This window comes from Solea solea, chromosome 16 (genome assembly GCF_958295425.1).
Source record: "Solea solea chromosome 16, fSolSol10.1, whole genome shotgun sequence".
In the NCBI taxonomy this organism is placed as follows: domain Eukaryota; kingdom Metazoa; phylum Chordata; class Actinopteri; order Pleuronectiformes; family Soleidae; genus Solea; species Solea solea.
In genome coordinates, this window is record NC_081149.1 from 5,011,667 (window position 1) to 5,155,845 (window position 144,179).

At 41.8% G+C, this 144,179-nt stretch overlaps 8 protein-coding genes across 16 annotated transcripts in view; 5 read left to right on the forward strand and 3 right to left on the reverse strand.

The window, feature by feature from the left end:
• ifi35 (interferon-induced protein 35) overlaps positions 1-1,324 on the forward strand; it is a 6,937-nt gene extending 5,613 nt beyond the window's left edge. For both annotated transcript variants that reach the window (XM_058652672.1, XM_058652673.1), the window contains exons 9-10: positions 87-196; positions 293-1,324. In XM_058652672.1, coding sequence (XP_058508655.1) covers positions 87-196; positions 293-502 — 320 coding nt within the window. In that variant the 3' untranslated portion in view covers positions 503-1,324. The remainder of the gene's footprint in view (positions 1-86; positions 197-292) is intronic.
• Positions 1,325-2,282: 958 nt separating this feature from the next.
• Positions 2,283-8,604, forward strand: hsd17b14 (hydroxysteroid (17-beta) dehydrogenase 14). The gene is made up of 9 exons (XM_058652971.1): positions 2,283-2,505; positions 2,600-2,638; positions 3,282-3,379; positions 4,208-4,274; positions 4,804-4,895; positions 6,398-6,502; positions 6,599-6,666; positions 6,980-7,076; positions 8,213-8,604. Exons 1-9 carry the CDS (start codon positions 2,424-2,426, stop codon positions 8,357-8,359), a joined length of 795 nt encoding a protein of 264 aa, XP_058508954.1. The 5' UTR covers positions 2,283-2,423; the 3' UTR covers positions 8,360-8,604.
• Positions 8,605-9,582: 978 nt separating this feature from the next.
• On the forward strand, positions 9,583-20,495 carry bcat2 (branched chain amino-acid transaminase 2, mitochondrial). The gene is made up of 11 exons (XM_058652969.1): positions 9,583-9,833; positions 12,230-12,301; positions 13,356-13,556; positions 13,734-13,844; positions 14,407-14,526; positions 14,975-15,138; positions 15,958-16,100; positions 16,199-16,284; positions 16,427-16,567; positions 17,501-17,575; positions 18,450-20,495. The coding sequence occupies exons 1-11, from the start codon at positions 9,816-9,818 to the stop codon at positions 18,489-18,491; spliced, it is 1,173 nt and encodes a 390-aa protein (XP_058508952.1). The 5' UTR covers positions 9,583-9,815; the 3' UTR covers positions 18,492-20,495.
• A 2,481-nt stretch (positions 20,496-22,976) lies between these two features.
• kcna7 (potassium voltage-gated channel, shaker-related subfamily, member 7) lies at positions 22,977-29,845 on the forward strand. Its single transcript, XM_058654489.1, has 3 exons — positions 22,977-23,067; positions 24,301-25,028; positions 28,279-29,845. The coding sequence occupies exons 2-3, from the start codon at positions 24,354-24,356 to the stop codon at positions 29,215-29,217; spliced, it is 1,614 nt and encodes a 537-aa protein (XP_058510472.1). The 5' UTR covers positions 22,977-23,067; positions 24,301-24,353; the 3' UTR covers positions 29,218-29,845.
• Positions 29,846-36,809: 6,964 nt separating this feature from the next.
• On the reverse strand, positions 36,810-78,743 carry slc1a9 (solute carrier family 1 member 9). Of its 8 annotated transcripts, none has more exons than XM_058653513.1 (16): positions 78,519-78,600; positions 78,009-78,088; positions 71,501-73,092; positions 71,264-71,371; positions 69,769-69,851; positions 66,124-66,236; positions 58,241-58,399; positions 56,626-56,778; positions 56,136-56,392; positions 54,310-54,415; positions 53,901-54,027; positions 51,759-51,992; positions 49,729-49,923; positions 40,076-40,210; positions 39,534-39,972; positions 36,810-38,887 (listed from the first exon to the last, which is right to left on the reverse strand). In XM_058653513.1, exons 7-16 carry the CDS (start codon positions 58,392-58,394, stop codon positions 38,702-38,704), a joined length of 1,986 nt encoding a protein of 661 aa, XP_058509496.1. In that variant the 5' UTR covers positions 58,395-58,399; positions 66,124-66,236; positions 69,769-69,851; positions 71,264-71,371; positions 71,501-73,092; positions 78,009-78,088; positions 78,519-78,600; the 3' UTR covers positions 36,810-38,701. The 8 variants fall into 8 exon arrangements, with proteins under 8 accessions (XP_058509496.1, XP_058509492.1, XP_058509497.1 ...); XM_058653509.1 differs by having other exon boundaries at positions 71,501-73,147; XM_058653514.1 differs by having other exon boundaries at positions 71,322-71,371; positions 71,501-73,178.
• Positions 78,744-78,773: 30 nt separating this feature from the next.
• On the forward strand, positions 78,774-90,915 carry LOC131475412 (uncharacterized). Its single transcript, XM_058653516.1, has 2 exons — positions 78,774-79,288; positions 89,453-90,915. The coding sequence occupies exon 2, from the start codon at positions 89,472-89,474 to the stop codon at positions 90,888-90,890; it is 1,419 nt and encodes a 472-aa protein (XP_058509499.1). The 5' UTR covers positions 78,774-79,288; positions 89,453-89,471; the 3' UTR covers positions 90,891-90,915.
• A 6,858-nt stretch (positions 90,916-97,773) lies between these two features.
• Positions 97,774-134,423, reverse strand: ppfia3 (PTPRF interacting protein alpha 3). The gene is made up of 31 exons (XM_058653137.1): positions 134,254-134,423; positions 131,780-132,463; positions 123,136-123,237; positions 122,745-122,984; positions 122,607-122,666; positions 122,142-122,270; positions 121,963-122,055; positions 121,018-121,070; positions 120,687-120,780; positions 120,333-120,467; positions 117,689-117,772; positions 117,310-117,441; positions 117,007-117,069; positions 116,436-116,515; positions 115,393-115,561; positions 114,805-114,998; positions 112,402-112,639; positions 112,159-112,292; positions 111,572-111,726; positions 111,353-111,452; positions 110,887-110,968; positions 110,204-110,404; positions 109,421-109,486; positions 108,878-108,904; positions 106,917-107,092; positions 105,361-105,458; positions 103,672-103,847; positions 101,539-101,607; positions 101,261-101,423; positions 100,107-100,171; positions 97,774-98,635 (listed from the first exon to the last, which is right to left on the reverse strand). Exons 2-30 carry the CDS (start codon positions 132,128-132,130, stop codon positions 100,119-100,121), a joined length of 3,717 nt encoding a protein of 1,238 aa, XP_058509120.1. The 5' UTR covers positions 132,131-132,463; positions 134,254-134,423; the 3' UTR covers positions 97,774-98,635; positions 100,107-100,118.
• A 3,779-nt stretch (positions 134,424-138,202) lies between these two features.
• Positions 138,203-144,179, reverse strand: part of nucb1 (nucleobindin 1) — a 7,652-nt gene continuing 1,675 nt past the window's right edge. Inside the window, exons 4-14 of the mRNA XM_058653553.1 lie at positions 144,055-144,162; positions 143,800-143,932; positions 142,896-142,999; positions 141,943-142,128; positions 141,756-141,846; positions 141,623-141,681; positions 141,370-141,462; positions 140,765-140,854; positions 139,534-139,704; positions 139,225-139,342; positions 138,203-138,529 (exon numbers count right to left, since the gene is read on the reverse strand). Of these exons, the coding sequence (XP_058509536.1) occupies positions 138,450-138,529; positions 139,225-139,342; positions 139,534-139,704; positions 140,765-140,854; positions 141,370-141,462; positions 141,623-141,681; positions 141,756-141,846; positions 141,943-142,128; positions 142,896-142,999; positions 143,800-143,932; positions 144,055-144,162 (1,233 nt within the window). The 3' untranslated portion in view covers positions 138,203-138,449. The remainder of the gene's footprint in view (positions 138,530-139,224; positions 139,343-139,533; positions 139,705-140,764; positions 140,855-141,369; positions 141,463-141,622; positions 141,682-141,755; positions 141,847-141,942; positions 142,129-142,895; positions 143,000-143,799; positions 143,933-144,054; positions 144,163-144,179) is intronic.

The window sequence follows — 144,179 nt, forward strand, 5'->3', positions numbered from 1 at the left end:
AAATGTTACGTGAAATGTTTTAGTTCGGATTTATGTGTTTATGTTTTAAATAAAAAACTTAAAATTATGTTTTTTTAAATCGTCAGTTGCCAAAGGTTTGACCGACACCGAGTTCCACAGTGTGCAGCTGCAGAAGAAGAAGAAGCACAAAGTGAGAGTGACGCCTTTCCTCAACGGAACAGTTACAAAGTTAGAGGTAAACAAAGACTTAAAGTTACTTAAAGTGTCACACAAGCCTCACTTTCATCAAAGTTCCTCCTCTGTCACGTAAAGTCTCTGTCTTGTGTTCCAGACCAGGATGAAGGTGTGTCCTCGTACAGTGCTGCTGACCGGGATCCCCGCGATCATGGAGCAGGATACTCTGCAGGACCTGCTGGAGATCCACTTCCAGAAGAGCTTGAGCGGCGGAGGAGAGATCGAGGCCTGCCTCTACAACCCGACGGGTCAGCAAATCTCGGCGCTGTTCGAGAGCGTTGTGTCCAAAGTGGAGAAGAAGCAGTAGAGCGGACTCCTGCTGCTGCTGCTGCTGCTGCTGCTGCTGCTGCTGCTCGTCCAGACCGGAAGCATCCGAGCGTCTGGTTTTTCCTCCTGAAATGAAGTCACGTTCATCATAGACCTTATTTTCAGACGAGACAAGAAAGTTGACACTTGCCTTTTCACCTAAGTGCCATCCTTCCTGTCAGTGGTTATGGACTGTGGAATTTCTAATGTCATTAGGTCCTTGAAATCCTTGAAAAATGTCTGTCCTGGTTTATGTCACCATGTTCCACCAATAATAACACAACACAAATCAACAACTGTCCTATGTCTACCAGGGTTCTCATTGGTCCTTGAAAAAATGTCTCCCCTGGTTTACTTGTGTTGTCCTAAAGTCCAAGAAAATTTCCAAGAATTGATCCCATGGTGACCAATAATGATACAAAACAAATATTTCCCACTCTCATTTATTCATTCGTTCATTCATTCAGTCATCCACACTGAGCGAAAATCATAAAAAGATTTGTGAAGGAAACAAACATCGCACAAAAGTGAAAAACAGGAAGTCGGGCGCTGAGTTTTTTTTCTACGTTCAAAAATAAGGTCTTTTCCTCTGCTGCTCATGATTTCATGATGATTTATCATGAAATCATCTGGTGAAGAGGGCGTTTCTTGTGTTTCCTGTTCAAATCAGTGGTGATAACAGATTTACTTTACTTTGCCGTTACAGTTATCGTGCACATTTTCTCTCTCTCTATTTCAACAAATATTTTCTCATAACTTTATAGGATTAAAAATGTAACAGTTAATCTTCTCAGTAAAATAAATAAAGGAATTACAAATTCAATTAATGTGATGAGATTCTGTTTACAAAAAATAAAGATTAACGAATTAAATAATTAAAATGTTGACATTTATGTTTGATGAATGTTTGTTTAAAAAAACAAACTCTAGAACAAATCTAATTTATTCTCTTAATATTATGTTTCTGTCACTCATAATATCTAATCTAGTGTTAAACTATTTAATCTGGTCTAATAAAATCTAATATAATCTAATCCGATCTAGTCTGAATCTAGTTTAATCCAATCTATTTTTGTCTAGTCTAATATAATCTATTGAAATCTAATCTGGTCAAGTCTAATCTAATTTGGTGCAATTTAATGTAATTAAAATTAATTTCATTAATTGCATGTAATTTACATTGCATCTAATTTTATCTAGAGCAGTCTTATCTAATTGAATAATCTAATATCATGTAGTCTAATCTAATGTTACAGTGTTGTAATCTAATCTCAGTCTAGTCTAATGTAAACAGTCATATTCAAAATAATGTTGCGTTGTATTGAAATAATCGGACATAAACATGTGTTGTTGATCTTAATCCTCTCTGTCGATGACATCACCACTTCACTGTACACGGAGGTTTGGACTCATCTCTATCCTTTGACACACACACACACACACATCAACTCCCAGCTCCGGCCGTCGCTCCCTGATTCCGTCGCTGAGACCCTCATCCTTCCTCACATCACGCCTGGACTAGTGCCATGCCGTCCTGTTTGGGGTCCCCAGTAAAACCCGGGATAAGATCCAACACGTCCAGAACTCTGCTGCTATGTGCACCGTAAACCCGGAACCTGCGGGCTGCTGACCCTCGGTCTGCTCTCCGCTCCCCGCACCTGCAGGCACAACAGGGCTTTCAGTGTCGCTGCTCCATTGGTCAATAATCTGGTGACGGTAATCTACAGGTGTTCACAGGTGAGTTCATGTCCCGTCACTTCACAATCTCGGACACCAGGTGGCGACATGAACGTGTTAAACAGTGACAGACGGAAGAAGAAGTGAGTGAAATGAACTCATGACTGAAGCTTGACTTTCTGCTGCAGCCTGTGTTTTTTTCCGCGTTAATCTCGACATTAAACCTTTTTTCTGACGCAGTAAAAATGTCGTTGAGGTTCGAAAACAAAGTCGCGATAGTGAGCGGAGGATCTAAAGGCGTGGGCCGAGGAATCGTCTCAGTGTTTGGTGAGAAACGACACTTTTAACATGAATCTCATCCGTTTGTGTGTGTGCGTTTCATCTGCTCACTTTAATCCACAACTATTCCCTGTGTTTTCAGTCAAAAACGGCGCTAAAGTGGTGTTTTGTGCCAGAGGAAGTGAGTGATTATGATTATATTCATGTTTTTGTTAAAATGTGTCAATAAATAGATGGATAAATAAATCCATTGTTATTGAAAATGTACACAAAGTATTTAAAAACAAAGGTTTATGATTAATTAATTAGTTTTAAACTTAAATTCTGACTATTATTATTATTATTATTAGGATTGTATCAGTGGTCTAAAATAATCTAGTCTAGTCCAACCTATTTTAGTTAAGTGTAATATAATCTATTCTAGTTTAATCCAATCTAATTGAATCTAGTTCAGTGTAATTTCAATTATTTATTTTAGTGAAATATAATTTAGTTTTATGAAATCTAATCTAGTCTAATGTAATAACGTCCTTTCTAATGTAGTCGAGTCTAATCTAATCTAACATAACCTAGTCTAATCTCAAGTGTATTGATGAATGAATATGAATAGAAGTAAATCTTTGACACAATTATGAATGTATAATTAATTTAATCCTTTATCTGCTGTTTTTTTCCTTTTTATTTTCTTATGTATTTATTTTAATCTGGATTTTTATCAGCACTCCTTCGTTTGTGACGTTTGTTACAAAGTTAATGTACAAGTTATAAAGTTATAAAGATTCATGGACTGATAGAGTGCTTTGTTGTTGATTGATTGGTTGTAGGTGCAGCAGGTGAGGCTCTGGAGGCGGAGCTAAACAAAGCAGGACCGGGGTCGTGCAAATTCATATCATGTGACATTTCCAAACAGGACGACATCAAGGTATAATCCGTGAAAACCGTGAAAACTTCCGTGACGAACAAGCAACAGACGCCTGTTCACATGACCTGTGACTCATACTGTGATACACTGTGTTTTATTATCTTTTATCTTAGTTTTTTTTTTATAGTTTAATGTGAGGCCTACTTGCAATGCCATTATGGCCCACTAGGGGGCGACACAAACCTCCACAGTGCCAATAAATTCCCCTATCTTTTATTTTAAAAACTTTACGACAGAGTATTCGGGCCATATTGAGAAAAAAATTTTTTTACAGACTTCGAGAATAAAGTTGTAAATTTACGACTCAATGTGGCCCTAATACTCCTTCTAAATTTCTTCTTTGAGCCAAAAAAAAAGATTTCACCACAACAAAAAAACACAGTTTTGCTGCTTGAAATTTAAATTCAAAAATATTAAATCTAAACTAAAGTAAAACCGTTAATGTTTTGTGTCTGAAAGGAGAATAAATGTGAATTTCTTCACATCATTAACATAAAACAAACGTGCAATTTTTAAATAAAACAAGCAAATATTAGAAAGTACATGTTCTGTTCATATGTTATTGATTCATAGTTGAAGCTTTTTAATTGAATTTTTTTTCACTCTATGATCAGATCTTGTTTATCAGATTAAATAATAACCGTCATAACTTGACATTTACTTTTATTTAACAGTAAATTCAGCTCAAATTTAAAAAGAACGACTGCGATAGCGTCACCTTTAACCTTGGTTTGGTCTGTGTTTGTTTAGACTGGATTAGTTTCAGGTTTTTCAGGTCTCTCTGTGTGTTTTGGTGACGTTTGTCTTTTGTGTGTTTTCTCTCTGCAGAGACTGATTGACTTCACTGTGGACCAGTACGGACACATCGACTGTCTCGTCAACAACGCAGGCTGGCGTGAGTCTCACTCACGTTATTGTCTCTTAAAACTGCTCTCAGTGAAAAACATTTAAAGTAATATTTGTAGTTTTTGGGGGGTCATTATGAGGTATAGAAAACATGGCTGCCACCAAGGACACAAGTTTGTAAACCGCTCACTCTCCCACACCAAAGTCCACAGAGAAAATCAGTGATTTAAGCTCGCGGGGACACAGGAGCTGCTGGTCTACTGCTGCCTCGTGTGGTCACTTTGTGTCACTGAGGTCAATCTGAACTAAGGATTTCAAACACATGTGAACTGACTGATGGAGGCAGCAGTGGATCAACAACTCCTGTGTCCCCGTGATGTCCCCATGATGTCCCCGTGATGTCAAATTGTTGATTTTCTGCATGGACTTTGGTGTGGGATTGGATTGAGCTGTTTACAAAGTAACACAATTATCTAGTTCAGCACTTTTTCTCAGCAAAACCACAGAGTAGGACACGAGGTGTTGGTGTTGCATCATTTCTGAATTCTGCTTGTGTTTGAATCTGTTTTTTCCTTCAGATCCACCTCATAAAGCCACCGATGACACGACAGCAGACGAGTTCAGAGACCTGCTCAATCTGAACCTCATCAGCTACTTCTTGGCTTCTAAAGTAATGTTTACAAATCCTTTGTGTGTGTTTTCTTGTATTTGTTGCCTCTTTAGGACTTTGTTTTTCTGTCATAAACCCTGACCTTGTAGTCTTCATGGAGACTAAAAACCTGGTCCTAATGAGGCAGAACCTCATTTGCTGAGGAACTGGTGAAGTTTGAATTGTTAGGTTAACGTTAGCGTTTGTCATGAAAGTAGAATTAAGATATCCAGGATATCTAAGAAAGCGAGTCCAGGCTTAGTCTGCTGCACAAACGTCAAACCAGGATGAGGAGGCGGGGCTTAGTGAAACCAGGTGTGACTTGTCCTGGTAAAAGTGTGCGTTCACGTCTCTTTGAAGTAGACCCTGAGGTCGATCACAGATTTACTGACGCACAAATGGACAAGACGTTTGTCACCAAGTGAAAAACGGCTTATGATGGAAACTTCTGAAGAGATGAAACCCTTGAACACTGAACTGTGGAAAAAATACATACTTAGAGAGCTTATTTTAACAAAATAACGGTTTTATGCTCTTTTGTACTGTAAACTGAGGTTGGATACATCAGGATTTCATGTCAAAAAGCAGAAGTATCCAACAAATAAGACTTAAAAAAAGGAAAAAAATAAGCTCCTCGCTCACCACTGCTGTACTGACGTCATCATATTTGCCATTCAAAACGTTTCCTCACCTCACAGTTTAATTTAAAATAAACCTGGTCGGGACCAGGCTAACCTCAAAGAATAAATCGCCATGGTAACTCATGCAACTGATTTGAGGCTAAGTTTAGCCAGGATAAGCAACATAGCCTGGCTTAATCTCTTATCCTAGTTTCGTTCAACAGGCCCCAGGTTAAGTCTGTTCCTTTTTAAGGTTGAGACTTGTTTTTAGGGTTTAAATGTTGTTTTAATTGTTTAAAGTTTGGTTTAAATTAAAACACTAAAAAAACAAACAAAAAAAAAAAAGTTAAATTGGTAAAATCCCATGTTAATTAGAATCAAAAGAAAAGAACATTTTATTGTAAAATGTTTTTGTTTTAATATTTAATGTGTGTGATACCTGGAACACACCTGGGAATCAGAATCAGAATACTTTTATTATCAAGGAGGAAATAGTTTAGTTACAGTTGCTCCATGTCTTCTAAATAGAGCACAAAAGTAAAAAAAAAAAAATGTAATTAAGAGCACCAAAAAGCACACATTTTTTAATTTAATTTAAATATCACAAAAAACGTGTTTAAAACAAGAATGGGGAAAATATACAATGTGTACAGGACAGGAATTATCAATGTGATAATTAATAAATGAACGGGATGTGTCTAAAGATGGGAGTGGATGAGTAAGTGTCGTTAAAAATAACAAAACATGTATAAAATATATGAATATAAAGAAATAAAATATCACAATGATAGTGTTAGGAGTCTCTGTGTAGGATCTTTGATTTCACAGGAGGTCTCTCTCCCTCCATCCCTCTCTCCCTCCATCCCTCTCTCTCTCTCTCTCTCTCTCTCTCTCTCTCCACAGTACGCGTTGCCGTATTTGCGTCAGCGTCGTGGAAACATCATAAACGTGTCCAGTCTGGTCGCGACCATCGGGCAGAAGGACGCGGTGCCGTACGTTGCCACCAAGGTGAGTTCATCACCCGGGGCAACGACGACGACAACAACAGTAACTGCTGCTGCTGCTGCTGCTGCTGCTGATGTCATGTGATGTTTTCTCCACAAGGGGGCGATCATCTCCATGACAAAGGCCATGGCTGTGGACGAGAGTCGCTACAATGTCAGAGTGAACTGGTGAGAAACTGTTTCCTTTTCACAGGAAAATAAATTTATATATTATTATGTCATTATTTAAAACATAATAAAGTAAAAGTTGTTTTAAGAAAATCTTTGTAAAAAATTTACTTTAATGTAATTTAACTTTTACCGTTAAATTCTTCTATGTTTGTCATGTTTGTTCCTCAGTAAATCACTCGTAACCATAGTAACGTAAAATTCCATGTCGAGTGTTGTTATCGCCTGGTTTTGCTAACAAAGGCTAACCCCGCCCCCGGGATAGCGTCTGTCGCGGTGAAACTCGGAGGTGACGTCACTCTTTGTGTCGCAGCTTCTCTCCAGGTAACGTGATGACGCCACTGTGGGAGGAGCTAGCGGGACAGACGCCAGACGCCGCCGCCGCCATTGACATGGGTGAAAAGTGTCAGGTGAGTTTTCATTGGTTCTGTTCAGACTTGGTTCACATTGAAGTTTGTTTACTCTGTCATGTTGGCAGGAAAATCCTCTGCCACAAGGATCAGGACCAGCATTCAGAGTTCACTGTGAACTTTAAATCCACAGAGATCAAGCAATAATTTATCTGTTCTGTATGCTGTGTTTCCAAAAAAACCTGATTCCCACCCGTGTTTCAGTGTCGTTGGTTCGGTGTCGTTGGTTCAGTGTCGTTGGTTCAGTGTCGTTGGTTCAGTGTCGTTGGTTCAGGGCGGGGCAGAGAGCTCACAGCTCCCGCAGCTCAGAGACATTAACACAACAACGTCCTGCAGTGAAGACTTTTGTTTACGTCTCACTTTCACTATTCATGGATTCGGACGACCGGGACAGTGTTAAAGCTCCAGTGTGTGAGATTGACTGTAGGTCACTACAACCATCTTAATGTATGGATTTTTGTTCATCGTTGTTACAGAATGAACCTTTATATTTATCCATGTTTTAACTGACAAACTAAAAACCTTCCAATCCAGCTGAGCCGATACTAAATACTGCACATCAGGTATATACTATCTGATATATAGACATATATATCTATATGTCTATATGTCTATATATCAGATAGTATACCTGATGTGCATACAGATATATACTGCACTGTGTCATCACTGAAGAGTCATGAGCACGATGTCCGACACAAGAATCAAAGCCAACAATGTCCAACTGTAGATCGGTTAAAAAGACTTGAAAATCCTGAAAACATGCGTCAATCTCCAACATTTAGCAAAGGAAATGTCTAAAATGTCAACATTTAACAGAGAGTCTGGTGTATTCTGAGACAGCACTGCTGAAAGCCAGCGATCACGACCATGTTCAGTGGTATTTCAGTTCAGTTTCCACCCACAGTCCAAACACATGCAGATTTGGGGATTAGGTAAATTGGACTGATTGTTTGTCCCTCTGATGGACTGGTGTCCAGGGTGTGACCCACCTATCGCCCTATGTCAGCTGAGATTGGCACGACCCGGGAAGTCACTTTGTGCTCACTCTTTCACACCAAAGTCCATAGAGAAAAGCAGTGATTTTAGCTTTAGACACAATAATAATAAATAGTTTTGTTTTTCTTCTCAAACAGCTGATGGGTCGAATGGGGACAGAGGAAGAGTGTGGACTGGCCGTCCTGTTTCTCGCTGCCGACGCTACTTTCTGCACTGGGATTGACCTGCTCTTCACCGGAGGAGCTGAGCTCAACTACGGCATCAAGACTCAGATTCTGTCCTGACCTGGTCCGGATCCTGTCCTGACGCAGCCCTGATCCATCTCTGACCTGGTCCAGACCCTCTGCAGCTCCTCATGGTTGTTAGTTGAGCTGGTTAATCGAGATTAATCTACGATATTACACACGTTTGACCTAATGTTTCCTAAAGCTAGATCCCAAAGATCAGTGTGTGAGACTCTGTTTACGCTTAATGCTGTAATACGTAACCTTTATATACATTTCTGTCAAATGCATTCACACACAATGTTGATTAACATCGACTCCACACGACTCTCTCTCTCTCTGTGTTTCTCGATCTAGCAGTGTTTTGGATCACCCCGCAGCTGCACACAGGAAGTGACTTAACTGCAAACGTGTCGGAGTTGAGTGAAAACACAAAGAAATAAGTTAAATAATAAGAAGCGAATTCTACTGCTCAAAAGCTCTTCCTATCCCCGCCCTTGCTCTGCTGCTGTATACACACAAACACTCCCTCAGTCGAAGAACGTTCACAAAGACCAGAGGCAGAGTAATATTAATGAGTTACACACTGCAGCATGATATTTACGTCACTAAACAATATTATCACGATATTTACGTCATAAAATGACATCACGATATTTAAGTCATGATACAGAATATCACGATATTTATGCTACAAAGCAATATCACGATATTTAAGTCATGCTACAGAATATAATGATATTTATGCCACAAAATGATATCACAATATTTACGTCACAAAATTCTATCACAATATTTTACGTCACAAAACAATATCACAATATTTAAGTCATGATACAAAATGATGTTATCATGATATTTACACCACAACCAGATATTATCACGATAGTTAAGTTTTGTTCCAGTTGTGGTTGGAAGTCGGATTGCCAACTCGGAAAGTCGTAACCTAACCAACTGCATCATTGGGATTCCAAGACGGCTGCCACTCGTACAAACGTTGTTTCTTCTACTGTTAAACCAATTGATCGCGACTTTAACGTCATTTAAACATACTTAAAGTGTTCATACTTCCAATCTCGAGCCTGTAAATCCTCCTTAAAGTGACACACAGTGATTTCAATGATGATCGGACTGCTCGGAATGTCAACACCTCAGTCTGGCTTCATGTCAGACTGTGTTTCTGTGTAACATGAGCCGCTCCGGGTCCACTCCCCCCTCATGGGCCAATCGTCAACCTCCTCTCTGACCTTAAATAACCCCCGTCAATGACATGTCATGCTTTTTGTCACGCCTCCAGTGACTCCACCGATCAATAAAACCTTAGATTTCAATTGTGACTCATTTAAAATAGTTTTTAATATAAAGTTGAAAGAGTGAAATCGTGAATATTGTGACATTATTCCGCCCTCAGCTCCAGCTGCGTGTCTTCATTTCAAAGCGGAACTCTATTTGACTTTGATCCTGGTTTGTTGTTTCCACACGGGAGGATACACGGGATCGTCATTACGTAGCTGACATGGCAGCCCTCCGGACGGTGAGTTCACTGACCTGCGCCGAATTAAGTGTCTGTTTATATATCGTCTGTGCTGGTGAATGATTCACTGTGTCATAAGATAATGAGGCAGGCGATGATAACGCGACCTTTGATCGACTGCTTCTGTCCCCCCTACTGTCCCGCCAACGCCGGCAGCAACACGGGAGAGGACACGCAAACCAAACCTCATTCAGAAAAATGGAACCAAAGTGTTCGCGCTTAACAATGAAATCGTCCGAAGCCCGAGAAGGACACGATTTATAATAAGAAACGTTCTGTACCTGATCTTCAATTCGTCTCACAACATTCGTCTTTTAGTGTTATGTTCGCCCAACATAACACGGATCATCACGCTATTCAGACACAGTATATTATTGCTTTTTTGGAACAAGTATGTTCCTCTGATTTATAAGCAGTATGCCCAATTGCACGGAAACATTAATAACCATATACCATTATACATGTACACGTTTCAAAACAAGAACATGTTTGTTTAATTGTTAATTTTGTCAAAGAAATATGCTCTGTGGTAAGGCACGTGTTTATGGGTGTTTTAAAACACGTATCTGCTCCATATGGCCAGCATTGTGTGTATTTATTACTGTATTGTATGTGTGTATTTCGCATTTGTCATTATTAAAGATGTTCACTAACTCACTGATAGCTAGCGCAAGTGCGAGGCTAGTCGGTGTCGATGCTAACAATGGCTAAGTCAGAGTTTGAGTTTACTCGCGTGACGCTGGTCCAAAAATGAGCGAAAATAGATGGAAATCAAATGTATGACTTGTACACGTGGATATTTGCACGCTAATGTCACAGGGAAAACAAACGTAGGTGCTTTGACTCGTGTTCGCAATGAGGTCAAAACTTGCATCATCCGTTCAACTAAATATGAACTCCAGCAGCAGAAACTCAGTGGGTGAGATTCAACAAAGCGTTAATTAGACGGGTCCCCGCGTGGGACCTGGCCACGTTTACTCTGCACTGGGTTTTTATTTACAACAACATCATTCGTCACCATAAATAAACTAATTTAGCAGTCACTCGACTAATAACAGACAACATGGCATTAATTACCCGATACTGCACACGTCTTAAAATAACCTAAAATACTCCACTAAATAAGTACTAGATATGATGCAGTTTTTTAAAGTATAAAAGTACAAGGCATTGTTCACTTTTATCCCCAGGCGAGCGCTCAAAGAGTAAAAATGCATTCAAGTGCCAGAAGTTGAACACACCCAGAAGGTACATGGATTGCTCCAGTTAATTTCAAAGGTATTAAAGTAATAGTAGTAAAGATGTACGCATCTAAAAACGCTATAAGACGGGAAAAAAGGTAAATTGTTCACATCTGAAACTCAAGTTTTAGTTTTAGATGTCAAGTGCTCGTTTTTGAAGAAAGTTACCTGAAGTCCTCCAGGTCATTAAAATGGTATGAACGTACCAAATATTGTTGGCTTTAAATAAGTTCTCCAGGTATAAAAGTACTAGATAATGCACACATCTAAAATGTACCTGGAGTGCTATGGTTAGTTTAAAATATACATTCTCCAAGGTTCTACAGGTCATTAAAGGTACACGATATGGCACATACTGTAGTACTTGAAGTGTTGTAGATAATGAAGAAGGTATACAAGTACAAAGGTATAATATTGTTCACATCTAAAACTTGCCTAATGTGCTCCCGTGTAAAAGTTCTAGATATGACATTGTTCTAAAAAGTACCTTAAGTTCTCCAGGTCATTAAAAACATATTTAAGTTGCACATATTAAACATTGGATTACCAAGTTTGTTAACAACGAATTGTTGAGGACAAATTAGTTTCCTTTGCGTCGTAAATTATTTACAGCCTGATTCTATTTACGGTAGAACACACATGTGACATGTGACTCAAGGTTACTTCAAAGGTATTGGAGTGTTTTGACATTTACAGTACGCTGCGTTAGGTGTTCCCATTAAACTGACCACTGAGAAATAATCATGCATTTTATTTATAGTTGGCCTTTTAGCACCCGAGGACACCGAATAACGAGTACAAACAAACACAATCATCAGTAATTCACAGGAGACAAAGAAACAGGTTAAACAGGTTAAACAGGTTAAACAGGTTACAGTGTCAGTCAGATCATAAAAAAACAGTCTTTAACAGTCAGGTTTGAGTGAGGACTTAAAGAGTGAAGTGAGTTCCAGGGTCTTGGTGGTGAGACGGGTGGGGGGGACGATCTGAGGGGACGAGAGGGTCCACAAAAAGCGTTGTTATTAGTGGTGTCATAATTACAGCTAGATAAAATAATTCAGGTCAAATTTAGTCTATGAAGACAGTTTTGATGTTGATGTGTGTGTGACGTTGACATTACTGTTACATTCCCAGCTTTTATTTCCTCATTTACAGGCTCTTCATGCACGACTTGTCCAGTCTCTCCCCTTCTCTACTGGCTCACTGCGGTTGTCCAGCTCCTTCAAGGTAACCATGGACAACGTTATTAACGTCTTATTTCTCCCCAGTTACCTTAGCTCCAGTGAGTTTGTTTCATAGCCTGGTGTCAGTGCTGATACTTAACGTCGTACTGACTCATGGTTTGTTCCATTTACATCAGAACTCGGAACTTGGGTGTGACATCACCTTGGAGTTGACCACGTTCCAGTTGGGGGGGGGGGGGGTAACATGGGCGACAAATGTATCATGGGCCACTGTTCGTAAGGATTCATGATAGAATCGAGTATGAAAGATATTACCTGAATTTCACTACAGAAGAAACTAAATGACTAAATGAAAATTAGCCTAAGCAAAATGAGTCGATAACAATCGTACACAGATGTGTACGATGTTTATAACCGATTTCACATTTAATATAGCTGAGTTTTGTAGTGTTGATGGGAGCGGCAGCCATCTTAGAATCATAGGCCGGGGTTTGTGACGCTGCTCTGAGTTGGAAATTTGTCAGAGGGACTCTGAAATTGTAGCCTCGTAAAAAAAAAAGGGGGAACCAATGACAAACATTGACGACATTGGAGCGTTGAGCGTTCCCTGGAAAAAGTCGAGATAACCATCGCTGCTAGAAAACTACAATAAGAAGGGTTATCAACATTCGTTGATCCACGCCGGTTGGCCACACCTCCTAAAGTGGGAGGTGACGTCGACGCCCTCTCCTGATTGTACTCGATCTCAAAATGCAGCGTTGGCGTTAGCCAGGCTACACAAATTCCGACTTCTGATGCTAAGTGGAACGCACCATCATCCCAACAGTCTCTGGAGTAAAGATCATGAATATAAACTGTTGTTTTCCCTCTGTCTTTCTCTCACTGTCTGCCCGTTGTCATTATTTAATTCAGTTTAATTGAACTTAATTGATTGTGCCGATGAGTCCGCTCTTGCCAAAAATACCCTGCCAATAATACCAAGTTAAAATCAGTTGCTGTGTCCGTGGCCTCTCTGCTCTCTACTCCTTTGTCTCGTCCCGCTCTGCTTCCTCTGTCTTTCTCCGCTGTTCCCCGGCGTGCGCTCGTCCCCGTCTCAGGCAGCAGACCTCAGCATCGAACGCAGCACAGCATGCAAGCCGAAGCCCGACCCGTCCACGCTGGTGTTCGGCAAACAGTTCTCCGACCACATGTTGACCATCAACTGGTCGGAGAAGAGTGGCTGGGAGACCCCGGAGATCAAACCTTTCCAGAACCTGTCGCTGCATCCTGCCAGCTCGGCCCTGCACTACTCTATAGAGGTGAGAGAGCAAGCAACACACACACACACATCTGAAACCTCAAAGGGGCAGAGAACTCAGGGTTCCCACACCGGGGTTGATACCAAATTACTTCAAATGTAAGGACTAGAATGTGCTGACACAGCTTAAGAAGAACTTAGAGGGACAATTCCACTAAACAAACGTTGTCCTCTGCAGCTCTTTGAAGGCATGAAGGCTTTTCGTGGCGTCGACAACCACGTCCGCCTCTTCAGACCGATGCTGAACATGGAGAGGATGCACCGCAGCGCCGAGAGGAGCTGTCTGCCCGTGAGTTTCTTATCCTTCTCAGGCTAAAACTATTATTTTCTTGATTAATCAATTACTCGTTTGGTCCATAAAATACTAGACATGTTGATGAGTGTTTGTCAAACCTGGAAATGATGATGTTCTCACGAACCTAAAAACACTCAGACGGATTATAGGGCAAGATATAGGCTGAGGATTAAGAGGGAAGCTGAAAGAAGATGAATCATTTTAAATATTTAGTTATTTTAGTAATTAAAACAAGTTTCTGTGATTTTTCAGCTTCTTAAATGTGAATATTTCCTAGTTTATTTGCTCCATAAAACAAAGAAATCTTTAAAACTGAATCTTTTGTGGTTCGTGGACAAAAACAAAACATTTTATGGACCAAACCAAAGTAACTGATTAATTTAATATTGGTGTTTTAATGAGTTCATGGTATGTTGATAACAAATAATACAAAATAAATTACTTCAATAACCTGTGACAGTTTTGAGCCTGTGTCACATTTTTGTCCAGACAGGTGTTGGTTGTGTTTCCTGTGTTGGTGAACGCGTGTCCTCGTGTCTTTTTTATTCCTCCGCAGCTCTTTGATAAAGGTGAACTGCTGTCGTGCATCAACAAGCTGGTGGAGGTCGACCAGGAGTGGGTTCCTTACTCCCAGGACGCCAGTCTCTACATCAGACCCACCTTCATAGGAACTGAGGTGTGAACAAGAAACACAGCGACATCTCAGAGAAAACGCAGCTTTAACACAAGTGTTTTTGCATCAAATGAACCATTTCTTGCCTCTCATAGATGGTAGGGTTTAATCTGGCATCTGATCAGGACCATTTCTTTGATTCCTGGAAAACAGAAAAAGGGGGAAAGATATGATTATTTAAAAAAAAGAAAGAAAACATAGGTGAAAATGAGTGTTTTCAATGATGAAACACAACTCGGAAAGCTAGAGTAAAGTAGAAAGCTACATTTTTATCTTTCATTTTAATGACATTCTTTATGTTATTAAGTGAGTTCCCATGTGTTATTTTGTCACTTATAAACACGTAGCACACTGTTAACTTTGTGACCGCGTCGTCACGTGCTGTCATTTGTTGTTTAAGTGGTGAAATGTCACATATTCATACTAACTCATCCTCACTGACTCTGGCCAGCCGTCTCTCGGCGTGTCTCGCTCAGGACAGGCCATGCTCTTCGTCATCGTCGGTCCGGTGGGGCCGTACTTCGCCACAGGATTCTTTAACCCCGTGTCTCTTCTGGCCGACCCTGCGTTTGTCAGAGCCTGTAAAGGAGGCGTCGGCGCTTACAAGATGGGAGGGTGAGTTTACCGTCCTTCCTCTTTACATTTAAATCCACGGTTCTCAAAATGTGGCAAGTGTACCACCCGTGGTACATGAGTGGTACGTGAACTTGGGAGAATGTTGGGAGAGACTGAGGGACTTTACGTCACCGTTAAAGCGGTCTTTGTCTGTATGGAAACTAAGTTGAGTGTCACGTCTGAAACCGCTCCCTCTATCACACCAAACTCCATAGAGAAAATCATCGTTTTAACATCATTGATCCACTGCTGCATCCATCACTGAGTTCCCATGTGTTATATGTCACTTTGGTTGCTAGGCAGAAATGGTCGTCTAACTGAGATGACAATGCAAACACATTCTTATGATATTGTAGACAAGGACTCGTTGACTCTCATTGTCCATTATGATCCCTTCAGTGACAGGGACGTGTTATAGTGCAGATATTGAAGAGGAGCTGGATACTTATTTCCGTGAACTCTTTGGAAACAACAACAAAACATTGTGTTCTTCATTGTGTGACAGACGACTGATTTATGTGCACGGTGTTTCCTCCTCAGCACAAACACCTGTCTGTTTCTGCTGGTTTCACGTTTGATAAATTGGACGATGATTCTCTGGAATCATCTCCAAAACCTCGAAATAATGAAGTTTTGTTTTGTTGAAAAAGCAAATGATTAAGTTTGAATGATTTCTCTATTCTATGGAGCAAAGAAACCAGATTTGTCTTCATAAGCTGCTGCAGTGAGCACAGAGACAAAAACCCCCACTGTATCTTTGACTCACCTGCTGTCCACCTGTGTCCTCTTATCTGTCCCCGTCTTTGTCTCTCTGTCCAGTAACTACGGTCCCACCATCTTGGTGCAGACCGAGGCAGTGAAGCGCGGCTGTCAACAGGTGCTGTGGTTGTACGGCGAGGAGGAGGAGATCACCGAGGTCGGCACCATGAACCTCTTCATCTACTGGACCAACGAGAAAGGAGGTCAGACTCTTTAACTGTCCCGGGTTTATGTACGGGACTTTGTGGACAAGCTAAAAACCTCACTGTTCTCTCAATCTAATAAATGTTTGTGTTTGCAGAGAGAGAGTTGCTGACTCCACCTCTAGATGGCATCATCCTACCCGGAGTCACCAGACAGTCTCTGCTGGACCTCGGCAGATCCTGGGTAAGACGACCACGGGTGGATATCTCTTGGGTTTTTTCCTGAACGATCACGTTCGTGAGATGCTAAAGTCGTGATAATAAGACGGTGAAGTCCTCCTGAGAGTACAATCGTCTCTCCATGTTTGTTGGTTTCTGTGTTCCAGGGAGAGTTTAAGGTGACGGAGCGCACCATGAGCATGAAGGAGCTGCTCGGGGCTCTGGACGCCGGGAGGATCCTGGAGGTGTTCGGAGCAGGGACGGCGTGTGTCGTCTGTCCTGTCGGCTCCATCCTCTACAAAGGAAAGGTAGGAATTCAAACGGTCAAATCGCTCAGAGCAGACGTTCATATCACGAGCGCCAAGACAAATTATCGGTCCCAAATATTGAAGGAAATTCTAGATCGGGTATCTGTGAGCCGCTCTGTTCAGTCTAATTCTATGCTGTGCGATGTGAGTGACGTCATATGTAAGCAACGCAGCGTGCAGAAGCTCACAATGAAGCGAGCCAAAGGGTCAATTATCTGGAACCTTTTCACACGACCTCGGCTACTTGCAAAACCTGCGCAGTAAATGTTCCGAGGGGCAGTCATCGTCATGGATGGGCACGGTACGACATGAAAATATTTGTCAGAGGCGATTCTACCTGAACTGCATGGTTAAGTGTCACAATCACAGCTCTGACGTTTCCCCCATGTCACTTTTAAGTTTAACAGCTCACTGGCCGAATGAGAGTTATTGGTTTATTTATTTTATTCAGCTGCTTTTGTGCTGGATGTTAAAATCATTTTTGTACAAAACTAAACTGTGAACACTATACTGTTTATTTTGAAAGTCTATCAAGCTTGTGAAGCTATTGGTTTATAAAGATATAAGATTGCTGTACCGGTGCACAGTTATTCAGTATATTTCTGTTTATATGTTTTTAAAAAATAGGAAAGAAATGTTTATGTCAAGTCTGATGTTGCCTTGCTCAAAAGAATGATGCCAGTCTTTTTCACACAATGAGACATGCAGCTTCTTACCAGAATTCCACGCTGTTTTTCTGTATCAGTATCTGGGATCAGCCAATTCTAAACCTTTAGATATCGATATCGGTATCAGAGGTGAAAAAAGCGGATCGGTGCATCTCTAGTTCAAATCAATATACACTGGGCAACGTCAGACAGCTCTTCTTCTCTTCTCTGGCTGTTAAAATACTGTCCCAGCATCAATGTCTGCGTTTTGTCTCCTCTCTTTCAGACGTATCCTATCCCAACGATGCAGAACGGTCCCGATCTGACAAAGAGGTTCCACAAAGAACTGACTGATATTCAGGTAAATGCTCCGATACTAACGCTGCACGCTTAGCTTTTTACGCTCACACCGTTGCTGCAGCTTCCCCAGATTTTCTTTCTTACTTACAACGGTCTCCAAACAAACGTGTAAATATAAATACAAAGGTATAATAAAAAGATGACATCAAAACCTTTAGAGAAGTGTAAAAAAAAAGATTGTTACGTGAGAAAAATGTCATTAAAAATGTCCGGAAAGCATAAAAAAAATTCATAACATGTTATGGCTGTATTAACAGGTTAAAATATGAACAAATGTCACTGTATAAAATGTAAAAAAAATTCTTTATTTGGTGTCTAAAGATTTAAAACATCGCAGTTTACTTAAGTGTGGGGAAAAAAGTATTTCGCCAGTAAAATGTGAAATTTAAGTGTAGTAAAGCATTTAAAATTGAATCAAAATATCACAGTGTACCAAAGTCGTCAAAAACCGCAAAAAGACGCTGTAAATTGAAACTACTGAAATTAATTAAATGTAGAAAAAAAAGTACTAAAACATTTTTGGGTGTAGTAAATGTAAAATGTCACAGTATAAATATGTTTTTAAAAAACAAACAATTGGTGTAGCAAAAAATGTCATCAAAGTTTTTCTTTAAAAAAAAAAAAAAAAGTTATGTAAAACGTGTAGTAAAGCATTCAAAATGTTATCAAAATATCACAGTAAACCAAAGTCGGAATTTGCACCAGAAACCCAAAAAAAGACGAGATTAAATGTAAAAAAGAATTTTTACCATAAAGTTTTAAAACTGTCATAAAGCATTTTTACAGTAAAGTGCCAAAAAAAACATCTTTAATTTTTTCTTTTAATTTCTTTGTCCCTCTCTTTTCTTTCCTTGTTGCTCTTGTTTTTTTTACAGTATGGACGCAAACCCAGTGAATGGGCACCACTTGTCGTTTAAACGCCCATTTTGCACACGTCACTCAGTCCCCTAATTCCAGTTTGGATGGCCAGACTCCCTTCCCTTCCTTCCCTTCCCTTCCTTCCCTTCCCTTCCCTTCCCTTCCCTTCCCTTGCTCTGGATCCACTAACGCACTCCTGCTGCTTCTCTTCTCTTCCGTCTTCTCGGGAAAAACCACTTTCACGGAAGTCCCTTCCTCTGCAGACGCTCACGGTAGAAGACGGCCAGTGGTTTTGAACGCGGCCGCCTGCTTTTTCTCAAAGCAATATTAACACTAAGTTTGACCTCGAGATAACGCACTCAAACAAAACAATGGTCATAGGACAAAGACGTGGAGATTTGGTGAGATCTGTTACAAACACAAATCGAATTCTCTCCTAATGCTAACCCGATCACAGTTAAAGGGATAGTTCAGGTTTTTTAAAAGTGTGGTTTTATGAGGCGCTGACAAACAGACTTTGCCGTCAGCACAATGTGCTCAGTGGGGACTTGTGTTACTCAGGAAGTGTAATAATCAGGGTTCGAGTGGGTGCTTGAAATCCTTTGATTTTAATGTGTTTGAAAGTTTTTTTTTTTTTTTAGATTTTAAACAAATATTTGAATCAAAAAACAAACAAACTGGACAGTTTGATTTTTAGATGATTCTATTATAGCATAATATTACCGTCTCTTTTATTGTGAAATAATAATTTTGAGTGTGTATACATATAAGGTTAACCACAGATTTAAGGTGCTTGGAAAAAGGTAACATTTTTGAACACGATCATGGAAATGAACATTTAACGATATGACAAATATCTACAAATAGCCATCTTTGACTGTTTTCTTCAGGTTTCTCACAATGTGACCTGTAGCATGAAATGTAGCATTATTGCGTTAAATTATCTTTTTTTAAAAACACTAAAGTCTAAACTAAAAGGCTAATACACTGCAGGTGTTACACTCAAAACATTAAGTGCAAAATATGTCCCATTCAAATGTCATGTTTATCTTTTTTTGAGGAGCGAACATTAGCATTAGCTAAAATGTCTCCAACAAAAAAACAAAGCGTCTTCAGGAAAAAAAAAATATATATATATATATATATATATATTGTCGCCTTTTTAACGATGTCATTGTGTGACATAAGCAGATTTGTGACTCCAGGTAAACGACAAAGAGAGAGGATATGTCTTTACGTATGTTTTGATTGCGAGAGACATGACGTACTGCACGTTTAACGTCTTAACCTCATACAACCACATTTGAAATAAACATGAAATATCCCTTTAAAACAACAACAATGTACAGGAAGAAAATGTTGGATGGTATTATTTTTACTGTTGCTTGTCAAGGAAACGTATTAACGTACGACTTTATTCAGAATTGTTACATGTGAGTTGTTGACTATCATCGTCATCATAGGATGTGGTTTTGTTGCTGTTGTGTTTATATACTGGTGGAAAAGTGGAAATGCGGGCAGATTTTTAAACGTTTGTTGTTCTTTTTAAGTATTGTCACAAATGCGATGACTGAATGACATAAGGGGGGGCGAGGTCAACATAAACGTTAATGCACAGAAAGCCCGCGCCGACCAGTCCGCCCTGCACTAGTTAGTGTGATTACGATGAAAACGTCAATGTCTGCGAACAGAAAGTTTTTAATGTAGATTTTTACGTTAAGGAAAGAAACAAACAAACAAAAAAGTCAGAATTCTGACTTTATTTATTTAGTTTATGTCCCTAATCCTCTTCCGTAGATTTCCTTGGTTAATTTGTTTTTTCTCGTCAATTGTCTTCCGGCTGTTTTCTTTCTTCTTTGCTGAATATATTTTTATCTTCACACACAAACTCTGTCCCTCTGCTGTGTCTAAGTGCCTGACCTGTTAGCCTGTTAGCTTTGTCGTTGTCTGTGCAGTCGGGGTTTTTATCCAGATCCAATGTGTCTGTTTTGTTTGTTATTTTAAAAAACATACCATTACTTTTACTTGGTTGTTGTATTTACATTAAACCTGATCTGAAGTGACCGATTGTCGTTATTTTCATTGTTAAAATCATCTTTTGTTAATTTTCTAAATTCACCGTGTACGAAAAATGTCCCACTGAAACCCATTCACACTGACACCCAGATATAATAAAATGCATGTATTATGGACATATATAAAACAAACATGCTATTTCCACTAGATGGCACTGTCAGTGTTGTCAAGTGTTGCTGCTAATCACAGACATACTCCAGGCTGCAATCAACACAAACAAATTCAGTTTTTTCAAACGTGGCATCATGACACAAACCTGGCTTTTAAGGGGTGAAAATCTTAAAAAATTAGCTTGTGTTTGATATCAATAATTAACTCAGACATAGGTGAAAAATAAAAATCAGCTCAGTTTGTGCTTAGTGGTACGAGTGTGACTAATATTAGACCTGAAATGTAAGACAATAGTAACAACATGGTAATAATGTTGTAATAAAGATGGAATATTGTGGTAATATCTATTTTCACTGTCATTTCTAGCATGGCAATAGTTATAGGAGATAATAGCTCCATAATTAGATGTCATGTTTTAAAGTAATATACACTTAATAACGTGATGAAAAATAAATACTATAGAAATAAGATTGTATTTCTTTTCAATAATTAATAGGCTTTTTACATACTGTATTTATATTTAAAGTGTTATTGATTCTTTTTTTTATGATGACGTCTGATCAGATTTAACCAGAACAACTGCCGATATTTTCCGTTTAAAAGTCAAAGTTTAAATGGACGGAAAGTGAAGGTTTTTGTTAAATCAGAAAAAAAAAACAGTTTAAAATCCACTAAGTGATGTTTTGAGTATTTTCGAAATATTTCTCATTAATTTTGTCCGGTTTTCTGATTAGTTTTCTCCTCTGTGAATAATAACAGAATTGTTATTATGTAATTATATTATTATATAACTGAATTATTCACGTTAAAATGACTATTTTTTTCCCATTTCATGACAAACCAATAAGAAAAGTGTTTTTGTGTTTTTGAAACCGGGAGTTTTTACAGCAGATTCTTCACTTTTTCATAAATACTTGAGTAAAAACTGCTGGCGCCGTGGGTGCACGCGACACCGCCACGTGACCGGTTTGTCTGTATTGTAAGTTTGAATTAATAATAATAAAATACTTTTTTAAAGACCAGTGAACACCTCGTTATCATTTTAATCTTCAAAAATATTAAGCATCACAATGTCAACAGTTAAAGAAAAACGATCTCGTGGCACAGAAAAGTTTTTGCTGACTCACCTGAAGGCGCGTGACGCTGCAGACGGAGCACACGGATGTGAACAGATGTGAACAGATGTGAGTGACAGCATCAAGTCAACAACAGCAGGCCTGGTGATCTGTGGTGCCGCACTGCCCTCTGCTGGTCAGACCTGGAAAATTACTCCAAAAAAAAAAGGTGATGATGGTGATGAAGAGGTGAGTTTGTACTATGTATAATCTTTTTGTATAGTAAAGATTTCAAACTATAAAATGACAAATGTGTGATTTTCAAATAAACGTTTACACTGATTTTTAAACAAAAATTGTATTATTTTATCATTAATTCAGCAAAACATTCTGTTGATATTAACACAAAAATCGTCACAGTTCAAAGTTCACGGCTCGTATTCATGAAGAAGAACTCGTCTGTTATGTGACGTTTTTTTTGTTTTGAATCATTTAACATCACATCAGAAACACTGTAAAGCCTGAAGATTTAAACCTATAAACACGCAGCATTATAGTTAACGCACAACTAAATTAAGACTAAACATTTAAATAAAAAATTAAACATTTACTGAAAATAAAAAATACATTTTTAGTCGATCTTAAAATTTTAAGATCGACTAAAAATATGTGTAAATGCAATTAAATGCACAATAATCTTCAAATGTCCGTTACTGTGCAACGTTAAATCAACATGGTCTCATGTAGTGGGTGACCCCTGCTTCAGGGGGCGCTGTTGACCTGCTTGGCAACACACACACTCACAGCACTGAGGCTGATTAAAATGAGGGCGACAGCAGAGAAGAGAGACATAGACATGGACAAATATCCATAACCGTCAACACCTCTGCTTCCTCCTCAGGTCCCTGCTGTGTGTGTGTGTGTGTGTGTGTGAGCGTTAAAGGTTCAATACATGTAAAACATGTGCAGTATGTTTAAGAAAGTGACCACGGTTCAGGGGCCAGAGACGAGAGAGGAGACGGCGGAAGATTGAATTTCTGCCTGACAGCATCCCCCCCCCCCCCCCAGCTCCCAGTGTGTGTGTGTGTGTGTGTGTGAGAGAGAGAGAGAGAGAGAAACAGGGAGTGGGTGAATAAAGTCAGTGACCTATAAACAGGCCTCACACTCTCAACTCTGTCCACTGCAGGAGACACACAAGTGCGGCTCCGTCCACCGAGGAGGACACGTGTGGACATCATGACATCATGGCATGTTGTTGATGGTGGTGATGATGACGAAGATGATGACGAAGGCTCTCGGAGCGAGTGAAGGACGCTCAGATCTCGCAGAGGTGGAGAGGAGTCATGGTCACACTGAGGTTCTGTCTCTGTGAAGTGGACATGGTGATGAACAGGTGAACGAGCATGAGACTTACCACATGGACTATCATTGTTTTTAACAACTTCATATTAATATTAACACAGAGAAACATACATATAATATATGAAATAACAATTCTGCTTTGGTTTAATCAAAGTTTTTTTCTTTTTTTAAAATAAAGAACATTTTCATTACATTTGAGCATCACATGACAGACAGACAGACTGACCTTGACCTAGAGAGATAGATAACTGCTGATATATTTATGTTGGCTAGTTCATTTTTGTATTGCTAGCTAACTAGCAAAGAAACAAAGAAAGAAACTGAGATATATTTGTTAGCTAGTTTATTTGTGTGTTGATAGCATAGCTAGATAGAAAAAAAGAAACAAAGAAAGAAACTGAGATATATTTGTTAGCTAGTTTATTTGTGTGTTGATAGCATAGCTAGATAGAAAAAAAGAAACAAAGAAAGAAACTGAGATATATTTGTTAGCTAGTTTATTTGTGTGTTGCTAGCATAGCTAGATAGAAAGAAAGAAACAAAGAAAGAAACTGACATATATTTGTTAGCTAGTTTATTTGTGTGTTGATAGCATAGCTAGATAGATAGAAAGAAAGAAAGAAACTGAGTTGTAAACACCTTTATATCACCTTTATATCACAATAACAAGCAAGTGTCCACCGTCACCATCTTCTCCGGTTTCTGTTTATTAAACAAAACAAGAGCGCGCCACCTACTGGACTCAAAAGTGTTGTGCTACAAAAGGGTTTGTGTACCTGACAGTGGACATTTACGTTACGTGGACCGTAGCTAACCTCACAAACATGTGGAAGAGAAAAGTATAACCTATTCTGTTTCGGACTACCAAGTTAACCATGACGACATTTACAACATATCAACTGCGGTGAAGTTCTGATCATTTTTACGTCACATTGACTGTAGCAAATCTCTGAGGATTCAGGAAATATGACCCGAGAAAATATTAATGACGACATGTTTGTCACACTGACCACAGTGAACCTCTGCGAACAAGAATGACCCGTGCCTGAATTCTCCTGTTTTGGAAATACCAAGTTAACCTCGGTGGAAAGTACGACCCAGGACTTAAACTCCGTTGTCTTGTTTCAGAATACCAAGTGAAACTTAACGACATTAATGACGATATTTAAATCACATTGACGGTAGCATATCTCTGTAACTCTAGGTATGACCCGAGCCTCAAAGTGAATTCCACTTTAACCTTTATGGGTTTTCCTTTCTTCAGGGCAAAGCGGCAGAAAAACTAAAAAGAGATACTCAAGACAAAAAAACGGACAGATGGATAGTCACGACGAAGGAGGAGACCCGGAAGGAGGAGGGAAGGAGGACAGATCCAAAGCTATGGAGGTTGGTGATGAAGACAAGCAGACCAAAGACAAGCACAACAAGCTGGAGAAGGAGATCAGTGAGAAGAAGCCGAAAAGGCGCCGCTGCCAGTGGAGGAACGGCTGGGCTCTGGCTGAACGTCTCACCATTAATGTGTCGGGAATGCGTTACGAGACTCAGATCCGCACGCTCTCCCAGTTCCCCGACTCCCTGTTGGGAGACCCGGAGCGCCGGATTCGCTACTTCGACCCCCTGAGGAATGAACTCTTCCTGGACAGGAGCCGCGTCTGCTTCGACGCCATCCTCTACTTCTATCAGTCGGGCGGGAGACTGCGTAGACCCGCCAACGTCCCCCTGGACATGTTCATGGAGGAGCTGCGCTTCTACGAGCTCAGCGACGAGATCATCGACCGCTTCAAGGAGGACGAAGGCTTCCCCAAAGAGGAGGAGAGACCTTTACCCACCAACGACCTGAAGCGTCGTCTCTGGATGCTGTTTGAGTATCCAGAGTCGTCCAGTGGAGCTCGCATCATCGCCATCATCAGCGTCATGGTGATCGTGATCTCCATCCTCATCTTCTGCCTGGAGACTCTGCCCGAGTTCAGGAATGAGAAGGAGCAGAGGGAGGTGAGGAGCACTTCCATGGTGCTGACACTTTAAAGAGCCACTTGAGCGTGACAGGGAGGAAGCAGTGAGGGTGTAGCTGGTCGTCATGTTGGACCACATTCATGTGAAGGAGGGAAGGCAGATGAGTGACAGGGTGAAAAGACAGATGTTAACACTGTGAGGAGGTAAAGATAGAAGGACAACAGGTGTTGACAGACAAATGTAAACCAGCTGTGACAGAAGGTGAAAACATCTGTCTTCACCCTGAGAGAAAAAATGCTCAGAATAAAAGGGATAGTTCAGGTTTGTTGAGGCACTGCCAGCACCAGAGGCTCACTCAGCACACTCACCACTTGTCTAAGAATATATTTGCCACTTTATCTCACTATTAGACAGACTTTTTCCAACTAGAAACCTTTGCTAAACTGCACCAAAGTTCATAGAGAAAATCAGCGATTTTACGTTGTTGTTGATCCAATGTTGCCTCCATCAGTAACTTCTAATGTGCTGTTTTTGTGACTTTGGTGTTTTACAAACTTCACTCAGATTTGCCAAAGTCATACAAACTTAGCAAACAAAGCAGCAGAAGATTTTCTGAACTTGGGTGTGGGAGAATGAGCGTTTGACATACTTCAGTTGGCAAAACCCACTATGGTTATTAACCCACTATGATTTCAGATCAAGGGGAGACAAAAGAGTAAGAGCAACAGATAGAGAAGGTTTCCAGAGATTATTTTGGACTTGAGGAATGACGGAGACAGGGAGAGCCAGAGACAGAGTAGATTCAGGTTGGGTGTTAAGTTGAGGATACATGGTGGAGACATAGGGCGACTGCCAGAGCAGACAAGTGGATGCGTCAACAGTCCTGAGAGAGACAGAGACAGAGACAGAGAGAGAGACAGAGACAGAGAGAGAGACAGAGAGATAGTACGGAGAGTTCAAGAGTCAAGAGCCAAATGTGAAGGGAAGCGACGGAAATGAGCCTGTCTCACGTTACCCCTTGGAGATCTAAAGGTCTATATATAGAGAAAGGATAACTGGGAGTGCACTTTAACACATCAACAAATGTATTAATGTATTAATAAACACGGTGACCCACCAGACTGGAAAAGAGGCTCCAAGTTCAACATCTCTGATGACAGCAGCAAAATTGGCCTTGCACACACACTCTTAGCCTGGAACTCTGGAGGTTCAGGCCGACCAGGTAGCAGCGTGAGCCAGCTTTACGTCCTCCATCAGCAGCAATGACACCACTCTAAGTGACTGGCTGTGTTTGTATTGAGTTTGATGTTGATGTTTCTGAGAGGTTCTGAACTGGTAAGTTCTTCAGAACTGAAGATGCCTCTTAGAGGAGAGGTGAGACATCTTCAAACTTACCTCAAGCTAGTCCAGTTGCCTACAGCTAACTACTGAAGATGCCTATGACCTGGAGAACCTTCACAGATGTGAACATAGATAGCCACGCATACGCGATCAGAGACAAACAAACCCGAACCTACGTATACAGCCGTCCCCATGTAATCACTCACTCAACAGATGGTAGATCATGTAACGGCCTCTTCATAAGGTAAAACTAAACATCTAATCAGCCAATCACATGACACGGTCAAGACAAACCACTGTTGTTCAATCAGAGCTTCAGAATGAGGCAAACATTTTGACTGCAGTGACTTTAAATGTAGCACGGTTGTTGGTCTGAGTTCTGCAGGAGTAAACGCCTTGCTGATGCCAAAGGTCAGAGGAGAATGACCAGACTGATTCAAAGGCGACAGCAACTCAAATAACCACTCGTTAAAACCAAGGTATGCAGACCATCTCTGAACCAACAACACGTCCAACCTCAGGCAGACACACTGCAGCAGCAGAACACCACACCAGACCCTGTTTACCACTAATAGTATCTTTCTTCTGGTGGATTAAGTGGATAAATCTGGATACCAGTTAGATTTGACTAACTCAAATGACTGAGTCCTCTTGAGTCCTTACGAAACTGATGTTTTAGGACTGACTTGAAAACAAGAGGCTGTCATTGCAACAGTGGCAGCCACCAGAACTGAAAATGTGTTCTGTGAAGTTTTCCAAGCAGTTTACAAAGAAACCGAAGAAGACCTGAGGATGCAAGGCTGATGGACAGAGAGGAACATAAAAACATGAACTGATGAAGTACATTTGCTGCGAGGCCATCAAACTCTCTGAGTAACTCTATCTAATTTGTTAAAACGCTCAGCCATTTCAAACCTGCGACGAGTTCCAGGAAAAAAAACAAGCAGCTGCGTTAAATGAAGTGTCAAATGCAGGTGTAACGCAATCCAGAGTCACATGAACAAAATGTTTAAATTTAGAGAAACCGATTCATATAAAGGTCCATGAGGAAAAAATAAAGCCGCGACGGTGAAAATGGAGAAGAGAGAGAAGTTAGCACAGTATCACAGGCCTCACAGGCTCCATCAGATCCCGATGACAGATGTCATACTACGAATGTGCTGAGGACGAACTTTGGAAAGAATCGCTTCTTCTCATTTATCTTCTGCCCGTCTCCTGTTTACTCTTCTTAATCTTTATTTCCGCTCTGTTGACACTCGTCGCCATGGAGCTTTCTGTTGTCGCCCTACCTTTCCCGTTTATTTTCACAGTTCTCTGTCCAACGTGTGCTTTATAACCAACAGATGATGGAATGTATTTGGTATCTGTTTGGCACAAGGCCTTCGTTTGCCGTTTCTTTTTCTCTGTCATGCAGCTTGTGTTCTCATCAGTGTGGGTTTGTCTCTCCTTCTGTAAGCAAGTTCCTGTCCACAGTTTTTGACACAGATCAATCAGAATTTGTTATGATGAGTAGGTGATCACCCAAGTATGTGACCATTAAATTGTGGTAATAATTTACCCACTGATGACGTCACAATATGGGCAAAACTGTAGAGAAAAAACATATCTCTGCCAAAATTCATGAGATTTGAACCTAATTTGGTATGTGTCTGCAGGATTAGACCCTATAGCATCAGACTAGCTCCACCCTGACTGTACCGTACCATTTTACAAGACTTAAGTGTAATCAGGGTCTGATGCAGAGAAACTTGGCAACAATTGAAATTAACCATGGATAGGCACGATTAACAAGTTCAGATGCATGTATCTCAGAAACATCTGAAGAAATCAGAATAAGGATGTTATGTAAAACAACATGTTTAAGTCTTGGTGGAGGTCTTTGTTCTTGTGATCTTGTTTTTGATCTTGTACAACACTTAGCACTTTTTCATCCTCCTTTGTTTTACAGCAATTCACCGTTGTCCCTCACCCCACCATTGAGAACGAAACCATCTCGGTCCCACCTGGATTCACTCCCTTCCAGGACCCCTTCTTCATCGTGGAGACGATTTGCATCTTCTGGTTCTCCTTTGAACTCATTGTGCGCTTTATCTGTTCTCCGAGCAAGATGCACTTCTTCAAAGACGTCATGAACACCATCGACTTCTTCGCCATCATTCCCTACTTCATCACACTTGGCACGGAGTTGGCCAAGGACAAAGGCGCACAGCCCTCCATGTCTCTGGCCCTCATCAGGGTCATCAGACTGGTGAGGGTCTTCAGGATCTTCAAGCTGTCTCGTCATTCAAAGGGTCTGCAGATCCTGGGCCAGACTCTGAAGGCCAGCCTGAGGGAGCTCGCCCTGCTCATCTTCTTCCTCTTCATCGGCGTCATACTCTTTTCTAGTGCTGTCTACTTTGCTGAGGTGGACAGACCTGACACGTCATTCACCAGCATCCCTGAGGCTTTCTGGTGGGCGGTGGTGTCCATGACGACAGTCGGGTACGGGGACATGTTCCCAGAGACTGTTGGGGGAAAACTGGTGGGCTCCATGTGCGCCATCGCCGGTGTACTCACCATCTCCTTGCCGGTGCCCGTCATTGTGTCCAACTTCAGCTACTTCTATCACAGAGGGATGGAGTGTGAGGAAACTACACAGTACCATCACATCTCCACGTTGCTCTGGGAAAAGGACAATGAAGATGACGGAGAGGAAGGAGATGAGGAAGGAGTGGATGAAGACCCTGAATGCACAGAGGATTACGAACCTCTGAATGGACAGAACAGCAGAGGCATTTGTCCTCCGCTCAATGGGACTCTTCTCACGGGACTTTGTGATGGACAGATGACTGGGGATCTGCGAGGAATTAATTTTTACCTCAGAGAACCTCTGGTCACTCAGGTCTGACAGAGATCAGACGGACACAGTTTTTAGACTAATATTAAAAGTGTACCTGGTCAAGAGAAGGTGAGCTCCACGGAGGTGACACTGTAACGTAATGTTGGACACAGAAGCGATGCAACAGGGTAGGCACAACAGACAGTGTCCTGGGGCCTAGAGCTGAGTGGGGCGGCCCCAAACGTAGTCCACAACAGGGCTGCAACTAATGATTTTTATTTTAATTTATTATTGATTAGTTGTTTGGTCCATAAATGTCAGAAAATTGTCAATGTTTCCAAAACCTCAAAATGAGTATATCCATGATTCCTGATAAATCAAATATGTGTATCACGACCAGGTAACGGTTAAATATCATCACTGGTTATGACTGGTTGGAAACCGCCTGTCTTCGCCTAGTGTCCCTGGCTCCCTGTGGTTTAGTTTGGATTGACGTGGGGTCCACAGACCCCTCTTGCCGGGGGCCCCCAAAGTCTCTTGAAATGGCCCTGCTTGGACTGATTTGAGCCCCTGTTTGCACCTCTCGTGTGATCAAGGTACCGACATCATAGACTTGTGCTTGATTATATTTGACAGAAATAGAGCATTCATCTGTTTTTCTGAATGATCAAATAAAAGTAAATGTTCTGCAGGTTGACTGAGGAAACTTACTGTTCGTTCATTTACTGTCAGCTGTTGTTCGTGTAGGTTTTTAAATCCACTTCATCAAGCTGCAGCTCTCTTTCACAAAGAAGTAACACATGTGCCTTCTGGCTACTTTTGGGAAGAAGAAGAATGACCCAGCCATCAAGACACTCCCTAAAAACTGCTGCTTAAAAAAAATGCACTTTTAACATAAAAAAACAATAACACGAAATATGCAATTTTTTCCCCATATAATACAAGATGATGAGATTTACTTTGGAGGGATAACACACCCTAGGACATGTCACTCTACTGTCAATCAACTACAACACTGATTTGATTGCTCAATTATGTTTTGTGTAGTTTAACTTACTTACTCTCAGCACCTTAAGTGCCAAAAATGTCCTATCTATATAAACGGCAATTTTTTTAATCAATATCAGTCCTGATCATAAAAAACTGTATTTATTAATTTCCAGTATTGATGAGTGCCCGCTCGCCATTCATAATACAACACTACCACCTGCTGGATTACCAGGAAAATAAAATGTATGTATGTATAAATAATGATGAATACAAAAAAAATATAAATTTGAGGGCAGGACACAGTGTATATTAGAACATTTTAAATGAATTGTGTGCCACATAACAAAACAGACCAGATTACATATGTGCTCATACAGAGGCTAAACACGCGGTAAGTGCAGCAGGTGTTGATGCTGTGTATTCGCGGCGCAAGCAGTCGTAGTGCAGACATGTAGTTCATGTTCATGCGGTGGTACGTACAGTGTAATGTATACAGCGCAGAGTTGTGAGCAGGGAAAGACGATCTGAAGTCAGAGTAGCTGTCGAGCCCCCGGGCGACATTTCTGTCTCAGCAGTAACGCCAAAACTGTGGTTTGATGATCTGAGGCTCAACAGATCTCCACTGTTCAAAGTGATGGTTCAGGTTTTGCTGATATTGCCATGTACCGTTTCCAAATTAGTAATATAGGTAGGATCTCTCCTACTCCAAAGTCCAAAGAGAAGATCCGTGATTTTAGCTCAAAGGGACAGTGGAGCTGCTGATCTACTGCTGCTGTGTTTGGTCAGGTTTTTTATTTTTAACATTTATAAATCTGAACAAATTATTTTAAACAGAGAAAGTCAGAAAATAACACCCATGGAGCAACTCAGGAGTAGGGGATTAACAACTTAACTGTGTGCTGGGATGAATAATCACTGATTTTCTTTATGGACTTTGGTGTGGGAGGTTTACAAAGCAACACAAACCTCAGTTTCCGGTCAGAAACGGCTGCAAAATACAGAAGCAAACATGCTTTTTGTGGAAATCATAGACTTACCTTTAGGTGAGCCTTTTGTTGATCAGTTTTTTCTCTTCTTGAACAAGCAAGCGTCCTTGTCTCGGGCTCATTCCCAGCAAATTGGTGGCGCGCTGCGGGCACAGAGAGTCAGCCTTGACCGTGTGTCGGCACGTCATACAAAAAACCCAGAACAATCCCTTTAATGTAAAAAAAATGACAGTAGCTCTATTGTAACACTACACAATGTATTTTAGTGTTCTGGGCCATTGTGGAGGAGGGTCAAGCTGAGCCGGGAGGCGAAGTTTTCCATTCCATTCCAACCCTTCCCCGTGGTCATAGGCTTTGGATGGAGGCCAAAAGAACGAGATCGCAAATACAAACGGCTGACATGCGTTTCCTGACAACGGGGTGACACATGGACTCACCCTCAGAAAGATTGGTAAGGAGGTCACACATCAGGAGGGAGGCAAGACTTTTCCTCTCCTGGGGGTGATTGGGAGGTTTTTACGGTCATGCCCCAGGTGAGACGCAAAAACATGATGGAGAGACCATACACATCCAACCTTGTAATGGCTCCCTGGACAATCTTTCGAGGGAGAGACGACGTTTTCTGACAGGAAAACTAAAGTCTGTGTACTTTAGCTTTAACTCACTCCCCCACACCAAAGCCCATAGAGAAAATGTGAGTTTTTAAAGATGTGGGGACACAGGAGCTGCTGATCTACTGCTGACCTCGTTTCGCAGGTTTGTGCCACTCAGGTCAACACAGAAGTCTAAAAACAACTGGACTGTGATGTAAAATCGCTGATTTTCTCCATGGAGGTGTGAGGTGAGTGCTTAATAATCTGTGCTATTATATGGTAATAAATGGGGGGCAGGGGGCCAGCAGGGGGTGCACACCTACAGCTCAATTAACCCATACAAACATTCTTCCAATACTTAGATTAATGACATTAAATATCAATTGTAGAAATAAAGAAAATGCTCAATCATTTCTACTTTGACCGTTGAAGGCAAAGCTGGAATTCTGTGAGCAAATCTGCTTCAGGTTTTCCAGAATATTATTAGAACATTTAAGCATTTAGAGACTTAGCTGGACTTTGTTAAAGCTCCTTCGGCAGCATTTAGAGCTTTGAGACGTCTTGGACAAGCCTCTGCGAGACATGGACACCTGGATTTGGGCCGAAGCTGACAAATCCTCCTCCCTCAGACTGAATTGATACTTAATGTCCTGGAGCCACTCCAGCTTTATCTTCGGTCAGTTGAAAGATGATCTGTAAACCTCACGATGTGACGGATCATCTGGAGCCTCCAGTCTTTTCTTCAGCTAAAAAAACCTCAGCATTAACCTGCGGCACAAACTCAACAGATTCAGAAATGTTTTGACACGTGGAGTTTACACTGGTGCCAAATGTTCTAGAAACATCTGAATAAAAAGCCAAATTCATGACAGTAACCAGTATGTTCACAAACATCGGCTGAAAAAAATGAAGGAAGCGATGGCGACCAAAGAAAATACAATTAAAAATGGAGGGAGATGATGGTAATAAGAAAAGAACAGCAAAAGTTGTTAATGCTGACTCAGCATTTCTGATAATGATGTTGCTGTAGTCACTGTAATTATTTTTTAGGAATGCTGAGTCAGCAAATTGTTTTCAGGCTTTTCTTAATTTTTTGTTTGTTGCAGCATTTACAACTACTGTTTTTCCTGTTATTTCCTGTATACTGTTATCATTATTGTACGTTCCAGTTGTAGTTGGATGTTGGAATTTTCGATGCACGACTTCCAAAGTTAACGCAGCATTATTATCATTAGTTGGGAATGCTGACTCAGCATTTCTAGCTCTTGTTTAGTATGTCGTCCAACATGAAACAAAAAAGTCATACTTTACTTTACAAAAATATTCATAAAAGTAACTATATTTTGTTTATTTTGATTATGTTGCAGGGATTAAAAAAAACACATTCACCTCATTAAGAGTGAAATATGTATAGATATAAATGTATATATATACATTTATATATATATATCTATATATATATACATACATACATACATACACATACAGTATATATATAAAAAATATATAAAATGTATGTATACTTTTTTACACACAGAGAAAGGTGCTGCTGTGTATGTAATGACTGATCCCACCTCTAGATGGCAGACTGTGTTTCCAGGTTTTACAGCAGCTGTGATTTACAGGAGTGCAGATTATCCAAACGCAGCATCTTCTCCTCTTGAAAGGATCTTTTTTTTTTCATCATTTATCCCATATGACACAGATGACTTGTGTTATGCTTTTCTTTTCTTTTTTTTCTTTCCACGCTTGAAACAAAACAGACATGTCTTAGTTTTTCTGGGTCAGGGTTTCTTTTCTTTTTTCAGAACTAATCATGGATCTGTGGCCGTGATACACATGATGACCACATGGCTAATTATGTCCAGCTGGCAGCAGACAAAACGTCTCTTTGTCAGACATTAAATTGAAGTCATAAAAAGTAGACTCAAATTTAAGCTTTTCTCAAATTCAATTTGATAAAGGAAACAACACTCCGCACTTACGCACATAAAAATGAATCAATTAATCAAGATTTAACACATTTCAGAGTGCACAATACTATGAAACAAGCTTATTAAACTGCTGATTTTAATTCCGTTTACACAGTTGTTTCACAGTGTGTTGTGAGTCCACTCACATGTGCTGTGTTTTACTGTCAATTTTCCCTCTAAACTGGAACATCATTTACAAAATTGACATCACCTTCTACTCAAGAAGAGCAGAAACGAGTCATGGAGACCATTAACTCGTCAGAAAAACGTCTATTATTGACATCTAAATTGAGGAAAAATTTCCCATAGACCTCTCTATCAAACTGTTTTGCGACCAATGGAGTCGCCCCCTGGTGGCTGTTCAATATAGTTTCAGAGCGAGTGTGAGTCACACTCAGTCCTATCCACACAAAAACAAAGCGAATCGTAAACAATCTTTTTCTCTTTCTGTCATTTATGAAAAAGTTTTCCATTAAAAAAAGGGGTGACAGGAAACGTCTTCATCCACACACTGTAGTTCACATGCCAGGCCTGTATGTGGCTCTGTAGCACTGCTACACCAAAACCGGAGAAGATTCAAAATTGATTTGAGAACGAAATTACGAGCTTGGCTTCAGATTAAAAATAGACAAGAAGACAGGAAAACGTTGAGTAAAGAGTGGCGTTTTCAGATTTTCCCAATCTGGAAAAAATAGCATTTAGTGGCTCCTGAAATCATCTTGGCTAAAATGCTGATGCGATAAAAACTTAAGCAGGTTCACCTCAAAATACTGTTGTAAAAACTCTCCACTGATGCTCCCCTCTCCCTTCCCCTCTCTTGGCTCAGACGGTCGTTTCCTCTTCCTCTGACAACGTTTTTCTTTGCTTTCTTTTTTTCCACAATAAGGCTATCATGAGGTTGTCTTGAGTACCTGGATGTACATTAGTGCCGTAAAGCAATTTGTGTTTCTCGCAAGAGCCGAGACCTGGCGGTGGCCTCCCAATCTCCCCACAACAGGACACTTAACCATCACAATGACTCCCAACGCTGTTAAATTAGGGGTACAAAATCCTGCATAATTAAAGTTACACACTCCAGCTTGAAGGAAATAGACCCCGCCTCTTATTGTGGCTGCACTGATTAAAGTCCTGACCCTCCGTCACCTCAGATGGTGTAACACCACCACCATCGCTCTCATGCTACAGCACAGATTAGTGCTTCAACATTCCCGGTCGACCACAACGTCACACAACTCCTGATGAATTTTGTCGTATTAAGTTCAGATTTCTTGTTGAACCGCGACACGTCACTGATTTCCCTCCACTTTCTCTTCTGTGACGTGCAGCGCCCCACGAGCTAACGTCAGACCTGCTTGCAATTACCCACAGTTCCCTTGTGCCGCTGTCTGGGAAGAATGAAAAAGGATTGACGTCTTTCTGGCCATCTGCCGGCCTCTCATTCCTCTGCCACCGCTCACCCCGCCCCCCCGCCCTGCCTCGCCCATCTCTGGTTGTTCTTTGAGAGGATTAAGTCGGTGGTGTCTCTGTGTAATTGTCAGTGGTGTGGTCTTCAGCAGTAGTGTTGTCAAACGATTCAAATATATATATATATATAATCTATTCTAAATGTCCCTTGATTTCTCTTTGTCCCAGTATTTTTTCTCATTTTAATGCTCTTATCAACATAGAAAAGTGGATCGGCTTGCTTTGTGCAAATGTTTTTTTTTTATATTTACGCACATATTTACTGCTGGTCTATTCCCCCGGGATTAATATTACCTGCAGTAATTGTTCCGGACCTTTTTTAGCCCAGGTACAGTTGCCGTTATCTCATCCCGATGGGACTAAACTCACTGAGAAGATGTGGTTGTATTTACTTTACCTTCACCTCTCCATGTGAAACTAATCCCGTCAGATTATGGCTTTAGTTGTCCTGACTTTCTTCATTCTCTCGCTGTTTCTGTGATTAGCCTGGATTATACAGTGTGTTGACTGGTTTCGAGCAGATGAAGACATTCCCTGGAAAAAAACGTCTTCAAAAAGACAGAGAAATATTTTTGTTTCCGTGTGGGCGGAGCCTCAAACAGCAGGGAAAATAACCAGGAAACGAAAGCAGGTTATGTTGAAATAAATCTTTTTATTACATATATCATCATACACACACACACACACAACCTGGATCTGTGAATCTGACTAAAGGTAGAGTGCGTAAAATGTAGCCACATTTTTTGGTGAGGTTTCATGTTGCAGTTGAATAGCCCTCACGTCACCTCACCCTTGAACCTACGTAGTCTTCAGTGAGCATCAAAACTCAAAAGATGTTTAGTTTGTCCACTGTGGGCTACTGTAACAACATGGCGGTCCTGACGTAGAAAATAAACGACCTGAAGTAATATAACACAATATATATAATATAAGTATAATTATTTTATCTTCTATTTCTGCCAAAATAGATTTAAAAATATTTTACACACTGGACCTTAAAGGATGGGGGGGTGTTCAAATAAATGGAATATAATGAAATTAAAAGTTATTTTACAGCGTTTACAAAGTCAAAATTATAACTAACTAATACAAACATACAACTAGGGTTGGGTACAGAACGCGGTACGATACAACGTAAAAACAATGCGTGCCACACACTCATAAACCACAGAGAATCATGAATTTTGGATTTACTTGTCACAACTTCAACTACTTTGAATTTATCAGGAAACACAGTCAAGTACCAGAAAACGGTACCAAATCCTGAAATCGAGGTACCGGTGTTGTGGCGGTTCCCACGTGAACGGTACCCAACCCTACGTACGACAAAATCATCGTCTCAGACACCAGACCACAAGAAGAAAATACAAACCATAGATCATTTTTATATATTATTAACATAAAACACTGACCGGTGTCAGGGAGCAAAATGAGGTGACGCACGATGAGAGAAGAAAGAATTATAAAAATGTCTCATTTACATGAGCCTGGTGGTGGTGTTGAAGTACTGAAGGGAAATACAGTGACACAGCATTAAAAAGGGATATCAAATGAGTATCTAATGGTGCTTTTCCACTGTACAGTTGTAGCACAGCATGGCACGGCTCCACTCTCCACAGTTTGGGAGTGAGGGAGGGGAGGGAGTTTTGAGAGTCGTCATAGCAACGGCTGTGTGAAACTGCTGTGACGTATTTTTTTCCTACGCGACACAAACACCACACAAACTAGTGACTTGTAAAGCAGTTGTTTTGGGTATAACTGAACCATTAGAATCAGTTGATTAAAAAGATTTGTTCACAGAATCATGAATCACTAAACTGAAATACCACTGAAAGTGGTCACCAGCTTTCAGCAGTGCCGTCGCTAAATACACCAGACTCCTCTTCCTTTGCTAAATGTTAGAGATTAACGCATGTTTTCAGGATTTTTAAGTCTTTTTAACTGATCTACAGTTGGACATTGTTGGCTTTGATTCTTGTGTCAGACATCGCGCTCATGACTCTTCCAGTGACGATACTTTTGGACGATACTTTTTGTCATATTTTAGTATCGGCTCCGCTCACTTGGAACCCCATCGGAGCAGGTACTGAAAAAACCCCACCAGGTACCAGGTACTGTCACTGATGGAGAAGCAGTAGAGCTGAGCCGTGCTAGAACTTGAAGGTGCTAGAAGGTGCTACATGCAACTTTTTTGTCAATGCTAAACCACATTAGCATCAACAGCAGTTTATTTGCTGTGCATGAAGCGTCAAACGAGAGGTTTTTTTAAACATTTTAATGCCTCCATTATTCCATCATGTCTTATTTCAGCTACTGAAGTTAGCATGCTAACTAGCGAGCTAGCTCAGGCCTGTGTCTTCTTGTAAGTTGTCACTTTTTTCAGGGTTTAGTCAGAGGATGAAGAATTGGCTCTGCAGTGGGAGTGAAGTATTGTTTTTGGTGGCTCTGTGTGTGTGTGTCTGTGCTTCCGCACTTGCTTGTACAACAGCAAGAATTTTGACCCTGACGTGGATTTGAACACGTCTGATCAGACGCTACCGTTGCGCCACAAAGTCTGTTACACATACAGGCCGACAGAGGCTTGTTGCGTGAATGGGGTTCAGCCATCTCTGATTGCCTTGTTTAGTATGTCGTCCAAATTGACAAGAAAAAGTCATAGTTTAGTATGTCGTCACAAATGTGACAAAAAAGTCATACTATAGTATATCATCCAAAATTTGACAAAAAAGTCATACTTTAGGATGTCGTCTAAAATGTAACAAAAAAGTCATAGTTTAGCATTAGTTTAGTCCTTTTCAGGACACAGAACACAATGCGCGTTGTACGCTGTAAAAAAAGCATGCAAAATTGTACAAAAAAAAAATCAGCGAGGCTGCGAAAGGTGAACCGTGTTATAGTGAGGGACCACTGTACACACTAATGATAAACTTTGAGACTCTTAAACTCTGATAAAAATAAGTCACCAAAAAGTCATACTTTAGTATGTCGTCCAAAATGTTTTAAAAAACGTCATACTTTAGTATGTCGTCTAAAATTTGACAAAAACGTCATACTTTAGTATCTCATCCAAAATTAGACAAAAGAGTCATAGTTGAGTATGTCGTCCAAAATGTGTCAAAAAAGTAATAGTTTGGTATGTCGTCCAAAATATGTCAAAAAAGTCATAGTTTAGTATGTCGTCCAAAAAGTCACCAAATGTCATTGTTAAGTATCTCGTCCAAAATCACCCAAAAAGGTCACGTTTGTGACTGAAGTATTATTTTTAGTGGCTCTGTCTGTTTGTGTTTCTGCACTTGCCAATATGACCAACAGAGGCCGACAGAGACTTGTTGTGTGAATGGGGTGAAGTCTATCATCTCTGATTGCCTTGTTAATCAAGTTATTAATCAATTCTGACCCAGATAAAATTTATATAAATGACCAGAGATCCACAGTGGACGTCCACTGGCTGAAATGGCAGAGCTGTGTGTGCTAAAGTGGGGGAGGATGTGTCGTGAAAACTGAAACAATTTGGCAGGGGAAGCTTTCTGCTGGCGGTAAAATCCGATCATGGCAGGTCGCCCGGTGGGATGGCATGTCTCCGGTCATACGCTGTGTCATCGCTCTCCTCGCCGTCGCTCACTTCACCTCCAAAAACCCTCTCCTCGTCCTCCTCGGTTTCACTCTCTCTCGTCAGTCGCTGCCGCTCCCGCTCCCTCTCTCTCTCCCTGTAGCAGCGAGGGAGCGTGGGAATCTGAGACACAAATGAGACACAAATGTGGACCACCTGCGTCGCAACTAACGAACACACTTGACATTTACAAATGAACACATCGTTAAAAAAACCTGAGGTGTTTCCAACCAGGTGTTATCATTTTAGCTGAAAACATGCAGGGAACAAAGAAAGAACACTACAACGATGCTATTGACCTCTGGCTAAGCCCCGCCCCTTTGCATATAAAATGTAGTATTATAAATATAAATTTGAATTCATATCCTTAGGTTTTAATGCTTGTAATTCGAGTGTAGTGGTTAATATTTGGCTTAAAGGTAGAGTGTGTAAAACTAAAAAGATCTACTTAAAGACCTGAAGTGCAAATTTGTCAGAAAAAAACCCACATTTGACCAAACAATTTAGCCCTGACAAGATCGCAGAAACTCGAGTGCAAAGCTAGCATCAATAAAACCAAACTTAATGTCAATTAAAATGTTTTATATTTAACACAACACCACATAAATCAGCTTTACGTTGTAACAATGACACAGTTATAACAAATAACGCAATGTTTTAATACATTAACAAAAAAAGTGATGATATTACCAATTTAAACCCTTGTATAGCAAAATTAAAGTTACACTGTGTAACATGTAGTCTGAAGCAGAACAATGTGAATAAATACCTGGTTTTCATGGCTGGGCAGAGGACAGTAGCCCGACTCTGACCTGTGGAGGACACACGGTGAATGAGTGCGGAAGGGGCGGGGAGAATGGGAGCATACAGAGCGCGGAGAGGGGGAGCGGATGGAGCGGGGTGATGGGGAGCAGACAGAAGGGGACGGCGAGTAAGCGACTGACGGGGAATGGGAGAGGATGTGCCCGTGGTGGTTCTGTTTGGGTGGGCGGGGGGAGCGGGGCGGCAGCTCGGGCGGTTTCAGAGGGTCCATGAGGTCCAACTCTGTGAGGATCGGCGGTGGTGGGATGAAATCTAGCTCCTCCATTGGCGGGAGTATTTGCATTTCCGCTGCGTCAATTTCGGCGAGCTCCGCCTTGGACAAGTGGTCCACGATGCCGGCACCAAACGAGTCACCCACCACATTGATGGAGGTACGCATTCTGTCACTGAGTGGACAAACAGTATCAGTGTCAGGTTTACAAATGTCATGTCCCCTTTCACTCTCATCCTGTCATGTCCCCCCTTCCACCTATCAGACACCTGACTCACAGCAGCCAGTCGACAGCAATCAGCAGACTAATGTCCTGAGTGGGCAAACCGACGGCCGTCAGGATCAACAGCATGGTCACCAGTCCAGCACTGGGAATACTGGCAGCTCCAACGCTGGCCAGAGTGGCAGTCATGCTGAGGAGAGATAAGACGAGACAAGACAAACATCATCATGCTCTGGATTGACATTATCTTTATTTCAAAACATTCAATGTTAAATCAAAACTATGGTTTAAAGTGTGAACTGAACTGAACCCCTAAACCACTTTCTGATTTCTACCACAAGAAAAACAGCATTGTCTTCTGCTTATCCAGGTACGGGTCTTGGGTCAGCAGCCTTTTAGCAAGGAAACCCAGACTGCCCTCAACCCAGCCACTTTTTTCTGCCAGCTCCTCCATGAGAATCCCAAGGCGTTCCCAGGCCAGCCGAGAGATATAATCCCTCCAACGTGTCCCTGAGGTCTCCTCCCAGAAGGACATGCCCAAAACACTTCCCTAGGGAGGCGTCCAGGAGGTATCTTAACCAGATGCCCAAACCACCTCAATTGGCTCCCCCCCCCCGGATGTCCTAGTGGACGGATCTCAAATCCGTCCGCCTGTCAGTTGAGGCCAAAATGATTAGTCCCGCAGGAATTATGGAATATTTTCCTAAAATTCTTCCCAATGTTTGCAGCATTGATAAAACTTGATAAATTCAAACATTAACCAGTACTATTTAGTAGCTTTTGGTACATTTTGGATATGAAATACATTTTAAGGCTAGCAAATATAGTGAGAAATGTGGTGATCAAAAATATTAGCCTCCATGTGAATTTTTGTTTTCAAAACACACCTAATTAACCAATCAGGTTTCAAACCACACCTGTGCAGTCAATTGGCTTCCTGACAACACCTGAGCATTCAATCAGCATAAAAGGAATCGAAGGAACAGGGCACCTGTGCACATTGAGAGGGATTACTTTTACTCGTCATGCCAAAGACAAATAAAATCAGTCTTGCGCTCAGAAAGAAGATAGTGGAGGCTCAGGAGAAGGGGGAAGGTTATATTGCCATTTCCAAGCGTTTCACAGTGTCTTGAACCGATGTACGTTGCATCATTGCCAAGTACAAGGACACAAATTCAGTAAGCGCAAAAACTCTGGAGAGGAAAATCGTCAGAGATGTCAGCAAGAACCCCTGGACATCTGCCAAAATGATTGTTGCTGAAGAACCCCTTTACTCAAAGAGCGGCACATCACAGCAAGACTGAAGTTTGCCCGTGAACATTTGAAAGGTAAAGATGTGTTTTGGAAGTCTGTGCTTTGGTCTGATGAGACTAAACTGAAACTGTTGGGCACATGGATGTGGCGAACAAAGGGAGAGGCCTTCAACCCAAAGAACACAGTTCCCACAGTTAAACATGGTGGTGGGAGCATCATGCTGAGGGACTGTTTTGCAGCCTCGGGCTACCGGGATACCAAAACCAAGGTCCTGGAGTGGCCCGCACAGAGCCCATACCTCAATCCTATTGAGAATCTGGGGCGGGTGCTCAAGGTGAATGTCCATGCTCGGAAACCACGCAATTTGGACCAGCTGGAACAATTTGCAATAGAAGAATGGGCCAAAATCCCTCAGGAGACCTGTGCCAACCTAGTAAAGAACCACTCTAAGAGGTTGTTGTCAGTTGTGGCTCAGAAAGGGTACACTATTGACTATTAATGGCCAGGGGGATAATCATTTTGGACGTCTCATTTTTGCCCTTTCTTGTTTCAATTCAGTGTATCAATAAAATATTCAAACTTAGTGTACATTTTGTCTTTGTTATTTTGTAAACAAATGCAATATAAACACTTGTTGTTAATGAGAAATCAAGAGTTTTGTCTAATTTCACAAGGGGGGCTAATAATTTTTCGTAGGAACAATGGACTGATAAAGGGTGAGAGTGCTGAGGTGGATCCAAGTGCAGAAGGAGATGGTAGGGGGTAAGTGCTTGGACAGAAGATGCTCTTGGAAGAGTTGGGTTTTCAAGAGCTTATTGAAGATAGACAGGGGCGCCCCAATTCCTGTTCGGTAGGTCGACACATGAAAAGAGTCTGGATTGTCTTGTGCGTGGTGTTGGCACTGCTAGACAACAATCCTTTGATGAACGGAGCAGTCGAGGGGTAATATAAGCCTTTAGGAGAACATTTAGGTAGGTGGGAGCAGACCCATGAAGCACTTTGTAGGCTAAGGGTAGCCAGTGGAGCTCAATGAACAACTAATTTCGGTCATTACCCATCGCCACTGCATCATTGCGTTTAATACGCCAGAATTTTTTACCCTAATTTAACAGCTTCAGAGTCAGTAACTGGAGGTTTTGCGAAGTCTTGCAAGAAACACAAATTGCTTCACAGCACTACACACACACCACCAAGCCAGTTACCGGTTATAAGATCAAGGCAGCGATAGTGTTACTTTAGACGTTCATCATGGCAGAGCCGGCGAAAAAGAAGCGAAGGGCCAAACACAAAACATTGAGAATTGAAAAAAACAGAAATATGAAAAATGGATATGATGGTATATTGGTCTTACAATAAACTTTCACAAAACAAGACATTTGCGTCATCGTTTCAAGGTTTGGGAAATACGATCAACATTTCTCAACATTTTATGCACCAAACAACTAATCGATAAATCGAGAAAATTACCATCAGATCATTTAATTATGAATATAATCATTGATTGCAGCCCTAATACAGTATAGCTTTTGAAAACCTGATGTCTGTGTTTTGCTCCTAATTTCTGCAAACTTTAACAAGCTATAAAATATAAAATAATCATAATAAAAATACAACAATAAAACCCTTCAATGAAAAATTTGCCAACGTAGTCAGTGTAGCAAAGCCAACAAAGTGCCAAATATTTGGTGTACTTACTTAGACATACGACTCAGCAGCAGAGATTCTGTGTATGTTCATAGGTAAATTGAAAACATGCCTAATAAAACTTTTTCTTTGCACTGCTGTTACACAACTGGATAAGAGCTTTTTTCCACTTCAATCCAGGCTTCATAGATGTCACAATGTCACCTCTGAGTTTCTGAATAATTTATTCCAAGGACATTATGTGATTTATCGATTTAAAGCACCGTTATCAGCGCAAATATGGAGTTCGTCAGTAACCAGAACAGTCTAAGGTGAAACCGGAGAATAGTGGGAATCCCCCGGTTCACCGGGTTGAAGAGCCAATCAGCGAACTCGCCGAGCGCCTACGCTGCTGATTGAGCACGTCTGCTGCGCTGAATGACCGCCAAGAAAACCCAATAAACTCGCTATGTCAGAGCTTTAAAAAGGAACTGGGGACCATTTGGATTCAGAATGATAAATTCAGGGCATGAGTGACTTCGCATGAAACCTGTAAGATGACAAGACAGTTAGCAAACCTTTATTTAAAGACTAACTAAACCCCTGAAACAGCTTCTTTTATAGGTGTAAACCATTGTATTATGTGCAAGTATTGGAAATATACATAAAAATCAGTGTTATCTACTGCCTCTCTCTGGTCAAACACCAACATTCAAATTTTGCCATTGTTTTTGTTAAGTGGTGTTCCCACTGAGTGGAACTGTTAGGTTTGGGGATGATGCGATGAACTCATAGGTGACGTCACTCCCAGTCCCGACTTCCTAATAGCTCAATCTGCGGATCAATTTCCAGATTCATTTTGTAGGTTTCATCCATAAAATGCAGAAAACATTTGTTTGTTTTTCTTTAAACCTAAAAATATTCAGTTCAGTGTCAAAAAAGAGCAAACAAATAAGGAAATATTCACATTCAGGAAGCAGAAATCACAGAACTTACTCCAATGGATTAATTGCCGATCAAAATAATTGCCGATTAATTGAGACATCGATGGATTGCTACAGTTCTTATGTTGATAAATAATAATGATAATACAAAGATTCCATACAACAACAGCCTGGTATTTCCATGTGTTAAATTTGACCGGTTTATACACGCAGCGCTCGAAGAAAAAGCAAGTGCGTGTGTTTGAAATTCGGCAATGATGAGAAGTTCTCAATGGCCTTTTGTCAACAACAAAACAAAATCTTTTAATGTCTCATGACTTAGATCCTTAATGCTCAGAAGAATGCTGCTTGTCGTGACATGTCTGCAATTAGAGGAATTATCAGTTCATGTTGGTCCCAGATGTGACTCCAGGCTCCAGGTTTGGACTCCGATCAAAAAACTGCGATATTCCCCGCGTCTAAACTGCTGCTCGTCAGATCTCAGTGCTCCGCGTGTCACCTCGCGCAGTAATTTTTTTTTTGAACCCACCAGATTCACACGGCACATGTGGGTCTTCTTTTTCTGCACCGCAGATGACACAAAAAGATATTTTTTGGATTTTGGTGGTAAACAGATGAATAATGAAAAGACCATCAGCAGCGTTTGTGACCCGCGGCCTCAACGATCCCGAGTCTGATCCAAAAAGGCTGGTTCCAATTTCTATGACGATTCCCATTACTTCCTCAGTGCGTTCTTCCTCCAGCTTTAAACTGGCCCTCGGCTCCACCTAAAAACCTCATGTGGATCACATGAACATGTCTTTTGAGTTTTTGGTTATAATTGTCACTTTGACTCGAGGGCAGAAGAAGGAGTTACGTAAGAAACGTTTTATGCAGCTTTGAGAGTTACGTACTACGTAACCCCGAGCAATCACTTCCACTTAGAACTCAGTGAGGAGCAGAGAAAACAACATTCTTTCAACTATTTTTAACTCTAATGCAATGATGATATTTTGTCATGTGGCTTTCTAGTTAGTGCCACTAGAATATTGATTCATTAAATATATTTTATTTTTTAGATTCTAAGACATAAACAAATGGAACTTTATATCTGTACTCTACTCTCATTTTGCTTTTAGAAAATGTCTTTTTAAAAACATTGTCAAACATCGACAAATTTTAAGAATACAGAGAAAACAGAGGAACTAATGCTACACAAAAACTTCATAACATACTTCATGTTGTAATGTGACTAAAACATGTTACCGACAATACACATTTTTTTTAATTAGGTTACTAAAAATGTTACTAACATTACAATTTTTATTTACCTATTTCAGATAAAGCTTGTAATTGTGCGAAACATGACTTGATACATGATAATGATACAATTTCACCAAAATACGTTTCCGTCATTACAAAAAATTACTAGTTACTAAAAATGTTACTAACATTACAAAAAAATTACCTACAAGTGCTACTGACGTTACAAAACAATTATGGTTACTAGATATGTTGTTCACAAAAACAAATTACTAAGTCAAATAAAGCTTTGTAATTTTATAAAAACATGTTTGTGACATTACAAAAAAATTACTTGGTAACAAAAAGTGTTACAAAATGATGCAATTTCACTTAAATATGTTACCTACATTACAAAAGAATTAAAATAGGTTACTAAAAGTGCTATGAACTTTACAAGAAAATGAATTATGTTACCTAAAAGTGTTGCATTAGTAACATGTTTTATAAACATGTTACTAATGTAACAAAAAAAGACTTATGTCAGATAAAGGTTTTAATATTACAAAAAACATGTTACTCACAAAACAAAAAATGGCTTTTGTTATGTGTTGCAAAATGTAGTAATGTTACATGATATGACAGAATGCTGAAAAGTGATCAATAAAGTCTAACTTAATCTAATCTAATCTGAAATAATGAATACAAATAATGAATTTAGGTTACCAAAAATGTTACCAACCTCAGAATTTTTCTTTAAAAAATGTTTTAAAGCCACAAAAAAATGTGAAAATTCCATTTCCAAGAAATGTTGGTAAATTTACATGAATGTTGTTTTTTTCGTGTGTGCAACAACACTCAGTCTTAGTGATTTAATTTGTATTGCCATACGTAATTACAGGACGTCACAAAAAAGGGAAAAAGAAACTTCATGTTGTAGATGTTTCAGGTCAAGAAATAAAAATTGTGTGGTGAAAAACGGAACGAGAGGATTTGGAGTTTTACCAACACAGGAAATTTGCTTTTTTCTTTTTTGTCAAAATAATCGTCGGTAAAATAAAAGGTCCTTTTTCCAGCACCGCAAGACTTTATGATGTGATGTTGTAAAACTGCCAGGGAAGAAAAATATGGGATGGAGTAATAATGGCGGTGGTTAATGTAACACATACGTTAGGCCTTTTATCACTTTCACCTCCTGTGTAGAAACTCTGAAACCCCTCCTGTTTTTAGTTTCGCTGACAGAGCAAATGCCACACACAGAAGAACCACCGTCAACATCAAGGTACTGCACATAATATAACACACATATAACATTTAATAATTATTTATAATTATTTAGCCTTGAAGCAAATAGTGCAAAGCCCAACATTAATGCTTCATACATTTTCTTTTTATCGTATATGAGAAGTTTTCTGGATCCAGTTACAGTTTTTCACCTCTGCACCTGATCCATCACGGCATGAAGCCATTGTTTTGTCACAGTTTCCCCCTATTCTGACGTCAGAGACGTGTAAGAGTGATACTCCAGGTGTGGTTGTACGAGGTTCTGACTCACACATGTCTCCCCCCTTCACCTAGAAACCCACACACATAAATCATGGCTGCCAACGGGGGGGGGGCAACAGGTAAAACAGCTATTTAGCCACTTAACAAAGGGCTCATATATGAGTATGATATCTTAAAAAAATATGTTTACCACTTCACCTACAGTTGGAAACTTTGTGACCTCTCCGCACACCAAAGCCCATTGATCTGCGATTTTACAACACAGCACACAGGAGCTGTTGATCCCCTGCTCCTCCATCAATATGTGTTCAAATGTCATTGTGTATTCAGTGTTTAAAATCCTTTGTTTAGGTTTAAGTCAACGGCACAAACTAACGAAACAAGGCCGCAGTTGACTGGCGGCCACACTTTAGTCCCTCTGAGCTAAAAACACAGATTTTTGCCCTGTGCTAGAAAAATGTTAATGGTCCTACCCTCTGCCTTTGCCTGAAAAATCTAACATCAAGTCTGGCTTTAGAAAGACTAACTTATATTGTCAGGAAAAAAATCCTGTGAATTTAAAGACATTTAGGAAAGATTCTTAGATTTTGTTAAACATGGTGATATTGAAGATGCTCTGTAAAAAATGTATGTGAAGTGATTATTTGATGTACCGTGGGGATAAATGTCCAATGATGTATGCTGCCTGTTCAAATGGGGAAGGGTTTTGATGTGTGATGGTTGTTGCTTGTCTGTTTAATGTGAAAATCTTACTAAAAAAACAACAGATTTTTTCAATGGAGTTTGGTGTGGGGGAGTAAGGGGAGTCACAAACCTCAGTTTCCACTAAGAAAAGGATGTTCAACGAAAAGATAATGCAGTTTAAGATTAGGGCCAAAACTATTTTGTTATCTGTTGATTAATGAATCAGTCGTTTGGACCATAAAATGTTGAAATCATTTTTTTTGTTACATGGATCAAATAATCCAGACAATATTCACATTTAAGAAGCTGAAACTTTACTAATGAGTTAATACATGAATTATTCCAGTCCAACTAAAGATATTGTACACTTAAGTTGGAGTAGAGTGTGTTGGTTACACAGGAGCTGCTGGTCTACTGCTGCCTCGTGTGGTCACTTTGTGTCACTGAGGTGAATCAGAACAAAGGATTTCAAACACCGAAGTCACAGAATAACATATTTGAACTTACTGATGGAGGCAGCAGTGGATCGACAACTCCTGTTGTAATGGTAAAATATTACTGATTTTCTCAATGGACTTTGGTGCGGAAGAGCAAGTTGTTTACAAGCGACACATTCTGAAAATGTCTTGTTTTGCCCACAAACTAAAATGATTCCGTTTTAATGATTTCTTGTTATACGACGCAAAGAAACCAGCAAATATTCACATTTAAGAAGCTTCTTTTAATAATGAAGAACCCTCGAAGAACATACAGGGCCTTGTGAAAGTATCCGGCCCCCTTGAACTTTTCAACCTTTTGCCACATTTGAGGCTTCAAACATAAAGATATAAAATTGAAATTTTTTGTCAAGAATCAACAACAAGTGGGACACAATCGTGAAGTGGAACCAAATTCATTGGATAATTTAAACTTTTTTAACAAATAAAAAACTGAAAAGTGGGACGTGCAATATTATTCGGCCCCTTTACTTTCAGTGCAGCAAACTCACTCCGGAAGTTCAGTGAGGATCTCTGAATGATCCAATGTTGTCCTAAATGACTGATGATGGATAAATAGAATCCACCTGTGTGTAATCAGGTCTCTGTTTAAATGCACCTGCTCTGTGATAGTCTCAGGATTCTGTTTAAAGCGCAGAGAGCATCATGAAGACCAAGGAACACACCAGGCAGGTCCGAGATACTGTTGTGGAGAAGTTTAAAGCTGGATTTGGATACAAAGAGGTTTCCCAAGCTTTAAACATTGCAAGGAGCAATGTGCAAGCAATCATATTGAAATGGAAGGAGTATCAGACCACTGCAAATCTACCAAGACCCGGCCGTCCCTCCAAACTTTCATCTCGAACAAGGAGAAGACTGATCAGAGATGCAGCCAAGAGGCCCATGATCACTCTGGATGAACTGCAGAGATCTACAGCTGAGGTGGGAGAGTCTGTCCATAGGACAACAATCAGTCGTACACTGCACAAATCTGGCCTTTATGGAAGAGTGGCAAGAAGAAAGCCATTTCTCAAAGAAATCCATAAAAAGTCTCGTTTAATGTTTGCCACAAGCCACCTGGGAGACACACCAAACATGTGGAAGAAGGTGCTCTGGTCAGATGAAACCAAAATTGAACTTTTTGGCCACAATGCAAAACTATATGTTTGGCGTAAAAGCAACACAGCTCATCACCCTGAACACACCATCCCCACTGTCAAACATGGTGGCGGCAGCATCATGGTTTGGGCCTGCTTTTCTTCAGCAGGGACAGGGAAGATGGTTCAAATTGATGGGAAGATGGATGGAGCCAAATACAGGACCATTCTGGAAGAAAACCTGTTGGAGTCTGCAAAAGACCTGAGACTGGGACGGAGATTTATCTTCCAACAGGACAATGATCCTAAACATAAAGCCAAATCTACAATGGAATGGTTCACAAATAAACGTATCCAGGTGTTAGAATGGCCCAGTCAAAGTCCAGACCTGAATCCAATCGAGAATCTGTGGAAAGAGCTGAAGACTGCTGTTCACAAACGCTCTCCATCCAACCTCACTGAGCTCGAGCTGTTTTGCAAGGAAGAATGGGCAAGAATTCCAGTCTCTCCATGTGCAAAACTGATAGAGACATATCCCAAGCGACTTGCAGCTGTAATTGCAGCAAAAGGTGGCGCTACAAAGTATTATCGCAAGGGGGCCGAATAATATTGCACGCCCCACTTTTCAGTTTTTTATTTGTTAAAAAAGTTTAAATTATCCAATAAATTTGGTTCCACTTCATGATTGTGTCCCACTTGTTGTTGATTCTTGACAAAAAATTTCAATTTTATATCTTTATGTTTGAAGCCTCAAATGTGGCAAAAGGTTGAAAAGTTCAAGGGGGCCGGATACTTTCACAAGGCACTGTATTTTTAAGACTTCAGCTGGTGTGGATCTGCAATATTATGCCATTTATACTTCTCTTCAAAGCCCTGTTATCTCACTACGGCCACAAAACCTACCTGACCGTTACAATCTGTCCACCGTCCAGGGTAATGTCGTTCATCTGGGCGATGAAGATGGCCGCCACGGCCTCATACAGCGCGGTGCCGTCCATGTTGATGGTGGCACCGATGGGCAGGACGAAGCGAGTCACGCGCTTGTCGATCTTCAGGTTCTCCTCCAGGCAGCGGAAGGTGACAGGCAACGTCCCGGCGCTGAGGAGACAAAGAGGAAAGGTTGCAGATGTACAGGAAGCAGCAGCAGCAGCAGCAGCGAAGACTCTGCTGAAGGACATAAAATAGGTGGACAGGTGGTGAAAGACAGAAAAGACACAGTGATGTTGCGGGAAATATGAGTCGCTCCTCCTAACAGCTGGTGCACAGGCCACTGTTGCAATACTCCACCATGAGTGCAGGGCCGTAATATAATTAGAGAAAACATTGATAGGATTTACCCACATTCACCGCAGCCTTAGTAACGTGCCAGAGTGACAGACAGACAGACAGACAGACAGACAGGCAGGGTGAGTTCCAGGCCGAGCTGAGGCAGGCGAAGCGTGATAGAGCGGGGCCAGTTTGGCTGGTAATAACTAATCCTGAGGCTCAGACGCGTCATATAGTACAAGACACGTGCATCTGACACAGACCTGCCTGTCTGTGCTCAGCACACATTTGGCTCTGCTGTCCTGATATGTCATAGAATAGAATAGAATAGAATAGAATAGAATAGAATAGAAAGAATAAAACTTTATTGTCCCTCAAGGTGGACATTTGCCTTTCGCTCACCAGCATAAAAACATTAAAAGGAGAACATAGTTAAAATCAGGGTTCGAATTATAATCTGACCTCAAATAATTTACCTCAAACTAAGATAAATCAATCCATCCATTTTCTACCGCTTTATCCTCCACATGAGGGCTGTGGTGGTGCCAATCACAGCTGACATAGAGCGATAGACAGGGTCACACCTTGGACAGCGCCAGTCCATCACAGGGCCACACATAGAGACAAACAACCATTCATTCACACACTCACACACCTAATCCTAATCCCCAATCTGCATGTTTTTGGACTGTGGGAGGAAGCTGGAAGAACCCGGGGAAACCCAGACATTGAATACAAAAAGATTTGCCTGTGTGCTTTAGGTTTGGCCCTACAAAATCACTGGTGTGTTGTCACAACAGAACATCACTTTCTCTCTCTCTCTCCCTCTCCCTCTCTCTGTCTCGTCTCCTCTGTGACTCGCAGCGATATTTGAGCTAGGCTGAGATGCATTCACTGACGCTCGTAAAGATCCGCTCACGCACAGCCTCCAGGCACACATACACACATTTCCCCCGTTGCTAATATTTTTAGGGATAATCTGGCTTTGTGACCGTTCATACACCCTTGGTTTTTGGTTATATTTCTAATAACATTGGCTCCACATGCAACTCGAAACACAGGTTAAAATACAGTAAGAGGTGAGTCACAAGAAAGAAGAAATAGAAATAAGAGAGACTTTGTAATAGACTGACACAACGAAAACTTCTCTTTGCTGCAGCTGTGGATTAAAATCTCCGTGGTCACTTTGGAGTTAAGAGTTAAGAATGCATTTTGCACTTGGAATGAATTATTTTTTTTTGTATACATTTTTGGTTGCTGGGGTAACTCTGCAGCGCCTTGAGCTCAGAGGCTCAAACTGACAGAACAGAACAGGGGATGGGAGTTATATCTGCCAGGATACTCTCCGCTTTTTTCTCCCCGTTCTTTCAGTGAGGAGTCGAGGCAAAGGTTTACTGGGATTTACCAATGACTTGTTTTTATTTTTTGCAGCTGAAACACGGAAAGTAAGAGGCGACTTTAGACAAAGGGATTTGCACACCACTTCCAGGATGGATGTCTGGAGTGGTTGTGTAAATACAGATCCTGCCTGCGGCCTCTGTCACACCACGCCAATCAATCATAGTAGCTCCAACAGCTGCTGGACGAGTAGTAAAAAGAAGCATGTGACACACATGTGTTAACACATGCCAAACACACGCACACACACTTCCTGCAGGCTGTCATACCTGCTGGCCGTGCCCAGCGCCGTGATCCAGGCCTGGAAGATTCCAGAGTAGAACGTGAAGGGGCTTTTCCTGGTGATGCCGAAGAAGATGGCGGGGAGGATCAAACCTCCGTGGATGGCCAGGCCCACGATCACGGTCACCATGTACATGCCCAGCTGCCGCGCCACCACCTCCAGGTTCCCGATGGCCGCGATCTTCCCCGCGATCAGAGAGGCGATGCCGACGGGAGAGTACCTGAGCACGGAGACAGAAGTTTACGTTTTCATTTTTATATGATAAACTACTTCATCTGTAATATTTGTATGTGTCATTGTGACTCTCTGCTCCTGCTGTGTTTATTTTGGCATGTTTTTTCCATTTATTTCTCAATTGTTCTGCAGGAAAATGATGATTTATTTATTTATTTCCTCTATTCTCTTTATTTATTTGTATTTTTTTTTACTTATTATATTTATTTGTGTATTACTGGATGTGTGTATATCTTCTTTAACATGTTTATTAAACTAGATTTATTTCCCTGTTCTTCATTGTATAGGTTCGGCGTCCTTTTCTTATTTGAATTTACACATTTTTGATGTAATCAGAGATGATAGACTAATACATTTTTTTTTTTAAAAAAGAGAAAGAAACCTAAAAATAATTACATTTGAGTCAAAACATTTGTTTCTACACAAAGAAAACTCACAGCTTATGATTATTTTAGTAGCACAAGTTTGTGCTTGAGTGTAATACCTGCGTGTTTACGTTTATATTCTGTACAAACACTCAGGAAAGGCGTTGTTCGCAGACTTTGGTCCACACTAAAGTGACTAGGCCAGTATGTGTGTGTTTTTGGCTGAGAATGTTGCTAAAGCCTCCTTTTTTTTTAAAAACGTAGTGACTTTTTTAACCATTTAAATTTGGTAAAGTGGGGAGACAGCGTCAGAGGAGACAAAGAGGACATATAGAAGGCTCATTCCAAACATTTCTTTTTATTTTGAAATGATCACAGCCTTATATAAATCCTCCTAAACGTTACACGCGATACCATTTAAAGAGATTAATTTGTCAAAAGAGACATTTTCTCTACACGAGGACATGACACATTCTTGACTCTCTGGTTTCACAGCTCTGCCGAGCAGTTGTTGCTGAACACGTGATTGCTGTGGGACACGGGAATAAAAAGCGGCACCTACACCCCCCCCCCCCAAAGCAGGTCCCGTCACGATGAGGCTGGCATCCACTGACAGTTGTTTGGTGGAGGTTCTGCCGCGTATATGACCTGATGGATGTGTTCCCCGTATGATGCGTGTTTTTGTATACACTGCACACTGTGTGTTTGGCTTGCTCCACAGGCCCGTGAGTAATCTGTTTATACTGAGTGAGTGATACGAACAAGGACACGATTCCTTTGGTGTCCAGCTGCACACGTAGACGGCCCGCGAGGAGACAAGCATCCTGCTGTTTTTCGTCCAACCGCCTCGCTTCGCCCCCCCTCCCCGCGCCGCCCCCTTCCTGTCCTCGAGTGCCATGACGCTCTCCGTGTGACCGGCCGCAGTGTCCTGCAAAGCCTCAAGGCGTCATGCCGCTCTCTAAAGGGGGCATGCGTCTGTCCACGTCCCGCTGTCGCCCTCCTGCCCACATCTGCTTTCTGCTCTGCTGCCGTTGGTGGATCCATTACATTCTGGAGATCGTCCACCCCGCCTCCCCTGGGAGCCTGCAACATTGTTCCAGGCCCTGGCTCCTGCTACTCCCCGGCATACCACAGACTCCAGCATGTCCCAGGGAAACCCTCTCTGTCCATCTGTCCACGTCCTTCACTGAAACACTTTACTCCCTCTTCCTCTTCCCTGCTTCTCAGCCCTTTTACTGTCTTGACCCCGTTCCTCCTTCTCCTTCCCACAGTTCTGTGTATCTCGTACACAGTCTTCACCATTATCCATCACTGTCACTGACCTCCTTGTGTGGTATCTCCAGAATGTCAAAGCAATGCAGCCGTTGTCCAACGAAGAGCAGAGACAGAGACGCGCTTTATGCCGCGTTCCAAACACACACAGACGCTGATCTTCGAATGTCACGTTCAAACTTGATTTTTTGGTAAAAAGCGACGGCTCTGACGCAGACAGACAAACACACAGAGAAGACACAAAAAACAACACTGACCACATGATCATGGAGACCATCGTCATGATGATTTCATTCAGGATGTTGAAGAAGTCACACATGACCTTCCCCCGCTCGCCCATCCTGCTCATGCAGATCCCAAACGTGATGAAGAAGCCGATCAAACCTTGAGGACGAAACAGACCGAATGTGACTCACCAGCTTTACACGCACAAGGCAAACTCTTTCATTTCAATAACTTAATAACAGAGGTTTTTATTGATTAATTATGTTATGATTGATGGTATGTAGTGCCTACAGTCAGTGCAGGCATGTTAAAAGTCCAATTTCAGTCGGACTAAGACACTAGTTAGTTGGGCTAACGGACCTCAAATTACTCATGTATGTATAGCACCCGTTTCTTCTTCTGGGTGCGACGATGAAACGAAGACAAAGCAAAAAAACTTACCAAGAACGTTCATGCCCCATTTATACTCCAGTTTCTTCATGTTCACTAGAATGGGCTCAGTTTGGTTCGGTGCTGGAACGGACACTGTTTTCGCCACCGTCTGAACCTGGAGATGAAAGAGCGACAGTCAAACTCACACAGCATCAAAAAAATAGTTCGGCCCACAGAATGTCAGAAAATGCTGAAATATGCTGATTGGTGTTTCCCAAACCTGGAAATTACGTCTTGTTTTGCCCACAAAGAAAAATTGTTCAGTTTTAAAAATCTGAGAGAACTTGATTTAATTAATCCTTGCACCTACTACTGATGTTATTCCACAGCAAAAAGGCAAAAACATGATACTGTAGATCTGAAAAACTTGGCACCAGCACACTAAAGTAAAAGGTTTGTATTTGACAGAAAAACCTGAAGAGGGAACAAGACATCCTCACATAAAGACAACAAAGAGGAGGAGGAGGAGGACAGGACGGGTGAAAGGTTGAAAAAGGGAAGGGACGATTCCTTCCTGCTAAAGCAATTATGTCTTTTATGACCTCAATGAATCCCTGGTGAGTACAAACAATAGACGCAGTAAAAGTGAGATGAAGACAGAGGAGAGGAGAAGGAAATAATAAATACCACAGAGAGGAGAGAGAGCACAAGTCCACAAGCTCATGTTCACCAGCTGATGCCTCTGCCGTGGTAAATAAGGATATGGTGTTACAGATGTAAAGAGATTAGCAGGAGCAGAAGGGCTGACCCTCACAGACGGGATTGAGATGTGGATTTTAGTCGAGTTTAGTCGTTGCTGTGGTTTTCAGTTTCAGGACATTTTCCAATACAACTCAGATTAATGTCCCTCAAACACTGAAATATGGTTGGTAATTTAATTTAAATTCAATTAATACAATGCTTGTGTTGTTTATTTAATGTCTCATGACTAATCACTGTTTTAACAACACAATCAATGCAACATATTACATCTTCAGTCGAGCAAAACAGCGGTTTATTTACGTTGTAGAGTTAGAAATCTAAATCTCAGGAGGAAAAAAGTTTTCCATGCAATTTTGGGAAATGCGAAAAGTTCAGATCAGAAGATAAAAATCCACTCTCACATCTACACAAAGACTTCTGCCTGGGAAAGAAATACAGAATCTACAAATCTGCCAATAAAACAGACTGAACAATATGTAACTTGATCATTTGATAGCTTTTTTAATGGTGGGATGTGAACGTCTTGACCTCATAGGACGCGGGCGGTAGCTACATATTTTCTCTACAAACCATATTTACCCAAAAATATATGACTTAACATCTTGAAATATTGAGATATTTACACTTCAAAAGGCCTCTCTTTCAGGATTAGACATGTAGAGAATGTAGCCTTGGCCTTTTGGTTCAAATGGAGTCAAATGAAGTAACACATGTCAAAAAGATTGCATATGAAGTCTGGAGGACAAGTCGAGTCTCCGGAGGATCGCCAGTCGTTAACAACTCACTACAGCTCCGTCATTCTGTCAGAAACACCTTGAAATGGTCATAGTTATGTCTTCAACTGTGACCTTTTCGTGAAAACTTGATGGGAACTGTCTAAAGGTTTTCATGCAGCTTTGAAATCTGATCATTTGGACAACATCACTGTGGATTAGATCACTTTAATAGAGAGAGTCAAATCAGTGGTTGCCAAACATTTCTGGACAGTGTTTAAGAAACTGCAGAAGCTAAAATGTCAGTTCTTCGTGGTATTTGATGATTAAAGATGTCAGTTACAAAGCTGGAAGTTGTTCTTTGATTGGTATGTTAATGTTTGGTGCAAAGAAAGAAGCAGAGAGATAAAGCCACGGTACCTGTTGGAAGCAGGACTGCACCAGGTTCTCAGGGAAGAGGTTCCGGATCAGGTCGAGGAAGGCATCCAGACTGCTGACCTCCTGGTTCCTTGGGGCTTGGCTCGACATGTTGCCCCCCCTCAGTTTGGGGTTCCCTGGGTGGATTCCCAACACCAGGATGACCCCGAGGACGGCAGCGATGACAGTGGTGGACATGTAGTAGACCATGGCTCTACTGCCCATCCTGCCACTGGAGCGGGCGTCTAAACCAGCCAGTCCTGAAAGACAACAGAGGGCCGATCATCAAAAATAACTAGCTTTTCCTGACGTGGTCCTCTGGGGACACCAAGTCACATGACACCAACAACACTTGGTGTCAAAATTTTAAGGATTACTTTATTTATTGAACAGAATTCCCAACATTTAATTTGGCATAAAAGACACATTGAATCCAAACAATGGTTTTACCTACACGACCATGTGTGTGGTCTGCTGTACGTTTGACACACACCTGTGATGAGACTGGAGATGATGAGCGGCAGGATGAGCATCTTCAGCATCCTCATGAGGATTTCTCCGGGGAAGGAGACCATAGTGAGCGTGTTGGTGTCTGTCACCTTTGTGTAGCGGAGCAGCATCCCAAACACCGCGCCCATGACGACCCCTGAGGAGAAGCGGGGACTTGGTCAGTTATTTTTTTGGAAACAGATAAAAGGGACAGTTGTTGTTTGTTTTTGTTTTAGTTGAAACATAAAAATAACTAAATAAATAATATATTTTTTCATGTTGTTATGGTGTCGATAAATTAAGTTGAAGTTGTAAATGAGGGTCACATTTTTCTTTTTATCGGAATCTATTAGTTGACAGAGCTTTGGTCTCAAACACATTAGTGGACATAAAAGCCGAATTCTATGGCCTCCCAAAACTGTTTGCTTCTTAAACCCGACATGACTAATGAGAAACGTGTAGCATAATGTAAACAGGTTTGAATCTGTGTGACAAATGATGGACAAAAATAACACACTTCTCCACTCTCTGGGGCCTTTTTCTTTTTGTGTGGACAAAGAACACAGCTATGCAGAAACATACCAAAGTATTTACAGAGGCAGAGCAAAGACAACAACAAGCCGGAGAGGTCTCGTGGGAAAAAGATCACAGACTCTGTACATTCAGGACCGTGCCTGTTCATATTCACAAACGGCTTTAAAACCGAAAACCACAAATGTATGAACAGCTTAATCACTTAAGAATGTGTGGATTAGGGACGTCAAACTATGGGAAACCGAAAAGCTGGATGATGAAATTTTATTGCCACTACATCCATTTTTCATTAGCTGGTAGAGAGGTTGAGGACTCAGTGAGACGCAAACCTCCATCAAGACCATTTTTATAAACCTATATATCTGAAATGTTTAGATTTTGATCCGGAAGAACTCTCTGGATCTGTATAGAACTACAAATACTTTTAAAATTCATGCATCTGTACTTTTAGAACTCTCTGGATCTGTATAGAACTACAAATACTTTTAAAATTCATGCATCTGTACTTTTATATTTCTAGCAACTTGTACTTTTACTCCACAGGATCACTGGTCTGATTGGTTGTCGGTCTATCCAATTGTGTACAGAGGCATTTTGATCTACATCTGTTGGTCACGCCTCTTATCCTCAGTCTCATGGAGATGCGGTCTGGCCTTAGCCAGCTATCAGTGGGTAGATTCTTAACTAAATTTAGTGGGAACATACTTGGGTGAGGGCTACACGGTTGGTGTGGTGGTTAGCACTCTTGCCTTTGCAGCAAGAAGACCAGAGTTCGAGCCCTGGTTGGAACTGCATGGAGTTGGCATGTTATCCCACAGTCCAAAAACATGCAATATGGGGATTAGGTAAATTGGACACTCTAAATGTACCCTAGGTGTGAGAGTGAATGGTTGTTTGTCTCTATACGTGGTCCAGGTTTGTACCCTGCCTATCGCCCTCTGTGACCCTCCTGTGGAAGATAAATTGGTAGAAAATGGATGGCTGGATACTTGGGTGATCACCTACTCATCACAAAAAATTCATATTGATCTGTCAAAAAACTGTGGACAGGACGTCCCCAACAGTGGGACAAACTCTTATCTTACCCATGACAGTGAGTCCCAGCAGCAGGTTGTGGGTGTCGCGGCTGCAGTGGCCGGCGTCTTTATACGCAACCTCCGTGTTGTCATCTCGCTGGCTCTCCTCTTTCTCCTTCGCCTTGTTTGCGTTGGACTGGTTTGCCGTCGCCTGGTTTGTCATCCTGCCTGTGGAGACAGTGGGTGGAACAGGTTTTTGCACCGAGACACAGAAAACACATGCATCCACGTCCTTCAGCACGTGTCGGCCAGTGACTCTTCAACTCATTTGTCAAATGTGAAGACGGGATTGTTTACAGGCCGTTTTTAAAACATTCTTCTCCTGTGGGCGACGATGACGCTGGTTGGTCTTATATGGGGATTAGGGACAACCAGGGACACCTATCACTCACCTACATGACAAAAATCTCCTTACAGTATTTGGTTTAGGTTTCCTCAGGGAAGTACAGGAACCCAAACACAGCAGGCGATGGTTAAACAGGACATGATGCAATAACTCAGGAGATGTAATCTGTGCATCGCGCTCTTTAAATGGGAATGGCATGGTGCCAGAATCTAAACACAACACAGTCAGAAGCTACTGTCAAAGAAAGAGATATCGCCGATGAGTGCAGTGACGAATGAGTCACGAGACGTGGGCTCAGGCAGTCGGACCGTCTGTGACTGACAGGTCTGACCAGTCTAAACACAAGTTACTTAAAGCTGGAATCTGGGACCTTTATGTACACGTGACGGTCCAAATCCTCTGTCAAACAAGTTCACACAATTTTTTTTTTTAAGTATTTAAGTTTTTATTTTATTGAAAATAAACACAAAGCAAATTTTCCATCCAGGAAAATTGCTCAAATCTTTGGACTTTGTGCTCCCTGATTTGTTCTTTGTGCTCCCTCACTTGTTCTGTGCACTGTTTTTTGTTTGTGGGTGGACCTTAGGAAGCTGCCTGCTGATTGGCTACTGAGTTTTGGAGCGACAGCTCAATGGACCGGAAGTTGTCACGGGCTTGGAGTCGCTGTCTGTCTGGAACCCGTTTTCCCCGTCGACATCCAACAAAATATTTATCTGCAGATTGTCAGATTATAAACGTTAGATACTTATAATTATTTTGTATCTTCAAACAATAAAATACAATATTTTTGAATGATTAAATCGATATTTTATTTGCTTCTTAAAAAGTGTTGTTTGAATATATTGACAAAACCTTAACAATATTGATATTCACATTCATTAAAGCGCACTGTTTTCATTTGAACTCTCACCCTAAATCCTAAAAACGCCCGTCAAGTGTAAACATTATTGCTGGAAAGGCTTCAACAAAGCATCGTTCCTGAAGCTATCACATTCCTCACCACCATTAAATAATTACCCCAACTTGACGAAATCCCTGAACAAGCAAGAATGTGTCCACTGTGCAATATCACTGCACATATCTTCTCGACAGAGACCCCCACCAACATTAGTCGTATATAAACACATCTGGAGAGCAGCACGCCCACGCCAAAACCCCGTCAGATGTATGAGTGTCACATTTACAAACAGACTGACTCACTGAGTCAATTGCAATCAGACATGATTATAATCCATCAGCTGAGCGGATTCGATTTCACACGTCCACCACAAGTCCAGCGTGACACGGGGTTGAAAGGTGTTACCTTTTCGTTTTTGGTTTTGACCTCCACTCCCACTCCCCCTGGTCATATCTCTGTCTCGTGCATTCGCCATCCACCAGGTTCTAAGCAAATATGACATTTTCGGAGGCGGAGAATGTCCGGCTAGGTTTCAATTGCAGAGATATAATCCTCAGGGAGGGAGGGGGTTCACTGTTGTAGTCCTCACAAATCCTCTTTTCAATCCTTATGTCATTCTTAGCATGAACGTTTTTCTGTAACGTCTGTCGACCGCATGCATCACTGGGACGTGATGCATGAGAGAAAGTGGAACGGAGACAGAGACGGTGGAACGAACGGCGTGGAGGGATTTTGCCTTTTTTGGGGGGCTAAAACCAGGTGTGGAAATTGAAAATTTTGCCTTTGACGAGTACAGCTCTCAAACACAAAAAAGCTTGTTAATCTGTTACGTTGCATTGCAGAATAATACAATCAGAAGAGGGAATGGCACAATGACAATGGGCCAATGATTGATTTCAAGGTAAAAAAATTTAAGGTGTCAAAACCAGTAACACAAGGCAGGGTTTCTCAATCCTGACCTCCTCGGTGCGAGCTGTCAGAACCGTGGATGAAGGTATTACGACAATTTATCGTGCGTTTCAGTTGCAGCCAGAAGTCAGAATTGTGGTTAGGATTTCCGGCTCAAGAAGTTGGCACAACCTCTCCAAACCAGACATGGGGTTCTACTCATACAATCACCAGTATTTTTAGTATTCATTTTAAATTAATTTTACGATAGTTTGTGTGCCAAAAACTGTGTAGAGCGTTGCTAGCGATGACAAGACAGTGACCTTTCCCCCAAATTCTCTGGAACTGGAATGTGATGTCACTCTAACTTCTGAACCTCCAACCTCCGGTGTAAATGGAACGCAAAATTAGAGCATCATAAAAGTGTATAGCGTACAGCTTGGATGACAAAGTCCTCAATTTTTCCTGCCTCGTCCTTCTGGTTTACCTCCTTTTCCATTTCCAACCCTTCCCTTTGCGGTCCCTGACATGTACGTATAACATCCTGTATATTTCTTACTTGATGTTATCACACTGTTGGACCTTCTACAATTACAGATGATCGGTCTGTTACATCTTTTGAACAACTTAAATGTTAATGAGACATTTTGTGCTGATCCATTTACCACCAAGCTACATAACCAGCAATTCAAAAACATAATGTTCTAACTAAGTGGCAGACATTTGCAGGATGTATGAACTGGTCACATGGGAGGCAAATGTATTTCTTTCTCCAATATTCGATGCCAATCACGTCAGATAATCCCTTATCGGAATAATGCTGCATGTCTCATCTCTAGGAGTGAAAGCTGGATAGGTCAGGGGCAGGCCTTGAAAAAAATAAAGCAATAGCATGTGTCCTACTTGGAGAGCGGTGCTGAGGACTGCAAGGACACACTCAAGGAACTAAAAGCTGTTCTGCAAATCTGTCTTCCTCTCTCCACCCCTCAAAAACAGAAAGATTATTTTCCCCGCTCCAGGAAAAGTCAGAGCTGCTTCCAGATGAAATGTAGCCGGCTCTGCTCAGCTGAGGACACCAGAAAGTGAAGGCGCTTGTTGCCATTTTTCCCTGAAAGGTTTTCCACGAAGTAAAAGAAACAGATGCTGTTCAAAGTATCAGCACAACAACAAAGGACTTGTAGTAAATAGGTTTGTTGCACCACATTAGCGATATACAAGTCAGCCAGTTCAGATCGTTTGGTCAAGGAGCTTCTAGTAAATCCTGGATTTTGCAGCAACATGAAACAGGTATTACACTTCAATGCCAAGAGGCACACCCCTTTAAAGAGAAGCCAAGAAGGTTTTTGAGAGTTCTGGAAACAAATGTCAGTGGTGAGAGCAAAAAGAGCCAAAAAACGGTTGACGGTTGAAAAGAGAGAAAAGAGAGTGTCTTCCAAAGTGACCCGCCAAAATAATGGAAACAGAATAAATGCGAGGGTGCTTTACCGTAAACATCTCAGATTGGTGAAGATGACCTACGCAGTACACGATAACGTCACAATAAGTCATGTACTTACGACACATCTTCTTAATCGTCATGGTTTCCAGGAGGACGAGCTGATGACAGAACGAGTTAATCAACCAGAAGAGAGGAATTTGCTCACTGTAAATGAGCCAACATTGCTGCTGTAGTTGAATGTTCACACAACATGAAAGCAGAACACGAACAAACAACCGCAGATTTCAGCCGAGCCCCACTTATATTCATCCACATTAATGATTCAGCCAGGTCTAACCAATCGTGGACGTTGGTTTAAGAGATCAGACGGATGTATGACGTCTATATGCAGAGCAATACCTCGCCACACAATCTGCCTGCCCCTGATCTCAACTCATACTCCTGGAATTCTTTGATAATCTGTGACTGTTCATCTATTTAGACCTTTAGGCATCAAAAATCAAACTGCAAACTCCACCCCAAATAATCATGCGCAACTTTAATTTGTTTTTGTAGAAAGTCCAAGAATATTATTACATAATTACAAGAATATTACATAAAATTCTTGCACTTTTGACCTTTAATTTTTTTATAGTAGACAATAGTATTGTAGACAATAATAATAATAATATATAATTGAAACACAAAATACTTACAATGGCTGATAATTGCAGTAAATCCATAAATGCTGCTGGTCTCATAATTTCAGACAGTTTTAAGAGAAAATGTAATCACTGGAACGACTACATCATGATGATGTCATGTAAACGTTAATGAATTAATGATGTCTAATGAAAATATTAGACACTGTTCATATTGACAGATCAACTGCTCAGCAAAGACATGAAACTGACTTCCACAATGTTCACCTTCGCTCTGAATCCCTGTCTGTGTATTTTATAAATATGAATTTCAGTGTGTTGTCACCAAGTAGACATCTGTGTTTGTGTTTGTGTGTTTGTGTGTGTGTGCGCTGGTGTCTGATCGTCTCAGAGGATTATTTCCAGTGGTTGATTGTTTGGTGTGAGCTTTGCAAAGGGATCGAGATATAATCCCAGCCCCTGCCCACCATCCTCCACCCCTTCCACAAAGAAAGGCAGATGATAATGATGGTCAAAGCAGGGCTACAACACACACTACACGATCAAACACACACGTAACTCGGTGAATAAAAAACGAAATCGCAATTTATGCTGTGTTTCCATCATGGTACAGTATGGTTTGGAATTGTTAAGCGGTCAGGCTTGTGTTTCAACTGAGAACAGTACCTTTACTTTGTAGGCGGCGTGTGGACTGTAACCGACGACAACGAATGACGACACGGAACTGGACAACAACAGACAATAATGGAGGATGTCCAGCGTCTAGTTTGTGGCCCTCTGTCTCAACAAGACATCAAGCTTTTGTATGAGAATAGACTGCAGCCGTCGAAGACACACAAGTCGCAAAGTAGTGACATTTTTATGTCACACAGTCAGCTGACTACCGTACCATTTTACCCTGGTAGCCCAAGAGACGGGTGCCAAAGAATGGTCATTTTGGTATGATTCCTAATGGAAAGGCAAAGAAATACGTATCCGTACAGTGCCAAACTGAACCAATCATGGCTACCTTGTGACTACCTTGACCCTAAGTTTCTAGCTTGTTGCTCTCTACGGGTCGCCGTAGCGGACGATCCGCATATTTGGTGGAGATTCTTTTGCACTGGATGCCCTTCCTGACGCAACCCACCCAATTATCTGGCCTTCGGACCAGCACTGGATGTGGCCCCCCCAGTGGCAAGGGTCAAGTTAGAGTGTCCAATTAACAATGGGGATTGGGTGACCAAGTTCTTTCCACTTGGCTATAGGCTGCCCTTACATAAATATACTTATGGGTAGTATATTCAAGGAACCCTACTAAATGTTGCACAATGGACCTTTAAAACACATAAACACATTGCAGCTTTTCTAGCGGTTACAACCCGGGAACTCAAAACCATTTCAACTGTTTGTGTAGTGACCACTTTCCCGCCGTCGAAAGGGACGTTCCTTTATGAGTTCTGCCAACCTTCCCCACCAATAAACCGACCTCTGCAGACGCAGATATTCAAACACACACACACACACACACACACACACACACACTACTCACTGTCCACGCAGCACAAGCAGAGATGAACCTAATGCCCTCAAACATATGCATTTGAGTGCCATTAAACACGTGTCTGCGTCACGGCTTCGGCAGCAGCACGGTTAAACGCTGCATATTAACCCTTTCAACAGAGGTCAGTGTCAATCACATGTGGGTGAGTGCGCATCCTCGGGTGGCTTGTTTAACACCGCGGCGGATGGCAGGGCCAGCTCCATGATACATGCTTTATGTATGTGTATGTTTTAGATTATAACATTGTTTTTTTGTCTGAGGAAAGCCGTGTATACAAAAAATGTTTATGTATTACTTAACAGAGCTCCAGGAGCCGACATCATGCAATCCCATCATGCAACACCAAAACAACGCCATTTTGGCAGGAATCATGTAACCAGCTGTGTTTCCATCATGGTACGGTTCGATTTGGAATGTAAAGCCCTGGGTTAGGCTTGCGTTTTAAATTAGAACAGTACCTTCATTTTGGTAGTTCTGGGTGTGCACTGTAACCGTCAACAGACAACAATGAAGGAAGTCCACTGCAGCTCTTTTTTCCTGCTTGGTTTGTGGCTGTTTGTCTCAACAAGACGTATCTAACCAGCAGCATATGCTTTGTGTCCATCATGGTACTGTTCAGTTTGAAACGGTAGTCCTGGGTCAGACTTGCATTTCAGTTTTGTTACTTTTACTTGGTCGCTGGTGTTTGGGCTGTGACCAATGGCCACGTAGTGCGACACCATACCGGTGTGACAACAAAGAACAACAACATCCAATGGGACACAACAGACAACAAAGGAGGACGTCCAGCAGCTCCTTTTTTCCTGCTCGGTTTGTGGTTGTTTGTCTCAATAAGACAGACAGGATTTGACATGCATACTTCGCATTACCGTAACTCCCATAGACTGTTTGTGATATCTAGAAAATCAAAAAACAATGGACTGGCGATCTTTCCAGGGTGTGACCCCCGCCTTCCACCCTATATCAGCTGAGATTGGCACAGCACCCCCCGCATGACCCTCATGTGGAGGATAAAGCAGTAGAAGATGTATGGATGGATACTAGAAAGCAGAGAAATAGAGCTTTGCACCCATATACAGTACTTGTCAATACAGTAGACTGACCGTCCAATCCGGTCAGTTTCCCAGTACCGTAATTCCTAAACGGTAAATAAATCCAGGCAGCCTGAATATGATGATGGTGATAAGATGGTTAACGCCATATACCTATACCTACACCCATATACCAATTATTTTCTGGCGTGACGGCAAATTACTTCTGTACAGTCCCACAAAATATTTAAAATAAAATCACAAAAAAACTCCCAAAAAATATATCTGATAATTGAATATGAAGTTTCATAAAAAATGTAACGTTTTGTTTGTCCAAGAAAAAGCAGAGAGAGAGCGCAGCCAGAAACTTTGATGGGAAGAGATTGAGAGTGTGTGCATATGAAATGTCAATGAAAACATAAATAAATAAATATACTTGAGCTTATGTGTGATTTATTCTTCATCTGTGTGTGTGAGCATGTGTCCAACAACTGCCCCCCCCTCCACCCCACCCACCTCTCTGAGGCAGATAATCTGAGTGTATTAATCTGATGTTTGAACTCCTTAAGCACAGACCATCTTTCACATCTGCTCTCTTCACCCTTGTAAAGCTCTGCTATTTATAAACTCTCCCATTCTCCCCTCACTCTCCTCCGCTCTTTCTCTCTCTAGTCTTCTCTTTTCTTTTCTTTCCCCTCCTCCTCCTCCCTCTCTCACCCTTTTCTGATCAGTCTCCTCTGCAACTTCTGCATCGCCCCTCGCCGCACGCAGCAGGACTGAATTTCACAGTCTCGGCGCAGTAAATCCATCTTCTCGTTTAGGTCTTAGAAAAAAGAAAAAAAACCTGCTCTCTGATCCTGAGGCTGAGGTCGACGCCGATAACTGACATGATAAAATGTTCAAACAAGAGATTTAAAAAGCAACAAATCACTTGTGCAGATAGATCTTTCTATGATTTTTCTTTTTCTGCTGCTCCTCAAACACACAACACTTCATCTTCAGGACGACGGAGCACAAGAACAAACCCCACTAACTGGTTTAAAACTCAAAAAGTGAATGAATGAATGAATGGATGAATGGGAGGACACTGGTGAAAGAAAGACTTACCTGCTGTGTGACTCTGTCCCCTGTCTGAGGAGAGCGAGGCATCGGGGGAGAGAGAGAGGAGTGATGTGGAGATGAAGAGGCGACACGAGGCGAAGTCACAGTCTTTGCGTCATCTGAGGGAAAATTTGCAGATTAATACGACAGCTTGATGCCCTGATCTCACCCTCCCTCCCTCCTTCCTTCCCAGCTCCCTCCCGCACTTGAAGAGTTCGACCGATTTGGGTTTATCTATAATTGATGCCAATCCTCAATTTTACAATTAAAAATGATTAAAAACTCAACCAAATTTGCTATGAATTTAATTTCACTCTTCAGACGACACGTGAGACATGGTTTCACGACAGTGTTGTAATGTAACAAAGTACAAATACTTTGTTACTGTACTTAAATAGAAAATTCATGTATCTGTACTTTGTTATTTATATTTCTAGCAACTTTTTCTTTTAGGCGATTACCCTTTTTTGTATACTTTTACGTCTAAAATTCAAGTACATTTTATATCAGAAAATGACTTTTGATACTTAAGTACAGTGGTGAAGGTGTTCGGCATTATCCTCCCTTCCACAGGAGGGCGCTATGGCTCTGCACTGAGTGAATGGACGTGTACAATACAGTACAGCATCTTCCCCTGAGGATTTTTTGACACATATCAATATCACGTCGACCTGTGAGGCCTCAGAGGGAAACATGGGTGGAGCTGCCGCTACATACTGCACACACATACACACACGCACACACTGTACATAAACAGAACGACAGCAGATAGAAAGTGATAACGAAGTTGAGGAGTTCAGGTTTGTCATGATACTACACTGACACCACCACTTATCAAGTTCATGACAACTTAAAGACTTTGGTCCTGACGTGGAAACTTTTTCCTGAGAAACACGCAAACATAATCCCAATAATCTGAAGACGCTTCTGACCAATCAGTGGAATTTGGAATTTCCAAAATCTATTTATAATTCCAAAATCTACTTACAATTCCAAAATCTCTTTATAATCCCAAAATCTACTTATAGTTCTAAAATATACTTATAGTTCTAAAATCTACTTATAATTCCAAATCTATTTATAATTCCAAAATCTAATTATAATTCCAAAATCTATTTATAATATCAAAATCTACTAATAGTTCCAAAATCTACTTATAATTCCAAAATATACTAATAGTTCCAAAATCTACTTATAATTCCAAATCTACTTATATTCCAAAATATACTAATAGTTCCAAAATCTACTTATAATTTCAGAATCTACTTATAATTCCAATATCTATTTATAATTTCAAAATCTACTAATAGTTCCAAAATCTACTTATAATTCCAAAATATACTAATAGTTCTAAAATCTACTTATAATTTCAGAATCTACTTATAATTCCAAAATCTACTTATAGTTCCAAAATCTACTTATAATTCCAAATCTACTTATAATTCCAAATCTATTTTATTTTCAAAATCTACTAATAGTTCCAAAATCTACTTATAATTTCAGAATCTACTTATAATTTCAAAATATACTAATAGTTCCAAAATCTACTTATAATTCAAAAATCTACTAACTAAAACAAAAATGAACCACAAAATCAAAAATACACAAATTGCAAATAAAATATCAATTTAATCGTTCAGAAACATTGTAATTTATTTATTTATTATGTGTTGGAGCGACAGCTCAATGGACTGGAAGTACACAAATGAGTCGGAACAAACACAATTCCGATCATTAAATCAAAAAGTGTATTTTCAAACGAATAAAAAACAACATTTTGGAACGATTAAATCGATATTTTAATTTGTGTATTTTGATTTTTGTTTTGCTCGATTCATAAAGTGCTGTTGACACAAATCTAATTCCATGCTCGTCGCCCTCACGTCGCACTCCATAAACCACGTTTTGTCCCTTTTTCTTTGACAGAGGAGGACGGAGAGGGAGGGAGGGGGGAGAGGGGGTGGTGGACGTAGCACATTGTAAACTTTACTCACTGTACAACACCCAGCACGATTGGATTTCAGAGGCAGACTTTGTGTTTGAACTGCTCCTGCAATTAGCAGAGGATAGACTTACAGTTCACCTGCTGCACAATGGAGGCACCGGCCCTGTCGTACAAACCCCTGTTCACGTCCTGCCCCTCTCCATCTGTCTCTCCTCTGGGACTCTGTCTGTCTGTGTGTACATGTATTTATATCTTTGTGAGGACATTTTGACCTTGCAGAGACACTTTGTCTGTTTCAGACCTAGTTTTAGGGCTAGAGTTACAGTTGGATTTAGATTAGGATTAGGTACCAATGCTGCTTTTCTACTATACTTTCTACTATACTATTCCTGCTCCAACAAGGTTCCAAGTGACCTGAACCCATAATAAAATGTGACTTTAACAGACTGCCGGACACTGATTGGTCAGTTCCAAAATCTTCTTCTAATTTATAAGAAGATTTTGGAATTATGAGTAGATTTTGGAAATATAAATAGATTTTGGAATTATAAGTACATTTTGGAATTATAAGTACATTTTGGAATTATGAGTAGATTTTGGAATTCTAATCAGATTTTAGAATTATGAGTAGAATTTGGAACTATAAGTAGATTTTGGAATTATTAGGAGATATTGGAATTATGAGTAGAATTTAGAACTATAAGTATATTTGTGAATTAGATTTTGGAATTATAAATAGATTGTGGACAAACAGGACAGTGGACGAGTGCAAACAACAAACCAACGTGGAGGTGTGTAAGGAAGGAAGGAAGACGTGACTGTAAACAGATCACACACATATATAGGCTGCCAGTCTAATCCGGACACATCGGGACGGAGTGACGGCTGGTGTGGGTGGACGGAGTTCTGTAAGGAGACACTGAGACTGAGGAGGGACAGATAAGGATAGAGAGTGTGGGGGGGAGAGGTGGTGTAAGAGGAGAGGTGGGGACGGCAGGGATGGCGGTGCAGGCGACTGAAACAAGACGACGAGCACAGTGTGTGAGTGTGTGTGCGTCTGAGTCCGTTTCACAAACTTGACAATCACACACCGACACGTAATAAGAATAAGAATCTAAACATAAACACACACACACACACAGAGAGAGAGAGAGAGAGTGAGGGAGGCAGACTGCCAGGAGACGCAAACACGGCGCAGCGCCAGTCTGCATTCTGCACCCATTCAAACCTGTTCCTCATTAGACATTAAACAGAATTACCAAAGCGAGTCCTTCACTCCACTAATGAGGGCTTTGCAGCTCAGATGCTCACAATATTCTCTCTCTCTCTCTCTTGCTCTCTCGCTCTCTCCCGCCCAAACCGTTTTCCCGAAGGTTAACATTCCATACGCTAATTTCAGTTTTCACGCAGGAAGGACTTGTAGACGCATGTGTTGTTTGTTTGTCAGAGCTGCTGCTGTGTGTCAGTACAAGCCAGGCATGTGTGTGTGTATATATATGTGTGTGTGTATACTTAACAAGTGTGTGTGTGTGTGTGTGTGTGTCCAGACCCCGTCACTCATTCTCCCTGACCCTTTTTAATAAGCTGTGAAATTACATTTCAGGCTCGAGGTGTAGCTTCTGCTACACCTGTGTCTGTCTCAGGCGAACAGGCAGACATACGGACAGGACAGGAGGTGACACGTCCATCAGAGAGTCTTAACTCACCTTTGACCCTGGCCCCCCTCAGCTGTTTGCCACCACGGCTGGCGGCTGTTGCTGCGGTGGCGGCGTTTTCCAGGAGGCGTTGCCTAATTGGGTCAGATTGCAGAGAAAAGAGCATTACGCCTGAAATTGGAAACATATGCACATTATACACCTCAGTGTGTGTGTGTGTGTGTGTTTGAGTTACAGGTATTACTCATGTTGTGGGGACCAAAATCTGTCGACACCAGAGGTCTCAAACATGGGGCCCACGTCATTAACATCACGTTATAATGTGTTATTACAGGGTTTCTTTCACAAATCAATCTGAATTTTTATGCAGTATGTTCCCATTTAAGTTTGGTAAGAATTGACCTACTGATGTCACATAAGTTATACATTCTCAAAAAATCCCTATCTTTAATAATGGGCAAAACTGTAATATATCATGTTGATCTAATCTAATCCAGATCACAGATTTGGCATCTGAAGGTTGTTTTTTCGCCAAAAAATTTACTTTTTTTTCCACTTGACTGACCCCTTCCTGACCAGACTAGATGCTCATTGACCACAACTGAATCTGCCGTCCCATCAACATCACAGAGATGCATGTAATTCCGCGCAATCTTACTTTTTTCTGACTGATTGGACTATTGCATATAGAGTATAAATGGGCCTTAAAGAAATTAATTAGAAAGAGATTTGGCATCCGGGACGCGCCAACACCCCGGCGACAAGTCTACAATTTCAGAATTCTTTCTATTTTCCTGCTCCTGGACGTTGACCATTAGGATAAATGAGTGCTTGATGACAACGTCTTAGGTCACAACGTCCACACGGAAACAGGCTTAGGTGACTACGCATACTTTTTTTGAGTTTCCACTAGACAGGTACTTTTTTTTTTACCTCTGGTGAGGTTCAAAGCGAGCTGAGGCGATACTATGCGTGACGTCGCCAGACTGCCGGCCACTGATTGGTCAGAGTGCCGTCACAGGAAGAGACGTCCGACACAAGAATCAAGGCTGAACCATGCTGAACTGTAGATTGGTTAAAAAGACTTAACAATCCTAAAAATGTGGATTAATTTCCAACAATTACCAGGGAAATGTCTAAAATCTCAATATTTAACAGAGGAGTCTGGTGTATTTAGTGACAGCACTGCTGATCGCGAGCGGCATCACAAACCCTGCCGCCGTCTTTCAGTCCAGTGACTGTGTCAGACGGACTCATATTTTTTTTTTGCCTGATTCTAATGATTCAGTTCCACTGAAACAACTGCTTTACAAGTCACCAGTCACTCGTTTGTGTGTCGTGCAGTGATGACTCCGCCCCACGTTGAGTAGGTACTACTTTGTAGTGGAAAACCAACCTAAACCAGAGTACGTAACTGTAACTGTCCTCTGAAGTCATGGAAACCCGACTCTGTCTGTTTGGGCAATAGCTTTCACTGGAGTACGGTGAGGGGGTTTTGGGGTTTTTTGGAGGAGGAAGAGGTGAATGATGAAAATGTAAAACAAACCAGGTGGAGAAAGTGAGAGAGTGTGTGAAGATGATGATGAAGGGGTGACAGCAGGCACCTCGTGGGAGGTCATGGCTCGGTAATTGACGCCCTGACCCGGTGGCTCTGCTGTGGACAGACAGACAGACAGACAGACAGACAGACAGACAGACAGACAGACAGACAGACAGTCAGCCACAGCGTGACAGCTCCGCTCAGCTCAGCTCAGCTATTTGCAATAATTGCAGTAATAGCTACCTCCCAATTACGCTCTGATCCGTGTTTCAGATGAAGGAGGATGTCCAAACGTTGATGTGAGATGATGATGATGATGATGTGGGAAAGATTTCATCAGCGGAGGTCGGAGGTAACAGACATCTGGAAACACGTCAGTGTTTTTTTTTAAATCGCAATATGAGAAGCGGACAGAGTAGAGGTGATATCACAGTATTTGACACACAGTGAGTGAGTGAGATTTTCTTTTTTTTGCCAGAAGGCTTTTGAAAAATTCCACATGTACAAAGCAAGGTGGTGCCTTACAACGATTTTTCTTTTCTTTTATGCGGCTTAAATAATTGTCCTGGAAATCTGTGCGGGCCATGCAAAGACAAATCCCTAAAGAGAATGTTTGTGCTCGCTGACAGTGACTCAACTTTTTAGTGACGCAAGGATTTAGAAAATCTTTTAATGTGACTGTGACAGTGATTGCAGCACGACATCTGATGTGTGTGTGTGTGGTGGAGAGAGAGCAAGAGGTCAACAGGCTGTGAAAGCCGGTGCTTTGCTGCGTCCCTGCCCCCCAATCGTCGTCTTTATTTGACCGCCACTCTCGTCTCGGCCGCCGCTCAGCTAACAACTTTCTCCTGCTCTCTGTTCTCCCGGCTCAGTCGAACTCTCACCGATGCTCCCTCAGGCGGAAATATCTAAGTGCACGCAGGACAAGTTCAGACAAAGACGCGAGAGGTAGAGAGAAAGGTGGGAGGGTTGACAGGATTCCAAGTGACTGACACTAAATGCCGAGAGGGAGGAATGCCGCGAGGGAGACTTCTGTGTGTGTGTGTGTGTGTGTTGGAAACATTAATGGTAAATAGAATCAGGCAGAGGATTCTGCGAAGTATAATTCTTCTGCTGCTACTGTAATTTGAATACAATTGGGAATGACAGCGTGTGCGTGTTTTTTTTGGAGACGAGTGCAGGTAAATGTGGGCACTGACAGTGTTAAATGTCTCCGTCCCTCAGTGAAGACGGCACTTTAGTCGGCCTGTCTGTGCAGAATTGACCCGTTTTAGCGGCCCGGCGTTTGAAAAACCCCTCTTTTCATGACCCCCTGCTCTGTTTCTGTGTCTTCTCTCCTCTCTCGGTCCCTATCTTCTCTCCCATCCCCAAACTCTTTCATGAGCGGTCTCTCAGGGGCAGGGTTGTAACACAAACCTCCCCTCTTTTGTCTCCATTCTTCTCCTTATCCTTTCATCTTTTTAAACATTCAGGGGGGAAAAAGGGGTTTTGGTGAGATGGAAACCACGACTTGGTAAAGGGAAGAAAGAGATTGCATGTGAGACAGTGGGGAGAGAGGGAGGTGGCAGACGGGGACGGGGGGGAGGCAGAGTCTCCCCTCACTGCTCATCCGCCAATTTATGGCTTCTCTCTTTCAACAAGGCCATTCAAGGTGGTGAGGCTCAGTGGTTGTGCTTTCTCGTTGGGTCAATAGCACTGAACCCTCAGTCTGGTCTGTGTGGGGACGACTTATCTGCTCCGAGGACCCGTTGAACTGTCTGTCGGCCTGTGTGTGTGTCATAGACGCCCATTGTGTCTCGTCCGGGCCTTTAGCCGAGTTTCTCCTCCTAAAGGACCTGTGAGTGGACGGACAGAGCAGCCAGTCACCGTCTCCTGTTTCCACCCTTTCAACTGTACAGGGGATAAAAATCAGGGTTTCAGCCTGAGACACAAACGGAGATGTTAGGCTCTCAACAAAAGGCTTAAGGAATATGTCCACCTGTTTATCCTGCATTTATACTTTTTTTTTTTGAAGTTTGCAAACTTCTCACTCTCCCACACCAAAGCCCATTGAGAAAATCAGTGATTGTTGCTCACGGGGACACAGGAGCTGCTGGTCGACTGCTGCCTCTTGTGGTCACTTTGTGTCACTGAGGTGAATCTGAATGAAGGATTTTCAACCCCAAACTCACAGAATAAGACATTTGAACGTACTGACGGAGGCAGCAGTGGATCGACAACTCCTGTTTGTTGTGATGTAAAAATCGCTGATTTTCTCTATGGAGTTTGGTGTGAGCGAGTGCGACCTTCACGTTCCAGTGAGAAAAGGCTCTGTAACATATTCTTATGATAGATTTTATCAGACGAGCCTTTTGTCAAGTGGCTAAAAAAGCAACACCCAGCCCAACCTACGTACTGTAATCAGAAAAAATTAACTATCATAATTGAATCACTGAACCATCATAACCATCATAAATCAGCAATTGACTGTGAACACGGATCAAAGTTAAACATGTGAAACATCTGAGTGTGTTCAAGGGCGAGTTAAGACAAGGTTCAAAAGTTTAAATCCCACACTTTTACCCACAGGTGACATCGTCACAAGACATTAAATCACAGAATAAACCAAAATCATGGAATTAAAACACGGAAACCTGGATGCATTCAGTGGCCAAATACACTGAATAGGTTCCTTGTTTTGTTGTCTGTTTCTAAGCGTTATTGAACATTGATAAAGAGATACAGGAAAACTGTAAATTTAGGAATTTATAGGCATTTCTTTTGGTCAGGCTACACCAATTTATCGATTATTATTGGATTATTGCATTGCCAGCTATTTGGAAAATTTGTTTTATTGATATTTATTCTGCTACTGAAGTTTGATGATTTTAGTGTATTTGGATTTTGGGACTAGCCTGGACCTCATTGAAGTTCTACTCCACAGCTTCTGCTGATTTGGAAGGTCTGTTGCAGTGCGTGTGTATGTGTGTGTGTGTGTGTGCGTGTGAGAGAGAGCGAGACCATCGGTTAAACGGTGGTTTTATTTATTTTTAAGGTATATATATTTAAGATATTTATATTTAACAAAATAAAGGCCTGTTCTCATACTTTTACAGTTTTACTGAAAAAATATTTTTCTGCATTTTAGGGAAGAAAGTACTGATTACAGAGTACAGATTAAACAATATCATCATGTTGAAAATGTGTTAATTAATTGATTAATTCATTAATTAATTAATTGATGATCAAAATAGTTGATGATTCATGGAGCAATTGATTAATAATCAATATATTATATTTATCCTCTGTTAAATGTTCTTACTTTGTAAGATGGAGTATCTGCGATTATCAATCGATCACTAATTAATTCGGCAACTATTTCGGTAATCATGTGTGTGAATTTTCAGCTTCATAATTGTGAATATTTTCTGGTTTCTTGCTCTATATAAACAAAGAAATCATCAAACTGAATAATTTTGGTTTGTGGACAAAAACCTCATAATTTCCAGGTTTGACAAACACCGATCAGCATTTTTCATGCCCCAAACAAGACCTCAATGAATCCATTTAGTGAATAATCGGTAGTTGCAGCCCTCATATAAACATATAAACAAAAAGAAAGAGAAGAAAACATTAACACTGTTAACACTGCTGCCTCACAGGTTTGAACGTGCTGGACCATTTTCGGAATTGGCATGTTCTCCACGAGCCTGATTTTCTCCCACTTCTCCAATTTCTTTCAAACATTCCAAGACACGCAGGTTACTTAAACCATCACAGGGGTTTAAAAACAAAAAAACTCCCCGGAGGGTCTGAATAAGAGCGTCTCTCATCCGGTTCATACCACGACCCTCACAGGTTAAAAGCTATGGATGGACGTGCATCAACACACACACGATACACAGTCATGGGAAACGTGCCAGTGTTTTTTTTTTTTGGTTTTGGTATTTTCCCCCCGTCAGTAAAGTAAAGTACAGTAGAATGTCAATAATCCAATAAAAAAATACTCTGGGTGGCAGTATTACGAGAAACTTGGACCTGCACCAAAAAATAATAATCGTCTCTGCCTGCAGCGCCAATAAATATTTTCTCTTTTTGCAAGTGCTTCTCGGTTTCCTGTGTATATATATAAACAATAAACACACATTACTGTAAAAGGGATAGTTTGGATTGGTCTAAGACATACTGACACCACAGAGCTGACACTTAAAGGTCCAGTGTGTAGAATTTGTTGGATATTAAATGTTATGAATTGTCATTGTGAATTACTCCCCAAACTAAAGCCCTACTTTTATCGTTAATAGCACTTCTTTTGTAATTTCTTTGTCGCACACATAGTAATGTTTAATTTTCACATGCTACGTACTACCAGACACGCCAGGGACTGGGATTGACGTGACTCCCAGTTCTGATTTCCAATGTATATGGAAGGCAGCGTTTTTGAGTTTTGATGCTAAATGGAGGCTACATATATTCTCCCCACTTCACCAATAAATGTTAAATTCTAACACCATTAAAGACACTTTTCTGTGTTGCCTGGTCAAACCACCTTCCTTGCACCAACGTCCACAGAGAAAATTGACGTTTTAAGCTTGCAGGGACTCAGCAGCTGCCAGTATACTGATGCCTCTCTCCGGACGTTTGTGCCTCAGAGGTAAATGTAAACAAATGGATTTCAAATACCAAAGTCACACAATAAGACATTGGAACTTACTGATGGAGGCAGCAGTGGATCAACAACTCCTGTATGTTGTGATGTAAATTCGCAATTTTCTCTGTGGGCTTTGGTGTGGGAGAGTGTCTGGTTTGCAAATCGACGCAAACTTACCTGTTAGGAAAACGTTTGCCTAACAAAAAGATGAAGCAACAAACATACAGTCAAGTTATCGTAGAGTTTAGCTGGGGTTGATTTTATGTGATGAGCTATTTGTTAAGTGGGGAAAAAAACAAGTTTTTCTTTGTGTCCCTGCTGGCAGGTTCTTGAATAGGAAGACATTCACAGCACCAAGAACTTGAGCTATCACTTTAGTTGGAGAACACAGGGTATTAAACTTGGAGACTACAGTGATCCGTAACGTTAAATAATCCATAAAATGGCCATTATTGCTACGCTTGTAGTTTAACATATAGGGTCGTTTGGGGATAAAGTAATAACACATGGGTATGAATATATTGCTCTGTAAATTTAAATAAGAAGGTACGGTATATTTTCAGTGTTTGTAATCCATTCTGTGGATGTTCAAACAGCCATTAGTTAAACATACAGCGTAATGTGTCCCTTCAGTGTAGAATAGACACACATCACAGCCAGTGAGGTCATCCAAATCATCCCGTTAAAGGGCCCTTGTACAAAAACACCTTACCTTATATGCCAAATAGCCAGGAAAGTGAGCGCACACCGAAAATATCTGGCACAAGCAAACAGGAAGCGATCTGTCTGAAAGCGGACCCTGATTTGGCATTAAAACCCACAGTGACATCCTCCTGGTTGATTGTGCCAAACAGGATTAAGTTGCACCCTTGCACTTGCAGACTAAGACACCGGACAAATCACGAAACATCCTGCTTCACTACAGCTTGTTTGTAATAATTAGCGCTGTTACCAGACCATAGCGAAGTCACAGATACGTGGAGCCGTGCCAACAATATGTTGCAGGTAATTAATCACATTGGTTTCTTGGGAAGTGTGGGGTGGCGATGAAAGGAAAAATTCTAAACAAATTAAAAAAAAAACAAAAAAAAAACAGGGTTTGCATGTCAGACCCACAAAATCTGCTCCAACTTGTCCTCAGTGTAAAGCTGAACGAGCATCACTCACTCAGTCTTTATGGATTTAACGAGATTTGATCATTTGTGGAGACAAATTCTTCACTGATTCTGTAGTATTTTTATTTTGGTACTTGACTTCATCACAATCCCTTGATAGTTTTATGTGGAGTAATCCCAGAAATGATCAAACTACGATCTAACTAACCCTCATCATTAGAGTTTTTAGATCAGCTGGTGTTTCCAAAACCTGGAAATGATGATATCTTGTTTTGTCCAAAAACTAAAATTGTTCAGTTTTGAAGACTTGTTTCTGTTTTATGGAGCAAAGGAACACGAGAATTGTCATATTTAACCCTTCTGTTAGCATGCGTACTTCGTGGAACAAGTACTTGAAAGCGTGAACCTATTTTCAGACTTTCCCCAGCAACAAGAAATGCTATCTATTTTCTGATTGGCTGATAGGTTGCTAATTGAAGACAGCTGTATGAATAAACTAAGCATAGCAATCTGCCTTTGCATCATCGATTCACAGATTACTAATTTATGTGCGATGAGTTTTATCACTTCTCAGCGTGAGAAATGTCACGTGTGGCGTGAAATACAATGCGATAATACACGCCAATGTTGGCATGATTAGATCACAGTAGCCACAAACACGACACATTACAGCAAGGAAATCAGCACGCTATTGACACTGACGCGCAGAATTGAGGACCGCTAGGCTAAAAGCGGCCGCAAATAGCGTAACGGGCTGTTATTTCAATATCAACATAGTAAGTCTAGCTGGGCAAGAAATGCGACTTTACGGTTCATTCAAACCTGAATAACTTATTTTTCAGAAACACAGTGTTGTAGTAGATTTTTTTAATACCACAGAAGGGGAAAGCTAAGAAGAAACTGGTGCACAGCTAGCTAGTATTTATTTTCTAGTCGATTATTTTATTTAATGGAATAATCGTTTGGTCCATAAAATATCAGAAAATGTTATCAATGTTTGTCAAACCTGGAAATAATGAGGTTCTCAGATGTCTTGGGTTTTGTCCACAAACCAAAATGATTCACTGGTAATGATTTCTTTGTTATCTGGAGCAAAGAAATGAAGAAAAGATTCACATTTAAGAAGCTGAAACAATCAGAAATCTTGTTTTAATCATGAAAAAAGCTTCAAACCGATTAATCAATTAACAAAATAGTTGACGGTTAATTTAATAATCGATAAAAATTGAACACATAATAAATACGACAGAGTTTAATAGTAAAAGTAGCAGTGTCAGCCATTTTAAAATCCCATGTTGGGTTGTGAAAAAAAGCCTCAACTTCCAACTACAAACAAACGCACCATTATTTCAATATCAATACTGTGTAAGCCTAGCTAGCTACTTTAGGGCACATTTTTTACTTTTTAATTGGACAACTACTTTACATTTATATACATTTAAAATGTAAAATACATTTGAATAAACACGTGGTGTTGCTGCTGTAGTAGTCGTAGTAGTTTTTAAATATACTTAACCTCATGAGGTAATCAAATATTCAGCAGCTTCTCTTTGCGCTTCCCCGGGGAAATCGGAGTCGTTAGCTCGTCAAGCTAGCGGGAGCGGGCGAGCTAAGGAGTAACTGCGCCGGATGTAGCCATTTTTGCCTTTAAAAATAAAAGCCCCGCTGGGAGTCTTTACTCGCCACCCGTGCTGACTTGTGGCAAACGGGTTTTTATTTTGAAAACACCCCCAGCGGACGTTGCACTTGGAAGTGGTGCTGACTTCACGGCTTATCCGACTTTTACGCGTTTCAGGCGGAGTTGAGGATCTTAAAACATTTGGCCAAACTTCTTCACCTCTCCACTTCTCCGCGCACATATTTTGGACCGAGACACCTTTGTCCCCCCTCCCTGTCCCGACACGGAGGAGTAATATCTAAATGGGATTTGTACGTTTAAAGACACGTTTTCATTTTTAAAAACCTGTCTGGACCTTGTCTTTTCCTTCTTTTTGGCCGTTTGGTCCGTGAAGCGCTCACAGGACAGGAGACCGTTTTTGCTTGCTTTTATTTTACTTTACTTTTTATTTAACTTCTTTTTCGTCGTTTTTTTGGTGAACGTGGAGGGACTCATGCGATGTCACGGAGCTAAAGAGACGAGTCCATGTCTGTGACACGTTCTGTGGCGAGCGTGAGAAAGTGTTTTTTGAGTTAATTTGTTTAAACCAGTTGAGCAACTGGCGACAGGACTCTATAATCAATGTGGTGTCAGCTGGAAGGACGCGGGGTCCGGATCTCACCTAAACGGTAAATGTAGGCCCCGAACTACACACCGTGCACTATTACTAACGTGTAAACACTAACACACATGTTTTTACATGTTTATTCATCTAATTATTCACCAAACAGCCTGCAGCAGTTACACAAAGCCAGTGAAAAACGTGTAAGGTTTATTTAGGTCATAATTTATGTCTTTGAACTCATCAAAATATGTATTTACATTTACGAATGGCACGATGTGCGACATTAAAGCACATTGCGGTTAAAAAAAACATGAAAGCACCCAGGATATTTGATTGTGATGGAATAATTGTGCAGAATATGGCAAATTACAATTGGTTTTCTCCAACACACAGTCCTGCTGATTTATATGCACAGAATGTTTACATTTAAAGAATATATATTAAAAATGTAAGTAATATTATTTCGCATATAAAGCATTTTGATCTTGATATATTATATATTTTATTGTTCCATGCTTACATGCAAATTTAGTTAAATTCGTAAAAATGTTAATCAAATCAAATTTGTGTACATTGGTTAAACTAAAGTGCTAAAAATTACAATTCGTAAATCCCAAAAAATGATGATGTGCTTAAATTTTTCCTTCAGGATCCAATACATTGTCACAGAGAAGGAAAGAAGTCAGAAGACTTTTTATTTTGATATAAACCCCTCTTCAAACAGTTAATCTGCTACCAAATGAACTCAGTAATGGATTAAAATTGGATGATTCACTGCAGCCGTGGTGTGAATCCCATTAAAACTGTGATCACACGATCCAGGTGAACTTTTTAGAACACGCCAGTCACACACTGTCATGTCGTTTTCCTTGGCAGTGATGTGGTTGTTGTGGCCTATTTCACATCATGTTTTCATTGGCCGTCAGTCAGGTGAGGTGAGAGCTATCAGGTAGATCACACAGGTCGCCTTTTTAAAACATACCTGCAGCCGAGGCTTTTAATAGCACACTGTCAACAGATGAGTCCCCAGCGACTGTGGGAGGCTTTTATCCTTTTTATTGAGCGAGTGCAACTAACGATTATTATCACAATCAGTTCATCTTTCCATTAGTAGGTGTTTGGTGCATAAAATGTCAGGGAAAACGGTTGGATCGGTGTTTCCCAAACCTGGAAATGATCACACATCTCGTTTAGTTTTTAAAAAACAAAATTAGTTAAATAAAAATGTTTTAATGTTTTTATTTTTTTTTTTTGCTATATGGAGCAAATAAACCAGAAAATGTTCACATTTAAGAAGCTGCAATCAATACTTAATGATTGATAAACCAGTTGAATATGTTCTGGTTTTCTTTGTTTTTATTTGTGGTCAAAACAAGTCAATGCTTAAACCTTTGGCTCCAGCAAAATTAATCAATAAATTGAGAAAACTATGAGCAGATTAATCAATAATTACAAAAGTGAAAATAATGAAATTATTTGTCGAGCGTGTCATCGTGTGATATGTGCGGTGTGTGTGTATTTGGTCGGCTTGTGTTTGTGTGCAAGAGAAAGCGAGATGAAGTGATTAGTGAGATAAGAGCCAAGGTTGTGGTGGAGGTGGTGGTGGAGGAGGAGGAGGAGGAGGAGGAGGAAGCCTGGTTCCTGCAGGCTGAACGTGGTACGAAACGATCACAGAACTGGAATTAATGGGCTGTTTGCACAGCAAGGCATTGTAAACGAACACATGTGAGGCCAAAGCTTTTACAGCAGGAGGGAGGGAGGGATGAGAGGAAGGAAACGCAAACATTTACCTGTCCCGCGTGTTTTCCTGTCACATGGTGTTCTCGTTGTCACTCTTAATAATCACACTCATTTCGTGCATTTCCGACAGCTTAGTCACAACCCAAGCTGTTATGAAATGAGGTACAAAAAAAACAAAAAAGACGTCCTGCAGTCATCTGGCCTCCAGACATCTCCTTACCTCCTTCACTCTCGAGGTTACACGACTTCAAAGAAGGCGGGATTAGGACCTGACGTGGCGGCCAGGGGCCCTTTATGTCCCAACTGTCTCACACACACACAAACGCTTTAATGTATCTGTCAGATGGACGTGTGTGACATTAACCACACATGAGGGAGGGGATTACTTTGTTAACAGGTTAATAGCGCGGTAGCTAGTGCCAGGTGTGGAGCTGTTTTACGGCGTCTGTTTTCTCTGGGAGGATCTTTTGCCCGTTGGAATAGTCGGCCGTCTGCACCTGATCCCTTCCTCACTTCACTTCACACCTTTAATCCTCTGGATTAAACTCTTAAAACTGTGGCGTGTAACTTTAAATGGTACTTTCACACCGTTGTTAAACCAGGGAGCATCTTTTTTGTGTGTGTGTGTGTGTATGTCTTGAGAGTCTTTCGATCCCGATATCAGACTGACATAGTCTTTTGACACACCTTTTAATTTACTTAAGTCTATTAAGGGATCTGCTAAGGTGTTTTGCAGACACGTCTGGCTAGAGCGACGTTTTAGCCAATGACAAAGTCTCAGAAACAAAGGGAGTCAATCACACACGGCGCTTGGCTGTTCAATCTGGTCACAATGCGTCTCCGACCACCTCCCGAAGTGGTTTGGCAGATCGGATAAGTGTGTATTTACACTCGTACTGACCTAATGGTCAGGCGCTATCCGATTACAATCCGATCACAGAAAATGCAGTTTAATGCCAGGTGTAAAGGAGGCCTTTCATTCTTGAGAGTCTTTTGATCCCGATATCAACAGTCTTTTGACCACGTCTTCTAATTTACTTAAGGGATCTACTAAGGTGTTTGAGCTAACCACCGAGCCATAACTGCCATTTTGAAAACGTAAAGCTCCAATGTGACACTTTCTCTCAATTTCACTCTGCCAGCAATTTGCAGACATGTCTGGGAAGAGCGCCCATTTTGGCCAACCACAGAATCTCAGAAAATAAGGAGTCAATCCCAAACAGTGCACTAGACACGCGCTTCATGTGACCACGTCAGAGAACCTACGTCCAGCTGTCATTTAACCTGGGCAAGATGCGGTCTCTCGAGTTAGCGAGGCTAGGAAAAAGTCATACCACGGCAATACTACATAGCCATCGCTTGTAGTATTTGTAGTGTTTGTTGACACAATCACTGGTCTGATTGGTTGTAGGTCCCATTGGTCCCGCTTCTTGAAAGTGGGAGGTGACTACCCGCCTCCTGAGCCACCAAGTACCTCCGCTCACAAAGTTGTGGGACCACCTACCGAAAGTGGTTTGGCAGATCGGATAATAAGCAGTCCTCGGGTGTATTTACACCTGTACTAACAAGTGGTCAGACGCTGTCCGATCGCAATCAAATCACAACCCGATCACAGAACAGAAAACAGGTGTAAAGGGGGCTTTTGTGTCTTGAATCTTTTGACATATCTTTTACTTTACTTAAGTCCACTAAGGGATCGACTAAGGTGTTTGAGCTAACCACATAGCCATAAACGCCATTTTAAAAACAGGGATTTGATTTCGCTCTGCAGACACGTTTGGGGAGAGCTTCGTTTTGGCCAACTACAGAATCTCTGAAAAACGGGAGTTAAACAATGGCACGCTAGAGGCGGGCTTATCACGATGACGTCAGAGAAGCTACGTCTAGCTGCCACTAAAAAGCAGCTGTCTTTGATTCAGCTGTCGTTTAGCCTGAGTGAGATGCAATCTCAGTGAGGCAAAAGTCGCCAGTCCTACGTAGCCATCGCTCCTGGAAAATGTTTGTTGACATGTTTTCAGTCGCTTGGCAAACGTCTTCGGGATCATAGATGGTAGTAGTTAGATAGTAGTAGGTAGTAGTAGGTAGTAGTAGTAGTAGTAGGTGGTGGTAGTAGTAGTTGGCTTTAAAAATTGGCTTTAGATTTTACCGTAAATGCAAATTTGTTCCAAATATAATAACTAGTAATAATCTGTATCAATATTGGCTCCAGAAAAACAATATCATTTGATGCCCTGTGCTGATTTAAGTCCGATTGTTGAATTTCTCAAAGTTGGACTATTTTTTGCCAGATAATGTGCTTGGGAGTTGAGCAACTACCTTCAGTTTGGACCAGAGTTGGCCTCGCCCCCTGGCTCATATCTGGAAATAAAAGAAGAAGCAGTTACACAGAAGAAGAAGAATATGACAATAGAGACAAAAACGTGGTGAAATTCAGACCTCACTTCTTTTGTTGAGCTGACAATAATCCAACTCTGCAAAGTCAAGTGGATATTTTGAAGTTTTGAAGTTCCTGGATGGGCAGCGAGACTCGGTATGACGCTTGGCGTGCTCACAACTTATTTCCTGGGTGCCAGACTTGAACTTGAGAAATACTTTTCTTTTATGGTTTTTATTTTATGTGTTGTGTTCGAGAGCAAGAGCCTCAAAACGTTGTTGAGGAAGAAGGAAAACAAGGCTTTTAGAATGAGTTATAAATCAATTAAGAAGATTTTAAGGGCAGATAATTGGTTCTAAATCGACTGAACAAGCACAACATCAAATAACGTCTTAAATAATATGCTTTAATTTAAATGTAAATGTAATGTAATTTCGGACTGTTCTATGAACAAAAGAAAATGTATGGAGAGAACCATTTGGACGTAAAGTCGTCTAATGTATAGATGAAGTCTATAGTTAGTGATAGTTAAATATATATAATAGTAGGTACTTTCTTGCCCCTGTAGGCAAACTATTCTTCATTGAGTTAAAAACATGTCAAGTATTCAGCGTGACAAGCAGGGTTAATAACACATGTGACTGTTCAAACATATATACAGTAGATAAACAGCTTGTTTAATATTTGTATAATAAGCAAAAAAGCAAAAAAGTATTAAGTGGGAAGAAGAAGAACAATAAGTCATACATTAAACAAATAGAAGCAGTAATAAACCAGAGGTTGTTTAAAAGGAAGAAGAAGAAAAAACCGAGTTGAGAGCAAAGTGAAGAAGATCAGTTTCAAGCTGTCACTTAAAAATGTTCCTGATATCCTTTCGGGAATGTCGGTGTGTTGCACAGTTACGCAGAACAGTTGGAACAAGTTGCAGGTTTTGATGCACAGCGGTGGGTCTGAAAGTGAAACAGCAGGGAATCTGAACCTGCAGGCCTGTTCTGATGCTTTAATACCAGTGCAGTCACTCAGGGATACAGGTGGTACAGGTGCAGTTCAGTCAGTGACGACCACGAGTGACACGATATCATATCATCAAGTTTGATTTAGCCAATTACAGTACAAATTAAGGAAAAAAAAAGTGTAATAATGGAACAAAAACATGTTATTAACATTACAAGAAATCTTACTTATGTTACGCAAAAAGTTACTCAATGTAATGTTGAAAAATATGAGTTATGTAACCAAATAAAGTTAAAATAAATGACTTATGTTACAAAACAGTGTAATGTTACAAAAACATGATTGATGGAAACATGTTACTGACATTATAAAAAATATTACTAATTGAACCAGAAAGTTACAAAATGTTGCGATGTTGCCAAAACTTGTTTGCTAACATTAAAAAAATATCAGTTATGTAACCAAAAAACGTTACAAGATGTTGAAATGTAAAAGAAAAAAAACTTATGTTACTCGAAAATTTAGATAATGTTGTAATGTTACAATCACATGACTGATGGAAACATGTTACCAACATTATAAAAAAAAATTACTTTTGCAAAATGTACTGTTACAAAAAACATAAAAAATATTATTTATGCAACCAAAATATTTACAAAATGTTGTAATGTTCCCAAAACATGATTGATTGAAACAGGTTAACACCATTATAAAAATATTAGAAAAGAAAGTTACAAAAACTTTTATTTCACGAAAATAAAAAGCACTACTTTTCCAGAAGATGTTGCATACCTCAGTGAAGTTACCTTTTTTAAAGAGTGTATTTTTTATCATGAGTGTTTTTTATTACAATATTCAGAGTCGCACTCACAGCGCCCTCTGCCAGACGATGTGGTAATGACTTAAGATGTTCGGATGAACTTGTAACTCGTATATTTTGAACAGGATTTTTAAGGTTTTATGTTTACGTCGGAACAGAAATAACCAAACCTTCAGATTAAAAGCGACGACGTAGACGAGTTAAATCTGTTAGTTCAAGGATTTTTTTTTACACGCGTTTCTGTGTTTGACTCATGTGGAAGCCATGTGTCAAGTTATGGAGATTAAGATTAAGGTTTTTATTTGTTTTTAAAAAGCTGTTGTATGTTTTAGAGAGAGAGGGACAGTGTTGGGATGTTTTTGGCTTTGGTTCAGCGGGTGGAGGAAACCGCGGCGGCGTGGTCCTCGTCTGGTCTGGCCGGGAGCTCAAATGATGCGTGTCATTGTAGCAAATGGAGCGCGGTGATGAAGAAGTGCTGCTGTTTCTGCTGCTGCTGCTGCAGAAATAAACCACTTAAGAGTGTGGGCCTGTGTGTGTGTGTGTGTGTGTGTGAGCGCGACACACACACACTCAGGTAACACTGATCCTCCACATTCTTCATCCTGGACGTTGGCCCTGCTCCTCCTCGCCACAGCTGGCTCCTTTCAAACCGCCTTCTCCTCCCCTTCAGCTCGACACTGTGTCGTTTAGCAGTGCCATTTAAACAGGGTAGGTTTGCCTTGGGGGGCCTTTAAGCTGAGACGGGGCCCCCTGATTATGTTAGAACCACAAATTAGAACAGAATTTGTGAGAATCAGCTTTAAGGCTCAATCACATTTTCTCTTCTTCTCCGTAATGTAGTACAAATCCTTTGTTACTGTATTTTACTTAGTTATTAGTATTTCAAGCAACTTTTACTTTTACTCCACTACATTTCCTCTAACTCTCTTTGTTACTTGTTACTACCAAATGAAATCAGTCTGTATTTATATAGTGCTTTTCTAGTCTTGATGAGCTGCTTCACACAACAGTTTTCACCCATTCACTCATTCACTCACTGCAACATGGGGTTAAGTGTCTTTGCTCAAGGACACATAGACGAGCAGAGCCAGGAATTGAACCCACAACCTTCCTGTTGAAAGAAAACTCGACCTAATGGTTTCCCAAAAAATAGCGTTTTTTTTGTAGACAACCAAAATGCTACATTTGGAGTTTGTTTGGTTTTCGTCCTTGCTTCCTTTCCTTGCTTCCTTTCCTTCTATCTCTGTTTCTGTGATTCTTCACATTATAATGTAAATAAAGCTTTATCACAGCGCCACGTACAGGCCTGGCATATGTACTACAGCGTTTAGAGTCGTTGTGGGGGGGTTTCCAATCCAACGAAAAATGATTGCGCTTTGTGTCACGTTCCACTTAAAGGTATGAGGATTTAACCCAGTGTCTCATCACCGTAACTCCTAGACTGAAAACTCAAAAACTATGGACTGGGTGTCCAAGGTGTGACCCCCGCCCTTTGACCCTATGCCAGCTGAGACCCCGCGTGACTCTCATGTGGAGGATAAAGCAGTAGAAGACGGACGGATGGACACCGAAAAGCAGAAAATATACTTGTCTTTACGGTAGAACCTCAGGACTTCTGCGGGGCCGAGAGTCCGATCACAGTGTCCACTCATGTGTGTCTCTGTTACTTTAATGTCTTTTTATCCTTTTAAGTGGGAACGTAACTCTTAACAACATTAACACTCGTGTAGATTACCGGGGATAACTGCGACGAAACCAAGAAGCTACTGTAGGTCTGTGTCTATACAGCGCTGCAACTCCCAATGATTTACATCAGCAGTTAATCTGACTTTCTGACATGAAGAGATTATTTTTAGTCCTGAACATGTTCAAGAAAATGTTGATTTTTGTCCTCAAATGAAAATGATTCAGTTTTAAGTGTCTGTAACGCCCCCTGGTGGTTTGCGTGTGACAGTCGTCTTGTGCAGCTGCTTTTTACCTTTTTAAGCTGCTCGGCACCGACTTTGATGTGATTTACGCGACACGCAGGCACTGTCAGCGCCCGAGGTGACGGATGTGTCGACCAATCCTTGTTGCTCTCGTGGCGGCGGCTTCACCGTGTCCTGGGTGTGGCTCAGGCTCCCTGAAGTCACTGAAGGGATTCTTTTTGTTTTGTTGCTCATTCACAGTCGCGCTCCCACACACACACACACCTGTGCAGACAGAACAACACCACGAGCAAACAAACACAAAAACACATCCACTCCTCCTCCTGTTTGCCCTGCATGTTCTGCTGCCAGGAGGAGCCTCGTGAAGCTGCATCACTCACATTCTCATCATTCCACCTATTTTAACACTCTCCAAGTGACCTCCTCCCTGCTTTCAGACAAATAAGCACGCTGATGGTTGACTGGAATATTTGTGCAGTTAGTCACAGGTGAACGTCGCTTCCACACGACTGACTCATAATGTCGTCATTGAAAAATACACCTGAGAAGTGTTTACACGTGTCTTGACACCAGGGAGGGGCTTATGTTGACGCTACATGGCGTCAACGAGTAATAAAGTAATAAATCAGTAATAAATCTGCTGGAGTGAATTATGATCAATATCTTTGTCAACGAGTGCACATTTGAAAGCTTATTGGGCTGGTTTCAGTTGGGGGCAGCCCCGTGGCCTAGTGGAGAGGGGAAATTGGCATGTAACCAGAGGGTTTCAAGTTCAAATCCTGACAGGTCAACAAGGGCTGAGGTACCTCTGAGCAAGGTGCCCAATCGCCATTTCTCAAGGGTGTTTATTGGGGATCGAGGCGTTTCAAGAGTGTTAAACCTCTTAAAAATGACCGCAAAGACACAGAATAATATATATTTTTTAATATTAATTTCAGTTCTAGTTTTGTTTACTACAATAAAAAATAATGTTTTTTATTATTATTTTGTTTGATTATAGACAGGTGTTTTTGTCCATCAATAATCAATTACTGTTCATGTACACTCATTTAAGATGAGGGGACAATTTATAGTGGTAGTTCAGGTTCTGTAAAAAGTTCTAACATAATTGTCAGCCTGAGCTCTGAGTGAAAACACTGCTGCTGTGACTAAAAACACATTTGTGCCTCTTAAGAAAAAGAGTCACGTAATAAAATCCATGCCTGCTTAAAGGTCTGCAATATCTTAAAAACATGTTTCATGTCTTTATTTCACAAGGAAACTGAAGTTTGTGAAGCGCTCGTGCTCCCACAACCAAACTCCATAGAGAAAATCCGTGATTTTAGTTTGTGGGGACACAGGAGCTGCTGGTCCACTGCTGGTCTACTGCTGCCACATGTGGTCACTTTGTGTCACTGAGGTCAATCAGAACAAAGGATTTTTAGATGCCGAATTCACAAAAACAACACACGTGAACTTCCTGTCGGAGGCAGCAGTAAATCGACAACTCCCGTGTTCTGTGACGTACAAATAAAAAATAATTACAGATTTTCTCAATGGGGTTTGGTGCGGGGGAAAGCAAGCGGTCTTTCAAAGTGACTCAAACCTAAATTTTCCAGTCAGAAAATAAATGGTGTTTAACCCAGAGGTGAAGTGGTGAAAATATTCTGATGATATTATAGACATAGACTTTTATTAGCTGAGCAACATGGTAGAAGATGAATGAATGAATGAATGATGTATGTCTTTGAAATGGCTGCGTGGTTGATATCGCTGTTGGTGTCGAGGTTGGGGCTGTTGGTGATATTGGGGGAAACGCGGACTGTCGTTGACTTTTGCCTTTTATAAAAAAACAGGATACACGTCTTGTTTCTCTGCTGTATTCACTCCACTTAATCTGCCTCTAATCCTCTTTGGTTGCACATGGTTTAGATGTTCAGGTTGCGGCAGGCTGAATATTTACAGTAGTAAAAACTCCTCCAGTCCCTGGTGACAGATGTATTATGTCATGTTCCGGCACCACCTTTTAAAAAAGCCCAGGTGTGTTCATGTTAAATACCTGAAATAGACCTTGGTAATGCAGACGAGCTGTGGTTCACACACTGAACCACAGCTTCTTTTTTTTAAAAAACAAAAAAACATTCTTGGGTTCTCGTGTTTGAGTGCCTCGGCCGTTAAGATTCACACGCACCGGCGTTTGAAGGTCGTGCAAAACTCGGCCCACATGAAGAAGCAGTGGGTCGACCTCACTGCACCGGGTCCTGTTTTTCCACGATGTCTGCCAAGACTTTAAAGCCGTACCTCTGCGGTCATAAAGAGTGCGAGTCACTAGTAAAACCTCTCGGTTTACATTTTAAATGAGGAACTTGGTTCAACTGTACGAGCTGCAACTTTTAATTCCTCTGTGTCTTTTTTTTTTCTTTTCGCTGCCAGCTGATACGTCCTGGGAGTGATGCACTGGCTTCCCCTGGTTGCCATGGTGATTGCCTCGGCCCTGCCCTTCCCTCACAACCCCGTGTCCAGGATCGCTGCGGCGGCGACGACGACAAAGCCTGGCTCCGACGACCGCCGGGACCCGGCCTCGCGCCTCGCAGCTCCGCGTGTGGACTACGATTCTCGCGGAAATGCCTCGCAGACGGACTCGGCCGTCGGCCAGCAACCCGACAGACGAGACCTTCACGACCGCAAGGACGACGTGAAATCCTCCGTACATGAAGAGACCGCCACGTTCAGAGTGGACAATCAAGGAAGTTACCGGTCGAAAAGCAACTCAGGCAGCGGCGGCAGAAGCGGCGTCAGTTTGGACAGACGAACACTCAGGACCGAGGATATTTCCCAGGATAATTCTCCACCAAAGGACTACAAAGCTGACAGAAGCAGCAGGCAAGAGATCTCCAGCTTCATGGACTTTTACAAGAAGGACTCCACGGGCAGACCTTTGCAGGTTTCTGCAGCAGAAAACCACAACACTGCCAGTCCTGTTGCAACGCTAAAGGCTCCGCATGGACCAGAACCAACTGTTCCTTCAGAGCAGCTGAGAGAGACATCAACAATCAGGACAGGGACTGAGCAGACGCCAGGGGCTGAGGAGAGCGCGACCCTGGAGGCAGGACCGGGTCTGGGCCCTGGACTCGACAGCCTCTTGGGAGACGAGATGTTTCTGGACGCACATCCACGAGTCCTCTTCTCGCCCTCGCTGTCTCCTCCAGAACACCCGCCTCTGCTGCTCATGCTGGAGTCCGGCCTGCTGGAGGAGGACGGCGGCGGGGAGGAGCAGGAGGACATGGACGGACACATCGAGGGTCACGGGGATCGGGCGATTGACAGGAGCACGACCCCGAGCTGGACCGACTCCTCCAGAGTCACCACCAGCGAGGCCGCGCACCCCGTTAGGCGGGACAAGCGCTCGCACTTGATGGACCGACGGCGAGGAGAGAAGTCCGTGTGCGAGGCGGAAAGCGTCTGGGTCACCGACAAGAGGTCCGCCATCGACTCCCGCGGCCGGCAGGTCACCGTCCTGGAGGAAATCCAAACCCAGACGGGACCGCTCAAACAGTTCTTCTACGAGACCCGCTGTCGCCAGGCCGAGCAGGAGAGTGGCACCAGCCGGGGGAGGGGTTCTGGCGCGGCGGCGCCGCCGAGATCCCCGGGGATGGGCCTCGCCGGGTCCGGCTGCTTTGGCGTGGACAAAAAACAGTGGCTGAGCGAGTGCAAGGCCAAGCAGTCGTTTGTGCGAGCGCTCACCAAAGACACCAACAACAGAACTGGGTGGAGGTGGATCCGCATCGACTCGTCCTGCGTCTGCGTGCTGCTGTCCAGAGCCAATCAGGTGCCGGGGAGGGAGGTCCTGACTAGAACCGGGAGAGGCTGAGGGGGGAGGAGGAGGAGGAGGAGGAGGGAGGGAGGGAGGAGGTGGCATGAAGTAGAAAGTGACTCACAGCGGAGCAGCTGTCACATCTCACTGTGTGCACTTTCACTTTAAAATGATGGAAGTTATTGCCGCCTCGGCCCTGGACCCTCCCCCTCTGTCACATGACTTTTTATAAACAAACAAACGAGAAGACCTCAACACTAGATCTTAGAGAAAATTGTCATTTATAGAGATTCTACTTTTAAAACTGTTTTGTTTTTTGTATGATCTTTCATAACCTAAGTTATTTTTGATTAGTATGTAAGCATGTGTTCGTCTTTGATATTAATATATTCCTTTATATATATATATATATATATATATATATATGTATGTGTATATATATAAATGTAAAATATGACACCCGTATACCTTCATGTATGAAGCTATGTATAATATCTGTGTGTGTATTTATAGAAGAAGTGTCTGATGACGATGATAATTCCAGTCTCTGGTCCACTCGGGTTTGTGAGAGGAAGGAGCGCCACCTACTGAGGCTCCGAGTCACTGCTCCACACTGTAACTGTAATTAATGGATTCACCGTGAATGTGACGCGTGATCGGTTTTATCTGGGCAAAAAAAACAAACATGTTTTTTTTTTTCTAAATAATAATATGACACTAAAAAGAGCTAATTTAACTTTGACAAACATGGTAATAAAAGATATTTGTACTCGTTGTTTTGTACAGATTAACATAAATACTGTATCGCACAAACGCACAACTGATGTATTTGTTTTTAAACTTGACATAAACAGTAAATTGCATGTATTTTTTTATTGCTTGTATTCTGCTACAAAACTGTCACAAAGAGTCACTGATGTTAAAAAAAAACACACCAAAGCCCAAAATCAGCGATTTAACGTCACGGCACACAAGAGTTGTTGCTCCACCGCCGCCTCTAAGTTCAGATGTGTTGTTTTTAAAGACTTTGGCTTTTGAATTCATTCATTCACATTTATTTAAGTCACCCAGACTTAACCGAACGAGGCGGCGGCGGCGGCAGACCAGACTAGACCAGCAGCTCCTGTGCCCTGTGAGCTTAAAACCACGATTTTCTCAATGGTTTGGTTTGGTGTGTGAGAGTGCGCAAACTGAACAAAAATTTGTTAAAAATTATTTTTTCTGTAACGTGTCTCTAAAGACTAAAATCAGGTGTGGTTTCGTCTTCAGTGGCTAAAACCTGTTTTGACTCGTCTCCCCCGACCAATGGCGGCCATGTTTTTCCGTGTGTCCGTGTCTCAGTTCTGGTTCCAGACACTGGCAGCATTTGTGGAACACATGGCAAAGTCATGCAACCACACACACACACAAAAAAGAAAAGAAAACAATGTTAAATAAAAACAGCCATGCTTATTAACACATAAAAAAAATGAATGTAGCAGCGTAGAATCACAAAATAACAATAAACAGAATAAATACATAAACAAGACAATGAGAGATGGCAGACTTCACCACATTCACGCAACAAGCTTCTGGCGGCCCCTGTTGGTCATAGTGGCAAGTGGGGAAGCGCAGACAGACGGACAGAGCCACGGAAAACAATACTTGATAAATAAATACTCACGGAAAAATTAATATCCACACGTGATTCCCAGTGTGTGTGGACCACGACCCCCTGGTGGGACATGAAGGTACTGCAGGTGGGTTCTGAGCGAGTTTCTTTAAATACAAAAAAACACTAAAACATTTTTTTTGCATTATAAATAATTAAGCTTAAATTAAACTGTAAAAATAATTGTAAAGGTTATTAACAAAAATGAAATTGAATGAGAAATTTAAAAACAATTTAACTTCAAACAAGAGAAACTAAAAGTAGCTAAAAGGTCAAATATAAGAGGAAAATAATCAAAAATGGACATAAAATGGATACTTATTGTAAAAATGTGGTGTTTTCAAACGACACCTGCAGCCTTACATTGAAAACCTTTAACCTGAAACAACTTCACAACATCAAAACTAAACAAGTAAATAAAAAGTAAACACATTCACAAAAATTAACATATCAATATATAAAAGGGATAAATCACGAAAAAACTAAGCGACGGAAATAAATGGAGAAAGTGTTTTTGCAGAGATCAGCAGATCCACCTGGATCGCTGTATTTATTTATTTATTTTAAATCTTCAACATCACCACCATCATCATCATCATCATCTTCACTGTTTATTCTCAGTGTTTGTGTTTTTACGATCACTTTAATCATGGAAATCTTCTCAGAAATGTACACACACACACACACAAGCATCATCCGAACGACCCGACGTTTCCCACTCTTCTTATTTCATTATTATTATTTTTTTCTTCTTCAGCTCGTTCAAATAAACAAAGTTTGTCGTCGAGGGGGAAAACGGAACATGTACGTACATTTATTTATTTATTTATTTATTATCCAATACATACTTAAAGAAAAATAAATACTCGTCGTAAAAAATGAAAAAAATACAACCGAAGAAAAAAATTACACACAATTTTACAAATTGATCCCCAGGCTCCGCCCACTGTAGGTTTTATCATACAGATATTTTTTTGTTTATTTATTTTTATACGACCTCATTTCATCTTCACCACTAAAAAAAAAAAAAAAAAAAAAATCTTTTAGGTCATTGTCGTTTTATTTTGACATGCATCGTAAACACACAGAGGCTAAAGGTTTTGTTTCCTGGGCTTCCGAGGACACGCCCTTTCGTCCCGCCTCTTTCTGACCTCACATCCCGCCCCCTGCCGCCTTGCTAAGCCCCGCCCTCCCCCCCCCGCACTGCTCTTAGTTTCTGTTATGGCTTGTGTGTGCAGGAAAATAATTTCTGTCTCTTTCTGTTTTCTTGTTTGTTTTTATCTCTCTGTCGCTGCTGTCATCGTCATCCGACCTCGACCCCTGACCCCTGACCCCTGACCCCGAGCCGATGACTAGAGGTCAGACATCGCAGAACTGCAGCGCAGAGCAGCACCGGAAACCAGAAACTTCCACGTCTTTCTGAATATAAATATATTTGATATTTAAAGCTGCGGTGTGTAACTTCTGACGCCCAAAACACAGCTAGCCTCGCTAACAGACTTACCCCACGTTTCAGAGAACTGTGGTTAACTCCTTAACCTAATCATCACTAGTTTATATCTCAGAGAACCGGGGTTAATTCCTTAACCTAAAGTATGTTACTTGTGTTTCAGAGAACCAGGGTGAATTCGTTAACCTAAAGTTCTCTTTTAACATTCGTTGAATAGCTTACATTTTTAAAACAAAACAAAAACCGTCGTCTTATTATCGTCGCTCTTGTGCTTCACTCTGTGTCTCCACAGACACTGGTTTGGATTTGAAAAGTTACGCACTGCAGCTTTAAAAGCAAACACAAACTTTACAAAGGGTTTATAGCTTTGAATTAAAGAAGAAAAAAAATTTAATTTCAGTGAAATATTTCGCAAACACTTCTGCAGCCCCCTGGTGGACCATAAAGATACTGCAGGTAGGCTGTTTTTGTTGTTTGTTTTAAGAAAATAATAAAACTTAAATGTTGTAGATTTAATTTAAAAACCTAAATGTTTCTGTCTGATTATGACAAGAATTCTAGAATTTAAAAATGTGCCGCGACGTTATATAAAAAAAGAAGATTGTGCTGCTTTAAATGAAATCAGAAGCCTACATTTCCCATGATGCACCCCTGCAGCTTCTTCTCTGATGTTTGTGTCACAGGATTTCTGTGGATTTTTCTGCCTGAGCTGACGTCAAAAACGTCTGTGTAACATCTGTGACTCTGTTTGATTTTTCCGTGGCGTTTGACGTCCGTAAACGTTGGATTATTGCCCTCCTGTCTGTCTGTCTGTCTGTCTGTCTGTCTGTCGTCCCCTTTTGCCTGAAGTGACTCCGAGTTTCAAAAAAAACAAAACATAAAAGAAAAGTGTATAAACCCAGTGTAAAGAAAGCGACACTGACACTTAATCTATGCATTATCTGCCATTGACGTCATAATGTGTCGGACACAATGCCTCTGCGGCCGTGCTACACTTGGCTCCGCCCACTCCCACCCGTCCCCGAGCCTTTGATCTCCATAATGGACGCTGCCTTCAAAGGAAAGGACTCGGTTTTCAACGAGCAAACAGACAAAGAGGACGAGGAGGCGCAGCTGTGATGTGGTCGCAGCTTTTTTTATATGACTCCTACTCCGGCCTGTTTTTGGACACTGACACCGAGCAAACAGAGCCAAGATGGCCGACACCACAGTCCACCAGGAGCCGACCGATAACGAGTAAATGAGGCGGATTTGAGTGATATTTGGAACTGAAACAAACCTTTATACATGAAATGGTTTGTGATCCTGAGAGACTGGAAGTCTAACCTCTGACCTCTCCTCCACAATGATATGGTTTACTGTATATATATATATATACATATATATATGCAGATATATATACAGTGCTCAGCGTAAATGAGTACACCCCCTTCGAAAAGTACCATTTTAAACAATATCTCAATGAAAACAAAAACAATTTGCAAAATGTTGACAAGACTAAGTTTTATTTAACATCTGTTTAACTTATAACTTGAAAGTAAGGATAATAATATAACTTAGAGAACAAAATTTATAGTTTTACTCAAATTGGGGTGATGCAAAAATGAGTACACCCCACTGAAAGTCTCTGTAGCAAGGCTAAATTTTAGACTACAAATGTCCAATTTAACAATAATCAACCACAGGTGAGTCTAACTATTCATCACACAGGTGTCCAGCAGACAGTTGACTATAAACCCCTTCCCATTTCATGTTGTTAGCAATGGCACCACATGGAAAAGAAATGTCTCAAGACTTGAGAAAGAAAATAATTTCTTTACACCACAAAGGTGAAGGCTACAAGAAGATCAGCAAAGCTTTACTTATCAGTCAGAATACTGTAGCAAAAGTGGTAGAAAAATTTAAAAAAGATGGAACTGCAACCATCTCACAGAGACGTCCAGGTCGTCCACGGACGTTAACACCTCGACAGGAGCGTCTCCTGATGAGAAGGGTCAAAGAAAATCGGCATGCAAGTTCACTGCAGTTATCCAAGGAAGTAGAAAGCCAAACTGGGGTGACTATTTCCCGTGACACAATATGGCATACACTGCAGAGGAATGGCATGCATGGGTGCCGTCCCAACGGAAGCCTCTCCTAAAGCCCAGGCACATAAAAGCCTGCCTAGAGTTTGCCAGGGCCCATGCTGACAAAGATGAAGACTACTGGGACTCTGTACTTTGGAGTGATGAGACCAAGATAAATGTTTTTGGAACTGATGGCTTCAAAACTGTATGGCGTCGCAAAGGTGAGGAATTCAAAGAAAAATGCATGGTGCCTACAGTGAAACATGGTGGGGGCAGTGTCCTTATGTGGGGTTGCATGAGTGCTGCTGGTGTCTGGGAGCTGTGTTTCATTGATGGCATCATGAATTCACAGATGTTTTGCTCTATACTGAAAGAAAAGATGCTACCATCACTCCGTGCCTTTGGTCGTAGTGCACTTTTCCAACATGACAATGATCCTAAACACACATCGAAGGCCACTGTTGGATTTCTGAAGAAGAACAGGGTAAAAGTGATTCAGTGGCCAAGTATGTCTCCTGATCTAAACCCAATTAAACACCTATGGGGAATTCTGAAGAGTTGAGGATTACTCTCCATCGAGCATCCAGTCTCTAAAAGAGATAATTCTTGAATGGAAAAAGATTGATGTAGCAAAATGTTTCCAACTTGTTCATTCCATGCCTAGAAGACTTGGTGCTGTCATTAAAAATCATGGAGGCCATACAAAGTACTAGGTTTAGTCGTTTTTGTTGTGGGGTGTACTCATTTTTGCATCGCCCTTATTTCAGTAAAACTGAAAAATGTGTAATCTAAGTTATGTTATTGAACTTACTTTCATGTTTTAAGTTTAACAGATGTTATATAAACTTATATATATTCAACATTTTGAAAATAGTTTTTGTGTTCATTGAGATATTGTTTAAAATAGTACTTTTCAAAGGGGGTGTACTCATTTACGCTGAGCACTGTATATATATATATATATATAATAATTAAGGTTCTCATTCTCTAAAGGGAGGCTTTCACTGCCACATTTTTGGCTCATGTTGAGCGGATTTTGTGAAAACTGAACGTCTGGTAGGTGGAGTATTCAAAGCAGACGCTCGGACGTGTCAGAGGGAGCTGTAGCAATGTTTTCTTCTTCTTCTTTGGTAGGAGCGCCTCCTATTCCCTGTGTCCAGACTTGTACCGCCACCCGATGGTGAAGTGGGATATTACAGGACTCTGACGCGCGAGTATACCACGGCCTTTAAACGTGTGTCGTGTAGCATACATGAGGTAAGGAGCAGCGATTACAACAAGCTCCCGATCAATCGTACGGTCCTGTTTGAAATCCCGGTCGCCCCCTCGTGAGGTTATCGACTCACCTCCACCTCCCTCACTGCGCCTGCGCGAGCACAGAAGCAGAAGTGAAGTCAAGTAGAAAGAAAGTTGGTTTGAGGGGAGCGATGGCTGCTCAGCTGAAGCTGCCTGGTAACGAGTGTTTTCTCCTTCTCAGTAAACGTCTCTCCACTTCTGAGTTCTTCTTCTTTTTCAACGTCGCAGTTCCGGATGCGAGATATCCGACATGCCGCACGGCGTCGGACTGTATCGGACGGAAATCGCGAGTGTTTTAGCTTGTACAGCGCGAGCTGGAGCTTTTACAAAACCACGTATAAGATAATATTGTACAGTGTTTGCTCAGCATGACACGCCCTGAAATATCCTGAAGGTCTGGGGGAACTTTCGTAGATGACGTTAAAAAATGAGAACCTTTCATTTATGACTTGTAAGTACTAAATAAATACATATATATATATATATATATATATATATATGTCTGTGTGTGTATTAATAATATTGAACATTTATTTTTCATATATTTGTAATAAGACTCTTAACTTTGTTGTAGTGTTGGAGGTCGTGTGCCTTGCTCAGGTGTTTCCTGAGACCTTTGACCTGGTGGGGACTCGAACCGGCAACCTTTCCTCTGGTTACATGTCACCATTTCCCCTGACCATGATTTTCTCAATGTACATTTTTACATATTAAAATAATATCGTTAAATGTCATTAATCGGCTGATAATCGGTCAACCCCTGGTAGAAAGGAAGAACTCCTCTGGCGTTGCTTTAAAAGCTGCTCCTTTTACAGCGTTTTTTAACAGTTTAAAACTTCCTCTCCTTGCTCTTGTTTTCAAAATTGTAAACGCCTCATGGAGGAGGAGGAGGAGGAGGAGGAGGAGGAGGACGCTCAGTAAAATGTGCCGCGTTTCACGAGAACAAACGGCAGCGAGCGGTTTGAAGGAGAAGCATTCCCGACATTCCCGACACACACCTCACCAACACAACCCGACATCGCCCTTTAACGACCCGACCAGCACCGACGAGCGAGAGAGAGAGAGACAAAGAGAGCGAGAGAGAGAGACAAAGAGAGAGAGAGAGAGAGAAAACAGCTGACTCCATTCAAACTTTCCAAATCTGCTCGGACAAAAAAAACATATCCTACATTCTTCTCGTCATTTTTCCCCCCCTTTATTCCTCTTTTGCTTCTGTTATTGCAGAATGGTCAGATTTCTTTTTACTTTTGAAGTGAAACGGTTTCGTTCGTTGCTTCTTTTCCCTCCACGCGGACGAGCGAGAGCGTCCTCAAAGTCCAGTCCCGATCCAGTCGAAGTCCTGAGGAGAGAGAGAGAGACAGATGACGGTATTATTCCCATGGTTACCATGGTTACCATGTCACCAGCCAAATATTCTTAATCTGCCAATGGTGTAAGCAAATATTTGCTTGGTTATAATATTTAAAAGTAGCTTGTAAAATCTGCAGCCACTTTCAAACTGTAATGTTCCTTAAAATGAGGAAACAATTGTCAAAAACTGGACAGAGTTTAAGAAAGTTGTACATTTAAACTCAGCTGTAACATCTTATCAAGACAAAGTTACAAAATTATCTGAAAATGTAATTGTTTTCCGAGTGGAAAAACTTTCTTTTTCTTCGTTAGGAAAAAAAACAAAAACAATTTCCCTGAAATCAGACACAGTTTACAACCCTAATCCTACAGATTACACCACTTTATATAAGTGTGTGTGTGTGACTCCGCAACACTAGGTGGCGATATGTGTGTGAGTATGTCGAGCGCCTTTCTACTGTCACTTTTTGTCCAAGGAAATTTGCGTGCGAGAACCTGACTGAGACGAAAATTAAGTGCAACAGACTTCATGAATAAATTATTTTGAAAATGGACGACACATCTGAAAAGTGAGGTATGAAAGGATTTCAGGTTCTACGCCGTACGGTGGAAGTAACTCACCTCTTAGCTTAGCTGTTAGCTTCACCTGAGTGAGGCGACGTGACTCGTCAAATAATTAAAGGAATCGCACGTCACGTTGAGCTCTATGTTCCACCATCCATTCCGTGTCTTGACATGAAAATATACAACCTGGAAGTGCAACAGGCCGTCTGAAATAATAACAGTTGTGGTCCAGCAAAGGGCGCAGTTTGTACGTCGTCTTCTTCTACTTCCGGGTCAAAGACAAGGGAGGACATTTTGGTGCATTCGCAGAATGTTCAACTCCAGCTCAGCTTGTACATGCAGGAGTAATCGGACTATGAATGTCATTATCCAGGTATGTTAGTCCGACTAAGACTGGCTCAATTTTAGTCGGACTAACATGTTTTTAAGACGTTAAGAAAACCGAATTATTGTCTTAGTCTGACTAAAATGGGACTTTTAACATGCCTGTAAACACACTGACTGTGAGCAAAGATCGACCTTAGATCCATTTAGAAGCTGCAAATAAAGTGGATGCAAGCTAAAAGCTACAAGCTACGGTAAGCCAACAAATCTGCCACATAATATCCATTCAAAAAGTGACAGCCCTACTTTCTACCATCCGTGAACTACTGAGAATCTCCTTCTTTAAGGAGATTCTGTGGTTGGACAAAATGGTGTCAGCAGGTGATTTCACCCTGTGGTCTTAATTACCCTCCGCCCTAAATCCACAAACCTAAAGTCCCTTAAAGACACGAGAGGAAGTGCAAAAATCCCGGGCTCACGACAATAAAGACCAACACTTTGGCGACAGCAGCAGCAGCAGAGGCAGCGGCAGCAGTGGACAGTTGTCAGTGACAGTGAGGGACGGTTCTTACCTCGTGGTTCCTTTAGCAGGAGTACGTCCTCACTGAGGCAGATTCACCCCGGGCACCAGAGTTGGCTGCGTACGAGAGCGGGAGGAGACACAGATGTGGTCATTATCGTAACAGCAGCGCCTGAACTCACCGCGCTGACCTCCCTCAGACTTGATGATTAGGAAGTGGAACAGGGGGAAGAGGGGGGGAGAGGGGGAGGGGATAATAGTCTTCCTCTGCACTTTGAAGCGTCTGTTCCTTGTTATTGCCAACAGAAGAAATTCCACTGCCAAACTAATGGCAGAGTAGCATGAAAGCGACTTATGTAACGCACGCTTGTACAAATGTTTCTGTTCAGGCCTCATTTACGGGGAAATCACGACGTAAACACGGCTCATTTATGATCACGTTCAAATAATATTCAGAGTTCGACCTTTGACCTGGCAAAGACTGACCGTCTCTTACGTTCAGACCTGGTGTTTGTCACTCGCTCACATGTGGATCACGTACGAGTGCGAGTGGCTCTGAAACACGTCTCATGTGACCACGTGGGATTTAAACAAACACAAACCAAAGTCACGAGTGTCCGCCAAGAAAAGTGTTAAGAATATAAACAAATTAAATCATAATCAGACTGAATAATAATCATATCTGACGGAGTTAAATCAAGTCTGAATGAGGACTTAATGTCCCAGTAAGAGTTAGTGACACCTACTGGTCTTTTCCATGCATATCAGGGAATTAGTGAAGGTCTTATCTTAACACTCTTTTTGTTTGGTTTGTGTATCAACTTCATGTCGACAAATATCTTGTGTGTAAAAATGCAAAACCAGACAAAGAAAATCAGGAAAAGCAAGAAAAACTTTGTCCTTTCTGGGACGTGTGGGCCACCGTAGTTTCACGACGCACTTGAGGAAGAGAGTAGTGGGCGGGGTTAGGGTTAGATCAAATTAGATCAGAATTAAAAAGAATCCGAATCAAAGTGAATCAGGGTCAAATGGGATAGTCAGGTACAGAGAGATTCTCCGCCCCCCGACCTCTGACCCTGACTCCCATCGAGCTCCTGCTGTGGCTCACGTCATGTCATGTGACCCGGCGTCTAAATTGAGACGTGACGCGGCGCGGACATGAACATGAGAGCAAAGTGAACAACAGAGGTCAGGGGTCACACTCACCATCACTCTGGACTTTCCTCAGGGTCACGGAGGGCGTGGAGATGGCTGAGGCACGGAAGTTCGCAGGCAGGGTCTCGGCAGAGTCGGAGGTCACGCCCCTCAGATCCTTCTCCCTGAACATCTTCCTCCAGGACGGCGAGCGCGTGAACGTCTTTGACCCGTCCTGACACACGACAAGAGGACAAGAGTGTCACAACGTCAACAGAAGACAAAACAAAAAAATGAAATCATTTAAAAACTCTGACGACGATGAGGATGATGAAGATGAAGATGCCGACCTCATCGGGTCGTCTCTCGGTTCCCATGGTGAGGAGGGAGTTGTACTCCTGCTCCAGGAGCTGCCTGGCCTGTAGGAGAGAAACGACACAGAGGGGTCACTGGAACAGTCACATAAACGCTGACCTTGTCAGGACCAATAGTCCTCATGGAGACCAAAACCTGGTCCTAATGAGGCAGATCCTCATAGTAACTGGTAAGTGGTTGTGGTTAATGTTAAGGCTTTTGTTTAGTTTGTCCAAATGAACAGAAGTCAATGCACAAACCTGTGTGTGTGTGTGTCTTTGTGAGGATATTTTGTCTGGTCCTCACAACTTTAAAGGGCTATTTTGGTGGTTAAGACCTGGTTTTAGGGTAAGTGTCTATGAGTGTCCTCAGTATGACTCCTATGCTTTAGGGCCTTTTTCAGTAAACACTGACCTTGTACTAGTACCAGTAGTCCTCATGGAGACCAAAACCTGGTCCTAGTGAGGCAGAACTGTAATTTACTGGTTAAGTTTAGGACCAAGGTAAGGCCTTAGGTAGACCGTTCAAATGAATGGTCTTAAAATGGATAGAAATACGAGAATATGTGTGTGTGTGTGTGTGTGTGTGCAACAATAATAATAATAATAATTAACTTTATTTATTTTTAACAATAGTAGTCCTCATGGAGACCAAAACCTGGTCCTAATGAGGCAGAACTTCATTTCCTCAGGTCCTAGACTCTTTGATTCGCCGTGGCTGCACGGCGGCGGCGCCCAGACTGTTCCTTTTTTTTACGATGTTTTTACGTACGCACACACACACACACACACACAACGCTCAGTCTGACTCCGTAAACGTTCACTTTAACCACTTATTATTATTATTATCGTGTCTTTGTCTGACAAGAAAATATTTCTACAAAATAAGGGCGGCGATATCATAAAAAACTGCAATGCTATTAGAGGAAATGACTGTTATTAAGTGTGTACAGTAGAAAGGATTAAATGAGAGGGTAAGAAGAGTTTCCTCTTTGTTCGTGTTTGACTTACGACGTTAAAGCTGCACTGCGTAACTTTTTTATAATTGTTGTTATACTGACTATATACTGTTATACTGGTATACTGCTTTTTCTTCGTGAACAGAATTTTCTGATTATATCTGAAAACGCGCTCTAAGACCTGACTGAGGGAGCGTTTGTGTGTATGCAGCAGCAGAGCACAAGAAAATAATTAAGTCAAACTTCCGACCTGATTGTGGGGAAATTGAAACTCATTGAAGACCGTTTGAGGTCATTAAAGCTTGGTCCAGCAGAGGGCGCTGTATTTCCTCGCGGACAATCGCGACACCGAAGTATCGGAAATTGTCGCATGGAAGTATTTGTGGTTTTACACCAACGATGAAGAAGTCGCAAACAAACCACTTAGCAGTTAGCCTCACCACAGGATATGGCTTGATTTTTTTGGGAGGAGAAAGTGACAACCCTTGTTTATGCCTTGTGGCCTTTCAAATTAAAAGCTCAATCGTAATAATACTTTGTTCATTTAAGCCTTGTGTTTAAACAGAATTTGACTATATTTACTGTTCAAAATTCTCATTCTCATTCTCATTATGTCCACGCTTATCTCCTATATCATATCCTCTAGCCGGTGGTGGAGAGGAGGATGCTGAACAAACTGCTTTCCATCATGGATAACCCTGATCATCCTCTCCAACACGTCCTGCAGGCCCAGGAGAGCACGTTCTCCAAGAGATTCAGAGAGCTTCAGGAAGTCATTCCTGCCATCAGCCATCAGGACTTACAACAACTCTGCCAACAATGTCTCTTCATGAGATCCTTTATGCCATTCTTTTATTATTGCACTATTTTCTTGTATGTCTGCACATTTTTTTTGTATCAAATTGCTGCTGTGTTTTCCCCTCGGGATGAATAAAGTATTTCTATTCTATTCTAAAGACTAAAAATGTTCCAGATATTAAATAATACATAAAAGTATATCACGACATCATCTGACATTAAAGAAGATATTGTCTTTCAACCAAATCTGGATCACTTATTCCCTCAAGACGTTTTTGGAGACGTCTCGCTCACGAGAATTGGACGGACAACTTCAAAACCTTCACCATAGCGACGACGCGGACATCGCCCTCAGTCAAACCTGTCTGTTTACCTGCGTGTTCTGGTTGGGGATCTGCAGCAGCAGCGCCAGGTCGGTGTAGTCGAAAGTGTCGTCTAAAGCCAGCAGCGCCCCGTGGACGCCGCTCTCCCGGAGGTTGTCGGCGTATTCCTTCAGACTGATCATCTGCACCCAGCACATCACTCGCTCGTTGGACCACACCATCACATCTGGGGGGGAGAGGGGGGAGAAGGTGAAGGGAGGTTAGGATGAAGAGGAGGAAGAGGAGGCATCCACCCGACAAGAAGTGTGGTTCAGTGAGACCAGAGTGGACACAGATGAAAATGGAAGTTAACATCACAGCCACTGCAGCCTCAGCGTCTCAGGATTATTAAAACTCCTCTACTGTAAACGGGACAAAGACTTTGATAAGTGTCCATAGCTGATGAAGACGAATCCCAGTGTCGCGTCCTTTCTTCACTGATTTATTTCCTGGTCACGGTCAGAGTACGAACCCAGAACCAACAACATTCCTGACTTGGGAAATTCATCGGCTGGGAAACGAGCCAAGGTGATCCGACTATAAATGTACAACATGTGTATCCCAGTGTTTGTTTAATGACTCAGCGTGTTGACATTCATGTCATCATTATGCAGCCAAATTGCACCAGAGAGTTGAGGTTTGTAAGTGTGGGAAGAAAGGGGCAGAAACTGAAGGGGTGGTCCAATCATCTCGCAAAAAACAACGTGGGACTCGACAGAAATCAAAAGGAAATGTGTGTTTTGTTTGCCGCCATTAAGTCGATGGAATCTCGTCATATTTCTCTGAGTGGGGGAAAAAAAATTTGCTTCATTTGCTGATGATATAAAATAAATTGTTTTTATTGTTCAGTGATGTGAACCAGAGGGAAGCAGCTTTTTCTTCTTCTCTCTTTTTTTATGTCGCCATTTTTTACGAGGTCTTATTAAAAAAGTTTAAAGGAAGAAGAGCTCATGCCACTTTTAATAATCATTTAATCTACGAGTATTTGCATTAAAGCAAAGAAACAAGTCGTCACATGTTTTGCCAAATTTGTTTGTTTTTTTTGGGGGGGGGGGGGGCGACAGCGGTCTTTATTTGTTGTTACTCCTACGTCTACGGCTTGTTTTGGTCTAGAACTTGAGATTCTATCTTGTCAAAGCGTTTCAGAGTCGGTGTTACTGCAGCAGCTGAGGACACAGACGTGTCTCTGTCTCCTGAGGTGACGCTCGGAGGACGTACGTGTTTGTGCCTGTGAAACTCTCGGTTCATTTTTCTCTCTCCTTGCATGTTCTGACGATTTTGGTTGTAAAATTTAACAAGTCATCTTTCTGAAAGGAGACGACTGTCATAATTGTATAATTGTGTTTAATGGAGCTGCAGAACACTGAGCTCCTTTAAACCAGGAAAAAAAACACACACACACAATGGCTTCCGGGGGTTTTGGGGGCGGAACTTTGGCAAGGGGTGTGGCCTGCTATCGCTAGTGTATCCACATGGAAACAGAAATTTTCCTTTACGATCTTTTTCTTTAAAACGTTTCACGTAGACGCGACATAATTTCAGGAGACGACTCTAACCGCTGCAGTACATATGCCAGGCCTGTGTGTGGCACTGTAACGCAGAACAAGTGTACATTACATTATCATCACAGAAACAGAGACAGAAAGAAAATGAAAGTTATCGTGCAGAGAACAAACGTGACACTGACATGAAGAGCTCACCTTTGTTCTGGTGTGCGCTCTCCTCTCTCCTCCTCTCCAGCTCCTTGCGATCGTAGTTCAGGCGCTTCAGGCACATGATGCCGTAATGCAAACTGACCCTGAGAGAGGTCAAAGGGCCACAGGGTGAGTGGGGTTAACTGAGGTCGTGTTTCCACTCTCACCTGTACTCAGAAAGCATTAACGCAGCCCACAAAAAGGGGCCCCTGAGTTCTTAACCCTCTCTAAAGAGAGGACTTAAAGACAGCCCGGGGACACACACCTGAGCGGACAGCGCTACCTGGAGCGCTCACACACGGACAAAGGCAGTGAAAACACGAGAAGTGAGAAAAACACCCTGGAATTCACGTCCGTACTGAGTGATATCCCATCAGGATCCCTGAGTGAGTGAGCCAAACACAGGATCCACATTCTCAGGTGGGTTTTAAGACATTCCTGAGCATGTGATAACCCAAACTGTCTGTGTCAAGTTGTCTAAACTGCGGCAGTTTCAGGTTATTTTTTACACAAAAATAAAACCTGGATTTAACAGACACTGTTACATCACCTCAGTCCTGGCTGATCTTCACTGGCTCCCTGTTTGTTTTATTTGTATTGATGTATTGAGTCGTCGATCCTTGTACAGGGTCTGTAAGGTCTCAAGAACACCGTCTTATTTGTCACCTCTAAACCTCTAATCTGTTACTATCTACAATCTGTTATGCTAATGTCACAAGAAAAACACGTTACATACACAAACATTATTTATGTTACCCAAAAATGTTATTTATAAAATTAGCTAACAATGTTTTTTACAAAATGTTATGTTACTAAAACTGTTTCCACAAAATGTTGCGACGTTTATGGAAACATGTTGCTAATGTCACAAAAATGTAGAACTAACATTTTAAAACTTTTTAAAACTAATGTTTGTGTTAAAAAATACTGCAAAATGTTACAAATGTCACAAAACCAAAAATATCACATTATTACACAAGTTTTTAAGAAAAAAAATACTGCAATGTTCTGAAAATCTTTTGTTCCTAAATGTTGTAACACTTATTAACACGTTAAAACAGTGACAAAAAAGTGGTACTAAAATTACAAGATTGTTACTTACGTTACCAAAAATACTAAAAAAAATAACGTGTAAATACTGTGATGAAAAAATTTTTTTGCTAACAAAAAAAGTTACAAAATTTCATAATGCTACTTAAACATGTCACTTCTATGACATTTATACGAAATCGGTTACGAAAACACGTTGCTAATTACTTAAAGAAAAATTCTAAACACTTTTTTAAAAAATGTGTCAAAAACATAGAACTAATCAAAAAATGTACAGACAAAAAAGACATATTAAGAAATGTAATCACGTTACTACGGATATGTATATTTTATTTTTGTGAATGTTTTTTTTTAAAGTGAAAAACTAAAATACAGGCTCCCTCTTGTGGTGCTTCAAAATAAATCACCAGGACTGTATGTTGGCAACTTACGATAATATCGTAATATCGTGCTTTAACTCTATGTGTGATCGGGATCACTGAGAAGGTTACGTTAATAACAGTCAAACACACCTGTGAAAGCTGTCCACCATTTTGAGCTGTCCCCTCAGCTCCTTCTTGGTCAGGTGGTCCAGCATGCGCGCGTCCACCAGGGACTCCATGAAGTAGCTGCGGTACTGCGGGAGGCCCAGGCTGGGCAGCCAGTCGTTGCCCACCCACTCGTGATTCATATCGCCGTAGGCCAGAATCTGAAAAGAAGAAAAGGAGGAGACGAGCGCAGATGACGAGCGCTGATTCACGCTGGGCTTTTGTGTCTGACAGCAGCTCGTGACTCACTGGAGATAAGACGACTGAGTCACAGTCAGCCGACTTTGACTGTGCAACCCCCCCCCACACACACACACACACACACACACACGCACCCCCATGCCAGCAGAATGCCGCTGCAACACTCATCGCCACTTTATCTCAACATTACACAGCATTTTCTGCCTGGAAAATGAAGTCTGTGTTGTTTTGTAGAAAACGCTCACTCTCCCACACCAAATCCCATGGAGAAAATCAGCAATTGTACACCACAGCACGCAGGAGGTTTTGTATCCACTGCTGCCTCTTTCAGGAGATTCACTTGTGTTATTATACCACTCTGATAACTGAAATCACGTGTTCCGCTTTGCGTACGTGACCCAAAGTTAACTGACGCGGCAGCGGTAGACCAACAGCTCCCGTGTCCCCGTGAGCTAAAACGCTGGTTTTGTCTATGGGCTTTGGTGTGGCAGAGACTTCCTGTTTTTCTTAGTTTTCTGAGGGAAGAGGCAATAAAAAGCAGCACAAGCATTATCCTTAAGCAGGGCATTGCTTTCATTAGGTGAGGCTTTTTATTTTAATGTGGTTCTGCTTGCGTCCCCACTGGCTGCCATGTGTTCAGCGAGGGAAAAGCAGGACAATTCGTGACGACAGCGGCATTACACGGTTTCCTCTGTGTGTCACGACCTCTTAAGACATCCACAACCATCCCTTTAATTATTACCAGGGTTGTATTTGTTACTGTGCTTCAGTACAACATTCATGTATCTGTACTTTACTTTGGTATTTACATTTAATATATAGTAACAGTGTACTTTTACTCCACTACATTTCCTCTAACTCTCTCTGTTACTCGTTACTACCAAATAAAATCAGAAGAAGAGTTGGTATTATGGTCTGTATTTATATAGAGCTTTTCTAGTCTTGATGAGCTGCTTTACGCTACACTTTTCACTCATTCACTCGCTGCAACATGGGGTTAAGTGCAAGACACTTCAAGGACACATGTAGACGAGCAGAGCCAGGAACTGAACCCACAATCTTCCAGTTGAGCGACAACTCACTCACTCACTCAGTCATTCAGTCACTCTCACTCACTCACTCACAGTCAGACACCCACTCACTCACTCAGACACCCACTCACTTATACTCACTCACTCACTCAGACACCCACTCACCCACTCACACTCACTCACTCACTCACTTACACTCATTCACTCACTCACTTACACTCACTCACTCACTCACTCACAGTCAGACACCCACTCACTTACACTCACACACCCACTCACTCACTCACTTACACTCACTTACTCACTCACTCACAGTCAGACACCCACTCACTTACACTCACTCACTCACTCACTCACTCACACACTCACTTACACTCACTCACTCACTTACACTCACTCACTCACTCACTCACTCACTTACACTCACCCACTCACTCACTCACTCACTCACTCACTTACACTCACTCACTCACATTCACACGCTGCAACATGGGGTTAAGTATCTTCGCTCAAGGACACATAGACGAGCAGAGCCAGGAATTGAACCCACAACCTTCCAGTTGACAGACAACTCGCCCTACCACTGAGCCACCATGACTCAAACCTCACTTAAGTACTTTTACTTAAGTAACATTAAATAAAAGAGTCATTTTGTGGTGAAGATGTTTGTATTTGTACTTTCAGCTACTTTCTACACAGACTGATCATCCTCACCTGGTCCCAGCTGAACTCCTTCAGCTCCTGAAGCGCCGAGAGAAGAGAGGAGGCAGAGAGAGAGAAGAGAGAGAGACACAGAGAGAAAGAGAGAGAGTGATGTGGAGGTGGAGAGGAGGAGGAGGAGGGGAGCAGGGGTCAGGAGCGAGGAGGACGGATGGAGGAGAAGCAGAGGAGGAGGAGGAGGAAGCAGCAGCAGCAGCAGGAAAAGAGGACAAAAGGGAGGAACAGTGTGTTAGTGAATGGGTCATTAGTTGGAAGCAGTTCACACTGAAACAGCAACAAGAGGGAGAGAAGAAGAAGATGCTCAACACTATGGCCTGGGCCCACAGAGAGAGAGAGAGAGAGACAGAGAGAGAGAGAGAGAGAGAGAGAGAGAGAGACATAAATACAGAGGAGACAGAGAGAGAGAGAGAGAGGAGGAGGAGGAGAGACTCGTCAACATGATTCAAACCTGACAAACGTTCAAAAGTGAGTCCAAAAATAATGAGAAAAACAAACATAAAAGTGGACATGATGTGGGACAGAGACACAGTCACTCACTGGAGGTTTGGTCGCTGCGTTCAGGGACTCCATCTCAGCGTGGGTCATCCACACGTTACTGGTCGACTGTGGACGCAAGGACCAGAGAAGAAGAGGACGGGGACAAAGCAGAAAAATCAAAGCATTAGAAAAAAGACAAAGCATTAACATGATCTGTGTCACTGATCTACTACGGTGGCCTGGAAGAACAAATGTCATCACTTTAATCTGACAATCATTGCTGATTGTTTTTACTCAGTCTCACATTTTTTTCCCCTTTTTCAAATGAAAATATGTGTAAATAAACTATTCTGAAAATCTGCAGCACAAATGTTTATTTTCTAAAACATCTGGTTCATATTTGTCAAAGTGTGATGAAGCAAATTCAGGGCAAATGTAAAGTTTATTTTCACTTTGCACTAAACTCCTGCTACATTTTCACAGCTTCCCTCATTTCCCACTAAAACTATCCTGAACTCTTACATTATTCTCGTTTTCTATCACAAACGCTTCATTAAACGTCTATTTTTTTTTTGTATCTCACCGCCACGCTTTCCCACCGTTAACATTTGGACAAATCACATAATTACAAACATGTGGGTTGAACATGGACCTCACACGGCTGCTGGTTTAGTGTAATTTAAGCTGAAATATCAGCTCAGCGTTTAGAAGATCGGAGTTTGTGAAGGTGTTTAGAGTCTCCAATTAAAGGGTTCTGGCATTTGAGGCAGTAATGTTTATTTCTCTGTCTCTAAACTGAGGGATGAGGTTGTATTTGTGTGTGTGTGTGTGTGTGAGTCTCACAGAGCGAGTGCTGGCCGGTGCAGACGGGCTGGTCAGCGACACCATCTCCTGGATGGCGAGCCGCAGTTTGAGGCGGTGCAGCGGGTTACTGATGCCGATCTCCCTCTGGATCTCCGTGTCGGAGAGGTTGGCCATGATGGCGCCGCTCTTCACGTTTGCGCGGCAGGCCGCGACGTACCAGGCCGGCATTCCCACCCACAGCTGCACGGGAGAGGAAGGGACGACACGCCGCGTCACACACAAGTGAAGACGAGTGACTCACAGCTGCTGACAATCACATTTTAACAATGTTTAAGAAGGAACTAGAAACTTCCTGCTGCCGATTTGGGTGGATTGAACATTTAAAACTTGAAGTATTTAGACAAAGTAATATTTTTGTGGAATCAACCTTTAAAACTTGGGAGAGAGATAGAGACTCACAAGCCCCTCCTCCTTCCAAGCACCTGTTTCTAGAACAGTTGATGATAAAGATTCAATTCTTGTCTTGTGAGCGTCAGGAGGCTTCTATACAAAACAAAATGTTGATATATGTACGTAGTTCATTCAAGTTTCCAATTTGTAGTGTTTCTAAAATGTCCACACTAAAGTTCCCGTGGAAGTTTTCCCTTTCCCTTTGCGACCCTCAAAGCGGCACATTTTGTTTTCCCTCTGGTGGTTTTGGGTGAGGTTTCTGCAGCGTTTACCTCCAACCAGGACACGACTGTGGGTCCGTCCCACGACGCAAAGGGAAGTCCTTGGCGACAAGCTTCCTCCAGGAGCTCGTGTCTGCGGAAGAAGAGGAAGGAAAAATAAATAAAACAACTTCTTTGTGTTGTTCTTCTTTCAACTCATTCATCTTCTACTGCTGGTTAATCTCAGCTGACACAGGGCGAAAGGCAGGGGACACGTGTGTCCATCACAGGGACACGTGTGTCCATCATAGGGACACATACAGAGACAAACAACCATACACTCTCACACTCACGGCCAATTTAGAGTGTCCAATTTGCCAAATCCCAGAAAATCTGCATGTTTTGGACTGTGGGAGGAAACCGGAGAACAGATTCCATGTTTTCTCACTCAATAATTCTGCCCTTGAACTGAACTGAAAACCCAACTCAAAAAAACAAAACATGCAAACAGGGATGAACATGAGTTCCTGACACTGACTTCTTCTTGCTGCGGCGGTCTTTATCTGCCGGACCCAGAGTCCCGGTCTTGTTCAAGCCCATGGGATCTCCAGAGGCCAGGTCCTCGGACGGAGTCGATGCTGTGTCACAGAGAAGAAAACACAACACAAATCACTGAGCCACAGCAGCTCAAATATGTCGGGAAAAAAGAGGAACACCGTCAGCGTTATCTCTTATCTCTTATCCTCCATCTGTTTACCAAGTGAAGAGGATCCGTCCCGCCCGGGCTGGCCCATCCTCCCCTTCTCCTTCTTCCCAAAAAGCCGACCGATGGAAGACTTGATGCTTTTCTTCTTGCTGGATTTGTGGAGGGAGTCTTGGCTGCTGTTGGAGCTGCTGCCGTCTGCTGAGAGACTGAGGGAGACAGAGAGACAGATAGACAGAGAGACAGACAGAGACACAGAGAGAGACAGAGAGAGAGAGACAGACAGACAGACAGACAGAGAGAGAGAGACAGACAGAGAGGCAGACAGACAGAGAGGCAGACAGACAGACAGAGAGAGAGAGAGAGAGACAGACAGAGAGGCACAGAGACACAGAGCGAGAGACAGAGAGAGAGAGAGAGAGACATCTTACATGTTACTTATCACATTGTATGTGACGTCTGCTCCACGTGTGTTTTATTGCTTTATATTATTGTTACAAGACACTATTATATCAAACAAATAAAACTTCCTGGGGACAATACACATACAAAAGAATGTGTGGCTCCTTCTCAATTTCACCCTAATCCACATCATTTGCATATAATCTGTCCTAACCTGACCTAACGAGAGTCTGTTTTACCTGCGGAAGTCCCGTGGGTCGTCCAGCATGGCGCCCGGGTGGGTGAGGGCCATCCTGTCCAATCGCAGCGCACGGGGGGTGGGAGGGGGCGTGGAGTCGAGGAGCGCGAGCGAGCGGTCGTCGTCTTTGTTGTTCTGGAACACATGATGCAAAAGAAGCCGTACGTGAACTCCTCTGACCCTCGTCTGCCTGATTTATTTCATGGCATGACTCACTGTCCTGGAGGAGATGTTTGCACAGTACCTGTCTGTCAGTCTCACGGGCCGGGGAGTGAGGGAGGCGAGGGGTGGAGTGTCCCGAGCTGGGGGGAGAGGGGGAGGCCAGGGTGGAGGACGTGATGGACGACGGGATGAAGCCCCGTCCCGTGCCGTCTCTGCCCAGCGAGGTCGGAGGAATGGGCGGGCCGTCCAACGCCACGCTGACCCGGCTCTCGATCTCCTCGGCGCGCAGCTCCGTGTTCTCCTTCTCCTCCTGGATCAGTCTGGAGGGTGAGACGAGACGGGGGAGGACAGACACTTGCATAACACTGATGATGATGATGATGATACTGAAATACTTTGTCTAATGACTGTGTGTCTGAGTCGACTCAGAGTGTATTCGTTCCCACAGCAACAGAAACTCCTCCCATCTGGTATATATATATATGCATATATATGTAAGCGCCTATTGTGTGCACTTTGTGTCACAGGAAGTTAAAAAAAAAAAAAAAAAACGCCAGAAACAAACGGGAACTCGTCATTATTTTGTTTTTAATACTCTGAAATAAAAATAGAATAAGCGCTGTCCCAAGTTATTAAAAAAACAATGTTTACCGAGAACATGCATTGCTAGCGACTGTGCTAACAACGCTACGGCTATGCTAGATTTTGCATCATTGCCAAAAATGAAACAGATTAAGAAGAAATTAGCGTTCCCACTAATTTTTGCCAGTTTAAACGGGCAATTTAATTCAAAGAAGTTGTAGTAACCAGTCCAGCTGTGCCACTGTTTACAGTCGTCGCGTTTCATTCAAGTTAAAATAAAAAAACAGCTCACTATTACATATTTTAAAGCTCAAATTAATCTATTTAACAACACATATGATAATAATTAATGTGCTGTAGCCACCAATTTTATAATGAGGCATAAAAAGCAGCTTAGCTTAGCACTTAGCATAGCAGCTAGCCTGGCTCTGCTGAAGAAGAAAATCCACACAAAGGGACTTTTTGTTAAAGGGGACATATTATACCCTATTTCCCCAAGTAAAAATAGTTCCCTGGTGTCCTAATGAACATGTCAGTGACATGCTTTGGTCAAAATACCATAAGGATGAAGCACCATAGCAGTTCAATAACCCTGCTAAACCCGCCCCTTTCAGAACGCTCTGTTTTGTGCCTGGTCCCTTTATATGCAAATGAGACACAGGCAAACACACGCCCACTTCTTCAGGGGGTTTCTGATTTGTCCTCTTTACAACGCTCACTCGCTCAGCTCCTGTTCCCTCCGCTCCATTCCTCTCCCCCTCCCTCCACTAGTTCTCTGACAATATCAACATGGCAGCGTGCGCGGAAAACAGCGAGAGTGGCGTCACAGGAAGAGACGTCCGACACAAGGATCAAGCCGAACACTGCCCAACTGTAAATCAGTTAAAAACACTTAGGGACAGCACCGCTGATCGCTGCATAAACTGCTGCTGTATGTGACTGTATCAGACTGAGTCTGTGCTCCGGTCATGGAGGACGTACTGAACAAATATGTTTAATTAGGAAGTGTCAGAATGGTCAGTTATGACCTCTATTTGACCTTTTCTTAAAAATGTGTGTGTTTGTACGTCGGTGAAATACGGTCGCTGACTAAATACGGCGACCGCTGGCCGCAGTCTGATGTGAAGTGGTGCAAACACACGTTTGCTGACTTTATCCGGCACATTAGCGTCATATATAAAATCCTCTGAGGCTGGAAGTTTGTGTAAAACACTGTGCTCCACTGTGCAGCCACCAACAGCACACTTGTCCCTCTGCGTTGACATAATACCGCTCTTCCTCCCTCACCTGCACTCTCGCATTTTATAGGGACAAGGTGGAGCTAAGGTGGAGCTAAGGTGGAGCTAAGGTGGAGCTCTCCAAGTAAACTTACTGGTGGGGTGGTAACATTTGCGGTGAAATGCTCATGCTGCCGTCATAAGCGCAGGGAATTCAACATCGCGTGTTTTATCGCCTATACTTACACTAAGGGGGACCACGAAAAAACGACGGAGTATTCTTTTTCCACACTTTGGCGACTGGTAGGGCCTCCGGAGTCCCAAATATAAGTATTGAAATGGTTAAAAAGTTGATTTTGCATAATATGTCCCCTTTAAAGCCTGCTAAGTAATATGTTTCGATACCGCTGGCTGTTCCAACATGTCCACTGTCCATGCTAAACTAAGCTAAGTAGTTTACTGATGCCCGTCTTGTGCAATTACATATATTTTTTTTGTGCAAAGACAAAAAAATTGCTTTTATTTTGATTAAAAACTGAAAATGTTTCAGTTTTACTTGCTAAATTAGATTTATCTGTCAGGAAAGTATTTATTTGATGGCGGTCGTTGCTCCATAACAAGAATTTAATAGTATTTCATTGAGTATTTATATGCTTTTTCTGCGAGTTGTTGCGCGGTCGACATACTTGATCTCCTTGTTGATGGCCTCCAGCTGTTCCTGCAGCATGATGGCCAGAGTCTGCACGTCCGTCTGTCCACTGGGGGACAGCAGCTCGGAGCCAAAGCGGTGGTCCCCATCGTCCTCGTCGTCAGAGCAGCCCACGTCCACGCCGGGCTCGAACCCGGACCCCAGCAGACCCCCGCTCTCCCAGTCTGGGTACTGCACAGAGGCAACAAGTGGAGACAAAACTCTCAGTTTGATTTATTAACTCGTGCACAATGAATAAATGTGATTATTCACAGCTTTATCTCGTCATTTGAGAAACTGCACCAAAGTCCATTGAGAAAATGATGGATTTTTCTTTCATGGAGACACAGTAGCTGCTGCTCCTCTACAGCTTTGTTTGGAAGGTTAGTGTTGATTAGGTAAATACAAGTGAAAATATTTCAAGTTCCAAAGTCGCAAAACAACACGTGAACTTACTGACAGACGCAGCAGAGGATCAACAACTCCTGTGTGTCCTGGTGTAAAAGGTTTGCGACACGTTTGTTAAGTCTTTTTTTTGGATTGATGGATCTGTGTGGGTTTTTGTGGTGGATCGCGACCCTCTCACCTTGGTGGAGTCTTCCCGCGCAGAGCTCCAGCGAGTACGGTGACTCCGCCGGACCACTCCCCCGCTGGTAGCGTTGCCAAAGGGATCCAGGTGAGTGGTGGAACCTGTCGGGAGGGACCCGCCCCCGTGGGAATACCGTAACTCCAGAGCGCTACCTGGCAGTGAGCGACTGGGGAGAAGATACAGGCAAAACAAGGTAAGATAAATAAAGACAGTAATTATCCCTGCGAGTGGGTAGTGGAAAAAATGATGGTGCATTACAGGGAGATTTTAGAATATGAGGACAATTAAATAGAAGATAAATGATGGTCTATGAAGGAGAGAGTCTGGACTTCAGCAGATACGTTTGGAAATCTCGGTGTAAGTGTGAACGTCCCCTCCATTTGTTCTGTTAACTTACAACACAGGGTCATCTGGTGCAATGCTCAACATTTTCAGTTGCTTAACTCATTAAATAATGAACACATGAATGATAATGTATAAAATTAAGCTTTAGCGCACTCTTCAGGACCTTTTGTGTCATAAACACTGACCTTGGCGAGACTGGTCGTCCTCATGGAGACAAAAAACCTGGTCCTAATGAGACAGAACCTAATTTCTGATTTCTGAGGAACTGATTTAAGTGAAGGGCTGAGATTTGAATTATTATTATTACTAATAATAATAATAATAATAATAATAATAATAATAATAATGTCTTGGACTTATAAAGCACCTTTCACGAAACCCAAGGTCGCTGTACAATTGAGAACAGAGAAGAAAACAAACAATCATGTGGCAAAAGCTTGCTGGAACAAGTGTTGCTTGTGTTCCAGCAAGTGTTGTCACGGTTTAGGTAAAGATAAGGCTTTTGTTTAGTGTGTCCAAATGAATGAAAGTCAATGCGTCAATGAGTCCTGAAAAGAATGTTGTGCATTGTGTTTACATATCAACACTGCTCTGCTTGTGTGAGTGCAGACAGTGTGGAGTGATCTGAGGAAAAAACAGACACCAAACACAAGCCGGCATCTCTACAGTCGCACTGGAGTATAAATGGCTCTGACCTGGAGTAAGAGCCGCCGGGTCTCGCTCTCAGCTGATCCAACTCCAGCTGAAGCCTCTCCAGCTCCGCGATCAGTTGGTCCTGGAGACAGAGACAGAGACAGAGTCAGTGAAAATACATGTGTTCACCAGCTTTGAGTAAGAATGACCACAGCGCCGACTAAAGCACTACTCGGACTAGTTAGGATTAGTTTTACATAGGCAGGTGGAGTCATTCACACAGGATAAGACACTTCATAGGACACGGCTTCCTGATGTCACAAGTGCAGACACACATCGACATAACGCCGACAAAAGCCTAAAAATGCTTCAAACGTAGGGAGGAAACGCTGTGTTTACTTTCAGTTTGAGACCATGGTGCATCAGAGATTATTAACCCAAAGCAGTCAGAAGTCCCCGGGCCTCTGACGAGTGCTTTTGACCTTCAGGATGGTGTCAGCTGAGGACCCTCAGGAACGGGACCACATCAGACCTCAAACCCCCTTCCAGATGTGGTTTTAGTGACGGGAACTCATACTCAGTGAAAACCACTCGTTCATATCATATCAGGTGTGGACGTGGTGTTGGAGTCACCTTGTTGGCTAAGAGGTCGTCCTGGAGTTTCTTCATGTTGGACAGTTCCTCAGACAGAGCGTTCTGCAGGAGGAAAGAACAACACCAGTTTCATAGGGAGATTTGGAGCGAGGAACCAGAAGACAAATGTGTGTTTTGTTATTTTCTGTTGCATTTATGTGATAATTAAGGAAAATAAACAGGACGGGGAAGAATCCAGTGTTGATGAATGAATGTGTTTGTTTCCTGCTTAGAACTTTGCCAGATTGTTTGGAATTCTGAGTGGAATTCTGAATTCTGACGCTTGTGCTCTGAAGCGTTCACCTTCTCCTCCAGCGCCGCCATCCTCTCCTTCAGATGGAGCTGCAGCCTCTCGTTGGACTCTGACAGCAGCTTGTCCACCGTGTCGGAGAGACGCTTGTTGTGTTCGTCGTTCATCCTCTCCCTCTGCCTTGCCTGAGGGGGCGAGAGAGCGAGAAAGAGAGATGGGTGAGAAAGTGAGTGTGAGGAGAGTTAATAACAAGCATTCTGCATGACTGAGAGCAAGAGACAAAGATGTCTATCTGCGTGTGCACGGTCAAAGAGAGGGCTTAGAAAATTAGTGCGCCTTTGTGCTGCGGGAAAACCCGACAAAAAGAGGGGGAGGAAGAAAAGAGAGAGAGAGGGAGAGGGAGAGAGAGATGGAAAAGCAAGTGTGACTCACTCTCTGTAGCTCCTGGTTCTTCTCCTCCAGTTGCGACTCCATCTGTCGCAGTCGCTCCTCAAAGTTGCCATGACGCTCCTCCGCCTGAGTGATTGGAGAGGAGAGGAGAGGAGAGGAGAGGAGAGGAGAGGAGAGGAGAGGAGAGGAGAGGAGAGGAGAGGAGGGGAGGGAGCGACACAAATTAAAACAGCTTGTTGACTTTGACTTTAACAATTGTTTTCGTGCCTGTACAGATCACAGCGTAACAATTACGTTTGCAATCTGCATCAATCCTCTTCCTTTCACGGGAAAAAAGAACCACGTTGCCTGAACACGTAAAGACGTACAGTAAAGTCGGGCCCTGCAGGGTTTTTGGCTGCAGGGACCAGCTTGAGTTGGCACGAGCGAGAAAAGTTGAACAGATGAGCAGTTGAATGAGTCTGTCATGAGGAGTTTGTGTTGTGTGCAGTCCTGGATGAGCCTTGATCTCGGCTTTGATCTCGCGGTTCGCCGACAAATTTCTGGCACGGCGCGGTGAGAATATTTGGTTCTCGTCTGTTTGTTTGACATCTTCTGTTTCATTTCACTCTTGTTTAAATGTACACACACACACAAACACGCTCGTGTTCATGCCCACACACGCACACGTTAATGCAGTGGGACTGAAGTGACGTTGGCACAGAGAAATGCACACACACACACACTCTGCTGCTGCTGCTGCTGCTGGCAACATGAAAATAAGCACGTTCTTATTTCCACGGATTTAAGATTACAAAGTGGAGAGGATTAAAAAGGGACAAAGGTTTACATAAAAAACTCAAAACTCTTCAACTGAAAAATAAATAAACTAAACGAATGAAACTAGGATCGCTGTTGACCACGATTTCGCAATGTCAAAGAGGCCAAATACGTGCTTTGTGAGGTCGTCTTAATCTCTGGCCTTTTGCCACGGAATTCTAAGTGCTCAATCCAAGTGAACATGTAATAAAAATTCCCTCCAAACATTCTTAAATTCATGCATTCACAACAAAATGTAGTATTTGTGTCAAAATGTTCTTAAGGCCACAAAGCAATGATGATGAAAGCAAATGTCATGAGGTAAGAGAAACTTTGACCTTTGACGAGCAATATCTAATATTATCTTTGAATCCAGGCGAACGTTTGTACCAAATTTAATAAAAATCCCCTCAAAAAAACAAAGCAGCAAAGGATTGTGGGGTATCAACATTTCAACATTTCAACATTTCCTTGAATGCAAGAGAACCTTTGTACCAGATTTTAAATAACTTTCACACAAACTGAATGAGTTCATCCTTGTGAACATGTGAATGTTTGTCTCAAATTTGAAAAGAATCTCTCGAGGTGTTCTGAAAATAACCCTTTCAAACTCGGAGGAACTTTGACCTTTGACGATCGACATCTAATAGACATCTAAAAGTGAACGTTTGTACCAAAGTCAAAATAATTCCTCAAGAGCGTTCCTGAGATATCACCATCACAAGGCAAAAAATGCAAATTTGGTCTCTTGGTTTCTTTAGTCCAAGTGAACATTTGTGGCAGATTTAAGAGGAAACGGATGTTAAGACGGGACATTCACAGCGAAACAAAGGTTTGTTGTGAGGTAACTGTGATGTTGACCTTTGACCACCAGTGTCTTATCATTTCCTTGAGTCCAAATGAAGATTTGTACCAAATTTGAAATTTAAAAATCTTTGGCCTTCCAAATCTGAACAATTAGTGCATGAGTCCAAGTGAACGTTTGTACCAAATTTAAGAAGAACAACAAATACTTGAGTTTTCTCTTAAGACGTTCTTAAGATAATGAAGCATGATGATGTTCGATCGTCAACGAGTACAAGTGAACGTTTGGACCAAATTTAAGAAGAACAACAAATACTTGAGTTTTCTCTTAAGACGTTCTTAAGATAATGAAGCATGATGATGTTCGATCGTCAACATGTACAAGTGAACGTTTGGACCAAATATCAACGATTTTACACAGAGCGGGTGGAAGACGACAAGTTTGCGCAAACACATTTTGCATCAGTGGAAATACGTGACGGTTTGTGCCATCAGAAAAATTCCAACAGTTTCTGAAAGTCAACGCCAACATGTGGTTATTGCGGTTATCTCACTCGCGCTGTTGCAGGAAACTGGCAAATCAGCGTCTTGGTCACCAGAGAGGAGAGAGTTCAGTACATAGTTTCCATTTTTTGGCCACACAGACAAAAACTCAAACAAATGTTATTTTAAATATGTTTTATACTGTTCAAATTTCAAATTTAACACGCAAAATCTGGTGTTCATGTACAACTACAATGTTGTTTCTAAATAAAACTTTACATTTCAAATTCTTGATACACTATTGTAACATGTAGTAAATTGTTAATAACTGCCAGATAGTGAAAGTTATTCTGGAAAAATGGGCAAAATCACTTCATCACAGGACATTTTCTGGCCCTTTTATGGTTAAAATAAGCAAAAACAACAGTCCCGGCGGACATTTTGAGGCCATTTTACCAAAGTCCTTCAGGACGCGCGTCTGCTTATGTATCTACGTTTGCAAGAACAGGACAACAAACCACGAGGGCCTCAGGTCACGGCCGTCACCAGTGTGGTATTTCATGACACACCTGAGACTCAAAGAAAAATGCAAAGCACTCACCTTGTTGAGTGCTGCCACCCTCTGGGCGAGCTGGGCCTCGATCTCAGGCAGCGTCTCCGCTCTCTGCAGAGTCTGCTGCAGCTTCTGCTTGGCGTCGTCGAGACGCTCCTGGAGCTGCCGGTTCTTCTCCTCGCTCTGCGGGGGAAGACAGGGAAGATGATGAGAGGGGAGCGGGGCGGTGAAACTCCGCAGCGCCACTGGAGAGTGCCGAGGGGCAGCAGACGTGATTAGAGCATCACTGGCACGCTCTGTGTGTGCCAACGTGAAACCGGGCCAAGCTGCCAATCAACGGCAGGAGAAGAAAAAAAGACATGGGAGACACAGCGAGGGGGGTGAGACAGAGACGTTTCTCACCTGTCTGTACAGAGACTCTTTGCTGGCCAACTCGTTCTCCAGCTTGTCTTTAATGTCGTGGAGAGATGTTGCCTCCCTCTGGGCGCTCAGGTACCTGCAAACCAAACCAAGACATCCTTATTTATCATTACATATTTGAAGTCTTCTTTACTGGAGCCTTTTTTTCACTTATTTTAGCACGGAAGTCCACCAGCAAAATAAAACCAGATCAGTATTATGCTATAACGAGTCAAATCCAACAACAAAAAGGAAAAACTCCACTTGTAAAGGGACTTGATTTGACAGCTGTGAGTGGATGAAACTCTGAGAATGGAGATGAAAAAGCACACACCTGCGTTCTAACGTGGTGATCCTCTCCTCCATGTCTTCCCTTTGACAAAGTGCCTGTGAGTTTTCATAAAGAAAGCAAACTCACAAATGAGTGAATAAATGTTTATTTGGACAAATATGTAAAAAGCACTGGACCAAAATATAAATAAAAGGCAAGAATATTCAATAACACAGAGAAATATAAGTACACTAAAGCTAAAAAAAAAAAACTCCATTATTCTGTGTCCAGAATCTCACCCAATCAAACCCTGCTTACATCTATAATATTTTTAGATTTTTATCTATAATATTCACTGCTTTATGTCACTATTAGACAGTGTTTTTACACTTTTTAAAGCGTTTTTAAAGCGCCCACTCTCCCACACCAAAGTCCATAGAGAAAATCAGTGATTTTAGGTCATGGGGGACACAGGAGCTGCTGGTCACCTCGTGTGGTCACTTTGTGTCACTGAGGTGAATCTGAACGAAGGTTTTTGAATGCCGAAGTCACCAAATAACACATTTGAACTTAGTGATGTAAGAAAGTGGATCAACAACAACTCCTGTGTGCTGTGATGTTAAAATCATTAAAATCACTGGTTTTCTCTATGGAGTTTGGTGTGAGAGAGTGAGCGGTTTGCAAACTTTGCAAACAGTTTTGGGTCAACAAACATATTCTGCAGATTTCTGTGAGAAACCGTCATAATCTGAACTATCACTTTAAATTTCACCCTAACATGGCTGCTGCTTCACAGAATTTCAGTCTGACAGAAGCAGACAGAAGAACTCTAAACGCTTTCAATCATCTCTCCAATGCCCGACCATGTGAAAACGCCCGCAGCGCTACCACTGGAACTGTCGTCATGGCGACAGGGTAGAGCTCGCTTTGTTACCATAGCAAACTGCTACATGTTTCTGTGAGTGTGAGCAAAATAAAGACACTCAGCGGGGACTCTCCGACTCTCACCTCCTTCACGTCCCTCTGTAGTTTCTGGTTGGCCTCCTCGGACCGGGCCAGCTCCCTCCTGGCCGACGTCAGCTGCTCCTCGATCTCCCCGACCTGGCGGGAGGTGGGAGGGGGTTAGCGTTGCCGCGGCGTGACGTTGCGCCGCCTTGTTTAAGCCTGCTAAACGCTGATTCACGTACCTGTCTGCACATGAGCGCCAGTCGCTCCTTCAGCTGCCCCAGCTCCGACCTCTGTCGCTCTATCTCACCCTCTCTCTGCCGGTCAGTTTCTCCGTCGTCCAAGATGGAGGAAGGTCCGTTGGGAAGCCGCTGAAAGGGGGGGGGGGACATTTGACAGATTTTTAATATATTTCCTGTGTCTATTCCAGCTTTTTCTCACTGGAGGCTGAAAGTTTGTGTCACTTTTTAAACTACTCACTCCTCCTGCACCAAAGTCCATAGAGAAAATCAGCATTTTCAGCTCACGGGGGACACAGAGGCTGCTTCATCAGCAACTCCTGTGTCCCATGATGTAAAATCGCTGATTTTCTCTATGGGCTTTGGTGCAGGAGGAGTGAGTGGTTTTCAAAATGATGTCAACTTCACTTATCGTTCACTAGGCATCTACTTTATTCCTAAAAATGTCCACTAAACTCTTCTCCTTGCCTCTTTGCCGTTGTCCAGTCCTTGCTGCCGTCTCTTGATTTGCTCCTTTAAAGACACGACCTGAAACGACATGGAGTGAGGTGTCGTCAGCGATTCCTCTTGCAAAGCTCAGAACAAGCTCAGAAACGTGGCTCTCACCTCTTGCGAGGACGACTGCAGCTCCTCCTCCAGGGTCGCCACTCGCTCCAGAGCCACCCGTAGCCTCTCCCGCACCTTCTCGTCCAGAGCTTTGTGGTGCTCAAACAGGGACTTGAGGGCTTTCAGGACCTCCACCTCGCTGGAGACGCCCGCTGGGGACTGGGCCTGCCGCTTCACCACCGTCATCCTCAGGCTGCGCTCGTGACGCGACACCAGGCACTCCAGGTGCTCCAGCAGCAGCTGGAAACACATGTGGTTCACACACTGTAACGTCTGTACACGGTGTACCTCACTGTGGTTATGAAAAGGACTCGGAGAAATACCTGTCCTTTAATTAACGGCCCTATAAACACGAGAAGGTAATGTTTAGCAGGCGTGCGAGTGTACTGACCCGTGTGTTGTTGCGCTCAGCCTTCAGCTCCGCGATCTCCTCCTCTCTCTCCAGCAGCTGCTCCCGACAGAGGTTCAGCTCTTTGGTCAGCACTGCAAACTCCTGCAGGGTCAGAAGAGGGCGCTGTCACTAAAGAGAGCAGGTTAGATCTGCTGGTCGTGTTTCAAAAACGCTCTGGACCTCTCATTGGTGAGAGGGAAACCAGAAAACGAAGGTGTCAGAAGCCACCTTTGGACTGTTGAGCCAAGGTACTGACACATTTACAGCCATATCTGTAACATTTTAGGTTATTTTTAACTATGTAAATGAATCACTTCCAAGAGATGTTTGGTAAATTTTAATTAAAACTTTTTATGCATGTTATTTTAAACATTTACACATAGATCTAAACTAGAATGACCCAGTCTTCAAATCACTGGTTTATTGGCAAGAAGCTGGCTGATTCTGGAGTGAAAATATGTTATATTGGAAGATATTGGGACACTACTGTACATTTAGTGTACTGGTATTTTCTTGAACCCATACTGACTTCAGTTGGTTTCCCAAACTGAGGCTACATTCATACTTTCAGATAAAAACAAATCACCGTTAGCCAATCTGCTTCATAACAACCAAATAAAATAAATGCAGTTGAGTTTTATAGCAGTTTCAATTAAAAACAAGCATTGAACAAGTGGATATAAATGTATTTAAAGTGTTTTGGTGGAAGAAGTAAAACACCATTGAGTTTTAGGCGTCACTTCTCGGGATCGAGCCAAAAAAAACTATTTGGTAAAGCACGTACATAGTAAGTGAGCGGAAAGTTAAATCACCAGACTTAATAACTGATTCCATATACAGTTTTTATGTCAAAACAACAATTAAACGGGAAGTCATGGCTTTCTACCCATTCATTTAGACAGGAACACGGTCTTTTTAGTCTGAAATAACTGCCCGGAGGTGTTACCGAGAACACTGCTAAGTGGCAAGACCTTTTCTTGCCTGTAATGCTAAAGAGGGCGAAGGTTGACAGAAACCTCACCTTTGCAAGCAACGGACAGACTTAAAACAAGCACTGAAGGAGAGGATATCAAGTGTTCAAGTGCTGTGGCGGTGGAAGCAAAAACAACATTAAATTGTACACGTCACGTCTCGGGAATGAGCCAAAAAAACTAATTAGTAAAGCTTTCGCACGGACGTAGTAGAAGAAAACCCTGTGGAAAAAAAGTGTTTTGAAAGTTAAATAAGTGTTTTTATCAGACTTAATAACTAATTCCATATACAGGGCATAGTTTTTACGTCAAAACAACTATTAAAAAAGGGAAGTCATGGCTTTTAAACCATTAATTTAGAGGAACGTAGTGTTTTTCGTCTGAAATAACTGCCCGGAGGAGTTACCTCGACGGCTGCCAAGTGCTAAGACATTTCCTAGAAAATATTACTGATCCCCAAATGATTCTTTTTTTCTAATGAAGCACTTTCCCATATTCATTTAACCTGCTGCATCTGGATCCACCGTCCCTTTGTGAACTCCTCTGTCTGGGCCTTATTGACATCACACGTTCTTTTGAATTGCTACGGTAGGAATGCCCAGCTGCTCCCGATAAACAATTAACGATGGCTCAGTTAGATTCAAGAGTACGAGGTAATTAACTCCATCATTTACACCTGCACTTTATTTCCTCCCCACAGCGTCTGCGTATGAAACATTCCCGTGGTCGCTGAGAGTCGTCGGGAAAAGTTAAGCCGCTTTTTACAGGTGCAGGAAGTAGTAACAAGCTAGCAGGGGAGTAAACGACAGTAAAACGTCTTTTATTTCCCCGTCTTGCTTCCTCCTTAAATGTCAAATTGTCGCAAAACAGCTGCTCTACAAGGAGCCGTTGCTTTATTTACTCTCCGAGCCTTAAACGTGATTAACTCACAGCTGCGTTTACGGTCAACTGACAAACCCACAATGTTTGTGGGTAAACGTAAACAAAAATGACATTGGGGTTTGATTAAAGTTGTTTAACATTCACTTATAAATCCTTCACAAAACAGGTACTCGATTACTGTAGAAGATGTAACTTATAGAAGACTTATCAAGTTGGGATTTAAGCTAGGATGGCTAGCTAGCAAGCTAAATATAGCTGGGGTTTGAACTGGACAAGAAAACCTTGATTAAAACTAGTTTGGACTAGTTTATTACTTGAAAGTACAACTCCAGGGTTGGCTAACTAAGCAAGCCAACTATCACTGGGGTTGAGTATTTCATAAAATAATTGCCCACCCCTGACTTAGAGGGACCAGAAGAAACAAATGAAGACGCGGCAACTACTGAAGAAAACATGAAATAATGTTGAATTACTTCGGACTCAAGACAAGCTAGCAAGCGCTATGACGATGTTGCTCAGTGAAAACTGGTTTTAGTAGTTTGCTTTTTACTAGCAGAGGTAGTAATATCCGATAAGGAAGGTTTCCAACAGGGAAAAATAATGATATGACACAATATCTGCCATTTTTTGCTTCTTCTTTGGAGTATGATTAATAAATGATGACTCAGAGGAGCTAAAACAAATATGTTCTGGCTTCAGGAAAGGGATTTTCTCAGTATGAGGTTACCTCTTCTAACTTTGGCGGCGTACCACACGGAATAAAAAAAGACATGAAAAACAAACAACAAAAACCTAGACGGTGACTCTCACTGCCAAAATCTTCAGCCATCCCACGCAGCGCATTTAACTACGGCGAACAATTTGACAAACCTTGATTTCATTAGCAAACTCACACATCGCATGTGTGCTCGACAAACGCGACCACACCGCAACTGTGGCAGGAAACGACTCACTAACAACCAGCTCCACTGCGTGTACAGTAAAAGTCTTTGCCATGTTATCTACCACAGCGCCTGAAACCAGACCTCCATAAAACACACCAGAGCCAGGTTTACTGCATGTGTCGCACCTGAAATTGGTTTAATTGCACAATAACCAGGACAGGCTGTGGCTTTGGCCGTCATTAACACAAACGCCCGGAGGTCACAGGGAGTGTGAGAGCGACGGGAACCGGGCCAGAGCAACGGAATGTAGTCTGATATCTCCCACTTGTGGTGATTTTCTGTAATTTTCTCCCAATTATGTGTAATTGTGAGGCTCCACGAAAGTTACGATTAAAATCAGTAATCTTTAATGTAAATACGTGGTAACTATGGCAACGGATCAACAAAGAGCGGATTAATCCAATCTGTTGTCCCTGTGCAACCATCAATCGATTGATATCTGTCTGTCTGTCTATACATTATACACAAGTTAATTAAAGTATTATAGTATAGTATTATATTTTTAATTATATCGTTTCCATGTATCTCTCTTTCTCTCAGGGCGATATACATATACAGTATATATATATATATATATATATATACACACACACACATAAATATATATATATATATATATATATATATGGAAAAGTCATCACAGATACTTTATATGTGTACGATATGACGATATCCAAAAATCTAATCATGTCACGGTGTATATGTAGATAAACCAGCATGATGACTCTCTCTCCACGTTCACTTCCATTTCAGTCTCTCCTCATCGTGATGAAACGTGACATCTAAAACACACGCATGCACACACATATGCACGCACACACACATGCACATGCACACACATGCACGCACACACACATGCATGCACACGCACACAGGCAGCGGCCACATTAGTATGCAGCGATATGCAAATTAGCTTGATTTGTTAGTCTCTGTGTGTGTTTCATATCACCAGGTTTTTCTGCCACTCTCTCCGCTCTCCTGGCAACACACACACACGCACACGCACACACACACAAACACTAACACAGAAACAAACTCAGTGAACTCCTCTTGTGTGGATGGCTTCACATCGCTCTGTGTGTTTGTGCAGATGTGTCGTCCATATTGATCTGCCCTCACTGTTGGTAATAACATGGCCTCCAACGTCCTGTCGCTCGGCGTCTGTTATTTCATTTTCTCATCTCAGGTGAGCGGCGACAGAGAGAACTATACGTACCAGCGAGGATGTTTGAGTACTGGCTACACACACACACACACACACACTCCTTCTGTGGAAAGATCCCTCTTACAAACTGTGGCCGACAAAATCCCCAGATCCCAGACGAGATTCGCCGACGTCACACGTTTGTGACGTCGGCTTCTCTGCGCCGTAATTCCTAAATGGATGAATAACTGCCAGATTGAAATCTAAATAAATCCAGGCCGCCTGATTATCATGACGGTCATAAGAGGGTTCAGGAGTGAAGGAGTGACCACAACAGTCCTAGCAAGTAGTATATTCAATTTCAGCCAATAAACACACAAAAACTACACACTAGACCTTCAACACCCTGAGAATGAAATGAATCAAGATCACTCAGAGAGCACAGACACTGTTGGTGCTTTTCCAATGCACGGTTTTAGCATCTATTTGACTTTACACAGTTTGGTATCAGTCAGTTTCAATGACTTCATAGCTCCTCCTCAGTGTGGGCGGAGTCGTCATAGCAATGGCTGCGTGAAACTGCCCCAACGTGGTTTTCTACACAACACAAACACGCAAACTAGTGAACTAGTTGTTTTGGGTGTAACTGAATCATGAGAATCAGTTGAATCGTTCAGTGCTTCCTGCATGACACAGTCACCGGACTGAAATACCACTGAACGTGGTCGGGATTGGGCTCACGATCGATCGCCGGCTTTCAGCAGTGCCGTCACTAAATACACCAGACATTCGCTATCTTGGAGATTAGCGCATGTTTTCAGGATTTTTAAGTCTTTTTAACTCATCTAACTCAGTTGGACATTGTTGGCTTTGATTCTCGTGTCGGACGTCGCGCTCATGACTCTTCAGTGACGACACTCTCTGACCAATCAGTGGCCGGCAGTCAGTTGACGTCGCATTTTAGTACCGGCTAAGCTAAACCTCGTCAGAGCAGGAACTAAAATTAAGACTAGGGACCAGGTACGATCAGTACGATGGAGTATTACGGTCAAACTGAAGAAAAATAAAGTGGTAATTATAATCCAAGCATCTTGTGAAGTTACATTGGGATTTGGGCTTCACAAATAAAGAAATACTTCAGCACCAGATTATCATTACCATCAGGACTTTGAAAAGAGTGTCTGAATCACACAAACTTATCTATTTTGTTGAAGAGGAAATGGCTGTTTTTTAATATTAAGACTTTATTTTTGACAGATACATTTTTTTTCTCTAAGTTTGGCCCTAAAACTCTGTCTTCTATCCCTAAAAATGAAACAATAAATAGTAGATTCGAGAACTGTAAAATAGAAAAGTACCCTGGCATAGGTAACGATCTTAATTCACCTCATTTGGTGGAAGTCGGTTTTGCAGTTGTTTTTATGATCCAATAACAAAGAAGCAGAAGCAGGTTTCAGGCGATAACTACATGATAATATCCTTCATAAACGCACGTTATTCTACAACAACAACAACAACAACGACAAGAGCTGCAACACGTCCATGAAAACACAACAACCCTGCGATCGCCATCGTCTGCCTTCAGTCGCAGTAAACACACGCATCACGTCTGGAACAAGCTCTCGTATTAAAAGTGCACTCATCGTGAAAATGGTTCCTGTCACAGTGTTGAATTATTGATGTGTGAACCTGGAAACAAGGGTTTTAACGGTGTTGCTGGTCCAGGTGGCGCTGAGTCGGATTTCTTTATCGTATTATTGGGGAGGGGGGAAAGGGTGGAAGAGGGGGAGGGTCTTTTATCTTGTGTGTGTTTCTGAGGCATGGTTTGTCATTTAGTCACGATTCATCCACACTGAAGGATTTATAATCAAGAACGTAATGGGCAGATTAATTTTTAACTATGATCGTTATATTTCCGGCTGTAATAACGATTACATCTCAGTCGCAGAGCTGCTGAGCATCCGGCTTTCCTAAAATATAAATATATGTATGTGATTTCCAACACCAATATACAGCTTCATCAGAACGATATTATCCTTTAATATCACAAATATTCTCAGTACAAATATCTGAAGTCCTCTGCTGCAGAATTGCAACTTTTTTCAATGAATTGATCAGTAATCGACTTCTAAATGAATCACGGGCAACGGTGAGAGTTTGATTAATTGTCTTCTCTGAGTCCAGGTTCTATTTTATGGTTTGTTTGCTTTTATGTGACAATAAATGACAATAAAATGTACATCTCTGGTTTGTGGAGAGCACAAGTTATTATTTTCAAGCTTGGGAAACACAGACGGCCTTTTTATGACATTTTATTGAGCAAAAAGCTCATATGGATGTTGTTGTCTTGTTAAAGCTGATGAGAGGAATCTAATGTGACTTTAGTTTCACTCAGACAAAAACTACATCCACACTTCTTCCGTTTTCATTTAAAAATTCACAAATTCTGCTCTGGATACACCTGCTGTCTACGCTACTGCCCTGAATATGGAGAGGTTTGAAAACACTGCTGACTTGACTTTTTGACTGAAAGCTAAAGTGCTTTGTCTTAGTCTGGACAAGCAGAAATGGACAAGTTTTAAAAATATTGCAGACTCAAGTTTTTGATTGAAAACTAGGACGGAATCTTAGTCTGGACGAGCAGAAATGGACACGTTTGAAAACACTGCTGACTCAGTTTTTGACTGAAAACTTAAGGGCTTTGTCTTAGTCTGGACGAGCAGAAATGGACATGTTTGAAAACACTGCTGACTCAGTTTTTGACTGAAAACTTAAGGGCTTTGTCTTAGTCTGGACGAGCAGAAATGGACAAGTTTGAAAACACTGCTGACTCAGTTTTTGACTGAAAACTTAAGGGCTTTGTCTTAGTCTGGACGAGCAGAAATTGACAAATTTGAAAACACTGCTGACTCAGTTTTTGACTGAAAACTTAAGTGCTTTGTCTTAGTCTGGACAAGCAGAAATGGACAAGTTTTAAAAATATTGCAGACTCAAGTTTTTGATTGAAAACTAGGACGGAATCTTAGTCTGGACGAGCAGAAATGGACACGTTTGAAAACACTGCTGACTCAGTTTTTGACTGAAAACTTAAGGGCTTTGTCTTAGTCTGGACGAGCAGAAATGGACATGTTTGAAAACACTGCTAACTCAGTTTTTGACTGAAAACTTAAGGGCTTTGTCTTAGTCTGGACAAGCAGAAATGGACAAGTTTGAAAACACTGCTGACTCAGTTTTTTACTGAAAACTTAAGGGCATTGTCTTAGTCTGGACGAGCAGAAATTGACAAATTTGAAAACACTGCTGACTCAGTTTTTGACTGAAAACTTAAGTGCTTTGTCTTAGTCTGGACAAGCAGAAATGGACAAGTTTTAAAAATATTGCAGACTCAAGTTTTTGATTGAAAACTAGGACGGAATCTTAGTCTGGACGAGCAGAAATGGACACGTTTGAAAACACTGCTGACTCAGTTTTTGACTGAAAACTTAAGGGCTCTGTCTTAGTCTGGACGAGCAGAAATGGACATGTTTGAAAACACTGCTGACTCAGTTTTTGACTGAAAACTTAAGGGCCTTGTCTTAGTCTGGACGAGCAGAAATGGACAAGTTTGAAAACACTGCTGACTCAGTTTTTGACTGAAAACTTAAGGGCTTTGTCTTAGTCTGGACGAGCAGAAATTGACAAATTTGAAAACACTGCTGACTCAGTTTTTGACTGAAAACTTAAGGGCTTTGTCTTAGTCTGGATGAGCAGAAATGGACAAATTTGAAAATATTGCAGACTCAAGTTTTTGATTGAAAACTAGGACCGAATCTTAGTCTGGACAAGCAGAAATGGACACGTTTGAAAACACTGCTGACTCAGTTTTTGACTGAAAACTTAAGGGCTTTGTCTTAGTCTGGACGAGCAGAAATGGACAAGTTTGAAAACACTGCTCACTCAGTTTTTGACTGAAAACTTAAGGGCTTTGTCATAGTCTGGACGAGCAGAAATGGACAAGTTTGAAAACACTGCTGACTCAGTTTTTGATTGAAAACTTAAGGGCTGATTCTTAGTGTGGAAACACTAAGTTTGAAAACACTTTTGGTTGAAAGTTTAAGGGCTTTGTCTTAGTCTGGACAGACAAACAAAAAACAACTCAGTTTTTTATTGAAAACTTTCAATCCGAGTTGTTTTTGCAACCAGCAGAGTTGCCCCCTAGTGGCTAACTGCTACATCCAACCTAATTCCTGGGCTTCACTTGTCAAACCAGAAAACTAGGTCCTTTTTTTTACCTACATTCCGGGGTTGGACGACATTAGCAGAGGCGGTAACAAATGTCATGAGCACGGATTGGAACGAGGGTTCATTCATGCTTGGCAACGCAGTATTGCCCCCTAGTGGCAACCTAATAAATTGCTACTTCCTGATTAGATTTACTCCCACAATCATGAAGACTACGTCTGCTTTTTATACGTCTAAGTCTATGTTTGGGCTGCTGTGGAAACACTGCGGCACAAGATGGCGGAATCTTTTTTTTTTATGTGATATTACACTTACGGGTAGTTAATTCAGTGTCTGCTAATAAATCCTTCTGTACGTTACACACTGGACCTTATTTTAAACAATCAGCTATTTTCCGAGCAGCTTTAATGAAGACCACATTAATTTTTTTTAAATCCACACCCCCTCTGAACCATTACTCTGAGCCCCTCAGGCTTTCGTACCTGTGGCAGAGCGATGGACAGCTGCCTCTGGAGCGACTCCTTCTCGTGGCCCAGCTCTCGCAGTCGTAGGTGGGCGGTGCCCAGACAGTCCTGCGTCTCCCTCAGACTCTCCAGCAGACGCTCCCTCTCCGTCAACATGTTCACCATCAGTGACTCCAGGTTTCCCGTGCTCCCTCCTTCATCCCCGCCGCTGCTACCACTGCGGGCCTCCCGGCTGCTGTAGCCGCTGCCTGTGCCTCCCATCCCTCCGCCTATGCCTCCTCCTCCTCCTCCACCCGCAGGCGAGGACGAGCCACCTCCTCCGCCGCTACGCCCGTCCTCCGAGATGGTGGGCATCACCTCGCACATCATCTTGAGGCCTGGATGTGAGAGGCGTTATCTGAGAAGACGACTAGGACACTCGAGCGCAGCGTCTGGTGACTGACGGGGCGGCTCCCGTCATGAAACACTCAACTGTGACTGTGCGGCCGATTGGCTGATTACGGGCAGGTGACAACACGGGTGCCAAGAGACGTGATGGACAAGGGGGCTAAACAGTGGGGGACAATGTGGGGTGGTGGAGGGTGAGGTGTGGGGGGTGGTGGGGTGTGGTGGGGTGCAGGGGGTAAGAGGGAGAAGTGCAGGTTCGGCGGGTGACCTCTGACCCACCCCGGCCCCCAGGCTTCACTGAGATGAGCGAGGAATCTGAAAAGAGAGAAAAGAGAGGAAAAAAGAAGACAGACATGTGAGCAGGAGTGTAAGAAACAGGACGGAAAACATGAGCGTGGACAGACGGTAAGTAGAAACTCATTGGCCCCTTTCATACCTGGTTTTTACGTCAAGATCCGATTGTTATCTGATAATGGTCATCGCCCCACTAACGACACTTCCGCCCTACAGACTAGCGGACTATGGTGTCACATCCTGTGCGTTTCCATATCAATAACAACAAAAACAACATTAGCGGCACAAGAAGTCCTGCAATTGTATGGAAGGAGACATCGTCCACAAGTGGAAAACCGACAAAAGCAAAAGTGCTTTGAGTATTTTCAAAGGCATATTTTCCTGAGTGAGAATTCTTTGAATTTTTGGACTAAAAACAGTAAAAGTGTGATGTTTTCACAAGTGGCAGCCATCTTGGAATCCCATGTCGGAGTCTGTAAGGTTGCTTCAACTTTCCAGGATGGTAAACGCAGCCTCACATCGGAATCTCTGACTAAAATCGAGCTTAATCTTAGTCAGACTAACATACCAGAATAATGCGATACTACTTGAATACGATTACTACAGCATGTATACGCTTAGTCGGACTAGAGTGAGACTTGGTGTTCTGCACATAAAATGTCCTCCCTGGTCTTTGACTGGGACGTAGAAGGAGACGACGTATAAACTTTCTTCGGACAACACGTCAACCGCAAGAGGCGGAGTCACACGTACGCGGCCACAGTTACTCGGACTCGGCGAGTTGTCCGATTGAGTGTCTTAGTTGGACTACGGCCTTAGCTCGATTAAACTGCGAGTGATTCTTACACGGTGGAGCTTTAACATCGCGGCTAAGTTTTCCCGCTGACGTCGAGGGGTTAGGAAAAAGGACGCACAGTTTTGCTTTTTTTGTGATTTTTTTCGGACAACTCAGATTTACACAATGTGATGACAAGAGCAGCTGGAACGAGGAGGAGGATGAGGAGGGTGAGCGTGATGAAGGCCACACCAGAAAACCCAATTTATGACCATGTGGCGCTCACACACATACAGAGTGACAGTGAACGCACCACAGCTGTGTTGCAGCAGCTGTGCTGACTCTCACGCCGCTGCCGCCTGGCATTGCCTGGCATCGCGATACTTTCATGTCTGGACTCATTCATTCGTTCATTCATTCATCGGCGTGCATGTGTCAGTTCTTCATGTGCGTGCTGTAGCCGGCCGTCACGGTGATAATGGACAGCGCGTGAAATGAGTCGTGAGCGGCAACACTCACGCAAACACACACACAGCAAAGTGAGAGGATGAGGATGTTTCACGCGTTCATGTTGAAGAAGAAAAAGGGTGTCATCGTGAATTGTAATTACAAGCTGTATCCAGGAGGAAGCAGCACCGGAAACCGTCACCATCATCACCATCACCACCATCATCATCGCTGTGTTTAATGTGCTCACACATGAAGAAGAGGAAATAAAAAAAGGAACAGCCATTTTAAAAGTGTAACACACACACACACACACACACACAGCGTTATCACATCATGGTGGGAGGTGCCAATCATCCTGTAAATGATGATGATGAGGATGATGATGAAGGCCTCGTTAACGCGTTCAATCACAACCTCATCACGCTGTAGTTGCTTCTGTAAACGTGACGTTTTCAAGGTTAATGTCGGGAAAAAACGACGGATTTTATTCCGACATCAACACCTCTCCCCCCTCCTCCCTCCTCACCCCTCCACACACACACACACCCATAAAAGCAGCTGGATCAGATCAGATCGCATCGCTCACCGTTTCCATGGCGGAGGCAGAAAACGGCGCTGGCTCGTTAGTTTCCCCGCGTTCACTCCATCAGAGCCTCGGCACAGACGGAGGCGGCAGGTTGTTCTCCTCAGCCCCGGTCTCCGGTCTCCGGTCTCCAGCCTCAGCCTCGTCCCCTCCCCGTCCGTCTCTGCCGAGGGAGCGACGCTTCGCCTCACCGCTGCGTCAACGCGCGTGCAGAAGGCGCGTAAAGCTTCCGGCGATGACTTTCACAATAAAACTACCAACACACGAGGCCGGCCCTGCCGATAAATGAGATTGAGATAAATATTGGTATAGCATAACATTTATGATGATATAACATAAGATAACATTTTTTTTTTATCATATAATTTTTAAATAATTTTAGAAAAAATCAGTCAAGCAATTAACATTTCAGTCCACTAGATGGTGCCAAGTGCTCACTCTCCCTAGAGCTGTAGATCGCAATATTTGATTTCGCAAATACTCAGTATATCGCAATATCGTGGCAATATCGTATCGTGACTTTAATATCATGGTAGTATATTGTTAGTTAAATATTATGATGAAATACTGTTAGTTAAATATCGTGATAATATATTGTGACTTAAATATCGTGATAACTTTGTATTGTGACTTAAATGTCATGATAATATCGTATCGTTAGTTAAATACTATGATGTATTTTGACATAACATAACGTGTCACGTCATAATATGACATGGTGTGACGTAACATTATAAAAAGACACAGTGGCACAATGGCACAGTATAACATGATACGACATAGCATAACAACATATTGTGGCATATCTTAATGTTACACAATTGGCATAAAGCATAACATCACATGACCACATGGCGTAGTAGTTTAACATAATGTGTCACGTCATATGACATAACATTATAAAAAGTGACATCAATAACCAGTGTCATGAAACGGCTAAAAAAAGAGTAAAAGTGTAAATATAAAGTACATAAATGTAAATATTTAAATATATTATCAATATCTAAGCAGTGAAAAAAAAGAACAATAACGTAATAATAAAATATACAGACAGACATTTTTATTGTGAAGGCATAAGAACGACACTTCCGCTCGTGGGCGTGGTGTTCCCATGTAACTTCATCTCCATCCCTTCATCCTCCCTCACCTCTCCCTCCTCCTGTGAAGGATGCTGACTCTTAAAGGAGCAGCTCGTGGTACCTTCACGTCCTCACCTCACTGCTCTCCTCTTCTTTTTCACCCTCTCATTTTAACCTCATCATCATCATCATCTTCATCACCACAGCAGCTTGTTTCTCAGCTCATTCTTATCGCAGTGATCACTAAAACTTGACAAAATAAATTAAACACTTCCACTCCCTGGTGTCCAAACAGTAGTAGTGCACAGCACCAGTGCTTTAACTTTTGAACTGCTGTGTCTAAAACTTTCACTTTTATGTAAAATTAAAGGTTATGAAGAACTTTTAAAATGTCACACTCTGCAACAAAGAACTTAAAACAACCATAAATGTGAATTTTGTTGATTTTTCATTCATGTACAGGCTTTTTTTTTTTTGTTTAATTATCAATAAAAGATCTTGTTTTCATTGAAATAAATGACTCTGCAGCTTCCCTGTGACTAAATCACCTGCTCGTCATGATGATAAGAAGTTTCCAGTCTGCAGATCACACAGATTCAGTCTCTCGGCCAATCACAGCGCGACAGGGGCGGGGTTTTAATGCCCAAGGTAAGGAAGGGGGAGGGAGGGGTGAGGAGGGGTGGAGATGACGTAATGTCCTGCTCAGAGAGGTTGTCGACCTGAAGAGAAAAATCCAATTTAAATTTTAGTTCTGTCGTGTGACGGAAATAAAAATAAAAATAAAAATAATAATACCTGAGCTGCAGGTTCTTCAGACTGGACTGTGAATGGATGAGTGAATGAGTGAATTAAGTTTTTTTTTTTTTTTTTTTTCAAACATTAACAGTGTCTCATAACATGAAAGACACACAACATCATGCAGGTCGTTTTCTGAGGGGTGTCACACGGCATGACATCACACTTCACATGACATACAACATATCACACACATCACATCACACATGACATGACATCACACACAAACATGACAAAACAAATCACAACAGGAGGTTGTGAAGAGTAAACGTGAAGACAAGTTTTCTTTAGTTTGAATGTAAATGGAGTCATTTGTTTGTGTGATGATGAACTTCTGTGTAAACACAAATAAACATGTCAACATACAAACGTGTGTCTGTACCTGATTATCATCAGTGATTCTTCTTCTCACTGACGTTTTCTTCCACATTTTCCTGTTAAATACTTGTAAAAATGTTTTACTCTTCTCATATAAGGAATAAATAAATATCAATATGTTTTAAACCCAGTGCAGCTTTTTGTTTTTACCTATTGGTACTTTATTATTATCATCATCATCAATAATAAAAGGGTTTAAGTCCTTGTAAATAAACTTATTTTTAAACATTTAAAATCTTTTGTTCTCCCATATCCATAATCAAATATTATTTCAACCTAATCTTGTCTTAATTTACTTTATGTCTTCCACATTTTTAACCCTTTAATTATTTTTAATGTCTTTTAACGTTCTTTGAAACATAATTTTTTAATGGATTATAATCTTAAACTTCATATTATTTGATTTTAATTCTGTCTCTGTGTTGTTTTTCTTAACTCTCTGTGAGAAACATAAATAACTAACCAAATGGATAAATAACTGTGTCCTCTCTTGCGTCTTCATCCCGCCGTGATGACAGCGCTGATGGACAGGAAGCAGCTGCGTGGACACCAGGAGGGGCGGGGCCCTGCAGGGTCATGGGAGGTCAGCGGGTCAGAGGAATGCTGATAGGAATGCGGCCGGGGAGCGTCCTGTTCTGTCAGCGACTCCCCAGGGAGCCATGACAGCGGAGGAGAGGACGACCCCCCCCCCCAAACATTCAGATTTATCCATGGTGTCAAACTCGCACACATTAGGCCCCCACAATCCACTTTGAGTGGCCCGAAGGGTCTCGCCAGAGACACAACGATACAATGTAATGACAATGTTTAAGTCACGATACGATCACGATATTAAGTCACAGTACAACATTATCACAATATTTAAGTCACAATACGATATTACAATATTTAACTAACCATAAGATATTATCATGATATTTAACTAGCGATATATTATCATGATATTTAAGTCACAATACAAAATGATCGCGATATATAAGCCACAATAAGATATCATCACAATATTTAAGTCAAGATATCACAATATTTAACTAACCATAAGATATTATCATGATATTTAACTAGCGATATATTATCACAATATTTAAGTCACAATACAAAATGATCGCGATATATAAGCCACAATAAGATATCATCACAATATTTAAGTCAAGATATCACGATATTTAACTAACAAATTATTATCACAACATTTAATGATATTTTATCACAATATTTAACTAACGATATGATCGGAATATTTAAATCACAATTCTTTATCATGATATTTAACTAACTTTTTTTGACTTAACTTTTTTTTTTTAATGCTAATCCACCAAACATTTGTTTATTTAAAAACGATATGATTAAAAATGTGATTCCTGGCATCTCAAAAGTGATATAATATTGCCATATTTCACTGTATGTCTTTTTTCCCTCCCGACTGTTAGCGGCCCGAACTTAATAAAAAGTTATTTCTGTTTATTTGTGTTATTTAAACAGTCATTTCACATCATAAATGTTGTTTTTATTATATTTATATCATTCCATATCAAAACTAAACACTTTCTCCACTCATTTTGAAATATCGCAAAAACATCATTCATAAATATTATTGCGACATCCTGATGGAATATTGGGATATAATCATTTTAAACTCATATCGCCGCCCAAATGTTGGGTGTAGATGCAGATAATGACACGTGTGTGTGAAGTTAAGATGTTTTAAATAAAGACTTTATTTTTCTTTCAGAGGTGTATTTGAATGTTTCAACACTGACGGATTTCTGAGAATACGATGAAAATACCAACGTCGACCACAGACACGAACAAACGATACGACGACAACAATAGAGTCTGTCTGAATTCACACCAGTGTGTGTGTGTATCAGTGCAAATCAGAGAGTGTGTGTGTGTGTGTGTGTGTGTGTGTGTGTGTGTGTGTGTGCGCGTGTGTGCGTGTGTGTGTTAAGGCTGTACAGGCAGGTTCTGTGGAGGCTCGGCAGGAAGATTATTTGGGACTTCAGCCTCCTGATCAGCTTTTGTTTCTGTGAACGACAATAAGGAGAGGAGGAGCAGAAACAGAAAAAGAAGAATAAAAGGGAAGGAATAGAAGAAGTAAGAAAAGAAGGAGGAGGGGAGGACAAGAAGGAACAGAAGGAGAATGAGAAGAAGAAACAGAATGAGGAGAAGGTATAGAAGAAGAAGAGTAAAAGAAGAATGAAAAGAAAAAGAAGACAAAAAGAGAAGGGATGGAAAAGAAGGAATAGAATGAGGAGGAGAGGAAAAGGAGAAGAAGGTATAAAAGAAGGAAAAGAGGAAAAGAATGAATAGAATAAGGAGAAGACAAAAAAGAGAAGAAGGAATGGAAAAGAGGGAATAGGAGGAGAAGAAGGAGAGGTAAGAAGATAAAAAGGAGAAGGGATAAAAGAAGAAGGGGAAAAGAGGGAATAGATGGAGAAGAAGAAGGAGAAGTAAGGAGATACAAAGGAGAAGGGATAAAAGAAGAAGGGGAAAAGAGGGAATAGATGGAGAAGAAGACGACGAGAAGAAGGAACAAAAGATGATGAAGAAGAAGACAAACATTTAGACAAAAGAATAGAAGATGAAGAACAAAAAGAAAAAGACAAAGAAAGAAGAGGATGAAGAATAAATAGAAATAAAGAGCAGAAGGAGAATATTCACTGTCAGATTAAATTCACACCGAACACAGTTTTCATTTCTCAAGCTTTTTTTTTTCTACCTTTCTCTTCAGGTTGCGGTGCCTTTGGTTGAAACTGCAGTTCTCCGTTAGGACCAGCAGGGGGCAGCGCATCTGCCACCTGCTGCTCCTTCTGTCTCTGAGACATCTCTAACACCGCCTGAAAAACACGATAGAAATATAGACAAAAGAATAAATTATAGTGTATAACAGCAGTTTTACATAGATTTAGGTGCATTTTTATTTATTAAAGGTCACATGAGGGAAAATCAGAGGCAGGACCAGGACTCGACTGAGTGCAGAAAACAAAAACATGGATCTGAACAGGGTCAGGTCTTGTGGCTCAGTTACCTGCTGGTACTCCCTCTTCTGGGCCTCCAGCGCTTTGCCCCTCTCGTTTAGCAGCTCCTGCTCCTGGTGCAGAGTCTCCACCCTCCTCTTTAGCTCCTCCTCTTTGTCCCTGAGCTCCACCTCAAAGCGCTGCAGCTCCTCCTCCGTGTACGCCGGCTTGGCGTCCAGAGTCTGGAGGAAAAAAAACAAAATAAAAAACATGAATGAACGAAGGACATTTGTGAATCTTTGTAAACCTCTCGCTCTCCCGATTTAACATCGCAGCACATGGGAGCTGTTCATCCACTTTTGCCACCATCACAATATTTTAACATGTTATTTTGTGACTTCGGTGTTTGGAATCCTTCAGTCTGGATTGTGTCAGTGACACAAACTGGCCACACGAGGCAGCAGAGGACCAGCAGCACCTGTGCCCCAGTGAGGTAAAATCGACGATTTTTTCGGGAGAGAAACGTCAGTTTGCTGTTGTTAAAGTCTGTCTAACAGTGACATTATCAGGTCAATATACACAACAGACTTTCGCTGATGTCTCACATCACAGTTAGATGTAAACAGCATGAGGTGAATTCAAATTTCAGAGTCCTGGGCCACAAATGTACCGTCTACACTGGGATGTCCCAAATCAAGCGGACAACTCCGGGTCTGACATGGATTCAGCCCGGAGTTCAAACGGCCTCGTTCTGCTGCAGCTGCCCTCATTACAGTCAAAACATTCATGTGATGTCATTTATTCTTCAGCAGGACAAACTGTACAACCACAGAGTTCATAGACACTCACAATGTTCTTCACGGCACTTAAAACGCCTCTCTGAGAACAAACCAGTCCTGCTGCAGCACACGCCCCCCGTGCAGACGGCAAACCTCAACTTGAACCACATTGAACATATATACACACACACACATATATGTATATATATATATATATATATATATATATATATATATATATATATATATATATAAATACACACACACACACGTATATGTATATATATAGACATACATACAACTTGAACCACATTGAACATATATACACACACATATATATATATGTATATATATATATATATATATATATATATATATATATATATATATATATATATATATATATATATATATATACACACACACACACACACACACACACATATATGTACATACATATATACACACACATATACACATATGTAAACACACATAAAAATAAGACTGATCCACTCCTCATTACCTCCCACTCTCTAGGATTATGAAACTCCCGCTTCTCTGTGGATTTGAGGAACTCGTCCAGGCTGACCAGTCGGTCCTTGTTTGTATCCACCTTCAAAAACACAGACATGAAGACGTTCTCATCAGTTCAAAGGTTTTATATTTATGTCAGGAGCTGGGGTCAGCTGAGGCCACCGAGGTTTTTACAATAGAAAACTAAACATATTTGGAGTTTCCATGTTTAACTGAAGGCTTCATAAATTCATCCAACACACTTGGAGGGAAAGAGTGAGGCATATTCAGCTCCAGATATATCACCAATGAATACTGATACATTTGACTTATTGTACAGAGAAAATTAGAATCACAACCACAATGTTTATTTAACCTCCACTGACCATGGAAGTTTCCGTCTACACAGGTTTCTCTTAACTAAAACAATGTTAACATGTTTTTTTAAAAGCAATTTAACGTCCAAAAGGGCCAATAAGATATTTTTGACCTTGACCTTTGACCTCCCAAACTGTCTGCCATAGTAGAAAGTTTTTTTTAAGGTTTTCATAATCAGAATACTAAATTAACCCATTAACAAGAGCAGGGAGATGAGAGAAAGTAGTGAAGACTCACGTTGTTCATGATGTGCTCCCTCATCCTCAGTCTCTCTTCCTCCATCTCCATCATGTCGTCCTCCTCGTTCTTTGGGTCGTAGACTTTCTCCAGCTGGAGGAAGTGGGAGATGAAGAGATGTTAGCGGGCAGCAGCAGGGACGCTCTCAGCATCAACATAAAAACTTTTAATTCCTTAAAGGACGAGCTAAAACCGACGATCGTAATCGTCATGTTCCCTCAGGAGATCTTTCTGAGCTCTTCTTTTTTTTTACCTCCTTCGTGAAGAGAGCCTCCAACTCCTGCTCGTCTAAAAGCCCGTCTTCGTTTGTGTCTAAAACAAGGAGGAGAAGTGTGATAAATATGCTTTATCTAAATCTCAATGAGGTGTTGAGTTTAGAGACCCACCGTGCAGTTTAAAGAAGGTTTTAGGGTTGAACTCCTGCGGATCCAGTCCGTCCGTCTCCTCCCAAACTTCCCGCAGCTGAGCGACGCTACCCTGAACACAGAGCAGGAAAAATGCGTTCAAAAATCTCGATTTTTCCTTCACCCGTTTCCTCCGAAAAACAAACACGGACGTTTCCCTGTCGCTCACCGGAGCGTTGACTTTGGGATGCTGGCTGTGTTTCTCCTTCAGCTCCTGCATCCTCTTCTCCTCCTTCTCCCTCTTCTCCTGGTCCAGGCCCTTCAGATACTCCCGCCTCTCGTGCTCCTTCAGCATCTCGTAGCGCTTGAACTCCTCGTGTCGCTCAGCGTCGTAGTTCTCCAGGTCCTTTGTGGCCTGGACAGAGAGGTTTTTGGTTTGTTTTAGGTTCTTAAGCCAATTCTAAAAAATTGACTTATCATCTTTGAATTACGTTTTTCTGTGACAATATCTCATGAGGTTTAAAATCTATGACACAGCCAAACTAGACCAAACTGAAGCGTGACTCAAAATATTACATCACAACTAAGACTGCAACAATTAACCTTCTCCTTAAATGTGAATATTTTCTGGTTTCTTTGCTCGACATAACAAAGAAATAATTTAAAACTGGATAATTAAATTTTTTTTGACCAAATAAGGACCAAACTATTCTCTTAATTGGGGAAATAATCAACATATTACTTGATGATGAAAATAATCATGAGTTGCAGCCCTAGTCACAGCAAATTAAACTGTAATCTTAATTAATTCCTTTTAGAAAAAAATTGTCCAACCCCATCATATTTAAATGCTGAATATATCAGACCAAAGTCCATAGAGAAAAGTGGTGATTTAATCTTGTGGAAACACGGGAGCTGCTTGTGTGCTGCTGCCTCGTGTGGTCGGTTTGTGTCACTTAGGTGACGCTGAACGAAGGAATTCAAACACTGAAGTCACGAAACACTTAAACTTACTGATGGAGGCAGCGCTGGATCGACAACATCCATGGGCCGTGATGTAAAATCGCTTATTTTCTATATGGAATTTGGTGCAGGAAGCTTTATAAAAATCTTTATAGCTTAAAAAAAACCAGATCATAACACATCATGGACGGCTTTCATCACTGACTGCTGGGCTCTTACCGTGGAGATGAGCAGCTCCAGGTCTTTGGCCTCAAACGTGTTTTGATTGTGTGGATCCAGATGTTCAAACTGCCTGAGCAGGGAGGCGTGGTCCATCTGCTCTCCTGCACAGTTAACAACAACAACACATCTATGACTAAACAACACACTGGACGACCGACAAACATGCTGTATGTACAAGAAAAATGTCTCTGTGTGGAAATAACTGATTTTACTGAAAAAACAGAGAATCATTTTTTGTTTCAGAGATTTGTTTTGGGGCGTCGGTGAAATACGGTCGCTGACTAAATACGGCGACCGCTGGCCGCAGTCTGATGCCAAGTGGTGCGAACACACGACTTTTGCTGACTTTATCCGGCACATTAGCTTCATATATAAAATCCTCTGAGGCTGGAAGTTTGTGTAAAACACTGTGCTCCACTGTGCAGCCACCAACAGCACACTTGTCCCTCCACGTTGACATAATACCGCTCTTCCTCCCTCGGCTGCACTCTCACATTTTATAGGGACAAGGTGGAGCTAAGGTGGAGCTCTCCAAGTAAACTTACTGGTGGGTGGTAACAGAGTCCCAAATATAAGTATTGAAATGGTTAAAAAGTTGATTTTGCATAATATGTCCCCTTTAATAATTAAAACCAGTTTCTCTGATTTTCAGGTTCTGGTTTCTGCTTTCTTAGCTTCATATCACAAGTAAATTTTTTTTTTTGGACAAAACAAGACATTTAAGAAACATCATTCATTTAGACAGCCTTAACAAAGTGTTAACTTAACCGTAACTAGTTAATGCCTAAGCCTTAGCTTAACCTAAACCCAAGTCTTCACCCTCAAAAAATCCTTTAAAGATCAAAATTTGTCCTCATAGCCCATTACACACACGTACACAAACGTACACACACATACTCACTCTGTGTGTTGGTGCTGTCCATTTTGGCCTTCAGCAGCATCCTGAGACGAGACACCTCCTGACGCTTCAGCTCATCCAAGCGAGTCCTGACGTGATGACTGACCAGGTCCAGTTCTTTACTGAGACGACCGTTCTGATGGACAACACACACACATTAATACACACAGACACACACACACACACACACACGGGTAAGGAGAAAAGCTTGTGTGTGACTGAAACAGGTTCAACACAAAAAAAACCTTAAATAAATACCTTAATATCTTCTGTGTTAGCCGTCTGCAGCTTCTCTCTGAAGTGAGGGTCTGTCTCCAGAACCTCGATCACCTCTCTCAGATACCTGTCGTAGTAAAGCCCGGTGTCCTGCAACAGAGTGTGAG

Bases quoted from the DNA above. Each gene is read 5' to 3' on its own strand.
- hsd17b14 (XM_058652971.1), top strand. From the start codon at position 2,424: ATGTCGTTGAGGTTCGAAAACAAAGTCGCGATAGTGAGCGGAGGATCT. The intron at 2,639-3,281 runs GTGAGTGATTAT...GATTGGTTGTAG, and splicing joins GGTGTTTTGTGCCAGAGGAA to GTGCAGCAGGTGAGGCTCTG. The intron at 4,275-4,803 runs GTGAGTCTCACT...TTTTTCCTTCAG, and splicing joins CGTCAACAACGCAGGCTGGC to ATCCACCTCATAAAGCCACC.
- kcna7 (XM_058654489.1), top strand. From the start codon at position 24,354: ATGGATAGTCACGACGAAGGAGGAGACCCGGAAGGAGGAGGGAAGGAG. The intron at 25,029-28,278 runs GTGAGGAGCACT...TTTGTTTTACAG, and splicing joins ATGAGAAGGAGCAGAGGGAG to CAATTCACCGTTGTCCCTCA.
- ppfia3 (XM_058653137.1), bottom strand. From the start codon at position 132,130: ATGATGTGCGAGGTGATGCCCACCATCTCGGAGGACGGGCGTAGCGGC. The intron at 120,468-120,686 runs GTGAGAAACGTC...CTTCCCCCGCAG, and splicing joins AAGAGTCTCTGTACAGACAG to AGCGAGGAGAAGAACCGGCA. The intron at 115,562-116,435 runs GTCAGAGCCATT...TCTTCTCCCCAG, and splicing joins CCCGGCGGCTCTTACTCCAG to TCGCTCACTGCCAGGTAGCG.
- bcat2 (XM_058652969.1), top strand. The intron at 16,101-16,198 runs GTCAGACTCTTT...TTGTGTTTGCAG, and splicing joins CTGGACCAACGAGAAAGGAG to AGAGAGAGTTGCTGACTCCA. The intron at 17,576-18,449 runs GTAAATGCTCCG...TTTTTTTTACAG, and splicing joins AAGAACTGACTGATATTCAG to TATGGACGCAAACCCAGTGA.
- slc1a9 (XM_058653507.1), bottom strand. From the start codon at position 61,941: ATGACGATTAAGAAGATGTGTC. The intron at 54,028-54,309 runs GTAAGTTTTTTT...TTCGTCCTCAAG, and splicing joins ATGGGGCATGAACGTTCTTG to GTTTGATCGGCTTCTTCATC. The intron at 39,973-40,075 runs GTGAGTCAGGTG...TTGTCCACTCAG, and splicing joins ATTGCTGTCGACTGGCTGCT to TGACAGAATGCGTACCTCCA.
- LOC131475412 (XM_058653516.1), top strand. From the start codon at position 89,472: ATGCACTGGCTTCCCCTGGTTGCCATGGTGATTGCCTCGGCCCTGCCC.